At 43.0% G+C, this 144,179-nt stretch overlaps 1 protein-coding gene across 1 annotated transcript; it reads left to right on the top strand.

The window, feature by feature from the left end:
* Window positions 1-28,138: 28,138 nt before the first annotated feature.
* On the top strand, window positions 28,139-143,451 carry MFSD11 (major facilitator superfamily domain containing 11). The gene is made up of 14 exons (XM_073606213.1): window positions 28,139-28,272; window positions 40,617-40,767; window positions 54,806-54,861; window positions 55,971-56,078; window positions 57,336-57,415; window positions 71,496-71,592; window positions 71,773-71,831; window positions 88,330-88,477; window positions 111,368-111,408; window positions 111,494-111,559; window positions 122,888-123,013; window positions 127,744-127,918; window positions 130,579-130,714; window positions 135,962-143,451. The coding sequence occupies exons 2-14, from the start codon at window positions 40,672-40,674 to the stop codon at window positions 136,124-136,126; spliced, it is 1,353 nt and encodes a 450-aa protein (XP_073462314.1). The 5' UTR covers window positions 28,139-28,272; window positions 40,617-40,671; the 3' UTR covers window positions 136,127-143,451.
* The last annotated feature ends 728 nt before the right edge of the window (window positions 143,452-144,179 follow it).

Below are 144,179 nucleotides of genomic sequence, written 5' to 3'. Positions count from 1 at the left end.
CAAATCAAACACAGAGCGGTACAGGTTTTGCTCAAGAATATCCCTGTATTTAGCACCATCCATCTTTCCCTCAACTCTGACCAGTTTCCCAGTCCCGACTGCTGCTGGGGATGGTGTTCTTTGGATGATGTGATGTGTTGGGTTTGCGCCAGACATAGCATTTTCTTTGATGGCCAAAAAGTTGAATTTTAGTCTCATCAGACCAGAGCGCCTTCCTCCATACATTTTGGGAGTCTCCCACATGCCTTTTCGCAAACTCAAAACATGCCATTTTGTTTTTTGCTGAAAGTAATGGATTTCTTCTGGCCACTCTGCCATAAATCCCAACTCTATGGAACGTATAGCTTATTGTCGTCCTATGTACAGATACTCCAGTCTCTGCTGTGGAACTCTGCAGCTCCTCCAGGGTTACCTTAGGTCTCTGTGCTGCCTCTCTGATTAATGCCCTCCTTGCCCAGTCCCTGAGTTTTGGTGTGCGGCCGTCGCTTGGCAGGTTTGCTGTTGTGCCATGTTCTTTCCATTTGGTTATGATAGATTTGATGGCCCTCCTAGGGATAATCAAAGATTTGGATATTTTTTTTGTAACCTAACCCTGAATTGTGCTTCTCAAAGACATTGTCCCTTACTTGTTTGGAGAGTTCCTTGGTCTTCATGGCAGTGTTTGGTTAGTGGTGCCTCTTGCTTAGGTGTTGCAGCCTCTGGGGCCTTTATAAAAGGTGTGTATATGTAATGACAGATCATGTGACACTTAGATTGCACGCAGGTGGACATCATTTCACTAATTATGTGACTTCTGAAGGTAAATGGTTGCACCAGAGCTTTTTATACATACGCACATGCCAATTATCCGTTTTATGTATATAATTTTTCTAATTTGACTTCACCAACTTAGACTAATGTGTTCTGATCCATCACATATAATTCAGATTTAGAAAACATTGAACTAAAGGCTGTAATGTAACAAAATAGGTAAAAAGCCAATGGGGGTGAATACTTTTGCAAGGCACTGTATGATAGATGAATTATTTTATGCAATGGATTGAATGTATTTCACACGTGTATAGTAATGGATTAGGTTAATAGCAGTGGGCTCACTATCACCATATTGTGGGATTATAGATTTGCGCTGCTTGCTTCTCTTCTCTTGCCAAAAATGGAGACTTGCATAACTCTGGCTATAGACTTGCCGGGCTCTTGCTGTAGACTCACCACTGCAAATTTGCTCTTGCTAGAGACTTGCCATGGAAATTTGCTACAAATTGGAAAAGTGTCAACTGGAACTTGTGCTTCAAGTACAACTTTCCAGGGAAAATGTGCAGCAAGTTCACAAGACTTAATTCAATACTGCCACAAATGTGTGGCAAGTTATCCTTGCTATCTGGGATAATGGTGATACTGGCACTTACAGAACTTGTCAGGATATGTTTCTTGGCACGAGGGGATAGCAAGCATTTACTGTGGTTGCCATGAGCAACAGCAAAATCTGTATCACACATCATACTGTAGTTAGTAGGTTTAGGACAGTCCTTAACATCAGCCATGGTTGGGCAACTGATAGACCCTCTCTTGTAGGCACTCGCTGGTTTACCCTGATCACAATGGGCAACAGCAGACATTTTGGTGTACGGTTCTCAGCAGGACATTTCAGCATACAGTCACTTTTTCCAGCTTCAAGCAGACCGCTGGATATTTTGTAATCAGTGGGTGCGATTGCCTGCCGTGGTTGCCACGGCTGACAGCACATACCGGTTCTCACTGAAACAGCAAGTTTCAACACAAGTGTCTGTCCCAGCTGCGGTTGGGGCAACTGGGTATGCAGGGCAGCACTTGGTTTCAAGCACAGTTACAAATAGGCAGAGAACATAAGTCATTCTCCCTGGTTTTAACCCTCCATGGTCCTGGAACAAAGCACAGTTCCCTGGCTCAATGAATCTTCAGTTGCTAGGAGCAACAGCCTTGCAGGTTACTGTGGGCTATATCTTGAACGATGTCCCCAAATGTAGTGTAACCATGTAGGAGCCGCAACTAGAATGGGCTCCCCCACGCTGTACAGCCAGGCATACCGAATTTCCACAGGCACACTTGAGTCAGGAAACAGTCCAGTGCTTGTTTTATGTATTTTATTGAGGGGATAAAACTTAGATGGGGATTAGGGGTATTCTGGGACGCCCACTTGACTTAACAGCTTCAGGGACAACTCCTAGTATATACAATCCTATATAAAGCTCCTTTCCTTCCTCCAGCACTTCACTTGCTTGCAGAATCACCAGTAGAGTCATTCTGTAAAAATCTGTAGCACTGGCCCATTACACGCAGGGACTCGCAGCCCCTATACTTGTGGAATGTAGTGTGACACCACTAACACACTTCCTCCTGTGGTCACTGATCCCAGCACCACCTTTCCTGGCTGCAGCTGCCCCTTTTACTAGTCCTCCTGGTAAGTTCTTAGTCCTCCTGACTGACGCTTCCCAGTCTACCAGGCTGACACTCAGGAGATCTCCCGGACGTGCTGACACTCTCTCTCTCGATGTCCTCACACCTGCTCCTGTGCATCCAGGAAAGGATATCCTCTGTGTGTTGTAGAGGGTCTCTCCAGCACCCGAGCCCCAGGCCCAAGGTCACCCTCCCCAGACTAGGGGCCCCCTTAAGGGCCACTGACAGCCTCCTTCCTTCTTCAGCCAGCTTCTCCAAGGTTCCAGAGAGCAGGGGGAGTTACCATAGGTGCTGCTTGATGAGTCATCCAGCCTCCCTGAGTCACTTAGCCCTGACCCCTATTCAACCCAGGCCTGGCCCTCACCCAAGCCAAATTTTCCTACACTAACAACTATTTACACTTGGCACACTAGAGGGTGCTACACCAAATTTGTACAATGAGGTGCACATGTGCCGCTCACCCTACAGGGGCGGACAAGCAGGTAAGTAACTTTAATGGAGAAAAGACAAAGCATGTCTCTTCTGCTTTGAAAATCCTATCTGTCTATTTTTATTTTGTCCATAAAGCTCCACTTAAAGTAGAACTATAGTCAAAGCTTTTTATTTTTATTTTGGATAGAGCAAAGAAGGGTTATAAGCCCTGTCAGATTTTTTTTTTTTCACCGTTTGTGTCCCATTGCAGAGTTTTCCCTTCACTTCCGGTTCCGTAGCCTAACAGGAAGTGAAAGGAATCCCCTATAAATTAAGGAAATTCTTTGGGGACCCCCAGGTCACCGTAACTAGTGCCCCAATTGGAAGGTTTCCCCTGTTTTACTTTTTCAGGGACAATCTAAAATTTGGGGTTTTCTTTTACTTTCAATGATAATGGTAAACAGGACAAATAGAAAGAATGAATCACCTTAAAGTGGAACTCCACCCAAAAGTGGAACTTCCGCTTGTTTTTGACAGGTCACCTTCCCCACTTCCAGGAGACGGGGGCCGCGGCGCCGTCTCTCGGAAGCACAGCCCCCCTCCTCCTTCCTCTGCCGCAGGGCCAATTTGAAGATCTGAAGTTCGTCTGTGGTGCCGACATCAGACAGGTAAGTGTCCATATGGACAGGTAAGTGTCCATATAGTAAAAGTCAGCAGCTGCAGTATTTGTATCTGCTGACTTTTAATTTTTCTAGGTGTGGGTGGACCTCCACTTTAATGGGGGGCACAGACAGCAATGAAAACTGACAAGCTTTTTAATCCCTCCCCACTACCTGATTCCTGATACAATGTCGGTGTTCTTCACTCACCAGGGCTCTATATTCATTTGACGACCCTGCCAGTGGCAGGATCAAACCATGCCTTTGTGCCTCCAGCTGTCACCAGCCCTGGAGCGCCCACTACTCTGATCCGTTTAGGCTATAGCACATGCTGCCTCTGTACAGGACAGGCCGGGAGGGAGAGCGGCCTCTATGAATGGTGGCGACACGGCGGGGGTGGAGTCAGGGGGTCACATGACTCGTATAGGAATCATGTATGGGCAGAGACTCAGAGAGGGAGAGACAGGTCACTGATCATAGAGGCGGCGCGCAGGGGATATGTGCTTCCATTCTGTCGGGACACAGGTTTCCAGTGCTGCGCTGCACCTGACACTACTTACGGATGGGGTGGCTGCCACATGAGTTAGTTATATGCTGCAGACAGAGGCATCCCCTGCATACAGTCACCACCGCCCCGAAAACCGACATAGCATGGAGACCAGCAGGACACAGAGAGTAGGGAAAGCTGGGCGCCCTAGGTGGCAGTGCACCCATAGGCAGCTGCCTAGTTTGCCTACTGGTAGCACCGGCCCTGGCTAGCAGTATGCTAATATCAGCCATAGTGTGATATAAGCATAGAGCAGACCTTCTGGACCTTCTGCACGTTTTCCACAGAGTGACTGTGAAGTGATTTCCGGTGGCTTTGGCGGACTCACAGCTATGACCCGCCCCCTGCATCTCTCCATAGGACCAAATAGTTTGTCTGCCCTCCACAGTCATGTCACTCTGTGCTTAAAGGCACAGTGTGATCCTGGACTTGGCTGACTAATGCCACTTTAAGTCTCTTCTCTTGATTAAGTAAACCTGAGAGAGCTAAAACAGTTTAAACTGTGTCTGTGTGTCATTTATTGTGCTATTACACTAACCTTATTGCTAGGTGTGCCAGTAGGGGCTGGGACATTCTAGTGGTTGAAGGGCAAAGCAAGGGACTAAACAAACTCAAGCTCCTATGGGGGTAGCGCTACATGAATATCCATTTGCCTGAATGATTTTTGCCCAGAAAATTGTATGTGGGGGCCAACCCGTCCACGTGTACCACCTAATATCTCTATTCTTATGTGGAATATCTCTGAAACTATGTGAGATCTAACATTAAAACCACTTGATCTTACCGGATCTAATGAATATCTATTAGCCTGGATGATTTTTGGCAGAAAATTTGATAAGGGGGGGCCAGACCCCCCTCATTAAGTCTATAATTATGTGAAATCTAACGTTAAAACCACCTAACAAATAGTTTCCAAAATAGCTAACTGTTTGGTCAATTTTTTGATAAGAGGAGGCTGATGGCGGGTTAGCCCCCCAAATTAAATAACTGTTAATATTGCTTCTTTTGTGTGAGATCTAACGCAAACAATTGATCTAACAAACTGATCTGGGGGGCTAACCCGGCAGAGGTGAAGCATTCGGTGAGTCCAGGAAGTCATGGAAAGAGATTGTTAGCAGACAGGCACACTCACACCATGAGATACTTCAAGTATGCTGGCCCTTTACTCACCTTTATCTGGCTCTTGGGGCAATTTCCTCCCAATGACACCATTAATGTGGCACTATTCCCCCTACTGACACCAAAGATGGGGCCAGGGGCACTATTCCTTCCACTGACACCAATGATGGGGCACTATTCCTTCCACTGACACCAGTGATGGGGCACTATTCCTCCCACTGACGCCAGTGATGGGGCACTATTCCTCCCACTGACACCAGTGATGGGGCACTATTCCTCCCACTGACACCAGTGATGGGGCACTATTCCTCCCACTGACACCAGTGATGGGGCACTATTCCTCCCACTGACACCAGTGATGGGGCACTATTCCTCCCACTGACACCAGTGATGGGGCACTATTCCTCCCACTGACACCAGTGATGGGTACTATTCCTTTCACTGACACCAACGATGTGGTACTATTGATATTTTATTGAAAATAATCAAGCAACCAATTTTATACAAAAGTAAAAAAACAAAACCATAATACAATACTTTAACAGAAATCAAAGGAATAACTTCCATGTTCAGAATATATACATACATAGTCCACTACCAAAACATTTTTAGAAAACTATTTACATAAAGCACTAGAGAGGGCCTAAGAGGCACAACCCATCACCTATGTATGCAGCCATTTATCAAAAATTAAATCAGAAATTAAAAAATCCAGGGTGATAAGAGACAGACAGCCACACCCGGGAAAGAGACTCCTGGCAGTCAGGGAGGCCTGAAACCCCTCCACGCCTTCAACCAAGCCCCCTGACCCTACTTGTCTCTCTCAAGCTATCGAATCTTCCCCACCTCATGCAAAATGTCATACACCACCACCTCAACAGGAAGGATTTTATGCCGAGTGCTGACCTGACACTACTAATTCAGGGTACTTTGTCGCAGTAAGTGGGCTTAGCACTATATGACCATATCGTTTGACCAAACCCCCGTATTTTTTGAATATGTGCAGGTGTTTTTAACTAGCCTTGCAGGAAATGTCATTCTTGTATGAGTGCGCTGTAAAATATTTTGTACTGTTTGTAGGTCTTATAGCAGCACCATCTTGAATTTAAACACATTGTAGGGTGTGCCCCCCAAATATGTTCTTGTATATTGTAATAGGCCCTGACCAGGTTTTTTGGGCTGGAGCACCCCTCCCCCTCCTCATTACCTCTTATTTAGTGGCCACCAGTGCATAGGATGTATCCCCTTCAGTTCTCCCACATAGAGGAGTTTAGCTTCCATGGTTGAGACAAAGGATCTTCCATTCTATTACTAGAGTAGGACCCACTAATTCGGGGTACTTTGTCACAGCAAGTGGGCTTAGCACTATATGACCATATAGTGTGACCAAACCCCCGTATTTTTTGAATATGTTCAGGTGTTTTTAACTAGCCTTGCAGGAAATGTCATTCTTGTATGTGTGCGCTGTAAAATATTTTGTACTGACACCGTGCGTTCCAGGTGAAATAACGGACTACTAGGCTAACTAAAAAAAGTGTATCCAAACAAAAAAAAAACTCTACCAGTAATGCTCCATACACCCACTTAGCATAAATCAGCCTGGAGAAGAAAGGAACACCGAGGGCCCGCCCCACCTGTTTTAACATAGAGGTGTACAAAGGGCAACGAAGCAGAAAATGGTCCATAGTCTCCTCCTCACCTGCACACTCCTCCCGAGGACAGCTACGATCCATCTCACTGCGGAATTTCATATTGCCCCGAACATAGAGCCTCCCATGGAAGCACAACCAGGCCAGATCCCTAAATATAAGGGGGACTCTATCCAAATTAATCAGTCTTAACCTTTCCCTCAAAACTGGACCTGGGCATTCCCTTAAGGCCAGTGGGTTATGAAAGACTTTGCTCAAGACTTGACTCATAAGGACTTTCAGCGTAACCGATCTGAGATGTTCAGCTGACAATCGCCACTGCCACAGAAACAGGCATGAAGCGACATAGGCTGGTAGCTGACCACGATGACCCCTGAGATTCTTCACTTGGTCACCTTCTTCCTAAAGTCGTAGAAAAGGCCTAAACCAAGATCTAAATATGCCTACCCATCCAGGAGGTTCCACTGCAAGCATATTACCAATGTTAAACTTGAGAAAAAGCAGCAAAAAGAAAAGAACTGGGTTGACCATACCTAAGCCACCCTCCCTCCTGGATAGATAGGTGACATTCCTCTTGATGGGGTTCAGTCTGTTCCCCCACAGCATCTGGAAGAACACACTACTGACCCTAGCATAGAGAGACACTGGCAAGATGCTGACATACAAAAAGATCGGAATCAGGAAGTCTTAATCAGCAACCCTTTCCCTCAGAGATAACTTCCATCTCTTCCAGCTGATCACCTTAGTATTGGCAATTTCCAGTCTGCCTTCCCAGTTTTTGAGGCCATAATCGCCGGATCCGAATTCAATGCCTAGTATCTTAATTTTTTCTAGGGGCACTGGAAAGGTGTCCGGGAGATCAAACCCCTCACCTTCCTTTTCCATCCAGAAAACTTCACTCTTTTCCTGATTGATCTTGGAGCCTGATGCTTCAGAGTAACGTGATGCCAGAGATACCACCTCCTCTGCTTCATCGGTCCCAGTGACAATCACCGACACATCGTCCGCATAGGCAACAACCCTCAAATGCGGCTCACCCGGGAGCCCCACTGGTACCCCACACAACATGCTGCTCTCTAGCCTCCTGATGAAGGGGTCGATTGCAAACACATAGAGCAGGGGACAACCATGACGCACTCCAGAGCCAACCTCAAAGGACTGCCCAACCCAACCATTAACAAGAGGAAAGCTTTCTGCCCCTTTATACAAGACTTTCAACCAATCAACAAAACCACCTGGCAGACCATACTTACTATGGACAAAGGAGGTACTCATGGTTAACATGATCAAAAGCCTTTTCCTTACCCAATGTCAGCAAATACTTTCTCCAGCTTGCAGCCCTGCACCGCTCCAAGGCCCCCCGGACAGCTAAAACTGCTATGAAGGTGCTCCTACCCTGGACCTGATGGCGAGAAAGCAAAGACTATGCTACTGACGATAGGCGCCAGAAAAATATCTTTGCCAGCACCTATCAACATTGAGAAGGCTGATCGGGCGCCAGTTCTCAATTATCGAAGGATCTTTGCCTTTTGAAAGAAGAATCACAGCTGAGTGCCTCATGGAAGGGGGAAGCACCCCTCAGCAAGGCAACTGTTAAAAACCTCTACTAAATGTGGGGCCAGAATAGACTTAAAGGCTTTGTAAAACTCAGCCGTCAAGCCATCTGGTCCAGGTGACTTTTTGATGGCAAGCTGTTCAATTGCCCTCATCACCTCTTCAACTGTGATCTCCTCTGTCAAATTCATCAGTGGGACATCTTCATCATTTAGACCTGGAGTAGAGTCCAAAAAGCTTTCCATCCTGTCACGGTCAAGCTCTTTCCTCCCAAGAAGGTCAGCATAAAAAAGGACCTCACGACCTCCAGGATCCCTGACCTGGACTTTGTCAAGGAACCTGTACTAACCCTAAGGCCCACAACCGTTTTAACAGCTACACCTTGTTTGCAGTTCTTGGAAGGGTTAAGACGAGTGGTACTTCCCATAGTCCCTCTCCAGAACCAAAGAGGCATGCTGGTCATATTGACACTTCCTGAGAAGGAGTTTCACTTTGGAGATTGTCCCAGGATCTCCTCCTCTCGAGACAAGAATATCCAGCTTCCTCCGTAAATGTTGGTAGGTCATGTATTTATTAAACTGTTTTCTATTGGCTAGGCCCCTGAAGAATCCAGTGATCCTCTTTTTGGTCAGCTCCCACCACTCAGCCTTGCTGCTACAAAAGTCCAGAATGGTCACCTGTGCCTGAAAGAATTCCTCAAAGGATTGTCTAACATGTTCTTCCTTAAGAAGAGTCGAATTCAATCTCCAGATGCCCTTGCCCCTCTGAGGGGCGTCTGAAGCATTCAGGCCACAGATAGCATACAGTGATCAGAGAACTCTACTGCCTGCACCACTGGGGGTGAGAAAGCAGAGGTCTCCTTAAAAAAAAAAAAAAAAAACCCCTATCTATCCTATTCTGACTACTACCTCGATGAAAGTTGAACCCAGTGTCATCCGGGAGGTGTCTAATGGGCACATCCACAAGACCAGCATTCCTAACCATACTATTTAAAAAAACGCTATCATATCCCAGCCTGTCCTTGAAGTCCTTCCTGTCCTTGGGCCTAGTTACTGTAATAAAATCACCTCGAAAGACCACTTGCCGGGATGTAAAAAGAAATGGCTTGATCCTTGTAAAAAAAGCATTTACTGTCCCACTTTGTGTGCGGCCCAGAAACATTAATTAGGCACAGGTCCTGCCCTCCCACAAGGACGTCTAAGACCATACATCTCCCAATCTCCACCTCAATAACTCGCCGGACAGTTACCATGCCGGTTTAAAACAACACCGCCACACCGCCGTACCGCCGTAAGGCTCGGCCGGAAGAGACCAGTAAGATGGACCATACCTCCACTCTCTCTTGGCCATATGAATATCTGCCAAGGAGGTGAGCCTAGTCTCTTGCAAAGATAAAATTTCAGCATCTAATTGGCTGAACAAAAAGAAGGCCATAGAACGAGCTCTTACTGACTTAATGCTGGCGACATTTATTGTCACCACTTTTAATGGAGGGGGGAAACCACCATTTGGGTTAATGGGTGGATTGCTTCTTAGCTCCCCTCTGCTGCTCATCACCAGAAGCCTCTCTCTTTCTTGAGGCCGCCTCAAACTCCATTTCAGAATCAGAACTTTGCTCCGAAGAAGCCCCAGAAGAGGAAATATCCCACTTAGAGGACCTAGGACAGTTGGAGACAGGCACTGGAGCTTCCTGACCCCGTTTCGTCCTCACCGCCTGCTTCTTCTGCTTCCCAACCTTCCTTCTCTCCTCCAGGTACTGCAGGTCAACTTCAGAGATGCCCTCATCCCTTGCTTTTTTCTTTGAAGTCTTCAGGGAAGACTTCTTTACAGAGGAAGAAGCAGAACCCCTTTTGATACTCTACCACTCCTGGTGGGGTGGGGGGGTGGCTTTCTGTAAGTCAGACTTAGGAGGGGTAGACTCCTGGGGGGTAACTGACTCGGGGGGCACGGACTTGGAAGGTTCTGACACAAGAGGAGAGGGTACAGTAGGCTGGGGAGACAGATACAGAAGGAATACTTACAGACACAGGAGGGGTGGCCACAGGAACTGTAGAGGGATCCTGAACAGGACCAGGGGAGTAGATCACTGCAGAGGAGGATGGTACAGCAGGGGCCTCACCCTCCAACCTGTCCAGCCTTGACAAGTCATCTATTACTTCCTTCTCCATATTGTGCCAGGCCTCAGGACATCTGCTATAGGGGTGGCCAAGGCGCAGGCACAGGTTTCACCTGATCATCTGGGTGCAGTCCTTGGCCATATGACCCTGACCCTGACACATTGAACATATCAAGGCTGAACAGGAGGAGCTCAAACGCCCCTTTTCTCCACATCGGTGACACAGCTTCGGCTGACCAGGGTAGAAAATAGTCATCCTATCCCTCCCTATAAAAGCTGAGGAGGGCAGGTGATGGACAACATTTCCATCCCTGGCCAACCTGACCCTCACTGACCAACCCCCAGTCCATATGTTACGCTCATCAAGGATTTTACTAGGCTTAAAACCTCACTATAATTTTTCAACCAGACCTCTAGATCCCGAGCAGGGACGCTCTTATTAGTGAGAATAATTGTGATCTTTTTCACTGTTGACCTCTGCGAAACTGCAACTGGGACCAGACCTTCCCATTCAGGTCTTGACCTGCACTGAGCCTCATATCGCTCCAAGGACAGGTCAAGACCCTCTGGACTGGTGAAGCTAATAATATATTCCCGTGTCCCAGCTACATGTATTAGGGCATAGAGGTCGTTTGCCCCAAAACCCATCTCCAAAATCATATCCACCACAGCACGCCATGCTGGAGGGATTGCACCACCTTCCCATTTAAGAATTACCACATTTCTTCTCAAACCCCCAGCAGAAGCCAGAGACCCAAGACCAGATCTTGGGGTGCTCAAAGTGGTAGCTTGTAGGGGGAAAACCTGCTTGGAAGTGGAGTTACTAGGAGCACAGCGTAACACCTGAGTAAATGTAGGCTTATCAGGGCCAAGGCCCCACACTGATGTCACATTAGTCTGTACATTATTATTATTATTATTAATTATTGCTTGGACTGAGCTGAGACGATTGTCAATCACACTTGCACAATTGCTATCAGTCACACACACAATTTTAAAAAATTGTAATTGCTTGCAATGATTCATAGACCATTTATATACCCTAATGAGCCCTTGATCCAATCCAATACACCACTAGCATTGCTGTTATCCAAAGTATAATTAGAATTTGACCCATATGTTAGATTTGAACAAGCAACTTGTGGCAGGTGACGTGGCAAGTGGACAATCCACAACTTGTGGCAGGTGACGTGGCAAGTGACGTGGCAAGTGGACAATGCACAACTTGTGGCAGGTGATGTGGCAAGTGGACAATCCACAACTTGTGGCAGGTGACGTGGCAAGTGGACAATCCACAACTTGTGGCAGGTGACGTGGCAAGTGGACAATCCACAACTTGTGGCAGGTGACGTGGCAAGTGGACAATCCACAACTTGTGGCAGGTGACGTGGCAAGTGGACAATCCACAACTTGTGGCAGGTGACGTGGCAAGTGGACAATCCACAACTTGTGGCAGGTAACTCTGGATCTCTCACACAATTTTCTACGTCGTTCTAGCCTCATCAAGAGCAATGTCAGGAGCATTTCCTCACATATGCTCATTATTGGATCCATTGCAAAAAAAAAAGCACAGACATAGAGGCAAATACAATTAGACAACTGCTCTCTTTGCTGCTGCTACTCACTCTGGTGAAAATGGCTGAAATAGTTAACTAACAATGTTTTTTGAGCTTAGGGAGGGTCTTAAATGAGGTAATCTTAATAAACGCTTCTAGGCGCAAACGCGGCATGCAAACTCGGCTAAACGGGCGTTTTAAATGCCGGTTTCAAGGTGTCAAAAAAATTTGTTCAGAGGACTTTGACTCAGCGTCCTGTGTACATGGGGCCTTAGACTCAGCCAAAGGAGAGTTAACAGGCTGGGCTGAGACTTGTAGTTCCTTTTCAGGAAAGTAATTTTTTTAAATGCAATTCTTGCTGCGCTGCAGCATCAGCTTTGCTACACATAGCATTAGCAACTTGACTGTCACTGGGGACACTTTCTACATTGGTCATGCTGCCAGATGACACAAAAACAGTTTTATCCCCTGCTTGGGGGGCTTGACACCACCAGACACATCGTCTGTTATGTCCTCACCACCAAACACCATAGAAGACTCCATTTCCTGGATGGCCCTCAGCATGCCTCCTGAGTCCTGGGAAGGCATGGGGCTGCTTACCTCTCCCTCACGCTGCCTTTGCAAACATTTGAGCTCCGCTCTCAGTTTGTAGAGCTTGTCTCCCTCCCTATTCAGGACTTTAATCCCAGCCTCCAAACCTTCATCCTCACCAGGGGCAGAGAGATCACAAGCCATGGCTTGTACAGGGGCAGGCATGTCACCTGACAGCCCAGGAGATGGCTGCGAGCTTCCAGCAGGAGAGGCCCCGCTGGCCTTCATGGCTTCCCCAGAAAGGGGCCAGGCAGGGCTGGGGGAGATTTCATCACACTCCCCTCTCTCACACAGATTACCTGCAGCAGCCTCAGAATCACAGCAGGAGAGACACCTTCCTCCTGACACACCTGTGCTCCAGTGATGGGTGGGGCACTATTCCTCCCACTGACACCAATGATGGGGCACTATTTCTCCCACTGACACCAATGATGGGGCACTATTCCTCCCACTGACACCAATGATGGGGCACTATTCCTCCCACTGACACCAATGATGGGGCACTATTTCTCCCACTGACACCAATGATGGGGCACTATTCCTCCCACTGACACCAATGATGGGGCACTATTCCTCCCACTGACACCAATGATGGGGCACTATTCCTTCCACTGACACCAATGATGGGGCACCATTCCTTCCCCTGACACCAATGATGGGGCATTACCCCCCCCCCACTGATACCAATGATGGGGCACTATTCCTTCCACTGACACCAATGATGGGGCACTATTCCTCACACTGATAACAATGAGGGGGTACAAATCCTTCCACTGACACCAATGATGGGGCACTATTCCTCCCCAAAAGGATGCATTGTTTACTCCCACTGATGCCAGGACAATTTATACTCCCATTGGCCACCCCCCTCCTCAAAGTCTGAAGAACAGTAAACTGGCCTAGTATTTAGAAAATTAGGAGACCCCTGATCTTTTGGATTATCAAAAATCGCTATTGTTTATAATGTTATTACAATGCTGATATTATAATGTGAAAGTGTATGCTGTGGCCACCCACCGCCACCCATGGCCAACGAATATCTATTAGCCTGAATGATTTTTGGGCAGAAAATTTGATAAGGGGGGGCCAGCCTGTCCTTATTTACCACCTAATATCTCTATTTTTATGTGGAATATCTCCGAATATATGTGAGATCTAACGTTAAAACCACTTGATCTTACCGGATCTAACGAATATCTATTAGCCTGAATGATTTTTGGACAGAAAATTTAATAAGGGGGGGGGGGGCAGTTAATTACTTAACCACTTCCGGACCGCCGCACGTCTATATACCTCCTCACTTTGAGCTAGCTACCATAACCCCGGTATCCTCTACTTCAGTGGGTGGTCCGGTTTCCGATAATAGTGGTCTCTGCAGCGGATTCGCAACGACATCACTTTTAACGGCGGTGGGAGAGGGCCACCCCCTCCCGCCGCTCTCCGGTGTCCTCCGCTGCTTACCGGAGCCATCAGTAGCGGCAGAGGCGATCGGATCCTTCTCCTTCCTGGGTCTCCTTCCCACCCATTTCCATACCATTGCAGGGCGGAAGCGACGTCAAAAGGTCACTTCCGCCCATAGCTCTTAAAGAGTCTTTTTTTTTTTTTTTTTTTTTTTTTAATTGCATTTTAGTGTAGATCTCATATTTAAGAGGTCCTGTCATGCTTTTTTTCCCCTATTACAAGGGATGTTTATATTCCTTGTAATAGGAATAAAAGGTGACACATTTTTTTTTTTTTTTTTTTTTTTTAAAGAACAGTGTAAAAATAAAAAGTAAAAAAAAAAAATTTAAACGCGCCCTGTCCCGCCGAGCTTGCGCGCAGAAGTGAACGCATACGTGAGTCACGCCCGCATATGAAAACGGTGTTCAAACCACACACGTGAGATATCGCCGCGATCGGTAGAGTGAGAGAAATAATTCTAGCCCTAGAACTCCTTTGCAGCTCAAAACATGCAACCTGTAGACATTTTTAAATGTCCCATGTTGAGATTTTTTAGAGTAAAAGTTTGCCGCTATTCCACGAGCGGGCGAAATTTTGAAGCGTGACATGTTGAGTATCAATTTACTCGGCGTAACATTACCTTTCACAATATAAAAGAAAAATTGGGCTAACGTTAATGTTGTCTTATTTTTTTAATTCAAAAAAAGTGTATTTTTTCCAAAAAAAGTGCGTTTGTAAGACAGCTGCGCAAATACGGTGTAACAGAAAGTATTGCAACTACCGCCATTTTATTCTCTAGGGTGTTGGAAAAAAAATGTATAATGTTTGGGGGTTCTAAGTGTAGCACACTACTCCCTTGGGAGTTGCTGTTAGTGGCATTCCATTCTCCTCCCCTGCGCGAACAACATCAGCAGATAGTCCAGAACATTTGAACATAAACTTTATTCTTTTCCTTGCAGCATGACAGAAAAGAATGTGCAATATGTACAGTCTGTGTCTTCAGGAAGTATGAGCTGCCTCTAAATCTTTGGTTCCTTTAATAGTAGTTCTATCCTTTTCCCTTAATGAACCGACAAGTGCCTCTCTGAAAGACACCTTGGAATTCGGATGTTAGAAGTACCAGGCCTCACCTGCCTATCTTGATTCCTGCAATCCTCCCTGGTCAGTTCAGGAAGAGTCCGGGCGCACCCCGGTCTATTGCATCCTTTTAGCAGCTACTTCCTGCTCCGCATGTCCAGAACCATCCCAGCCGGTGACGTCTGACCCATTGCTCCTGGAGTTTCTTTAAGTGACTTTTTTTGGATGAACCATCGAGCACTGAGGTCTCTGTAACCTCAGGCCTTCCGGTTCAAGTTCTTCTGCTATCCAGCACTGAGAGCGTTATACCCCCAGGCCTTCAAGTCCGGAGCCCTGCGGGTCACATTTTTGCTGCTTCACTCCACTCTCTCCCCTGGGAAGAAAATCCCATCTCTCCAGATCCAGATCCCAGCCCCCCAGGAGCATGTGACCCCTAGTTTATATAGGCCTGATAGCCCCTGCCCATTCAAATTAACGATTAGTCCAGGGTGACCCACACAAACTAACTGCATCCTGTGTCCAACCCACCTTCCCTCCAGAACTTCTCATTGGAAGAACGGGGCATCAATCAATACAGGTGGTCACACCCCCCTTTCTATTCTGTCATTTCTCCCAACCAATTTAACCCAACCAGGCTTAAACCAACAAGGCAAAACACTGGCAACTTTACCTGACACTAATCCTAACTGACTGATTTAGCACACACCTAAGTTGGTGGGCGCTACATAAGTAATTTTCTAGCAAAAAAAAAAAAAAAAAAGCTTTTAACGTGTAAAACAACAAATCTCAGAAAGAGGCCCGGTCCTTAAAGTGGTTGTTTAAGATATCCCAAAAAACAAAAAAAAAAAAAACAAACAAACCTGCAAGATAAAGGCATAATGAGCTAGTATGCCTAGCATACTAGCCCATTATGAATTACTTACCTGAGATCGAAGCCCCCGCAGCGGTCCTTCACCGCTCCGGCGGCCGACATTTCCCGGGGACTTACTTCCAGGTATCGCGGCTCCGGCGCTGTGATTGGCCGGAGCCGTGATGACGTCACTCCTACACGCATGCGCGCAGGAGCCACCGGGAGCGGCACAGTACAACTGAAGCAACGGCACATACATGACATTGCTTCAGTTGGCTTAAGTGCGCATGTGCCGATGACGTCGGCACATGCAAATACAGGGGATATCTCCTAAACTGTGCAGGTTTAGGAGATATCCAGTGCAGCTACAGCTAAGCCTAATTATAGGCTTGCCTGTAGTTTAAAGTGTTTGTAAAGGGTTTACAACTACTTTAAGTGGTTAAGGAGCAGCAGGTGGATTACTTCACGGATTTTATATTATGTGGACTGTCTTTAGATGGACTTCATGGACTAAGGAGTTGGACAATGATTGTGTGTGCTAACATTTCAAAGTTGCTGTGACATGCATTGTTCCGCTACCAAGACACCAGTACTTCAAGTCCCTTCTAGCACTATAAAATCTGGGGTAACTAGGGGTACAATAGATTGGATCCCCCTGGGTGGGGCTAAGAGCTGAATCATTGGCACCAGCGATGATAGATCAGTTTGCACCAGATTATTTCAATTCTTAACCAATGACAAGGCAATCAAATGAACTGGTAAAGGAACTCTTTGAATCCCTGCTGGTTGACTTCAGTGTAGGGAGGTATCTGTTATGCCGCGTACACACGACCGGTTTTGCCGTCGGAATAAACTCCGAAGGTTTCTACGACGAAACTCCGACGGAATTCCGCTCAAGTGGTCTTGCCTACACACGATCACACCAAAGTCCGACCGTCCAGAACGCGGTGACGTACAACACGTACGACGGGACTAGAAGAAGGTAGTTCAATAGCCAGTAGCCAATAGCTTCCGTCTCGTACTTGCTTCAGAGCATGCGTCGTTTTTGGTACGTCAGAACAGCATACAGACGAGCGGTTTTCCCGATTAGGAATTGGTACCGTCGGAAATATTTAAACATGTTCCATTTCTAGGTCCGTTGGAATTTTCGAAAAAAAAAAAAGTCAGATGAGGCACACACACGATCGGATTAGACGATGAAAAGCTTCCGTCTGATTTTTTCTGTCGGACATTCTGTTCATGTGTACGCGGCTTTACCTACACTTGCTGACCTCCAGTGAGGCACAATATACAGAACTACGCTGGTTGGGGTTCCAAAGAACCTTGTTATTAGTTCACTGCAATGCCTACACATTCCCATTTCCACACAACTAGACCTTTATATGATTTTGTAGTAATTGCCATGCATAATTTTTTTTTCAGAAAGTCATAACAAATTCACTTTGAAAATATTTTTTGTTTTTAAATACTAAATACAAATTAACACAGTTACTAACTACTATACTGTTAAAATGCGAGCAATGGAAACACCTAAACTTGGCCTAGTATTAGCCTCTTTCAGGCTTTGTACAGCAGAACTAAGTGTGAGAGGAAGAAGCAGCACAAGGAATTAATCAGTTCAGGTGCTTGCAAGGAGCATGCTGATATGAGGAGAAAGCAGAGTTGACAGAGAGGTGAGCTCATCACTGTACTGTCTGGGCTAAAAGGAGATGAGCTGAAAGAGGAACTGCACACATAATTTGTAATAAAAACTTCTTTGCCATTCTGAAGCTTCCCCCCAACCACTTTGCATATATTTTATATATAGTGTGATTCTGTACTTGCCAAATATGCTGCAGAAATCTCCCTCCACTGAGTCTGTCTGCAACCATTTTAACTGTGGGCAGCTGAAGCTGCTGCCTGTTCACTTCCTAGATTTATACACACACACACACACACCTCCAGCTCTGCAGCTCTAATTGGCCCTCTTATGACTCATCCCCTCCTCCCTTCCTGGCAAACTCTAATGACAGTGAGAGAGCTGTGCATGATGTAATGAACCTAGGCTTTTTACCAGACAAGAAACAGAAAGTGGGCTGTATAAGGTATTTACTGCGAGAAAAAAAATGTTTCACTATCCAAAATTAACCACTTGCCGACCGCCCACCGCGCAGAATGGCTCCCCTGTGCGAATCGCCATAGCTGTACAGCGGCCGCTTTAAGGGGTATAGGGGGCGCAAGCACGCACCGGCCGCGGTACTGAGGAGCCGATGCGCGTGCCCGGGGGACATCGCGGCCGCCGGGCACGCAATCGCTCGTGACAGAGCCAGACTGAGGATGTGTGCGTGTAAACACACACATCCATGTTCTGGCAGGGGAGAGGAGACAGATTGTGTTCCTAGTATATAGGAACACTGATCAGTCTCCTCCCCCAGGCAGTCCCCTCCCCCCTACAGTTAGAACACCTGAGGGAACACATTTAACCCCTTGATCGCTCCCTAGTGTTAACCCCTTTTCCTGCCAGTGACATTTATACAGTAATCAGTGGCTATTTTTAGCTCTGATCACTGTATAAATGTCAATGGTCCCAAAAAAAGTGTCAAAAGTGTCCGGTCTGTCCACCGCAATGTTGCAGTCCTGATAAAAATCGCAGATCGCCACCATTTCTAGTAAAAAAAAAAATAATAATAATAAAAATGCCATAAATCTATCCCCTATTTTGTAGATGCTATAACTTGTACGCAAACCAATCAATATACGCTTATTGCGATTTTTTTTTTTTTTTTTACTAAAAATATGTAGAAGAATATATATCGGTCTAAACTGAGGAAGACATTTTTTTTATTTTTTAAATTTGGGGATATTTATTATAGCAAAAAGTAAAAAATATTGTGTTTTTTTTCAAAATTGTCGCTATTTTTTTGTTTATAGCGCAAAAAAATAAAAACCTCAGAGGTGATCAATTACCACCAAAAGAAAGCTCTAATTGTGGGAATAAAAGGACATCAATGCTGTTTGGTTACAGCGTCGCACGACCACGCAATTGTCAGTTAAAGCGACGCAGTGCCGTATCGCAAAAAATGGCCCAATCAGGAAGGGGGTAAATCCTTTTGGGGCTGAAGCGGTTAAAACAACAAGGGCAGAAGATTTAATAGATGGAAAGATGAAAATATTACTGAAGATCCGCTTGAATGATGCTGGCAGTCATTCAAATAGGAAAACTGAGGACATCTTGTGGCAGAAAAAGAATACTGCATGGAGACAACTCCAATAAAATCAGTGTGATAGAACACTAAAGAGAAAAGGAGGAAATATTTTGTTCTCCATATAATGAAATACAGAGGTAGTATCAATGTAATAGAGGGAATATCAATGCATTTCCAGCTTTATATTCCTCATGGCACTATAGGGTGGCTTGTTAAATGTTTACAAGGAAGCTTATCAGTTTTGCTTCCTATCTTTTACTTACAAACCACATTTCTATAGAAATATGGGGCTGCATTTGTGGCCTTGTTCGGGAATTGCTAGTTGTCTGCCTTCAAGTCTTCTGAAATAAAAAACACATCCAAGAGCTCCTAAGACACTTGTTTGTACAGAGCAGTGGAAGGGAAGTAGATTTCTCCACTTTGATTTCAGGTTCATTAAAAGAGAACACTGCCGGCACGAGAATGGGAGGACGTCCATTTACCCCCCCCGGCATTTATGTCAGCGCTGTAGCCGTCTTTTGGCTATAGCGTGGGCGCAAAGTGGTTGATGGACACGTTGTTGGGAGTACTTTATTGAACTGTCAATGTAGCAGAAAAGTGGCAAGTGAATATTTATTATTAACACACAGATTGTCAAAAGAGAAGTGTGGGATTTAAAAAAAAAAAAAAAAAAAAAAAACATTCATACCTATGTGGATGCTGCATCTGTCTCCCACCAACCCTATGCCAACAACTGAGCAATCAAAGACTGCTGATTGCTCAGTTCTCGGTATTCAGTGAGCAGAATGGTGACTGTCAGTCATTGGTTCTCTGCTCTGCCCCTCCAGCACTCACTGGAGCGCTGGGCTGTGGAGGGGGTAGGAGGGGCTGGCTTAGGCCCTCGGTGGCTCGCTGGGTCCAGGCATCTGTATACAGTCGTAATCCCTCCAGACTCTGAACCAGCTGCTGTCAGCCGACAGCGGACTTTGGTCCCACTGTCGACTGAATCTGTGTCACAGCCAAAACAGCTTTTTTCCAAAAAAGTGGCAACCATCTGAACCTATAACTGGCATTTGCAGTAAGGTACACATGGAAGGGCAATGCGCATCACAGTCAAACAAATAATTTCCCAGCACACTTACCAGCCAGCCTGCAAAACAACCAAATTGGCCCTGTCTAACAGTTTACATTAAAAACAGAGGGTTTTGTTTGCACACACTTGCAAATATATGTGCCCATACCAGGGGCGTTGCTAGGTGGCAAAAAGACCAGGGGCTTCAGCCCAAAGTCCAAGGCCGGCACGGAGGGGGGGGGTGCCCTCTAGTGGCGCTGGGTTTTTTTGGTTGGGCGGAGGGGTTGTGTGGTTGTGTGGCGGGGGTAGGCTGTCTTGCTGGTTGCTGCCTGGCTTACCAGTGCCCATCAATGCTGACCACTAAACTGACCTACCTACCTGACACACACTGACCTACGTGACATACACTGACCTACATACTCTGACCTACCTGACATACACTGACCTACATACTCTGACCTACCTGACCCACACTGACCTACATACACTGACCTACCTGACATACACTGACCTACCTGACATACACTGACCTACCTGACATACACTGACCTACCTGACATATACACACTGACCTACCTACCCGACATACACTGACCTACATACACTGACCTACCTGACCCACACTGACCTACCTGACCCACACTGACCTACATACACTGACCTACCTGACATACACTGACCTACCTGCCTGACATACACTGACCTACATACACTGACCTACCTGACCCACACTGACCTACATACACTGACCTACCTGACATACACTGACCTACATACACTGACCTACCTGACCCACACTGACCTACCTGACCCACACTGACCTACATACACTCACCTACCTGACCCACACTGACCTACATACACTGACCCACTCACACTGACCTACCTGACCCACACTGACCTACCTGACCCACACTGACCTACCTGACATACACTGACCTACCTGACATACACACACTGACCTACCTACCTGACCCACACTGACCTACATACACTGACCTACCTGACATACACTGACCTACATACACTGACCTACCTGACCCACACTGACCTACCTGACCCACACTGACCTACATACACTCACCTACCTGACCCACACTGACCTACATACACTGACCCACCCACACTGACCTACCTGACCCACACTGACCTACCTGACCCACACTGACCTACATACACTGACCTACCTGACATACACTGACCTACCTGACATACACACACTGACCTACCTACCTGACATACACTGACCTACCTGACATACACTGACCTACCTGACACACACACTGACCTACCTGACATACACACACTGACCTACCTACCTGACATACACTGACCTACATACTCTGACCTACCTGACATACACTGACCTACATACTCTGACCTACCTGACCCACACTGACCTACATACACTGACCTACCTGACATACACTGACCTACCTGACATACACACACTGACCTACCTACCTGACATACACTGACCTACATACACTGACCTACCTGACCCACACTGACCTACATACACTGACCTACCTGACATACACTGACCTACCTGACATACACTGACCTACACTGACCTACCTGACCCACACTGACCTACATACACTGACCTACCTGACATACACTGACCTACCTGACCCACACTGACCTACATACACTGACCCACTCACACTGACCTACCTGACCCACACTGACCTACATACTGACCTACCTGACATACACTGACCTACCTGACATACACACACTGACCTACCTGACATACACACACTGACCTACCTACCTGACATACACTGGGGGTGGATGGAGCCAGAATGGGATTGGGGGGGTGGATGTAGCCAGAATGGGATGAGGGGGTGGATGGAGCCAGAATGGGATGGGGGGTGAATGGAGTCGGAATGGGATCGGGGGGGTGGATGGAGCCAGAATGGGATCGGAGGGGTGGATGGAGCCAGAATGGGATTGGAGGGGTGGATGGAGCCAGAATGGGATTGGAGGGGTGGATGGAGTCGGAATGGGATCGGGGGGGTGGATGGAGCCAGAATGGGATCGGGGGGGTGGATGGAGCCAGAATGGGATGGGGGGTGGATGGAGTCGGAATGGGATCGGACCCCAGGCACCTCTGTCTTTGCCTCACTCCCTCCTCCCCCACTCTGCCCGCACATCGCGGGCAGCTGAAGAGATCCCGGAAGGGAAGGAGGGAGCCACGGCGCTGCTGCCAGTCTGAGCCTGGTGTCACCCTTTGGCGGGTGTCACCCGACTGGGGGCCGCACCCCCGCACCCCCTAGCGACGCCACTGCAAAAGAACTTTGTACATACTTCTCCTTTAACCACTTGCGCTCCGAAAGGATTTACCCCCTTCATGACCAGGCCATTTTTTATGATATGGCACTGCGCTACTTTAACTGACAATTGCGCGGTCATGCAGTGCTGTACCCAAATAACATTTATATCATATTTTTCCCACAAATAGAGCTTTCTTTTGGTGGTGTTTGATCACCACTAGGTTTTTTATTTTTATTATATAAACCAATAAAGGCTGAAATATTTAAAACAAAAACTATATTTTTTATTTTCTGTTATAAGACTTATCCAATACAATTTAAAAAAAAAATAAATAAACTTTCTTCATAAATTTTGGCCAAAGTGTATTCTGCTACATGTCTTTGGTAAAAAAAAATCCCAATAAATGTATATTGATTGGTTGGACTGAAAGTTATAGCGCAGGGGTCTCCTGACTTTCTAAGCAAAGGGCTTTAGGGGCCGGACTGTGGCTGTGGGTGTAGCAAATGCCCTGGCATTAATGCCCCATCATTGGTTTTAATGGGAGAAATAGCGCCCCATTATTGGTGTCAGTAGGGGATTGGTGCCCCGTCATTGGTGTCATTTAGTGGAATAGTGCCCCAAGGGCCAGATAAAGGCAATCAAAGGGCCACATCCAGCCCCCGAGTCGCAGTTTAGGGACCACTGTTATGCCCCGTACACACGGTCGGACTTTGTTCGGACATTCCGACAACAAAATCCTAGGATTTTTTCCGACGGATGTTGGCTCAAACTTGTCTTGCATACACACGGTCACACAAAGTTGTCGGAAAATCCGATCATTCTGAACGCGGTGACGTAAAACACGTACGTCTGGACTATAAACGGGGCAGTAGCCAATAGCTTTCGTCTCTTTATTTATTCTTTATATTTCTCATTTTACCAATTGATTTGAATTGTTGGACACTGAGATATTTTTTAATCAACACCTGGATTTTCCACGTTTTACACGTTGCATGTTGATATATTTATATATATATTTATTCACTTGTTTTCACAAATGAATGGCACTGATTATTGCTCACAACATCTAATATTGAATATTTTTTACTGTGATTTATAGATTTTACGCTATTGCATATATTTATATTTATTTTGATTTTATTTTGATTTTATTTTTATATCACGTTATTCATATATTTCTCTAGCGCATACACATTTATTTATTTGATTATGATATATATATATATTGCATTTCTTTTTTTGTAACTAGTACGGCATTGTTTAAGGCTTACAGTGGGATTGTGATAGTGCAGCGAGAAATCTGACACTAATTGACATGGGGGGAACTGACTAACTGCCACTGATATCACCAGTGACACTAATACAGTGATTAGTGATAATACCATACCTCTCAACTTTTTGAGATGAATGAGGGACATCTATCAGCAAAAGTATGCAGGCATAGGACACACCCCTTGCCACCACCCTTAAAGGAGAATTGTAGAAAAAACAAAACAAGATTGGTTAAACTCAGAAGTGCTTTTTTTTACCACTACTATTCCTTTATATTGGCTTCTGGAATTTACAAATGCAGCAATTTAGAAATCAGATGAGAGGTTTAGCACTGGGAAACACTTTTTGATAGATAAAAAGTACATTTTATATACATCTATATAGATCAGACCAAAATGAGGGACACATGAGAAGATATGAGGGACAGAGGGACATTGCTCCAAATCAGGGACAGTCCCTTGAAATCAGGGACAGTTGGGAGCTATGATAATACTATACATTGTCACTCTACTAATGACACTGGCTGGGAAGGGGTTAACATCTGGGGTGATCAAAGGGTTAAATGTGTGCCTAACAATGTGTAATGTGTATGCTTTTTACTAACAGATCTCTGTGCTTCTTGCAGATATAAGAAACAGAGAGATTGTTCCCTCTGTTCAGGGCTCTGTGTTGATTGCCAAGACAGGGTTCTGGGCTGTGATTGGACACAGCCAATCAGCAGGTCCCGGCTTTGAATCAGACCTTCTGACTGACTCTCGCTGTGTACAATTGCAGTGGGTGTCGTGGGGGGGAGGGGTGTGTGTGTACACGCCCTAAACACGGAAGCAGGCAGTGATGTACCAGTACATTGTTTTGTCTGTCTGTACTGTACCAGTACATTGTTTTGTTCAGTCAGAATCGGTGACCCGTCAGGTTAGGTAACGGAAGTGATGTTCCGTCAGCTGCGCATGCGTTCCACTGCTACCAGGTTTGCTAATCTGACAGAACACCTGCAGTCAGAAGAAGGCGGCAGCGGACATCTTACTACACCCAGCTACATCTTGAATTTCACTGTAATTTTAGCAATAAAGTGAGCGGATGTAAATAAATATCATATGTTGACATCTGTGATGCTGTTTTGATGTTACATTTTGAAAGAAGCTGGACGCCAGTGTTTTGTCAGAATCGGTAACCCCACAGAAATTGTAACAGAAGTGACGTTTCGTCCCGTCATCTTGCTACACCCCCACTTGGCCACAGTAAACATACAGTGAAAAGGCGGGAGGCGGACATCTTGTTACACCCAACTGAGTTATACATTCCACTGTTATTTTTAACAGTAAACTCAGATTATATCGTCAAATACAGTATTTACAATTCCGTCAGACTGTTTAGATGTTGATTTTTGAAAGCAGCGGCAAGCCTGCTGATCTCACAGGTTTTCTAATCTGACAGAACACCGCTGCTTTCAAAAATCAACATCTAAAAAGTCTGACGGAATTGTAAATACTGTATTTGACAATATAATCTGAGTTTACTGTTAAAAATAACAGTGGAATGTATAACTCCGTTGGGTGTAACAAGTAGGGTTGCCACCTGTCAGGGATTCACCCGGACAGTTCGGGTTTGGAATCATGTGTCCGGGTTTCAAACTGCCTAAAACCCATACACATTATTCAGACTGGACTATGGCCTCCCAGCAGGGTTGTTGGCTCCAGTTGTCTAAGCTGAGAGTGTCTGTTACTCTTTCACACTGTCCAAAGCCAACACTAACAGTTCCCCCAACATACAGATGGGAGAGGAGAGAGGGCTCAATCTGCTTCTCTTCCTCCCCCCTACCCCTCTGCCCACACTCCAATCCCCGGCACTATGCCTCAGAAAAGGAAAGTGGGGGCCATAAATTTGAAGTCTAGCAGCCTCAGATACATCTGGATGAGAGGTGCTGATTTTCAAGGGGTGAGTGAGCTCACCATCCATCCCTGTCTGTGACTGAAGCCCCTGTTCTCTCTCCTGCCTCTGAGTGAGTACACTAAGGTAAATCAGGGTTCTCAGAGCACCCCTTACATCAGAGTTCCCCTTTACACCAGAGGCCACAGTGTTCCCCGTTACATTAGCATCCTCTCCACTCATCAGAGTACTCAGTGTTCCCCCTAAATCAAGGTTCCCAGAGCATCCCTTATGTCCCCAGAGTTCTCCCTTACATCAGAGTCCGCAGAGTCCCTCCTTACAGTGTAAAGGAACTCTGTGGATTCAGATGTAAAAGGGGAACTCTGCGGATATAGATGTAAAAGGGGAACTCTGTGGATTCAGATGTAAAAGGGGAACTCTGTGGATATAGATGTAAAAGGGGAACTCTGCGGATATAGATGTAAATGGGGAACTCTGCGGATATAGATGTAAAAGGGGAACTCTGTGGATATAGATGTAAAAGGGGAACTCTGCGGATATAGATGTAAAAGGGGAACTCTGCGGATATAGATGTAAAAGGGGAACTCTGTGGATATAGATGTAAAAGGGGAACTCTGTGGATATAGATGTAAAAGGGGAACTCTGTGGATTCAGATGTAAATGGGGAACTCTGCGGATATAGATGTAAAAGGGGAACTCTGCGGATATAGATGTAAAAGGGGAACTCTGCGGATATAGATGTAAAAGGGGAACTCTGTGGATATAGATGTAAAAGGGGAACTCTGTGGATATAGATGTAAAAGGGGAACTCTGTGGATTCAGATGTAAAAGGGGAATTCTGCGGATATAGATGTAAAAGGGGAACTCTGTGGATTCAGATGTAAAAGGGGAATTCTGCGGATATAGATGTAAAAGGGGAACTCTGCGGATATAGATGTAAAAGGGGAACTCTGCGGATATAGATGTAAAAGGGGAACTCTGCGGATATAGATGTAAAAGGGGAACTCTGTGGATTCAGATGTAAATGGGGAACTCTGCGGATATAGATGTAAAAGGGGAACTCTGCGGATATAGATGTAAAAGGGGAACTCTGTGGATATAGATGTAAAAGGGGAACTCTGTGGATTCAGATGTAAAGGGGGACTCTCGTGATTAACTTCATATGATTAGAAATGTAATTTAATTACAAAATATATGTATAGTTTATACTATAAAAAAAATTGCTGTGCTCCGCTAAAGTGTTTGGCTTTGACTTGAAGTAAACGTGGCAACCCTAGTAACAAGATGTCCGCTTCCCGCCTTCTCACCTTCTCACTGTATGTTTACTGTGGCCGAGTGCGGGGTGTAGCAAGATGGCAGCGATGGAACGACACTTTCGTTACAATTTCTGATGGGTCACCGATTCTGATGAAACACCAGTAGTAGGAAGTGGCGGAGGCCATGTTGGTACACCCCGCACTGCTCAATGCTAAACCTTTAGCCTTTCAAAATGAAACATCCAAACAGCATCACAGATGTCAATATACTATATTTATTTATATACGCTCACTTTATTGCTAAAATTACTCAGAAATTCAAGATGTAGCTGGGTGTAGTAAGATGTCCGCCGCCTTCTTCTGACTGCAGGTGTTCTGTCAGATTAGCAAACCTGGTCCCGATGGAACGCATGCACAGCTGATGGAACGTCACTTCCGTTACCTAATCTGACAGGTTGCCGATTCTGACAGAACACATGTATGGACTGCCCGTCCGCAGTACATTGCAGGTGGACAGATGGTCCTTAAGTGATGAAAACTGTTCATGTTTACCATGAGGAAGGTTTAATTTTTTTTATTTTCACATGATATGAAATGTGGTCTTTTTTAATATAATTTCATAGGCTTTTATTGCTGTTTGCCCTGTATACCATTGTCATCAAAAGTAAAAGAAACCACCAAATTTGGGTTGGCCCCAGAACCGGAAGTGAAGGGAAATCTCCCCTAGGGGACACAGATGGGAAATCTAAACCTGATAGGTGTTATAACCGTCCCTCACTCTATCCAAAATGACAAAGAAAACAACACATTGCCTTTAGTTCTACTGTAAAGGTTTCTTCTTAACTCAAAGAACAGACTGAAGTTCTAGATCCTGTAATATCCAGGATGATGCAGTCACACACGTCACCACACATGTATTGGTGTATACTGTCACTCAGTATATAGAAGAAGGGATGACATTATAAATTGGGTCACATTTCCCCATGGACCCCCTCCAGTCACATGACCTAACCTATCACCACGCTGGGCTGTGCCCGCACAGAACTCTGGGTAATGTAGTTGTAGGGTGTGTTCCTCCTTCGGCAGGGGGCGCTGCTCTCAGTGTTCTCTTTGGAGCGGCGTTCTTGTGTGTGTGTCGCTCTCCGCAGACCAATCCCCTCACACCAAATCTGCACCGTCACCTCTGCACTTCATTTCCCGACATGCTCAGCGCCGCTCCGCCTTCATCAGCTGCAGCTTTGCTTTGGCTTCCCCAGGTCAGCTGACTTGTGGGCTCTTCAGACTGAGAAACTTGTGTTGTGCTGAGGGGGGAGAGCGGCTGGGGGGTCCGGACATCGAGGTAAGGGGGAGGTGGGGATGGCAGCCTGGTGTGTCTTTTCCTTGTCTGCCTCTTCTTTCTATTGTTTGCTAGAATTGAAGAAAATGATTGGAGTCCAACAAAGTGTCCTGAGGGCTCATGTAGATGACACACTCCTCCTTCCAGTGTTCCTGGGAGCCCCTCCATACACATGAATGGGTGTATACAGACGGACACAGTCCTGGGACTTCTACCCATCACACTTTATCACCACTGACTGTGAACAGCTCTGATTACCTGGATACAATGACACCTTAAAGGGATTGTGAAGTCTCAGACTGCATTCACACCTGAGCGTTTTCAGCTCGAAAAACGCCCAACAAGCAAAATCCCATTCATTTCAATGGCACCTGTTCACATCTGAGCATTTTGCCTGAAGCAAAACGCCTGAAAAACACCCTAAGCTCAAAAAAAGAACATGAGCTTCTTTGGGGGAGATTCCTGCCTTTCACATTGGTGACCTGAACAAAATCACAGTGAAAAATGCGCGGCTTTGAAACGCTTAGGTGTGAATGCCTCCTCAAAGTTGTTCACCTTAATTCATTAAAGGGGTTGTAAACCCTCGTGTTCTTTCACCTTAATGCATTCTATGCATTGAAGTGAAAAACCTTCTGTCACTCAGCAGTAGGGTTGCCAGCTCATCCCTTTAAACCCGAACACCTTTGAATTACACAGGTTCTGAGGCTAATTAAATGCAGAAAAGGCACTAAGTGAGTTTAATTACCACCTTAATCAGCCACAGAACCTGTGTAATTAATATGTGTTCGGGTTTAAAAGGGATGATGGGGTAACCCTACTTAGCAGCCCGTACCCCCGTTATACTTACCTGAGCCCTGTGTCTCCCAAGATGGGGAACGAACACACCAGCTCTGGCCGGTGTCTCGTGTCCTGATTGGATAGATTGATAGCAGCGCAGCCATTGTCTCCTGCTGCTGTCAATCAAATCCAATGACCCGGGGGGCGGGGCCGAGTCCTGCTTTTTGTGTCCATAGACACGGGAGTGCGCCCCCATGGATATCCACGAAGGAGAGCCACTCTGTGCAAAACCAAGGTAAGTATGACATGTATTTTATTTTATTTTTTTAAACCATGAACCTTTACAACCCCTTTTAAGGTGCCATTGATTATCAGGACAGCCCCCATCAGAGGTGCCCACCACAGCTGCCAATCAGTAACGCCTGTCAGTGCCCTTCACAGATGCCAATCAGTGCCCCTCAGTACCTCATCATTAGTGCGGCCTATCAGTACCGCCTACAAGTGCCCATCAATTCTACATCTTAGTGCCGCTTCATCAGTGCCTGACCGTGAAGGAGAAAACAAAATTTTATAACAAAGACATTTTATTTATTTATTTTTTTTAATTTCAGTCTTTTTTAGTTTGTTTAGCAAAAAATAAAAACCCCAGTGGTGATCAAATGCCACCAAAAGAAATCTCTATTTGTGGGAAGAAAATGATAACAATTTAGTTTGAGTACAGTGTTGTATGGCCGCGCACTTGTCATTGTAAGAGTGAGAGCGCTGAAAATTGTCCTGGGCATGAAGGGGGGGAAAGTGCCCTGTATTGAAGTGGTTAAGTGCAGGAGAAGTTACCTGGAAAGTATTTAACCACTTGCCGCCCGCCATATAACAAAATGACGTCGGCAAAGTGGTTGCAATATCCTGACTGGACGTCATATGACGCCTTTCAGGAAATCAAGCCGCTGCGCGCCACCGGGGGCGCGCATTGCGGTGATCGTTGTTGCGGCGTGTCAGTCTGACACACTGCAACTACCATCTAGGTAAAGAGTCTCTGACAGAGACTCATGATGTAAACATGAAGAGCTGGTGATCGCCTTTTCCTCACTTGCATCTGACAGATGCGAGTAGAGGAGAGCCGATCGGCTGCTCTCCTGATGGGGGGGGGGGGGGGGGGCAAGCCCCCCCTTGGATGCCCGCCCAGGACCACCGGGGATGGCCACCACACTGGACCACCAGGTATGCCACCCTAGACCACCAGGGAAATGCCAATCGGTGCCCAGGCAGCTGCAAATCGGTGCCAAATCAAAATGCCTGCCAATGCCACCAGTGGTGGCTATCAGTTAAATCTATCAGTGCCACCCATAAGTACCCATCAGTGCAGCCTTTCAGTGCCACCTCATCGGTGCCGTCTTATCAGTGCATCTTATCAGTGAAGGAGAAAACGTACTTTATTTACAAAATTTTATTAAAAAAAAAAAAAACTTTTTTTTTTTTTTTTTTTTTTTTTATTTGTTTAGCAAAAAAATAAAAACTGCAGAGCTGATCAAATACCACCAAAAGAAAGCTCTATTTATGGGAAAAAAATGATAAAAATTTAGTTTGGGTACAGTGTTGCATGACTGCGCAATTGGCATTTAAAAAGTGACAGCACTGAAAGCTGAAAATTGGCCTGGGCAGGAATGTGCAAAAGTGCCCGGTATTGAAGTGGTTAAAAAAATTAAAATAAATAAATGAAAACCCGTAGGCCTCATTCACCCAACTGTATTGATCTACGTATGCTGGCAGCAACATCCTGCATAAAAAGTTGACTGTACATGTATAATGTTTGCGCTAGTGTTTATATGCATACGGTGTACAGGGACCCTATTGGCCGCTGCTCAGGGCGACATGTAAATATCAACATTGTGCAGCCAGCAGAACCACCGCTGGTGATTACACACTAGTACTGCTGATTTCACACTAGTACTGCTGATTTCACACTATTACTGCTGATTTCACACTATTACTGCTGATTTCACACTATTACTGCTGATTTCACGCTATTACTGCTGATTTCACGCTATTACTGCTGATTTCACGCTATTACTGGTGATTTCACGCTATTACTGGTGATTTCACGCTATTACTGGTGATTTCACGCTATTACTGGTGATTTCACGCTATTACTGGTGATTTCACGCTATTACTGGTGATTTCACGCTATTACTGCTGATTTCACGCTATTGATGTTTACATGTCAGCCCTGAATGAGTCATTGATAGGGCAGCATGTGTGCATAATGACCTCAGAGGATTCTGAATGGCTGAAGGCCAAAATAACACTGCACATTCATCAATGACTTTATTGAGGGCCAACATTTAAACTTCAAAGTGTATAATTGGTGCCACTGGCTATACGGTGTTAATATTTTTGTGTCAGCCCTGAGCAATTGCGGTGGCCAATAGGGTCCCTGTGTACTAGTAAACATTAACAACATCGTCGTTTACATGTGTACTGTGTAAAATTATGGCCCGGGTTAGTTTTTTTTTTTTTTTCTTTAACCTGATTAACACAGTGCAACATTAAGCCATTAAGCTGATAGGCACAACTTTGTGAATTGGCCCATAGCCTTCTATACTGCTGTATACTGAACTGTAGGACATACTCCTCTGTAAGTGGTGTTTGTGATGCTTGAAAGAGACCTTTATGCTTCTCAAATCAAGTTCTCCTGCATTTCGATGCCTTTGTGAGTGTTTACACATTTTAGTTGCATTCAGAGTATCTACTCTGCTTGCACAGAATTTTTTTTTTTTCTTTTAACTCAGCTAAATTGTTTGCAGGTGATTTATACAGAAAAAAGTGCAGCACTACAAACTCAGTGACTAAAAGAGAGATGTATAAAAAGCTGTAGACCAAAAAAGAAATGAATGAATTCAAAAAGTCCACCTCACTTAGCTCCTACCTCACTGACAACAACCTTCTTGACACCTTAGTCTGGCTTCCACTTGCTACACTCCACTGACACTGCCCTACTAAAACTCACTAAGGCCTCATGCACACAAGACGCCGGTGCAAACTCTGCCGAACACATGTTTTTAAAAGCTGAAACCGGCGTTAAGAAATGCCTGTTTTGCCGCGTTTGCATGCCGCGTTTAACCGCGTTTGCGTCTAGAAGCGTCTGCAGAGCAGAGAATGACATTTTCCGACCCAAATTTGGGGCCCCATATTTCGGGACCACTTGATGCTGGGAACCCCAAATTTGGCTATGTTCTAGTGTTAGTCCAACTGTGTTAGCACACCAAATTTGGGGTTCCTAGCACCAAGTGGCCCAGAGATATGGGGCCCCAAATTCGGGTCGCAAAATGTCAAGCACTTCTGCAGCAGAGAATGACATTTTGTGACCCGACTTTGAGGCCCCATATCTCAAGGCCACTTGGTGCTAGGAACCCCAAATTTGGATATGTTATAGTGTTAGCACTTTTCTGCAGCAGAGAATGACATTTTGTGACCCGACTTTGGGGCCCCGTAGTCGTAAAATGTTCCTTTTAAAAACACATAAACGCAAACGCGGCTAAACGTGGTACCGGTGTTTGGCGTCTGAAACGTGGAAAACTTTTGTGTCTGAACCCATTTTTTTTTGCTTCTGGAAAAACAAGGTTAAACGCAACTGCCTAAAAAAACGCCAAAAAACGAGATTGTGTACATGGACACATAGGATAACATTGAATGGGTTCAGGGGCAGTTGAAAAAAAGTGTACAACTGCCCCTGAACGCATGTTTAACAGCGTCTCGTGTGCATGAGGCCTAATGACCTACTAACTGCTAAAACCAATGGCCACTACTCCATACTCGTACTAGTCGACCTCTCTGAAGCCTTTGATATTGTTGACCATCCCCTCCGCCTCAAAAAAACTCCACACTCTTGGCCTTCAAGATTCTGCTCTCTCCTGGCTCTCCTCCTACCTATCACAGCGCTCTTTCAGTGTGACCTATAACTCGGTTTCCTCCTCTTCACTTCCTGTTTCTGTAGGGCCACCTCAAGATTCTGCCCTCAGACCCCTTCTCTTCTCCATTTACACCTCCTCCCATGGTCTGTTAATAAACTCCCATGGTTTCCAGTTCCACCTCTATGCTGACGACACACAAATCTATCTCTCTACTCCTCACTCCTTCAGTCTCCTTTCCCATTCCTAACTTGCTAACTGACATCTCAACAAAGATGTCACACCTCTTCCTCAAACTCAATCTTTCTAAAACTGAGCTCCCAATTTTTCCTCCAGCCCATGCCCCTCCCCCCTGACTTCTCCATCAAAATCAATACTCCCCTCATGCCATGGTACTAGGTGTAATCCTAGATTCTGACCTGTCATTTTAGCCTCAAATTCGATCGCTGTCCAGACTTCACCTCTGAAACATCTCCAAAATATGCCCCTTTCTAACTGTCGAAATGCCTAGGTGCAAAATCCGCGATGGCTAGTAAAAAACAGATAATGTGCAGTGATCCCCGACCAGAAAGTGTATTACAGCTGCTTACAGGAAAATACTGATCCCTGTATTACAGTTGGTCAAACAGCACATGGGGGATTAAGGTCTCCCCCCGACCATTGCATCTCCAAATGTACTTCTAAACATTTTTGGAGCCAACAAAAGAAGCACTTTCATAGTGTAGTAATGTAACTAAAAACTTTAACCACGTGCTCACATTTTGAATGACAATTACTCAGTCATGCAACGCTGTACCCATATGAAATTTTGGCCTTTTTTTTCACACAAATAGAGCTTTCTGTTTTGTATTAAAAAAAAAAAAAAAAACATAGCATGTACATGCCAAAATTTACACCCCAAAATAGATTTTCCTACTCCTCCTGAGTACGGTGATACCACATGTGGGAGACTTCTACAGCCTGGCCACATACAGAGGCCCAACATGCAGGGAGCACCATCAGGCGTTCTAGGGGCATACATTTCTCAAATCTAATTTGACTACCTATTACACTTTTGTGAGGCACTGTAGTGGCATGGATGGGATGGATGACAGAGGGTTGGCTGAGCATGGATCAGGCTGCAATGGGCACAGAGCAGCGCTGTGGGCACTACAGATCCAGCCCACAGCGCTGCTGCAACCGATCTCTCCCCTGGCACTGTACCGATCGGTACAGAGGGGGGAAAGAGAGGAACTGGACATGACGTGTTTTTTTTACAAATGATTGCTCCGTCATGTGGTAAACAACCGCTGTCAGCACGATTCTGGGAGGACGTCAATGTATGCCCTCCCAGAGTTATCGAGCCGCACTGTAGCTGTCACTTGGCTATAGTGCAGTTCTTAACCTCCCTGGCGGTTTTCCCGAGTGTGGCTCGGGGTTAAATTTCTGCACCATTAGCGGTAACCCCGAGCCACACTTGGGATTGCATTGCAGGATCCTGGTGCGGTGTACTTACTTTGTCCCCAGGATCCTGCGATGACCCCCCGTTGTGTCCGTGGGCTCTGTCCTCCACCCGATGCCTCTGTGTGCCGGACTCCGTTCCCTGGGAGTGTCGAGAGCCCGGTGGCAAATTCAAAAAAGTGAAAAATCATACATACAGTACACTGTAATCTTAGATTACAGTACTGTATGAAATTATTTCACATCCCTTTTTCTCCCCAGTGCTTTGGCCCATGCCCGGCATGCAGTTTTATATTATATATACTGTTCTTTCTGCCTGGAAACTTGAGATTGTCCATAGTAACCAAAAAGTGTCCCTTTACATCAAAAGTGGTTTTAGACCAGCTAGAAAACAGCGATAATAAATTGGAACACTTCCAGAATTGATCGATAGTGATTTGTTGGGAAATTAATTTTATTATTATATTATATTTATTTATTATATATTATGATTTTGTGTTTCAAACTTCATCATACCCGGGATGTCTACTAGACTCTGGTTTGGACAGATTTAAGTGTGTTATTACTAAGAATTACAGGCCTACAATATAAGACGCCAAATTTCTATGGAAAATAATTGTACCGCTTTGAGACGCAAAAATCTGACATAATCATACCACCAGGGAGGTTACGTGGTTATTAGAAGGAAAAAAAAATATTGCACTCGCACAGAGTGAAAACAGCTTTAAAGTCATGTATAATGCTAAATGGCATTTTTACAGGCTCACTCTGGGCACAAATCCGACCATCCAATCAGATCAGTGTGGTGACATCACCGCCGTAGGCCCCACCCTACACGTTTCCTCATAGATGAAGTTGTCTGGTGATTGCAAAGTGTAAATTATAAATGCATATAATTGGCTCATCTTATTCTCAGGCCAATTTTCAGCTTTCAGTGCTGTCGCACTTTGAATGACAATTGTGCAGTTATGGAGCACAGGTACCCATATGTTCGTCTTTTATTTTATTTTTTTTCTTCTTCTTTTTCACGATACATATGGATTGGGGAGTTTTAAGGTGCCAGACAAAAATGATATACTACATCATATGTTAAAATCCAAATCAAATTTTATTAAGTACATTAAAAAATACTTTGTTTTAAAAGAAAATATGAATAGAACCGCTGGTGCGGAGCAGTTTGTAGCGCCGCGTACTCGCTGGTTTACTGCAGTTTAGCTGTATAAGCCAATCTTATACAGTATTACATGAAAAAAGGACAGAAAACTGGATGTACATTCCCTGACGTGGTACAGATTATTTTCCCTCTTGTTGGACTGATGGAATTCTTCGTTTTATTGGCAGGAAGGTTTGAGAAATGTGAACCAGAAATGATGGGGGGATGGGCAGGGGTGCAGGCATTAAAGCTTATTCACACAGGTGCTGAAGCACAGCGCACTTTATTGTTGGTGTTTGCGTCTGGCGCAGTGTGGTGCTGCTTGCAGGCAGCCTGTGTTAATCAATACAGGCACAGTGGTTGTACAGACATCCAAGTTTGACAGGCATGCAAGGATGGGTGCATGGCCTCGGATACTCACTGTCTGTGCTTGAGGCAACGCTCCCACCCCTGCATACAGCCTCTGTGTCTCCATTTAAGGCTGGCCATACACGGAGCACATTTCTTTCCTGCAACCACAGACTGTGTTGAATGCGCGAATTCCTCCTGCTGGGCCATTGTTTGCTGCGGGCGGGGGAGAAGAAGACCGTGATTATCGTCAGAGGCTGTAGCAGCCGCTAGCGATAATCGAACGAGAATCCAGCAGGCTGGTTGTACCCAAGTGGTATGTTCAGCCTGCCCATCAATGGTTCAAATCTCAGCCGGTTCAGAAGGAACTGGCCGAGATTCGAACAGGGTATGGTTGGCCTAACCAACACCGGCCACCTACAAGCAATTCCATGCTACGTGCACTTGAAAGGATATTAATGTTTTGTATAGTTCTAGTTAAAATATGAATTTAGCCTACCTTTACCCCTTCCCGACCAGCCGCCGCAGTTATAATGTGGCAGGATGGCTCCCCTGCACGAGCCGTCATAGCTGTACATCGGCTTTTTAAAACGCTGTAGCAGGTGCACGCGATGACCGCCGGGCACCCGCGATCACTCGTGACAGAGCGAGAACCTGGAATCTGCGAGTGTAAACACACAAATCCGGTTCTGTCAGGGGAGAGGAGACAGATCGTGTGTTCCTATGAAGTAGGAACAATGACCTCTCGCCTCCTCTAGTCAGCCACATTCCCCCCATTGTTAAAACACATCTAGGGAACACATTTAACACCTTGATCACCACCTAGTGTTAACCCCTTCCCTGCCAGTGACATTTATACAGTAATCAGTGGTTATTTTTAGCTCTGATCGTTGTGTAAATGTCAGTGGTCCCAAAAAAGTGTCCGATGTGTCCGTCGCAATGTTGCAGTCTGGATTTAAAAAAAAAAAAAAATTCACAGATTACCGCCATTTTTTACTAGTAAAAAATAAAAATGCCATAGATCTATCCCCTATTTTTGTAGAAGCTATACCTTTTTGCGCAAACTAATCAATATACGCATATTGCGTGCCCCCCCCCCCCCCCCCCCCCAAAAAAAAAATATATATTGGCCTAAACTGATGACGAAATTTTGTTTTTAATTTTTTTTTTTTTGGGATGTTTATTATAGCAAAAAAGTACAAAATATTATATATATATTTTTTGTTTATAGTGCAAAAAAAAAAAAAAACCACAGAGGTGATCGAATACCACCAAAAGAAAGCTCTATTTGTGGGGGAAAAAAGGGCTTACATTTTGTTTGGGTACAACGTTGCACCACTGCGCAATTGTCCGTTAAATCGAAGCAGTGCCGTATCGCAAATAAAAATGGCCTGGTCAGGAAGGGGGTAAATTCTTCCGGGGCTGAAGTGGTTACAAGGGGACTGCAGGCCCTGTGCTGGGCTGTAGGGCTGGTGCAATTTGTATTACGGTAGTTGCTCCACTAATATTACATTGCGCTGCACTACAAATGGCACAGCACATCTTTGTACCCCTTAGCATGCCTCTGTGCCCCCCATCTCCACACTTTATCCTTGCACCCCCACACACTTCTTTGCACACCTTCACAGCCCGTAGCACACTTCCATCTCCCCCACAATCCTCTACACCCCTCATATGTATCACCTAGGAGGCATCTGCACCTCCAGGACACTTCTGCACATCTCTACAACCCCCACACACACACCTCTGCATTGCTGCACTACAGATTAGCAGCTCTGCGATGCCTGCTATAGTGGCCAAGCAACTCGCTGCACAGCCAGTGCCTGTCCCAGTCAGACGCCCCTCCCCCTCCACTGTAAAATGTGAACTGCTGGCCAAAGGAGTAAAAGGAGATGCCGGGCGCCACAGAGCTTCTCCCCACACCACTGTATAGCGGGCTTGAGTCCTCTCCCAGCTATCTGCCTCCCCCCCTGCACCGAGAGTAGGCACAGAGCTGCCAGCCTGCTCCATAGGGACTGCTAATGACAAAAAAATGTTTTATTGCACCCCTCTCAATGTGTGGCACCCGGGGCAGACCCGGATGTAAACCCCAAAACAAAAATGTAATCTATAATGACTTGCCAGTCCTTAGATGTAGTGGCTGAGTTTGTTTTTTTAATTTCAGGTTTGTTCTTTTATTTTAACCTGCTGATTCTTCCAGTAATACACTAAAAGCCATAGGGTGACAGCCCTCTAACTTGCTGTACTGTAGACAGCAAGTTTCTGCAGACTCATCCTATGGTCCCCTTAAACCGGCCATACATGGTGAACCGACGGGGATTTGAACAATGTATGGGCAGGCTGATTGTACCCAAGTTGATCGATCAATCAAAACCAGCATGTTGGATTTTTCTGCGTGGGGTTCCTGCCAGCGGCTATAGCCACTAGCAGTAACCATTGTATTCTGCCGGCCAGGAATGCTGCCTGCGCTTCATGCTGGCAGAATTAAATAGTGCTGCAGGAGGTATTCCCCCATCAACACTGACTGGGAATGTGTAAATAGACCTTACTTAGCAATGCCCACTCCTTCAGACTGATCTTCACCCATCAAGGTATTTGCATAACTCCACTCAAGAGCCAGCCCATTGCTAGCATCAGAGCTGAAGGCTATTAGAGGAGTATTGAGGCAAGGTGCTGTGATGTTTTCAGGTAGCTATGTACAGCACCCTGCCAGTCTTATCTGTCTGCATTGCTTAGAGAAGCACAGAAACCTAGTGATGTCACTGGGTCCAAAATAATGTGCAATAATAATGTAACAACTTTACGTAAAGTAGTTCTAAAGGCTTAAAGGATAAGTTCACCTCTCACTCTCTCTGTAACCTATTCTGCACCGGCCCCCGCACCTCCCCGATCCCTGCTGTCCCAGCTAGCGGGGGTACTTCTCCACCCGCTAGCTGTCAACATTTTTTATTAAAATGTGGCCGTGCGGGGCTCTGCCCATCCAGCTGCGACACTCATTCACAGCGCTCTCTGAATGGAAAACCACAAGGTCCGGCAGCCTTTTCGGCTGTCGGCTTGTAGTTTTCAATGAACTACCAGCTCATTCATTCTTCCCGACAGCATGTATCAGCTTCCTTGTACGAGGAAGCAGATACACTGACAGGTCTGCAGGAGACTTGCATGGCATCAGCGATCACTGGTGTAGTGCTTTACAGGCTCCTGCAACAAAAAATAATAAATGCTCTTTTTTTTTTTTTTTTTTTTTTTTTTCTTTCCTGCAAAGAAATGTCCATTTTATTATTTTTTTTTCTGAAAAGATGAACTTATCCTTTTTAAAGATTTTTACCTTTTACCTTGCATTCTCTGCATCTGTGCTGCAGGATCCCCCTCAGCCCACTCTTATACTTACCTGAGCCCCATCTTGATCCAGCAATGTGCACAAGAGCAGTGTCTCTCTGCTCTACCTTCTCATTGGCACAGATACAGCTGTGTCTTATGGATCACACAAAGCGGAGCTCAGGAGAAAGCATCCACAAGCCAGGAGGGCTGGCGGGGGGCCCGAGAAGAGGTAGATCAGGGCTGCTCTATGCAAAACCATTGCAAGGAGCAAGTAAGTATAACACGTTTGTTATTTTTAACCACTTGCCGCCCACCGTATAGCAAAATGATGGCGGCAAAGTGGTTTCAATATCCTGACCAAACGTCATATTACGTCTTCAGGATATTGAGCCGCTGCTTGCCCCTGGGGGCGCATATTGCCGCGCAGATTGACACCCCGCAACACCGATCTAGGTAAAGAGTCTCTGACCGAGACTCTTTACCACGTGATCAGCCGTGTCCAATCATGGCTGATCACAGTGTAAACAGGAAGAGCCGGTGATCGGCTTTTCCTCACTCGCGTCTTTCAGACGCGAGTAGAGGAGAGCCGATAGGGCTGCTCCTCTGACGGGGGGGGGGGGGTCTGTGCTGATAGATTATCAGCGCAGCACCCCGCCCCTCCAGGATGCCCATACTGGACCACCAGGTATGCCACTCTAGACCACAATGGATGCCAATCAGTGCCCACAATGGGCATCACTGATTGGCATCCATCAGTGACATACATTACAGTACATTTGTGCCGCCCATCAATGCCACCTCATCTGTGCCACCTCATTGGTGCCCATCAGTGCCGCCTTATCAGTGCAGCCCCATCAGTGAAGGAGAAAACTTACTTATTTACAAAGTTTTGTAAATGAAATAAAATTATTTATTTTTTTTTTTTAAATTTTCGATCTTTTTTTTTTATTTGTTTAGCAGAAAATAAAAATCCCAGAGGTGATCAAATACCACCAAAAGAAAGCTCTATTTGTGGGAACAAAATGATAAAAATTTAGTTTGAGTACAGTGTAGCATGACCGCGCAATTGTCATTCAAAATGTGACAGCGCTGAAAGCTGAAAATTGGTCTGGGCAGGAAGGTGTCTAAGTGCCTGGTATTGAAGTGGTTAAAAAAACACTTGAAGGTTTACAATCACTTTAAAAAAAATAAAAAATCATTCGCAAGTTGATGGCCCCCCACCCCATCATTTTGCTAATGAGCGAAGTAAAGTACCTGGAAATGAAAAATATGAGCAGACTAAATATGATTAAAATTAAGAGAGCTTGTAAGTCACAATGTTGTTATTATGTTGCCTTAAAAAAATGAAATGGTAAAGCTATATCTATTGCTAATGGCGATTTTTCTCTGTTTCACCCTTTGTACAGGCTTGTGTCCTCTGTTCCTTTTTTTTTTTAATCAATCCATCCTAAAAGAGAAACCATGACTCCAGAACAGAAGAAACTGATGAACATCTTCATCTTGGGCTTTGCCTTTATGTTCATGTTTACTGCCTTTCAGACTTGCGGCAATGTTGCGGTATGTCTTTAAGAAGAATACTTATCAATGTTCTTTTTAATTCTTACATGTTGTGTTTCAGAGGAGAACTGTATTTATCACTTGTATGTCTTATCTCGGGTTAATGGATCATTTGGCTTTAGGTACAGTGAATTTGGAAAGTATTCACAGCGCTTCACTTTTTCCACATTTTGTTATGTTACAGCCTTATTCCAAAATGGACTACATTCATTATTTTTATCAACCTTTTACAAACAACGCCCCATAAAGACAACGTGGAAGAAGTTTGTTTGAAATCTTTGCAAATTTATTAAAAATAAAAATAACAGAAAAAAAAAAAATCACATGTACAAAAGAAATCGCAGCCTTTGCCATGACACTCAAAATTTAGGCTTAGGTGCATCCTGTTTCCACTGATCATCTTTAAAATGTTTCTACAACTTGATTGGAGTCCACCTGTGGTAAACTCAGTTGATTGGACATGATTTGGAAAGGTACACACCTTTCAATATAAGGTCCCCCAGTTAACAAGTCATTTCAGAGCACAAACCAAGCCATGAAGTCCAAGGAATTGACTGTAGACCTCCGAGACAGGATTGTATCGGGGCACAGATCTGGGGAAGGGTAAAGAAAAATGTCTGCAGCATTGAAGGTCCCAATGAGCACAGTGACCTCCATCACCTGTAAATGGGAGAAGTTTGGAACCACCAGGACTCTTCCTAGAGTGGGCAACCCGGCCAAACTGATCGGGGGAGAAGGGTCTTAGTCAGGGAGATTATATATATATACAAAAATCCGCGCTTAGGACAGTCAGTGGGCTGCTGCCTATCTCAAATTAGTACCACTAATGGTCTAATTGCAGAAGTAAATAGATATTAGAAGAGATAGAAGTGGCGCTGCCCTCTATATTGCTTATTGAATTGTATAATCTTTAACCTAAATACAAGTGTCTGTGGCATATAGGACCTTCATCGCTAAATGCCGTGAACAGGTCCCAAAATAGAAAATCTTTACAATATAAACAGAACAGAAAATTTATATTCAAGTGAGATAAATATGAAAATGCTGTGATGCAAGTGAAAAGTGTATAAATATTACATGTGTCGTTGTGGTATCGTAAGTGAAACAGTATTCTTTGCACCAAAAATTTAAAAATTTGATAGAAAATGCACCCCAAAGTCCAAAAATATTGGGACAAAATGGCGCTAAAAAGTGGAGAGAAAAATTTTTTTGTAAAATCAAAAAATGTGTCAGTGCAATAACTAATAGAACAATGACAATTTAGGTGGGTTACTGCAATTATGTGGTAAATACCCCCGGACTAAACAATTACAGTAATATTTAACTTAAATGTTCAAAATTATTGAGACAGTGTGCCAATTGTGAACTGTGACATATTCCAATGTAAAACAGACTGGGTTTAGCATTAAGTGAAAACACTAACTGTGCATAAATATAAAGATAAATATACAATAGTTCCAATATAGTAGATTTCAAGTAAAGTTTAGTCCATTCAGAGAGAAAAAATTATAATAAACCATGTAGGAAAAACAGAGTTCAAGTACAAATTGCTGTTTATTACACCCTAGAGGGTGCACCACGGTGACTTCAGTGCGATTTTTCACAAGGTGATTTGTAGTGCTCGCCCCCCAGTGTTACCCCACTCACCAGAGATAGCCACCCCTGCAGGGGTACCAAGCGTCTGAGTGGGTGCCTTAGGGCGGGTGTTTTTCACTCCACAGACTGCTTCCAATCCTCTGCTTAATGCGGTCCTCACGGTTGTTGCAGGGAAAAAGAGTGTTCTGATATCAACATACTCCTCCAGCTGTATACCACCTTTAAAATGCGATCTGTGAGCTTCCGGATCCAGAAGAGCCAAGAGAACCTCCGGGTGACCCTGTCTTAGCCTTCCAATGTCGCTTACTGCGATAGCCAGCTATAAATGAGGGTGGTCTATAGCTGGCTATCGCAGTAAGCGACATTGGAAGGCTAAGACAGGGTCACCCGGAGGTTCTCTTGGCTCTTCTGGATCCGGAAGCTCACAGATCGCATTTTAAAGGTGGTATACAGCTGGAGGAGTATGTTGATATCAGAACACTCTTTTTCCCTGCAACAACCGTGAGGACCGCATTAAGCAGAGGATTGGAAGCAGTCTGTGGAGTGAAAAACACCCGCCCTAAGGCACCCACTCAGACGCTTGGTACCCCTGCAGGGGTGGCTATCTCTGGTGAGTGGGGTAACACTGGGGGGCGAGCACTACAAATCACCTTGTGAAAAATCGCACTGAAGTCACCGTGGTGCACCCTCTAGGGTGTAATAAACAGCAATTTGTACTTGAACTCTGTTTTTCCTACATGGTTTATTATAATTTTTTCTCTCTGAATGGACTAAACTTTACTTGAAATCTACTATATTGGAACTATTGTATATTTATCTTTATATTTATGCACAGTTAGTGTTTTCACTTAATGCTAAACCCAGTCTGTTTCACATTGGAATATGTCACAGTTCACAATTGGCACACTGTCTCAATAATTTTGAACATTTAAGTTAAATATTACTGTAATTGTTTAGTCCGGGGGTATTTACCACATAATTGCAGTAACCCACCTAAATTGTCATTGTTCTATTAGTTATTGCACTGACACACTTTTTGATTTTACAAAAAAAATTTTTTCTCCACTTTTTAGCGCCATTTTGTCCCAATATTTTTGGACTTTGGGGTGCATTTTCTATCAAATTTTTCAATTTTTGGTGCAAAGAATACTATTTCACTTACGATACCACAACGACACATGTAATATTTATACACTTTTCACTTGCATCACAGCATTTTCATATTTATCTCACTTGAATATAAATTTTCTGTTCTGTTTATATTGTAAAGATTTTCTATTTTGGGACCTGTTCACGGCATTTAGCGATGAAGGTCCTATATGCCACAGACACTTGTATTTAGGTTAAAGATTATACAATTCAATAAGCAATATAGAGGGCAGCACCACTTCTATCTCTTCTAATATCTATTTAGCCAGGGAGATGACCCAAGAACCCGATGGTCACTCTGACAGAGCTCCAGCATTTCTCTGAAGAGAGGAGAACCTTCCAGAAGAAAAACCCTCTCTGCAGCACTCCACCAATCAGGCCTGTATGGTAGAGCGGCCAGACGGAAGCTACTCCTCAGTAAAAGGCATATGACAGCCCGCCTGGAGTTTGCCAATAGGCACCTGAAGGACTCTCAGACCATGAGAAACAAAATTCTCTGGTCTGATAAAACAAAGAATGAACTTTTCTCAAGTCATCTTCCAGGACGGCAGGCCTGAGAGATGAGAGGCTCCTCCCCACAGGAAACACAATCAATCAACAGCTGTTTTAAGTCCACACCCTTCCCCCTGATCCTCAGTTTTTGATTGTGTTTCTCCCTACACGGCGAAACTGTTTGTTTTTTTCCAAATGACCGAAGCCTGGGGCTGGTGGTCTCCCCCTGGGAGCCGGACCAAATGCCTGGGAAGCCTCTGGGTCTGGCGGGATATATTTATCCTTCCCGGGGGGTTCCCCTATCCTTTCCTCAGGGGGGGGCAGCAGAAACTGGGTAAGCCCCCCTGAAAGCTGAAGGCCCCTGGGTACAGTGGTGTTCCCAGAACTTCAGGGGCCTTTATCCTGTCTCCCCCCCCCCTTACCTGTCCGGACGTCCGTTCAGACGGGGTTGCTGGCCGTCGGTTCTTTCCAGGGGGACTGTATCCCCTGACTCCTGGGCCCCTGGTAGCTCGCGTGGGCTGCTGGGGAGGGCACCGCCTGAACGACCCGCGTTCTTACCCAGAAGGGAAGGCTGAGAGTCAGCAGGAGCAGGCGCCCACATCCTCCTTTCGAGGAGGCACCAGTTTACTATGGTGAATGTCTGCCTAAACCACCTCATGGGAATGAGGAACGTACGGCATTGCCCCCCCCCCCCCCCCCCCCATGTGTATATACTGACTGGACAGTGCGGGACACAGCCTAACCTTGCAGCTCCCTAAAGGGACAGCAGTTGTGGGGGGGGGGGGGGGCACTTTGGCGGCTATCCTCCTTGCATGTGGACCATAAGGATGGAAAAGCAAGCCCGGTGGCTGTGGCAAAAGGGGAAGACGACAACGGTGAGTCAAAAATCCCAAATCCCAGCCAGATGGTTTCTGGGCATTTGAGATAATCTCCCCTGGGGTCTGGATTCAAATAGCCCAGAAGCTTTTGCTAAAGACAATAGCCACAGCTCCCTCCTACATCAGAGATGCTGTATGGTGGACAAGTGGTGCAGAGGAGCGAGTGTGCCTAAACCACCTCAGATGGGAAAGAGGTAGGTAAGGCATTTTTTTCCCCTTCCACCTGTATTTACTGAGTGGTGCAGTGCAGGACCTGGGGGTCTCCATAACAAAATAGCCCAGAAGCTACTGCTAAAAACCACCAGCCACAGCTTCCTCTTATAGCAGAGACACTGTGGTTATCACAACAGTAGGTTGCCAGCCTCTCCCTACATACCCGGTTGTGGTACATTAGTAGGGGTGAATACAGCAAAGAGGGTGACCTGGTAGAACAAAGAGTTCCTTACTGGCAAGGTATACCACTGAACAAGTTATTAATGGTGCAATGGTTGAAGGATTCAGGAGTAAGCTCCCTTGCTCAGCAGGTGCACTAGGTTATCTGGCCCTATTAGCCCAGCTGCTAGGAATCTGCTTAAAGTTGCTCCAAGATGCTTAAAAGCTGACCTAACCTTCAACAATGTGGCAGGGACCAAGCTTCTGTGTGGCACAGTAGGGGTTCCCTTGTGACAGATCCTCCTTTTGGGGGTTGCTTGCTATGGGTAACTTTTCATAAGCTCCAACCTCCCACTCCACTCTTACATTGTGGTTATATTTTAATGCAGGGGGTAAGAAAAACCTTTTTGTTGGTTTGGGCTACAGTCCACTCAGTGACAGATCTAAAAGCGATTTACCATAAATCGTTTTTCCTATATCCTTTGATTAAGGATTTTCTGTGCAAACATATGCAAGAGCTAGATGGCTATATGATTGCTTCTTTAAGGGCTGCAGGTGGCTATTTACCTCCAGGCTAAATTGGTAACCACCCTTTTTAGAGGTCTTATATTGGTCTCTAGGGCTGGGCTCATTGAGACTTTAGTTACTGATCAGCCCCACCCCTGTATGAGCTGGCTAGCGTTTGCTCAATCTACAGAGGTAAGGTAGGACAACAGCTACTATAGTAAGGTGTCCAACCATTTTAGGATTGGTTCCTTCACTGGTGGTGAAGGATTAGTATCTACAGCCCAGGCTATGCCTATGAAATAATTTGCCCCTGTTTGGTTATTTCATAAAGGGATACACCATGACTCCTTCTTGGCTGCTCACCAGTAGACCTCAGTAGTGAAGGTTTGTCCTTGCTGGGGTGTTTGGTGGCACAACTAAAGTACACATTGAGATTTGTGACATCTCTGCTGAAGCTTGTTGGGTGTCCTTTATATCCTAAAGGTACTGCTTTGTTTGGCTACAGATCAGAAAATACAACAGGGAAGGTGGTCTGTACTTTCTGGTTTTGTGCCGCACGCCAGAAACGCACATCATTGAGTCTGGTGATGACATTTCTGCTCATAATTGTTATATTGATGCACATCAGACCTACACAAAATTGGGGTCTGTCTGTGGGGTTTTTGTGTCCTGTATTACTGCCTTATTGGTTGCTTATCAGAAAGGCAGCAGGAAAGATTGATGGCAGGGGTAGTACATATACTGCCTTTGGTAATCGGTACAGCACCACAAGGTGGCGTCGTGCTGATTCAGACAGTGCTATTAACGGCAATAGCTGCCGATTTTAGGCATGCGATTTGACATGTGAGTCGCATGCCAAATCGCTTCAATATGGATGTGCTATCTCTATTCAGAATTGTTAGATTGTTGCACATTAGAGATATACATGATTGAGGTTTGTCTGTGGGTCCTGTATTACTGCCTTATTGGTTGCTTATCAGAAAGGTAGCAGTGAAGATGAATGGTCCTGATTTTGTTGGAAAATACAAATTGAACCTGTTCCATGGGTAGTACACATACTGCCATTGGACGTCGTGCTGATTCAGACAGGGCTATAAACGGCAATGGCTGCCGATTTTAGGCATGCGATTTTGACATGTTGAGTCGCATGCCAAATCACTTCAATATGGATGTGCTATCTCTATTCAGAACTGTGATATTATTGCACATCAGAGATATACAAGATTGAGGTCTGTCTGTGGGTCCTGTATTACTGCCTTATTGGTTGCTTATCAGAAGGGCAGCAGTGATGATGGATGGTCCTGATTTTGTTGGAAAATACAAAATTGAACCTGTGCCAGGGGTAGTACACATACTGCCATTGGTAATCAGTGCAGCACCACAAAGTGGCCAGTGCTGATTCAGACAGTGCTATTAACGGCAATGGCTGCCAATTTTAGGCATGCGATTTGACATGTTGAGTCACATGCCAAATCACTTGAATATGGATGTGCTATCTCTATTCAAGATTGTTGTTGCACATCAGACACATACAAGATTGAAGGTTGTCTGTCCTTTATGTCTTTCATTTACTGCCTTATTGGCTGCATATCAGAAAGGACACAACAGTGAAGGTTGTTTGTCTTTTTCTGATTTTGTTTTTGCTGCTCAGCAGGGAGACGCATTGAGGGTGATGGCATCTCTGCTCAGTATTGGTATATGCTACACATCAGACATACACAAAGATTGAACATTGTTTGTGTCCTGTATGTCCTATATTTACTGCCTTATCGTCCGTATATCAGAAAGGCACAGCAGTAAGTGGTGTTTCTCATTGATCTTCCTTGCTGTTTCTTAGGTATACACAGTAGGGGGTTGTTGGCTGCACTCCTCCAGGGAGCCACAGCATGGGGACCCCTTGTTTGTTTGACCCAAAAACTGCTTTTCCTGCAACCTGTGTAATCTTGAGGTCTGTGGTTCCGTAAGCAGGGACTGCTGGAGTCGCACAGTCACGAATGGTACCCTTTGGAAGCCATAGTATATGACTTCTCATGCGTATTGCAGTCCCAGTCCCAAGTGGCAGGTTGGGTCGCACGGGTGTGGGAACCCTAAGCTTATCTGTCCCTTCTGGTTCAGGTTTTGCAACGCAGCAGGAATACTCATTGTGGAGTTATTGCCTTATTTTGCAGTAGACCAGAAAGATCGCAGCTGTAAAGGCTGTCTGTTGTTTCTTTGTTTTTATGTTGCTGCACAGCAGAAGTACTCAACATTGAAGCTTGTTGGTGCTTTCTGTTTCATATTGCCTTACCTTATGGCACTTCAGAAAAACATAATGCTGTAGGTTGCTTGTGTTCTTTCTCTGTTGGTTCTATGTAACTGCACTACAGAACTGCATAACAGGAAGGATTGTCTTATAACTGTACTTGGTGGTTCGTCATAAATACGCAACATAGAAGTTTGGGTCTTTCTGTCTTCTCTTTATAGCCTTGTTTTGCTATACATCAGTAAAACACCACTCTAAAAGGGGGTTCCCGTCCTTTCTGTATTTACCAGTTATGACCTAGCTAGCTGCACTTCAGAAATGCGCAGCATTTAAGGTGTGTTTGTGTCTTAATGCTTACATATTGGCCGCACATCAGAAAACCAGACTGTGAGGTTCAGATTTGGGTCTCTTCCCATATTTGATATTTTGGTTTAGCTAGTCACACTCAGATACACAACATTGTTGTCTATGCTTGTCCTTTCTGTCTAAATCTATTGTGCTATGTCCACAATCTATGATTTTTTTTATTTGTGATATTAATAATACATGTATCACCTTTTTGTATTTCAGCCTTCTCTTCCGTGGAAGGGCCAGGAGTTCTGGCTGCAGATGTCACATGTCAGAAAGCCTCGACCCCTTACATGCAGGGATGCCAGAGCCATTTCCTAGGGTTAAAGCCCAGTAGAGTTATGGGTCACTGGAGGAAGGCGATAATGAATCGCCCTGTTTAATAAGAACTTAGGAAGTTCGGTTCAGAGGAGTTTATGGCCTGAAGATGAAGTATAAACATGTATACCCAACCAAATAGCTTACAGCTCGGTGCATGGCCTTCATTTTGCCCTTCTAGCAAAACTAGATGTAGCAATATGAGTGTTCTTCTCCTGAGTAGGCTTTCAGGCGTAAGTAAAACTATAGATTGGGCATGCCTTAAACCCAGGGATTAAGTTTTTGTTAATCTATTTCCCTTAAGTAGGTTTCCCTTCAGTCTTTGCTGACGTAAAGATAAAAATGAACAAAAAGGGGTTGTCTGTCAGGGGCCCCCCTTTTTTGGCAGTTTTATTTCCCTGGACAGGGTTGTGTTAAGACAGGCCCCCTTATGAATCAATGTAGTGTCCTTGTCTTACAACACAGGTCTCCGATTTAATCTTTTTAGTGGTTCTAAACAACACCTATAGGCAGACTAGGCCATTGTTGGTAGATGTGTGACAGGCAACATTGATAACCTACAAGTTTAACATGTTTTCTGATTCCATCTTTAAGAGCCCACTCCACCTAGATCCTGTATCCGAAACAGAGAAGGCAGGGACACCGGTGGAGTAGACCGGCAGATCAGCCGCATGATCCAGCTAAGATACCTTCATCAAGCATATGGAGTAAAGGTAAAGCTTACTGCAGAACCGAGGTTCGCCAAGAGGGTCTTGCAGTGGTCCCACCCTAAGGTAGGCCTGAGGTACTTGATTATCCTCTAAGGTGTGCCGTCCTGGAAGATGACTTGAGAAAAGTACTAGTTACTTACCGGTAACTGTCTTTCTGGGAAATCTTCCAGGACGGCAGGCCTACTTCCCACCCGTTGGAGGAGGGAAAATTTTAGAACACTAGAAGGTGAGTACCTATGAGGAATGATTTCCCTTGTGAACCAGGTTCAGGAGTTACTTCTCTACAAACTGAGGATCAGGGGGAAGGGTGTGGACTTAAAACAGCTGTTGATTGATTGTGTTTCCTGTGGGGAGGAGCCTCTCATCTCTCAGGCCTGTCGTCCTGGAAGATTTCCCAGAAAGACAGTTACCGGTAAGTAACTAGTACTTTTTGGCCTGAATAGCAAGCTTCATGTTTGGAGGAAACATGGCACCACTCATCACCTGGCCAATACCATCCTTACAGTGAAGCATGTTGGTGGCAGCATCATGCTGTGGGGTTGTTTTTCAGTGGCAGGAACTGGGAGACTAGTCAGGATTGAGGGAAAGATAAAAGAAGCAATGTACAGAGACAAACTTGATGAAAACCTGCTCCAGAGCGCTCTGGACCTTAGACTGGGTTGAAGGGTCATCTTCCAACAGCACAACGACCCTAAGCACACAGTCAAGATAACAAAGGAGTGGCTACAGAACAACTCTGTGAATGTCCTTGAGTGGCCCAGCCAGAGCCCCGACTTGAACCTTGAACTGTGGGCGGCACAGTGGTGTAGTGGGTAGCACTCTCGCCTAGCAGTAAATAGGGTTGCTGGTTCGAATCCCAACCACGACACTACCTGCCTGGAGTTTGCATGTTCTCCCTGTGCCTGCGTGGGTTTCCTCCGGGTACTCTGGTTTCCTCCCACACTCTAAAGACATGTTGGTAGGTTAACTGGCTTCTGTCCAAAATTGGCCCTGGTATATGGGTGTGTGTTGGGGACATTAAATTGTGGGCCCCTCGAGGGTAGGGACCAATGTGAGTGTGTGATGTATGTGTGGAGCGCTGTGTAAATTGACGGCGCTATACAGGTACCTTAATTAAATAATAATAATAGATGAGCATCTTAATGAGACACAATGTACAGGGATAGGGACAATTGTAGACACACACCCACACTCACTCAGGTAGAACTGGATGGACTGGTGTCTTTATTCAACCTTCCTAACTATGTAACTATGAATATCTCTGAAAATGGCTGTGCACCAACCCTCCCCATCCAACCTGATGGAGCTTGAGAGGTCCTGCAAAGAAGAATGTGAGAAACTGCCCAAAAATAGTTTGTAGCATCATACGCAAAAAGACTTGAGGCTGTAATTGGTGGCAAAGGTGCTTCAGCAAAGTATTGAGCAAAGGCTGTGAATACGTATGTACATGTGACCTTTTACTTTTATTTTTTTATATAAATCTTGCAAAGATTCCAAACAAACGTCTTTCACAATGTCATTATGGGGTATTGTTTGTAGAATTTTGAGGAAAATGAATGTAATCCATTTTGGAATAAGTCGGGTGTTTTTTTTTTTTTTTTTTTTTTTTTTAATTTAATTTTTTTGTTTTTTTTTATTGCTGATTGTGCTTCTGCTTGGAAGAATCGCATACAATTTTGTTCCGGTGACCCTTGTCACCTGGTACAAAAATGAAGGAGAAACTCTACACTTTAACAGCTGTCACCAGAACAGGGATAAATGCATAGCACAGCCCTAGGAACGCATCGTGCACCACCTAGTGGCCAAACAGAACAATAGCAGCCAAGATGTATACAGTGGAGAAACAGAACCAAAGGGAAAAACAGTTGACAAAAAATGAAATAAGACCATGACAAAACGACAAAGGAAATCTGAAATAAATTGAATACACATACATGGCGGGTAAATATCAAATAGACATGATTGACAATAGGGTAGGTCATCCACAGTGCAAACATGCAATTATGAATGTAATCATATACTTGTAAAGCTATACTGTGAAAAATCAATGACGTATTTAAAATACACAACCCCCCTAGCAGAAAAGATCTCAGAGAAAAAAAGATCTTATAGTCAAATGCTTTATTGGGGCCTGATGGTACAGTGGCCCATAAGCTGAATCTCCAATAAGATAGAGAAATAAAAATATGGCTAAGGATGGTACATTCAGGGTTTGAGAAGAGAGGGGGCTATAAATTTAATTCACACCCCCCCGAAACAAAGCCCGGGAGACAGGAATTGAATGCCTCATTTAGGCCAGGTGGTGAGGTGGCCTGTGAATTAAATTTTTCTATGCTATTCTAATGAACCCTGTATGTAAGTACCTTTTTTTTTTTTTTTGGCCTAAAATATCGTACAGCTCATTATATAAAATTACCTGTCTTCATGTACCAGTGTACAAATACTATGTACTATATCTATGTTGCAGATAAAGATAAAGTCACCCAAACCTAAATCTCCCCTGATGAAGGAAAATATGTACCAATAAAAATTTCTGCAACATGTCGGGATGCATGCTACAATTCTTCATATACTGACCTCAGCTTGACTCTGGCAGTGCCTAGATTATTAGCTTTTGGGTTTGATATAGATATCTATGTATAACTAATTAATTGGTGTACTTTGTATATTTTAAAGTGACTGTTTTTTGAGGATAAAAAATCTTCTGTACTTAAAGCGGGGGTCCACCTACATCAACCTAAAAAAAAAAAAAAATATTAAAAGCCAGCAGCTACAAATACTGCAGCTGCTGACTTTTAATACATGGCCACTTACCTGTCCCAGGGTCCAGCGATGTCGGCAGGCGACGCTGAGAACCCGCTCTGTTCTCGGCAGCTGCCGCCGCCATCCTAGGTGAGGGATTCAGGAAGTGAAGTGTTGCGGCTTCACTTCCCGGTTCCCTACTGCGCATGCGCAAGTCGCGCTGCGCATCGTAACTGGTCCCCGCTATCTCCTGGGACTTGTGTGTTCCCAGCAGACAGCGCGGAGGGACAGGAAGAGGCATAGACTCCCATGGGAGTCTATGCCGGAAGTGGGTGCAAATACCTGTCTTAGACAGGTATCTGCACCCCCCTCGCCCCTGAAAGGTGCCAAATGTGACACCGGAGGGGGGGAGGGTTCCGAAAAGTGGAAGTTCCATTTTTGTGTGGAACTCCGCTTTAATAAAAGTGGCACTTGGTTGCCTTTTTACATCATTACTCCCATTTCTGCCTTAAAAGGCCAAGGGGGCGGCTCCTATTGCACTAGTTGCATGTTCTCTCTTTCTATAATTAAAGGCTGTTGGCAGTCCTACACATTCAATTCCCTCACAATCTTTTTCTCAGACTTTAGCTAAAACTGTATAGACTCTACTCTCTGAAGTATTTACAAAATATACCTGCGTGATAGAAGTATGTCACTAAGAGCCAGAGATCCCACTAAGGGCTTCAGCACCAGGAGCTGATGTGGCATGGACAGCTCATGACCCAGCAGAGATGACATCCAGGGAGGGCAATCCCCAAGGTAGAAATAATCAAGTGACTGTATGTGCTGGAACCATCAAAGGGTACTACAGAAAAATAATATATTTACAGTGTGCAATATGTCCTATACTCGGTAAAGGATGGGACAGGGGGATAGTGGAGAGTATCAGTGAGGACCAAGCCAATATAATTGAAAAATGTTGGAATAGTTAAAATGAGACAATCACCAAGCAGAAGTGATAATGATCAACCTAAATGTGCAAATAAGAACTAATGATAAAAGTGGATCTCAATTTACCCGAGACTAGTGAATAGAACCCTAAGGTCCAGAGTGATTCGTAGAGTAAACCGGTGTGAACAGATACAACCGCCCTGGAATGTATGTGTGTATATATTATATATATATATTATATATATTATATTTATATATATATATATATATATATAATATATATATATAATATATATATATATATATATATATATATATATATATATATATATATATATATATATATATATATATATATATATATATATATATATATATATATATATATATATATATATATATATATATATATATATATATAATCTCTCTCAAAATCAAATTTATTTAAGTCTTACCCTGTCAGTATTGTGTAAAAATATATAAAAAAAAAAAGATGTTTTTTTTCCCCCCTATCATGCAAATATCCAGTGATATTTTTCATTTTTTAAATTAAACTGACATAACCAAGGCAGAAAAAATATGTTCTCCAGAAGCCCTATGCATAACTAGGATCGTTGCTCTTTTCTGTGTGGGGGTGTAAGCCTTCATGCTGGAACTCTGCTGTTCTCCATTTAGTATAGAGTTTAATAGGAACTAGACTTTGCATTTCTTAATACTTTTCTGAAGAACAGATGGGGATGAGGGGAGGTAATTGTCCTCAGGATACTTCAAATCAGCAAGCAAGAAGATTCACCAGTTTAACACAAAAGTGCTGGAATAGCAGCTTCAATCTATTTAGTAAACCCTTGTGACAGCCCGAACTTTGTCATGTTGACTTTTACAGTCTTCTAAAACCTGCACCCTGCTGGCATTGTAATTCAGAGCTTGGTCTTCACATCTGTTGGTGAAATCACAAGTCGCTAAGCAGCCATCTTTTTTTACTATAACTTTCTTGGAGGATTGGAAATCTGGTCATAGCTGAATTGTGATGTGAAGGGTAGGTTGTAGGGCAGGGGTATAGGATTTTAGATAATACTGAGAAAAAAAAAGTAGTATTATTAATCAAATATCTAATCAGAAGATAAAGGCATTTGATTATCAATACAGATTGAGATGACATTGAAGCTAAAGCTGGCCATACACATAGATTTTTTTTTTTTTTTCTGTTCAGCCTGCAGGAACTAACAATATCTCCCATACACGTTACACAGTGTAGATGGATAAATCTCCGGCTGCAGGAATTGTATTCTGACACTCAGCCCCACTGGCTGTCAAAATGCCCAAACAGCAGGTCCATCTAATTTGGATGCAGCAGCTATAAGGCCAACAAGGTTCCAATCGGCGTGTGTTTTTTGTTTTTTTCCAATTGATGGATCGTGGGCGGGAGATGGCTGACAGGTTCATCAGGAATGAGATTAGTTAGGCTGACCTTCAGTCACTTTGAATGACTGAAGGCTGAGGTCACTCTGTGCATGGTTGTTGCATAGCTTTATTGGTAGAAATTGATTTTAAATAGAATTGGTTTTGAAAACTTTCTAATAAAAATAGATTCGAACTGATTGTGTTACCGTTTATAAGGAAACAATAGACCAAGACATTATAATTCAAAGAAAGGGGCTCCTGACAGCTTAGTGACATGAGACTGGTGCAGAATGAACATGTTCTGTTCATATTTTAACCTCCTGTATAAATTTTTTTTTCTTGCTTCCTCACAGCAAACTGTTATCTCCAGTTTAAATAACACAGAATTCCGTGGCAGTGGCTACACAAGGTATGTAAAATGTCACCTAAAAAGGACACCTTCTGAAATTTATAGTAAAGGAGATGATAATTCAAGCCATTAATAAGATGACTTGTTTCCAGCAAGGATAGTAAAATCCTCTATCACCCTGTTGGTATGACCAAAAAAGTTTTTTAACGTGCAGACCCATTTGACAAGCGAAGTTGGCAAGGAAACTGTTAATGTCCAGCAAACTTTGCAACTGTATTCGGCTGGATTCACACCTATGCATTTTTAGTGCTTTTTGCATTTTGCAGATTTGCACTACAGTCCATTTAACATGGTTTCCTATGGAACACGTTCTGTAGTGCAAATATGCAAAAAGCACTAAAAATGCATAGGAGTGAATCGGGCCTTAAAGTCAGGAGGTTAATTTATGATCCCTTACCTTGTTGGTATCAGAACTGCTTCTTCCCCCAATACAAATCTGTGGGAATGCAAAAGCAGCTTACAGGTCAGAAGGTTGGCTGCAGTTTAAATGCACCTGTCAATGAATTTCAAATGATTTCTGTAGCTTTTCAGCTGATGTCAAATGCAACAGTACAAGTAGAAAGAGAGGCAAACAAACCTACTTTAAAATGCTTCTTCCCCCAGTGTCCGGTGTACATTTTAGCATATATCACAATGTAAATACCTCTCTTCCCATCTTCCTTCTTTTTTTTTTTTTTAATGCAATCACATGACTGCAAAGTTCTGGTTCTTCAGTGTAATTATGTTAACCCCCTTCCTTTACCAGACACAGCTGCTCATGAGCACAGGGGAGTAATAATTTTGCAGTCACATGATGTGACATGAACATAGAGAAGCTTCTGGGGGACAGGTTTTTACATTGTGATACATGCTAACATGTATGTGGTGCACTGGGGAGGAAGTAGATTTTAATTTTTTTTCAGTTTGTTTTGCTTTGCCAAGCATTAAATAAAACTGATATGCTTTTAACAGTTTTGACTGAAAAAAGGGGTGTGGTGGTTTTTTTTTTTTTTTTTTTTTTAAATATTGTAATCTAAGACTACTACAGAAGTCTGTTTTTAGAATGCTACTGCATACACGAAACATAATTTGTGTGTTTTTTTTTTTTTTTTTTTTTCTTTTTTTCACAGCATGGCCATCATATATGGAGTGTTTTCAGCTTCCAATCTTATAGCTCCTTCTGTAGTTGCCTTGATTGGCTGTCAACTTTCAATGTTCGCAAGTGGTTTATTTTATAGGTGAGTATCTGCTCTTTAAATATTACAACTGCATTCAATCTGATTATAATGCTCAGTAGTGGAATCGACCATGAAACTTAAAACAGAAGTTAAAAAAAAAAAAAATATTATACTTGCCTAGGTGGATGCTGCATCTGTCCCCCGCTGCTGTTAAGACCGAGAATTGAGTGATCAAAAACTGCTTATTGCTTGGTTCTCTGTCTTCACTGAGCAGAGAGCTGGTGACTGTCCTGGTAGTTGTCTCTTTTCTCTTAAAATCCCAGGAGCGATCAGGCTGGTGCACGCTGAACTGGGCTGCCACATTCTCAGGCATGTATGTCTTGTCTTCTCTTTCTGAATATATTTCTAATAAGAGGGGTCTTACTATTGTGCTGTACTCTTGAGAAAGTTTGACAAATGCACCCCAAAGTGTGGTAACTTTACTTGCTTTGGCTGCAGAATCTGTTTCAAAATGTGCTTCTGCCTGATCCTACTGTCTTAGCCATGTTGTTTAATTGTGGGTTAAGGCCACACTCTGTGATTCAAACCATTATTACTCTTGCAGCATGCCCCCCAGCAGAACATGGTTAGGCTTTTGTATGAAAGATCTTTTGGTGGTCAGATAATCTGTTTGCATCTGTCAGTATGCAGAATTAATTTGGCCATACACATTACAATCTGATTTTAGAATGACCAAAAAGGGGGGGTTGTACAATCAAGCTGTAATGTGCTTGTGAGCTTTGTAGCACTCATTTATCAAGAATGCTGATAGCGACATATGAAAGTGTACTGTCTGTATATGGTAAACAATTTCACTGTGTTAAAAATGACAACCATGTTAATGGGGTATTACAGCAAAAAAAAAAAAAAAAAAAAAGGGCAGCAACTAACAACCCTAACCAACCAATCTGAGTGGTGGGAGATGATTGGATGCATTGGAAAGCTTTGCTCTCTCTGCAGATCAGCCTGTACTGGAGGTATCTAACCCCCCCCCCCCCCGCCCCAAATATCATTACCACTGTCCTGAAGCTATACCAAAATACACTTTAACATACTTTTTTTGTGTAGTGCCTGTCTTCCACCCACCCCCTTGATATTATGGCATATACATGTATGGATCTTTTTCCTTTTTTCCATGGTTTTATCTCATGTATTTAATTCTGAAATAGTTGTATGCTTTCCTATAACGTTGGAACACCTCACTGCATATGGTAAGAGCCAAACAAACACGACAACATGAATTATTTAATCACACTGACGACTTCTGTTTTCTTTTAGTGCCTATATTGCAATGTTCATCCAGCCATATACCTGGTCATTTTACACGTTATCTGTTTTAATCGGGATTGCTGCTGCTGGTGAGACTTTTCTGCTTTTATTTAATAAATGTGCTTCTCCAACCTTAAAGCGACCATACATTTTTTTAAGGCTGAATAAAAAAAATCTTAACAAATTTCTCCATCTATGCTACACAGTGTGGATGGACAAATCTCCCACTGTGGTGGATTGGATGCAGGCGCTGTTCTACTGACTTTTTCTGCATGGTTGTTATTATTATTATTATTATTATTATTATTATTACTATAATAATAATATTTGGTTCCCTGAAGTATATTGTGTGCAATGGTGCTGACAGGGAAACAAGCTGATCAAATTTTGGCTGTTTATTTGGAACCAGACAAAATTTGCTCAAGCTTTGTTCAAAAGAGTAATGCAGGGGCCACCATGGCTTTTGAAAGTGCTAGTTTGACTGTTGTACCGATTTGCTGCTTTTAAAGCGTCTGCTGTTGGAAGAAAATTTAAAAATGATTGTTTTTAAAGAAAATTAAATACTTGGCCTGTCACCCATGCTGCCAATTTTTTTCTACCTTGAGGCTGGGTGAAAATCTCCTGCATCCCACACACTTCTAGGTGTATCCAATGTCTGGTTGCTTGCTGCACGCTAGTTTCTCCTGTCTGCTTCTGTATCACTACTGTGTCCTGTAGTGATGCAAGGGCCAAGTAATTAAATTGCTGAGAGCAGAGAAGGACCAGGCATTGTACGTATGTGAAAGTTTTGTGTGTAGAGACTGTTGGATGCCACCATTTTGAATGTGAAGTCAGGGGACCTAGCTGACTCAGAGCAAGGTTGTATAGGGAGGTTTAGGGAAGGGCAGAGGAGATGGGCTAACACAGTTTCACAATTGAGAAGTTCCAAAAGGGGTGAGGGCTAAGACATGCATGGCGAAAGGGGGTTGCTCTAGGGAATTGACTCTTTCTGGAATAGTTAAACTGTTAGCACGTTCATAGGCACATTGCAAGTAAATGGAAAATGATTAGGCCCCGGTGTTTGTGTTCCTGGTCCATTTGCTTAACTGGGTTTTTTTTTTTCCTTAAGACATGTGCTAGACCTTGCCACTTGACTGATGCCTTTATTGCCTATTCTTTCTAATAAAGTAATGGTGTGGGTGGTCATCGGTCCTGCTGGGGGGTTTCTTCTGCATTTATTTCAAGCATTATACACATCTGGGTAGCTCCCCTGTATGATAGGTCGAGGTAGAACAAGATGTGTCATCTGGTGCTTGTTCTGGCACCAGATGATGACGCGCTTCGATGCATAGGATGTGCACTTCCGCCAGGCCCCTTTTTGAAGCATGGGCGTCTGTCCTTCAGTACCATTCTTTCTTTTTCATACATCATGGGACACAGAGTCAGGCTAATATTCATTACCTACTGGTTTATACTCTATCTCCAGGTGAATGGACACTGGTAGACCAAAGGTCTTCTTCAGACAGGAAGTGATCCCCCTATATAACCCCTCCCACACAGGAAGCACTTCAGTTTTTTACCAGTGTCTGCAAGGTGGATGGCATGGTTTGTTTGAGCTCTCTGAGCTCCAGGTCTCTAGTCTCACAAACTTCTTAAATGAATCATTGGATTGACCGATCGGATCCTGTGACATTTTGCCTGTAATGCGGCCTCCGGGCGCTGGACCCTGCAAAGTGGAATCCTGGACACCACAGCGCTAAAGCATTCCTGCAGGGTGCTGAACAGGTCCAAGGGAGTGGACCCGTAAACATGAAAAGGGTACCCAGTCCTTGAAGGTCCTCAAGTGACAGGAACCTGCCATGATGGGTGAAGTTTGGGCTCTTCGTTTCTAAGCTGCCCTGCGCCTGGACAGGTAAGTGAAACCCCTTTACTATTATTGTGGGGTGTCCCAGTGATTGTAACAATCAGTCAAGCTAGCTAGAGGCTGGACACCTATGTGCGGTGACCATACGGGGGAGTTTTGGGCTAGCTGTGGGTGTTTGCAAAGCGTACCTTTTTTTTGCTTGCGTCTGGCTGTTTCGTACCTGTATGATGGTACACGACGGTGCGCCATTTTGCCTTCATTCACCATGGCGCATGTGCGTTCGCAAGAGTGCCATTGTGTTTAGCAGTTGTTTGGTGGCCATGGCGCATGTGAGTTCACAAAAGCGCCACTGGACTTAGCAGTTGTTTGGCGGCCATGGTGCACGTGGCTTCGCCGCATATGCGCAGTAGCCTTTATCCGTGCGCACGAGAATTTGCGTCATATGCGAATACAGCCACGCCCGTTCGCCGGGACCATGCAGGCGGCACACACCCAGCTTATTTAAGCTGTATAGGCCAAGCATACAGTGCTTGCAGAAGGCAGCTGTGGGACAAAAAGCAGGATCTGGACAGACACTTGCAGCGGTTCATTCTTTCCTTACGGGTCACGTGAGTCACCAAGTGTTGCTTGGCAGGCTGAAGGTGCTTAGCAGGATTGTTACATAGGGGCTCGGGAGCCCTATTAAAGGGTCTCCCTTCTGAGGTATTTTAATACTACACCCAAATACTCTTTTTGTGGCGGGTAAATGTCCAAAAAAGAGGAGCGGGACTAACACACTATAGGGAAGGGCACACCAACGTCGTCAGTAGTTCCTGATGAACGTAGTCATATCCCCTGAAAGACCAGAGGCTTCCAGGCAATCTGAGCCGCTGCAACTTTCTGGTATTGTGCCTACAGTCAACGCTGCTGCTTCACCCTTTATAACTAAGGTTAAACTTTCCTCGGCCCTAGCTGGGTTAGAGCACAGAATTGCTGGCATGATTGCCTTCATCCCACAGGATAGCAGGAAGCGTGACAGATCCCCCTCCGCGGAGCCTCCTAGTCTGGAGCAGGAATGGGTTGAGGATGGGAAAGAGCTTAAAGCTCAGGACCCTGTGGGGGGGCCCGGCAGATGAGTCTACTTCCGAGCAATCTGGACAAGAAGATATCCAGTTTGATGTCTGCCTCTCAGTCGCAGAGGCTTTTGATGCTGACTCTGACCGAAAAGGTTTGTTCTGCCTTTAAGTTGCCTCTTGCAGAGATGACTGCGCTCCCCCTGGTCCTCTTTGGGATCCCTGAGGCCTCTTCAGGCCGCACAGGCTTTCCCTCTACACCCCCTGTTGGAACAGGCAGTGAATGCTGATTGGGAACATCCTGACAGGATTTTTGTTCCTCCTAAGAGGTTTTCCCTTTTATGTCCCATAGATGAAAATTTCATTAAAAAATGGAGCATGGCAGCAGCCTCTTCCTTTAAACAAGAACTGAACTTGTCTGGTAGATAACTCACAGGGTTTGAAAGAAATTGGAGTTGTTATTAAAAGCTTCCTTTTTCTTTGGCTAGTTCAGCTATTCAGCCAGCTGTTGCAGCAATTGGTATCTGCCAGTCTGTAAAGGATCCAGTCAAACGCCCTGATAGGCCTAACCAGGAGGATGATCTGCCTGAAAGTAAGACAGATGTTTCTCGAGCGCTGTGTTTTGCTATAGACGCCTTAAAGGATTCAATACAGCAGGTTTCTCGTTTGGCTCTCTCGTCTGTACATATGCGCAGACTTTTATGCCTTAAGAACTGTTCAGCCGAACTTCCTTGTATAAAAGTTATTGGCAGGTTTACCTTTTCATGGGGAACGTTTATTTGGTGATCATTTGGACAAATATATCCAAAGATCTCCGGAGGGAAGAGTTCTCTACTTCCTGTGAAGAAAAGCACCAGACGTCCCTCGTTTAAAACCTCAGAAACTGCTTCCTCTAATGTCTCAGCGCCAAGGCGGCTCTGCCGCCAACAGGGCGCGAGGGCCAGGGGCAAGCACCAAGGCCAGAAGAAGCCATGGGTCCAAGATTCTTCTAAACCCAGCACCAAGCCCTCCTTTTTGAGGGGACACCCCACTCCATTGAGTGGGGGTAAGGCTGCTGCACTTTGCGGACATTTGGAGAACAATTCAGGACGAGTGGGTCACCTCAATTATATCTCGCAGTTACAAGCTAGAGTTGCGGTTCCCCCTCAGAGGTTTTTAAGATCCAGCGTTCCTCGGATCCTCCAAAAAGAAACGTATTGCTTCCTGCACTACATCTAGTACAGGGATCCTCAAACTTAGGCCCTCCAGCTGTTACAGAACTACACATCCCATGAGGCATTGTAAAACACTGACATTCACAGACATGACTAGGCATGATGGAAATTGTAGTTCCTGAACAACTGGAGGGCCATAGTTTTGAAGACCCCTGATCTAGTACATCAAGGAGTGATTGTAGAGGTTCCAGTATCCAAAAGGGGCACAGGGGTTTTACTCAAACCTGTTTACTGTTCAGAAACCAAATGGGGACACAAGGCCCATTTTGGACCTAAGATCCCTGAACAAGTATCCGATACAGTCTTTTCGGATGGAGTCTGTCCGCTCAGTAGTAGCCTCAATCCAGAGGGGAGACTTTCTAGCCTCCATCGATTTTATATATGTGCAAATACACGTGGCTCTACCCTTCGGGCTGGCTACGGCTCCTCGGACGTTCACAAAGGTCCTAGCACTAGTACTGGGTCTTTTAAGGGCCCAAGGGATCCTGGTGATCGGGTATCTGGACGACCTCCTACTCAGATCACTCATTACAGGCTCTAGAACAGAGCATAATATGCACCGTGTGGTATTTGAAAAGCTTAGGCTGGATCATAAATACCGAAAAGTCAGCCTTGAAACCAGTCGAATAAGAGGCACCAGACAACCCTCCATTCGGCTCTGTATGAGTCTTCTAGGAAGGAGATGGTATCCTCCTTTAAGGCAGTGCCCTATGCCCAGTTCCATTCCAGGCCTTTACAGCAAGACCTCTTGTTGGCCTGGACCAGAAGAGGAAAAGCCCTGGATTATCCAATGTGCTTATCTCCTCGGGCACACTTAAACCTAAGCTGGTGGTTGGAGGATCAGAACCTGCGAAGGGGAAAATCCTTTCTCCCGTTAACTTGGAGAGTACTGACTACAGATGCCAGTCTCTCAGGCTGTGGAGTGACCCTAGGAAAGAAGAAAGAAATGGCTGCACATCCAGAACTTCTGATTGGTGTTATCTCTCACAGCTCATGGGGAAATGATCAGGGACAGAACAGATCCTGCCCATCAACGTCCTGGAAATCTGGGCACTACGTCTGGCCCTACGGTCCTGGACAGTGGAGCTTCAGGACTGCCCTATCTTGGATCAGTCCAACAATGCCACCGCAGTGGTCTATATAAACCACCAAGGCGGTACCAGGAGTCGTTCAGCTCTGAAGGAGGTTAACCACATACTAGACTGGGCAGAGGGACATGTGCCAATGATATTGGCAGTCCATATCCCGGGAGTAGAGAACTAGAAGGCAGATTATCTCAGCCACCAGCAGATCTGCCTGGGGAAATGGTCCCTACACACAGGGGTGATCCAGAAAATTTGCCAGCGTTGGATGGCCAGAGGTCGACCTATTGGCATCCAGATTCAACAACAAGCTACAGCAGTTTGTGTCCCGAACAAGGGATCCTCTGGCAATCAGAGCAGATGCTCTGATAGTTCCATGGAGACAGTACTCCCTTGTTTATGCTTTCTCTCCAATCCCTCTCCTTCGATTTGTTGCGCAGGATTTGGTAAGAGGGAGTTCCAGTCATTCTGGTGGCACCAGCCTGGCCCAGAAGGCCCTGGTTCCCAGAGATTGTGAGACTGACAATAGACGGGCCATGGACGCTTCCACAGCGCCCCAATCTACTGTCTCAAGGTCCTATATTCCACCCCAATTTACAGTCTCTAAATTTGACGGCATGGCTATTTGAAGCCAGGGTGTTAAAGGACCGTGGCATCGGGATCAGTAGTGTCTACCCTAGTGAATGCTAGAAAAGCTGTCACTAGGAAAATTTATCATAAGGTCTGGAAGAATTATATTGCTTCTTGTGAAGCCAGAAAATGGCATCCTCGGAAATATGTGATTGGGAGAATTCTCTGTACTCAAAGCCAATTTGTTTTCTACAGTCAGCTGTGGAAATCAATCAGAGGTCAGGTTTCAGCCCTATCAGTATTCTTCCAAAGGCCTTTAGCCTCCCATTCGCTGGTCTGAACCTTTTATACAGGGGGCAACTCGCTTGCTTCCCCCCCATTAGGTCACCTACGTGTCCTTGGGACTTGAACTTGGTGCTGTCTGTGTTACAGAAACAACCATTTGAACCCATCGAGGAAATTCCATTAGACTTGCTGTCATGCAAGCTAGCCTTCCTGATGGCTATCGCCTCTGCTAGAAGGGTGTCGGAGTTGGTGGCCCTTTCATGCAGGGAACCGTACTTGATCCTTCACCATGACAGGGTCGTGTTACAACCTGTTCCATCCTTTTTGTCAAAAGTGGTGTCGGCCTTTCATTTAAATCAGGACATTTTGCCTTCTTTTTTTCTCTCGGCCTCGTTCGGCGGAAGAGAGACGACTGCACTCCTTGGACGTTGTGCGGGCAGTCAAGGTTTATTTGTCTAGATCTGCGGAGATCCGTGGATCAGACTCCTTTTTTGTTTTACCAAAAGGACCCAAGAAAGGGCAGGCAGCTTCCATTGCCAATTGGGGCCGTCAATTGGTCATTTAGGCCTATGGTCTGAAGCATAAAGCTCCTCCCTTTAGGGTGAGAGCTTATTCTACCAGGGGTGAGGGAACCTCCTGGGCTTTTCACCATCAGGTAGATGTGGCTCAGATTTGTAAGGCTGCTACCTGGTTTTCAGTGCATAGGTTCACAAAATTTTATAAAGTGGATGTTCGAGCAGCCTAGGATTCGGCTTTCGCTGCGGGCTGCCATATAAGTTCTGATGGCTATTGTTTGGCAGGGTGTCCCTCCCCTCAAGGCTATTGCTCTGGGACGTCCCAGTAGGTAATGAATATTAACTTGACTCTGTGTCCCATGATGTATGAAAAAAGAAAATGGGATTTTTTTTTTGTCATAATTACCTGTAAAATCCTTTTTCTTTGAGTACATCATGGGACACAGAGATCCTTCCCACATTTCTTTCTTTATTTATCTTGAGGATTCAGTGCTTGCTCCAAAACTGGAGTGCTTCCTATGTGGGAGGGGTTATATAGGGGATCACTTCCTGGCTGAAGACCTTTGGTCTACCATTGTCCATTCACCTGGAGATGGAGTATAGCCCAGTAGGTAATGAATATTAGCCTGACTCTTTTGTCCCATGATGTACTCAAAAGGATTTTACAGGCAAGTATGATGGAAAAATCCTATTCTGGAGAAAAAGGGGAACATGAGAATAAGGAGTTTGTGGGACTTTATGAAACACACCACTGGAATAAAATGAATCAATTAATATTCAATGACCTATTTAATGATACATGTGGGCATACATGCAAACGGGGAGGGGGGGTGTCTGGAGTTGATGTTCCCACAGTGCCTCCAGCTGCCAACAACAATATCTGTGCTTTTTGACCTTGATTTTAGCCATAGATAAGAGTGTTGGGAATACAGTTTTTGTTCTCTCTCTTCCCGTTATATTACTATGTAAATATTATATACAGTCAGGTCCATAAATACTGGGACATCAACACAGTTCTAATTTTTTTTGGCTCTATACACCACCACAATAGATTTGAAATGAAACAAACAAGATGTGCTTTAACTGCAGACTTTCAGCTTTAATTTGAGGGTATTTACATCCAAATCGGGTGAACGGTTTAGGAATTACAACAGTTTGTATATGTGCCTCACACTTTTTAAGGGACCAAAAGTAATGGGACAATTGGCTGCTCAGATGTTCCATGGCCAGGTGTGTGTGTTATTCCCTCATTATCCCATTTACAAGGAGAAGATAAAAGGTCCAGAGTTAATTTCAAGTGTGCTATTTGCATTTGGAATCTGTTGCTGTCAACTCTCAATATGAGATCCAAAGAGCTGTCGCTATCAGTGAAGCAAACCATCATTAGGCTAAAAAAACAAAACAAACCCATCAGAGAGATAGCAAAAACATTAGGTGTGGCCAAATCAACTGTTTGGAACATCCTTAACCTCCCTGGCGGCATGATTATTTCAGATTTTTGCGTTTCAAAGCGGTACAATTATTTTGCATAGAAATTTGGCGTTTTATATTGTAGGCCTGTAATTCTTAGCAATAACACACTTAAATCTGTCCACCAAGGGTCTAGTAGATATCCCGGGTATAATGGAGTTTGAAACACAAAATCATAAATTATAATGTAATAAATATAAATAATTATTAAATAAAATACATTTCTAAAAAATAATATAATAAATTTCCCCACGATTCACTATCGCTCAATTCTGCAAGTGTTCTAATTTGCTATCGCTGTTTTCTAGCTGATCTAAAACCACTTTTGACGTAAGGGGACACTTTTTGGTTGCCATGGACAATCTCCAGTTTCCAGGCAGAAAGAACAGTATATATCATATACAACTGCATGCAGGGCATTGGACAAAGCACTGGGGACAAAAGGGATGTGAAATGATTTCATACAGTAATGTAATCTGTAAGATTACAGTGTACTGTATGTGTTATGAATTTTCACTCTTTTGAATTTGCCGCCAGGCTCCGCCCCCGTGCGTCGCGATGCTCGTAGAGAACTGAGCCCGGCACACTGGTCATTGGGGCGGAGGACACAGCCTGCAGACACAGCGGGGGTTGGGGGGGACACCGCAGGATCCTGGGGACAAAGTAAGTACACCGCACCAGGATCCTGCAATGTAATCCCGAGTGTGGCTCGGGGTTACCGCTAGAGTTGTCCCGATACCAATACTAGTATCGGTATCGGCACCGATACCGAGCATTTGCCCAAGTACTTGTACTTGGGCAAATGCTCCCGATGCTTCCCCGATACCTGGAAGACAGCTGTGATCGGCGCGTGGGGGAGTTACAAGATTCTCCCCCAGCGGCTTTCAGCAGCTTTAGTGACAGACAGCGGTGATCGCTCACCGCTGACTGTCACTGCATCCTCCTCCATGCCCCCTCCATTCCTCTGTCCCCCTCCGCTGTCCCCCTCTGTTCCTCTCTCCTTCCCTGTGTCTCTCCGCTGTCCCCCTCCGTTCCTCTCTCCTTTTCTGTCCCCCTCCGTTCCTCTCTCCTTCCCTGTGTCTCTCCGCTGTCGCCCTCCGTTCCTCTCTCCTTCCCTGTGTCTCTACGCTGTCCCCTCCGTTCCCCTCTCCTTCTCTGTCCCCTCCATTCTGCTGTCTCTCTCCGCTGTGTGAATGGACAGAGTCAGCTGACTCTGTCCATTCACACAACTGAAACATTGTAATCTCCTGTGATTACGATGTGTCAGTTTATGAATGGAGAGGAGCCGCTGTCTTCTCTCTATTCATTCTTAGTGCAGCTGAGGCTGCAGAGAAAGGGACTGGGGTATCTTTATCCTCTGTCTCTTTCTCTGTCTCAAGGGGGAGATATCAGAAGTCTGTTAAGACCCCTGATATCTCACCAAAGCCCCCCAACAGGGCTGATAAAAAAAAAAAAAAAATTATAAAGAATAAAAAAATATATTATTGTAAAAAATTAAAATTGTAAAAAAAAAACACACACACATACACCGTTCCCCCCCCCCCCCCCCCCCCCCCAAAAAAAAAAGAAAACACTGTTGAAAAAAAAAACACTGTCACATGACATTAAAAAAAAAAAGTATCGGTAATCGGTATCGGCAAGTACTTGAAAAAAAGTATCGGTACTTGTACTCGGTCCTAAAAAAGTGGTATCGGGACAACCCTAGTTACCGCTAATGGTGCTGAAATTTAACCCCGAGCCACACTCGGGGAAAACCGCCAGGGAGGCTACAAAGAAAGAACGCAGTGGTGAGCTCAGCAACACCAAAAGACGCGGAAGACCACAGAAAACAACTGTGGTGGATGACCGAAGAATTCTTTCCCTGGTGAAGAAAACACCCTTCACAACAGTTGGCCAGATCAAGAACACTCTCCAGGAGGTAGGTGTATGTGTGTCAAAGTCAACAATCAAGAGAAGACTTCACCAGAGTGAATACAGAGGGTTCACCACAAGATGTAAACCATTGGTGAGCCTCAAAAACAGGAAAGCCAGATTAGAGTTTGCCAAACAACATCTAAAAAAACCTTCACAGTTCTGGAACAACATCTTATGGACAGATGAGACCAAGATCAACTTGTACCAGAGTGATGGGAAGAGAAGAGTTATGGAGAAGGAAAGGAACTGCTCATGATCCAAAGCATACCGCCTCATCAGTGAAGCATGGTGGTGGTAGTGTCATGGCGTGGGCATGTATGGCTGCCAGTGGAACTGGTTCTCTTGTATTTATTGATGTGACTGCTGACAAAAGCAGCAGGATGAATTCTGAAGTGTTTCGGGCAATATTATCTGCTCATATTCAGCAAAATGCTTCAGAACTCATTGGACGGCGCTTCATAGTGCAGATGGACAATGACCCGAAGCATACTGCGAAAGCAACCTAAGAGTTTAAGGGAAAGAAGCGGAATGTTATGCAATGGCCAAGTCAATCACCTGACCTGAATCCGATTTGAGCATGCATTTCACTTGCTGAAGGCAAAACTGAAGGGAAAATGCCCCCAGAACAAAGCATGAACTCAAGACAGTTGCAGTAGAGGCCTGGCAGAGCATCGCCAGGGATGAAACCCAGCGTCTGGTGATGTCTATGCGTTCCAGACTTCAGGCTGTAATTGACTGCAAAGGATTTGCAACCAAGTATTAAAAAGTGAAAGTTTGATAATTGTTAATCTGTCCCAAACTGTATACAAACTGTTATAATTCCTACACTGTTCACCTGATTTGGATGTAAATACCCTCAAATTAAAGTGGTTGTAAACCCATTACAACCACTTTAAACCTACAGGGAAGCCTAGATTAAGGCTTACCTGTAGGTGCAAGAAATATCTCCCAAACCTAAAAGGTTTAGGAGATATTTGCAGAAACAGCGGCACTCATGTCTACGGCGCATGTGCCGTAGACATCGGGCGCACTAAGCATGCCGTTAGTGGCGGCACCAGCGCGCGATAAGTGATATCGCGGCTCCAGCCAGTCACAGCGCCGGAGCCGCGATACCCGGAAGTCGCTTCGTTATGGATGGCGGCGTCGGAGGAGGTGAACGAGGGCCGATGCGGGGGCTTCCATCTCACGTAAGTAATTCATAATGAGCTAGTATGCTCATTATGCCTTTGTCTTGCAGGGTGTGTGTTTGTTTGTTTTTTTTGTTCCCCCCCCGAGGCTTTACTTCATCTTTAAAGCTGAAAGTGTGCAGTTAAAGCACAAGCACATCTTGTTTGTTTAATTTCAAATCCATTGTGGTGTATAGAGCCAAAAAGATTATAATTGTGTCGATGTCCCAATATTTATGGAATATCTATCTATCTATCTATCTATCTATCTATCTATCTATCTATCTATCTATCTATCTATCTATCTATCTATCTATCTATCTATCTATCTATCTATCTATCTATCTATCTATCTATCTATCTATCTATCTATCTATCTATCTATCTATCTATCTATCTACTTTGTTGTTTGCTTTAGCTTTAGAACCGTTGGCTGCTTCTATCTGGCAATCAGAATATTACTGGGTTTTGTAGATCTATGGTAGAGGACAAAATCGCCTTCTATGTGGATGATGCACTTCTATTTCTGGGAGATACTTCATCCTCATTGGAGGCAGTAATGTCTTTGATTAAAAAACATGGTTCTTTTTCAGGCTTTAAGATAAATTGGGATAAGTCAGTACTTTTACTAGTGGACCCTTTGGCGACCGATCTGCCAATCTCTGCTTCTCAGATCACAGTAGTCTCTGTGTTTAAATATCTAGGTATCACAAGTGGGTACATATGTGGAGAGGAACCTGTCCCCACTACTTAAGCGGCTTGGGCAAATGGGAAAAATCTGGAGTAAATTGCTTTTGACAATAATAGGTAGAGCCAATTTTGATAAAGATTATTTGGATGCCACAATTTATTATATTTGCTCCTTAACTGTCCCATTATCGTTACCACGGTAATTTTTTAAACCAAATAGATACTTTGTTTAGAGATCTAATTTAGAGCTATAAACATCCTCAGATCAACTTGGAAACTTTGCAGCTACCTAAGGATGAAGGAGGATTGTCTGTCCCTAATGCCAGGCTTTAGTATCTGGCATCTCAACTCCACCAATTAAACGGTTGGAATACTATAGATTGTGAGGATCCTATACAACAAATTATATTCTCCAAATGCCGATAAATCCATTAGTGCAGTTAGTTTCCTATCAATTTTTTAACAAATACATATATTCTACATTCCACTTGGTATATAGGTTCTGGACCACTGTTCAACAAAAACTCATTATGAGGGTTACACACAATATATGCCCATATGGAATAATCAGCTGCCTGAAGTGGCGAAACTTAAAAATTTTGACTTGTGGAAAAAGGCAGGCATTTTGTTTCTTTGCCAACTCTGACAATGATGCTTTGCAATCACCAAAGACAGATCAATGGATTAAAGCAATTAAAATTAATTTAAGATGAGAGGAACTGAGCCTTTTTAAACATAGGAGATGTCCTAAGAAATTTGGAAAGAATCTGGCATTGGTTAGTGTCTGATCTGGTTTAAAAATCTGATGAGTATATTAATATGGGACATTGGGTAAGAAAGCTAACATTGGAGTGAAATGAATACATATAAAACAGCTATTCTATAGGAATAAGGTGAAGGAGGGAATTGGGGGGGAGGGACAGTTGAACGTTATATTTATTATTATTTGTTTTGTATGATAGTATGTTTGATTGCGTTTGTCTTTTGCCTGTATTCACAACGTTGGGTGGGGTAATGATATAAGTAATTGATACCAACGTTCATTTTTTTAAAATTTTAATCTAACGTGAAATAATGAATAAAATTTGAAAAAAAAATATGGTAAATATATTTTTTACAGATGCATCCAGTTTGTCACTGCTCCTGATGAGTGGAAGTTATCCACGAAACACGCTGAGCTTTCATTGATACAATGTCACAGCATTTATGCGTCTGTCGTGTGACTCCCACCTTTTCAATCACGCGACTCCCACCTTTCAGAATTATTAATCAATTATTATATGTACCATGGCCTCTATTTCTCATGTTTGTATTCTATTGGATACAATACCATTTTTATACTATTATGAATCATGCGGGTGTATTTATGTATTATGCTACAATTTTTACCATTGTGTGATTTGCCAATCATGTTTATTTTCTTTTTTATGCTACTTACTGAGATGGATTTTCTTGTTTGCATGTATGCCCACATGTATCATTAAATTTGTCATTGATTTATTGATTTATTTTTTCCAGTGGTGTTTCATATAAAGTCCCACAAACTCCTTATTCCCATGTTCCCCTTTTTCTCCAAGCAACAGGGCTGGAGACATATATACTTTATTAGACATTGTTTCATATAAAGTCACAAAATTCATTTTCTTTTATATGACCATTCTATTATGGGTTTTGATTTCAGATTTGAGTAGATGCTCCTAAAGGGTTAATCACAACTAAAGGAATTCAGACCTTGCCACTTTCCTCATTTAGAACCCTGATGTCCATGTGTGGGGGAATGCTTTCATCAAACCGATGTTCTTAGATGGTACACTTTCAGTTGTCGTATGTTTGCCTTACCTTGTAATGGAGGACTCTCCTGTGGTGGCTGCAGTTTGTAGTGTCATAGATGATTGAGCATTTGCATTGTAACAGCTAATCTTTGCTGGACTTGCCCTACTACTTGTTTACTACTACAATTGGTTGTGATTGACAGCATGGTGCTGTCCGTATATAGCCTGAGCAGTAGAACAATCTGGCATCAGTAGGAAATGACATGGAGCACCCTCTTTAATTGCTCCTCCCAGCTCTGATCCTCTGAAGAGGTCATTGAGCCTGGTGATTAAATCACAGGGTCAAAGAAGAGGAATTCTATGTTTTTAGAAAGAGTATCTGAACATTCGACTCTCTGAGCACATAATTTGAACATGAGCCAAAAAAAAAGGCCAAACAATGTACATTATTATTTAAATAAGCTGCAGTAAGTATTTTGCTTGTAAGTGAAATCTAGTTCATGCTTTGACTGCTTCATAAATACTTTCCCTGCATCGTGTATTTATGGGTTCGCAGCATGGGCCATTTTATATATTTTCATTATTTCATTTCCTAGTGCTGTGGACTGCACAAGGCACCTGTCTGACTGTAAACTCTGATGACAAAACCATTGGGCGGAATAGCGGTATCTTCTGGGCTCTACTGCAGTTCAGGTAATCTATGGCTTTTTCCTGTCTGTTTTAATGAGACATGTAACAACCAAGTAGTCGAGTTTTGTTAGTCTGCAATAAACAGTGGAAATAGTTTTCGCATCCTATAGATTGCAGAATGTTCTTGTTCTAATGCCTTGCTATTGAATATATTCCAGCGAGTTGTCATTTGTTTTTTTACAGTATGCTTTTTGGAAACCTTTATATCTACATTGCATGGAAAGGAGAAGCTAGCATATCAGGTATGCTGTGTGTTTTTTTTTTTTTTTTTTTTTTTTTTTTTTTCCATTTGTGGTATGATGATTACTTGTTACTGAATGAAGCCTCTTGTATGTTGACCTGGGATGGGAAAACCTAAACCCTGGAATTTACAAAGAGTAGTGCAGGAAGACTTTTCAAAAGTGTCTCATGCATTCTAAAAGTGATGAAAAAATGGGCCAAATTCATATATCATCTTCTTCTAGAGCTTGTACTTGAATTTGGCTCAGGCTTGCACCACTTTTAGAATGCATGCGAGACACTTTTGCTAATCTGTCTGAGCCAGTTCTTCTTTCTGTACACCAAAAGAGTTGCTCTTAATTCGCTCCACTTTTATGTTTGGCGCATTTATTGTGACACAATGTAAAAGTGGTGCAACACAATGTTGAGTGATACATTTTAGAACTACCTGAATTTGGCGCATGACTTGCTGGCAGAACCAAAAGTGTTGCAAATGCTTCAGGAATGTGGTGCAATGCCTTAACGAGGGATTAACGCCAGAAAAGTGCTGCAGCAGTTTTATTGAATTCCCCCAATATTGTTCACAATTATTGATATATAATTCACAAACTGTTTCTGTACTGCTGTATTATGCCACATAGGTTGGTGCCTTGCAAATGTATGCAACAAAAACCTCTAATCTCAAAACCTAATATTCAATAAAATATATTCATTACTAAAACGGCTGTGGAAAAAGCCCTGCATATAAAATTTACAATGCAATTGAAATTATGTGGGGCCTGTGTTATACTTATTTTATTAGGGCAGTTCAAAGTTAAAGTGGAATTCCAGGCACAATATAAATTTTGGTCATGATTAGTATGCTAAATATGTAAAATTTTCATCATCTGCATTTATATGCTAGCTGATTTGTCTCGCTTAGATCAGACTTTCTAAGCCAATCAGTGCTTCCTGTTCTTTACCGACAACGGTTTCTCTCTTCAGCTGAATTTGCCAGCTGTCATGCACTTCCTGAAACCGTTGTTGGTATTTTTTTTTTTTTTTTTTGATAAATTCAGCTTCACTTTCTATAAACCCGCCCCATCCCTCCCAGCCTTCTGCAGAGTGTGCAGAAGCTACTCCTTTAATCAGCGTGCTCCCTCGGCTATACCATGGAAATTACACCACCGGTGGGTTTTCAGGTGTCACTTCCTGTCACATGTTCCCGTCTGCGCTGTCGATTCTGGCAGTGACTGCGCTAACTTTCTTTGGGAACCCCCGCTGGGCAGCTACATCACCTTCAGAAATGATGTACATAGGCACGCCCAGGGACCTGCACGGACTGGAATTGCCGGCCAGATTGCTGGCAGATAGTAAAATCGTCGGCAGGCTCAGTCTAATCCCTCCTATTCCCAGCATGCCCAAGATAGAATGTGTGTGTATATATATATATATATATATATATGTGTATATATATATATATATGTGTATATATATATATATATATATATATATATATATATATATATATATATAGATGTTCCTTCAGTTGTTTATTGTTGTAGAAATAAAAGCAGATCGCAGACATGGCCAAAAACTAAAGGCGTTTCAAATGGCAACTTTCTGACTTTAAGAAACACTAAAAGAAATCAAGAAAAATAATTGTGGTGGCCGGTAACAGATTTATAGAATAAGCACAGGGAAAAAATTATGGAATCGCCCTGTAAATTTTCATTACAAACACTAACACCTGCATCAGATTAAATCTGCTTGTTAGTATGTAGGTAAAGAGGGTAAATCATCACGCAGTGTTGCACAAGATGTTGGTTGTTCACAGTCGGCTGTGTCTAAAACATGGACCAAATACAAACATGGGAAGGTGGTTAAAGGCAAGCATACTGGTAGACGAAGACATCAAAGCGTCAAGACAGAAAACTTAAAGCAATATGCCTTGAAAACAGAAAGGTACAACAAATGGGAGGAAACTGGAGTCAACATCTGTGACCGAACTGTAAGAAACCGCCTAAAGGAAATGGGATTTACATACAGAAAAGCTAAAAGAAAGCCATCTCTAACACCTAAACACAAAAAAACAAGGTTACAATGGGCTAAGGAAAGGCAATCGTGGACTGTGGATGATTGGATGAAAGTCATATTCAGTGATGAATCTCGAATCTGCATTGGGCAAGGTGATAATGCTGGAACTTTTGTTTGGTGCCGTTCCAATGAGATTTATGCAGATGACTGTCTGAAGAAAACATGCAAATTTCCACAGTCAATTATGATATGGGGCTGCATGTCAGGGAAAGGCACTGGGGAGATGGCTGTCATTAAATCTTCAATAAATGCACAGGTTTACATTGAAATTTTGGACACTTTTCTTATCCCATCAATTGAAAGGATGTTTGGGGATGATGAAATCATTTATCAAGATGATAATGCATCTTGCCATAGAGCAAAAACTGTGAAAAAAAATCCTTGAAGAAAGACACATAATGTCAATGTCATGGTCTGCAAACAGTCCGGATCTCAATCCAGTTGAAAATCTGTAGTGGAAGTTAAAGAAAATGGTCCATGACAAGGCTCCAACCTGCAAAGATGATTTGGCAACAGCAATCGGAGAAGGCTGGAGCCAGATTGATGAAGAGTACTGTTTATCACTCATTAAGTCAATGCCTCAGAGACTGCAAGCAGTTATAAAAGCCAGAGGTGGTGCAACAAAGTACTAGTGATGTGTTGGAGTGTTATTTTGTTTGTTTTTCATGATCCCATAATTTTTTCCTCAGAATTGAGTGATTCCATAATTTTATTCCCTGTGCTTGTTCTATAAATCTAACTGTTACTGGCCACCACAATTATATTTCTTGATTTCTTAAAGGGCTCTTTCACACGGGGCGGATCAGTGATGATCCGCCCCGTGAAAACCCGATTGCTCGGCTGAGCAGAAAGATGACGGGTCCGTCGCTGCACACTGTGCAGCGATGGACCTGTCAGAGCGCCGCTCTCCCCTATGGGGGATCGGATGCTGATGGACCGTAGAGTCCGTCGTCACCCGATCCTAAAACGGATGGAAAAGTAGGGTTTTCCTCCGTTACACTTTTCGGATCGAAGCGGGTCGGATGTCAGCGGACATGTCACCGCTGACATCCGACACTCCATAGGAATACACGTATGTCCGTTTTTCATCCGAAAACGGAAGGATGAAAAACGGACATACGGATCGTCAGTGAAAGAGCCCTTAGTGTTTCTTAAAGCCAGAAAGTTGCCATTTGAAATGTCTTTAGTTTTTGGCCATGTCTGTGATCTGCTTTTTTTTCCTACAACAATAAACAACTGAAGGAACATTCTCAGGGACTGGTGATTCCATAATTTTTGCCAGTGTGTGTGTGTGTGTGTGTGTGTGTGTGTGTGTGTGTGTGTGTGTGTGTGTGTGTGTGTGTGTGTGTGTGTGTGTGTGTGTGTGTGTGTGTGTGTGTGTGTATATATAAATTTCGGTGTGTTTTTTTTTTTTTTTTTTTTTTTTTTTTTTTTTCCTGGTATCCTAGAAGGTTGGATGCTCTTTTTCTGTTTTGTTGAGAAAAGTATATCCTTTTTCGTAGTTTCTATTTATTCTTCAGTCAAGACTCCTGCTACATTATTGCTGAGCTGATCAAAAAGTGCAGCTATTCGAAACGGCCTCTCCTTAGCCTGGTTTTGGAGTACCTCACCCAGACCCCACTTGACTGGATGATTGCAGGGCTTGCCCGGAACATGGTCTTCAGGCACTGGGCTCTGTGTTGTGGCACTTTCCAGAGAGTGTTCTGGGTAACCTAACTACAGAGCAATCTCTAAGTTCAGAGCCATGGCATAGCCCCCAGGTGTGACCTGGTCTCTGAAGATTCGCTTTTTGAGTAAGCTGTGTGGCCTAAGCACCAAGAGCTACCACGTTACTAGGACAGCTAGGCAGCTTTACATTATGCTGTAAAGAACCCTTTCTGGTCCTACACAAGGATAAGGTGATGTTGAAGCCAGGACCTTCCTTCCATCTTTCTGCCTCTCGCCTCAATTAAGACCTAGTTCCTCCAGGCCTCCATGTTGCTCCAGTACATCAGGAGATCTCCCTGTGAGTTTACCTCATTACATGGTATGGTCTTAAGGGATTGGGTTCCACAATTTCCTATGAAGGCACATTCTACTAGATCTATGAATGCTTTCTGGGCTTTTCGGGATCAGGCAACTGTTTGTATATGCTACCCACCTGGTCTTTTGTTCACTTGTTCTCCAAGTTCTTTGAAGTGGACGTTCACGCCTCTTTTGTATGACCGCATTGCATGTAAGGTCCTTTGGGTATTGAGATGCAAGCAGCCCCGTCATTTTAATTTTTGGTGTCTGATCATCAGTTGGACTGCTTTTTGAATGCCCCGCCTATCAGAGGAGCAGCCAATCGGCTCTTCTCTACTCGCGTCTGACAGATGTGAGTGAGGAAAAGCCGATCACCGGCTCTTCCTGTTTACATCATGATCAGCCATGATTGGACATGGCTGATCTTGTGGTAAAGAGTCTCCATCAGAGACTCTTTACCAAGATCGTAGTTGCGGTGTGTCAGAGTGACACACCGCAACAATCGCCGTGGGCACGCAGCGGCTTAATATCCTGAAGACTTCATATGACGTCCGGTCAGGATATTTAAACCACTTTGCCGCCATCATTTTGCTATATGGTGGGTGGCAAGTGGATAAACAAACATACATTTTGATGATACTGATAATGCTAATGCCGCATACGCACGGTCGGAATTTCCGACAACAAATGTTCAATGGGAGCTTGTTGTCGGAAATTCCAACCGGGTGTAGGCTCCATCGCACATTTTCCATCAGATTTTCCGTCAAACAAAATTTGAGATCTGGATCTCAAATTTTCCGACAACAAAATCCGTTGTTGGAAATTCCGATCGTGTGTACACAATTCCGACGCACGAAATTCCACAAATGCTCGGAATCTAGCAGAAGAACCGCACTGGCTATTGAACTTCTTTTTTTTTTTCGGCTCATTGTACGTCACCGTGTTCTTGACTTTCGGAATTTCTGACATTTGTGTGACCGTGTGTATGCAAGACAAGTTTGAGCCAACATCCGTCGGAAAAAAAACATGGATTTTGTTGTCAGAATTTCTGATTGTGTGTACGCGGCATAATAATGGTACTAGAGGGGAAGCCATCCATGCAACACTAGAATTTGTGCACCATCAATAACCACCAGACTTTGACTACTACTCCAGGTTCAACAAATTCTATATGACACGTCAAATAAGGTAACCAAAATCTCATATTTATTCATATACGTTAAAACAAACTAATGGCCCCTGCTCCCACCTATAACTGGCCTTCACAGCAAGGAGCACATAGAAGGGCAACGCATGCTAAAGAAAATTTCCAGCTCAACTCGCCAACCAGTAAAAAAAAAATCTTTGGCCAAGGAGTTATTACAGTAACAGGCTGGTGCCACATTGCTTCATAAATAATACATGTGATAGGATATTATAGGCTTAATAAGCAGTCCTACTGAAATGATTCAGAATCACATATGTAAACTGCAAAAAAAGTTGTAGGAAATGTAATCTAGCAGACTGAAAGCCTATAGTCATCCTGTTGTAGTACACTTAATTCCAAGATAGTTCTGTGCAAGGGATGAATACATATACAGTATTTTATTGTGTTCCAAATAGGGCTATAGTATGCAGTAATATATTCCAAGGAGCCAAATTAGATGAATGTCCACCAGAAGCAGATGTGGTATGTGCATGCAGTAGTCAGTCTGGTGGTTTTTATTGATGGTGCATTATTTGTCACCTTACTTATTTGTCACCTTACTTATTTAAGGAAAAGGACCAATTCTTTGGACAAGCCATCTTACGATTCTTCCCTTCTCTGCACTCCTCTGCTGTTCTATTTGTCTGTCGGAGTCCTGAGCCGCAAACCCTGTGAAAGCTCCAAGTTGTTTAGTGTTGGAACTTACGCAGAGATAATGGCCACTTTCCCTTCCCCACAGAAGTGTTTGGGTCTATGGATTGGTCACTTAAGCCCAAGCACTGCATCGTGGGAGTAGGAAAAATATGTTCCTCCATACTTAGCCATGTTGATTGTTGATAAAAAGAATGGTAAAATAATTAAGTGTTGCCCAGGCATAGCAGTAAAATGTATAATTGTGAATGGGCTCTTTATAATTTTTTTTTTTTTTTTTAGATCTGCTTGAAGTTCAGCTCTAATGATGTACCTCAGAGTGGTTATGTCTGAGTGGTGGCAGGTTTAAATTGTTGATTGTGACTAGTAACTAGACTTTTGAATAAGAGCCACATTAAAATAATATATTCAGACTAGACTCTGTGTAAGATCAGAAGGAAGGGAAAGTGGAGATGATGCCTGTAGAAGCTGATTAGATTCCAGTTGCCACTTTTCTAGTCAATGTTGCAAAGTTAAACCTAATGCATGATTATTTTCTAAATGCATTTGTTCCAATTTCCTGTCCTTGTTATGTTTATAAGGGATAATGTGTTCTGACTTGCAGTTTTAAGATCACCACAAGATAAAGCCGATGGTTTGTACATTTCTTGTTTTACTGATAGTTTCCAAACTATCTTCAAAGCAGAACAAGGATTTTAAGAAAGGAATAATTGGCATTAAGCAACTTGCAGCCAATGCAGAGAGAGCAGTGATGATTTGCAAACTGCAGCTACCATAGCAACCTATCCGATTTAGTCTTTCATCAGTTTAGCACAGTGAGGATAATGAAAATCAATTCTAATTGGGTAATAAGGGTTCCTGCAACAGTGGTTACCTTGTCTTACTAACAGGCTGTAATGAAAGCTGCTTTCACAGCCAATCCAATAATCATTTAAAAGGTGTCCAGTGTTTGAGCAAGTTTTAAAGGACAACTGTACCTTTTTGGTGCTGGAACACAGGAGCAGAGTAACAAATTGTGGCAGGGAGATCTCACTGTTGGTGTATCCCCGCCAGGCACTGCTGCCTTTAACGAAAATTCTGTGTCCATGGCGCAGAGATGTACGCTTGCAAATACACACAGCCCACGGTAACAAGGAGATAAGCTACCTGGGCTGTAAATCTGAGCACGGGGGCTTGACAGGAATAGCCAAGAGATAGTTGAGGTAAAGCTGCATTCAGGGATTCCAGAAGTCAGGATAACGATAAACAAAGCCAGGGTCTGAAGCCGGGGTCTGTCTTGGAGCACTTGGCAAACATGAGAAAATGAACTGACCAAGCCCTCAGAGTGAGACAGGGTTTTATACCCAGCTAATTGGATAACCTGCCTCAGCTGATCCAGAAGTGACAGGTACAAACAGTATCACCCACAGTACTTCATGCTAAACTAGGCATGGCTGGAAAGCAGGCTGGATAGAACCGAGGTGTGGCTCAGAGGTAAAGAAACAGGAGCAAGAACACAGTCATGAGTTCAATACCACCCAGAGCCACTTGGGGCGCGACCACGTCTGGCCGTCTGCAAGGAACGGTAGGGACTGTGACAAATTCCACTTTTTTAGTGGACTGAACCTAAAGGATTAAAATTTTTGTTAGTGTTTGTAAAATCCAAATGTTTTTTTATTATGTGCACATGGCTGTGCACGTAAACAAGACTTTTCTGGAACAAAAGTTCCTGCATAAATGATCAGTAAAATGCTTGCCTTTAGATTCATTTTTAAAATGCATAAAATTGTAGTTCTATATCCTCCTGCTTCTCCCCCAACACCAGAATGCACTTTTTGCATATACAGTACACGCATTTACACGTTTTTACATTTGTAAGTGCATAAAACGCATGTCTCCAGACAATTGTTTTGGTTACGGATCTTAACACTGTGCTTGTTTTACACTCCTGTGTGCATGTCCCAAATTAAAACCGTACCCCTGATTCAACATAAAGGTTGTGGGAAACTCAGTCAGTCACCTTTACTAACCTAATATGCAATAGACATGTATGCTTCCCATGGGACTTTAAAGGTAATGTACAAAGTCCTATACACATTTCGTAAATTTTTTTTTTTTTTTTTTTATATCGGCTTTATTCACTATCATATAAAATCTGTAAAAAAAAAAAAAAAATTTACATAATGGCTGGCATATATGTACATGTTCAATTATAGCATTGATGACAAGATACCCCATTGTCCATGGTTGGGGGGATTGAGATGAGACACACACACACACACACACACACACACACACACACACACACACACACACACACACACACACACACACACACACACACACACACACACACACACACACACACACACATATATACATATATATACCTACCGGCCCAACCAATTTTTTTATATGTATAAGTTCTAAAATGGAGACAACCATCATTCCCTTCCTTTTTAAAGTATCTGAAAAGCAGCCAATCAAAGGCACACTACAAGATCCTGCCCCCAATACTTCTGGCACGCAGATCCTCCTCTGGGGACCAATGGCATCACAAGCCGGAAGATTGCTGGCACGCAATAGCAGCCTCTTCACCCAGCCTGAGTGAGTGGTGGGACACAGCCGCCTGCAACGCCACTTCACCCCCCCCCCCCAGCCACTGAAAGGTGAAAAACATCCCCACCCAAAGCCAGAGGGGCATAAGCTGGCCAAGCGAGCCCGAGGCACCCATACGGCCTTGCCAGCATGTCAGCAGGAGGGGTCTTTTGCGTGTCAGGCGACACATGCACTACCTAAGCGAATCCCAGTAGTGGCCCCTGGTGGATAAGGAGGAATAGGCAAATGTAATAATACTATTGTTTCATACAGCTGTAACAATTGTAACAGTGAAAGACAACCAGCATACAAAAATCAAGGTATTTTGTATTTAAACATAAATTTCAATATACAGTAGTCAAACATCAAATACACAATGTTTATAAGGTTATAAATGCCCAACATGTCAACAAGGACTATAACTGAACAAAGGGAAACAGTAGAGGAGACCACACAATGGCCGAAAGGGAACAAACTATTACAAGATCAAGACCATTTCACTTTTCTATGTCTCCCGAAACAAAGCCTTCTTAAAAAAAAAAAACTCTTAAAGTTAACCACCTCTTTTAGACCCGGAAGCATGGTTGCATTAAAGCGATGGATCCACTTAAGTTTACATTTCAGGAGGAGTTTATTCCAGTCATCACCTCTTGAACTGGTGTTTGCCCGATCCTGCACCTTCACATTTGGGAAGACCGTTATGCACATTGGCCACGTGGTGACCTACTGGCAAGTCCAAATTGCCCATTTTCATACTCTGGATATTTTTATCAGTGCATCTCCAAAGTTTAAGCTTTGTCTTCCCAACGTAGAAAGAACTGCAGTCGCATATGAGCATATATACTATTGCAGTTTTACAATTCACAAAATGTGTTGGTTTGAAATTTTGTCTATTAAGTGTTTGTATTGCATCCAGTAGTGGATTCAGAACCATAATAAGAAAATGCTTTGGAATGCCTTTTTTTTTTTTTTTTTTTTTTTAACACAGCTGTGTGAGGCCTTTATCCTATTTGTTCTGGTTACCATTGTCACCAAGACAGAGTAGAGGGACAGACAAAATTAGAGGTGTCACCTGAGCAGTAGCTGAGGGTAAATTACACTTTTTTTTACACTTCAATGACTACTCACTGTGCCCTCCCCAAGATCACCCCGAATACGACAAGCTTTATAAAATTAGGCCACTTTTCAATTATATTACCCAAAACGAATATAAACTCCTGACAAACCTGTGTTGATGAGTCTTTTTCTCTCTGGGTTTTAGGACTCTTTCATTTTCTTTCCAAATTTTCAAAAAACCTGTGGCAAAATGGCATTTCCTAAAGAATTAGTATGTCTCTTACAAAACTCCATTGTGTTTTTTTCGTTTCCAAAATGTGGTCATTTTGTTGCCATTTCTATTTTGATGCTTCAGGGCCCCCTAAATCGCCCTCATGGAGTTCTGTATTTGATACAGAACTCCCATGTGGGGCATTTTCAATACAAAATCTATTCCATAAAGTGTCATACAAAGAGACAAACATTTTATATTGCAGATTTTTAAAAAAAGAAAAACTGAAATATCACATGGTCCTAAGTAGTCGGACCCTTTGCTGTGACACTCGTATATTTAACTCAGGTGCTGTCCATTTCTTCTGATCATCCTTGAGATGATTCTACACCTTCATTTGAGTCTAGCTGTGTTTTGATTATACTGAATGGACTTGATTAGGAAAGCCACACACCTGTCTATATAAGACCTTACAGCTCACAGTGCATGTCAGAGCAAATGAGAATCATGAGGTCAAAGGAACTGCCTGAAGAGCTCAGAGACAGAATTGTGGCAAGCCACAGATCTGGCCAAGGTTACAAAAAAATTTTGGCTGCACTTAAGGTTCCCAAGAGCACAGTGGCCGCCATAATCCTTAAATGGAGGACGTTTGGGATGACCAGAACCCTTCCTAGAGCTGGCCGTCTGGCCAAACTGAACTATAGGGGGAGAAGAGCCTTGGTGAGAAAGGTAAAGAAGAACCCAAAGATCACTGTGGCTGAGCTCCAGAGATGCAGTCGGGAGATGGGAGAAAGTTGTAGAAACCATCACTGCAGCCCTCCACAAGTCGGGACTTTAGTGCAGAGTAGCCCAACGGAAGCCTCTCCTCAGTGCAAGACACATGAAAGCCTGCATGGAGTTAAACACCTGAAGGACCCCAAGATGGTGAGAAATAAGATTCTCTTGTCTGAGACCAAGAGAACTTTTTGGCCTTAATTCTAAGCAGTATGTGTGGAGAAAACCAGGCACTGCTCATCACCTGCCCAATACAGTCCCAACAGTGAAGCATGGTGGTGGCAGCATCGTGCAGGGACAGGACAGCTGGTTGCAATCAAGGGAAAGATGAATGCGGCCAAGTACAGGGATATCCTGGATGAAAACCTTCTCCAGAGTGCTCAGGACCTCAGACTGGGCCGAAGGTTTACCTTCCAACAAGACAATGACCCTAAGCACACAGCTAAAATAACGAAGAAGTGGCTTCACAACAACTCCGTGACTGTTCTTGAATGGTCCAGCCAGAGCCCTGACTTAAACCCAATTGAGCATTTCTGGAGAGACCTAAAAATGGCTGTCCACCATTTATTATCCAACCTGACAGAACTGGAGAGGATCTGCAAGGAGGAATGGCAGAGGATCCCCAAATCCAGGTGTGAAAAACTTGTTGCATCTTTCCCAAAAAGACTCATGGCTGTATTAGATCAAAAGGGTACTTCTACTAAATACTGAGCAAAGGGTCTGAATACTTAGGACCATGTGATATTTCAGTTTTTCTTTTTTAATAAATCTGCAAAAATGTCAACAATTCTGTGTTTTTCTGTCAATATGGGGTGCTGTGTGTACATTAACCACTTCAGCCCCGGAAGGATTTACCCCCTTCCTGACCAGAGCACTTTTTACAATTTGGCACATTGTAATTTTGTAAAATTTACAATTTTAATTGCTAATTGCGTGGTCATGCAATGCTGTACCCAAACGAAATTTGCGTCCTTTTCTTCCCACAAATAGAGCTTTCTTTTGATGGTATTTGATCACCTCTGCCGTTTTTATTTTTTGCGCTATAAATGGAAAAAGACCAAAAATTTTGAAAAAATGATATTTTCTACTTTTTGTTATAAAAAAAAAAAATAAACTAAATTTTAGTCATACATTTAGGCCAAAATGTATTCGGCCACATGTCTTTGGTAAAAAAAAAATGTCAATAAGCGTATATTTATTGGTTTGCGCAAAAGTTATAGTGTCTACAAACTACGGTACATTTTCTGGAATTTACACAGCTTTTAGTTTATGACTGCCATTTCGTGAGGTGCTAAAATGGCACGCTAGTACAAACCCCCCCCCAAATGACCCCATTTTGGAAAGTAGACACCCCAAGGAAATTGCTGAGAGGCATGTTGAGCCCATTGAATATTTTTTTTTGTCCCAAGTAATTGAATAATGACAAAAAAAAAAAAAAATTTACAAAAAGTTGTTACTAAATGATATATTGCTCACATAGGCCATGGGCATAAGTGGAATTGCACCCCAAAATACATTTAGCTCATTCTCCTGAGTACGGGGATACCACATGTGTGGGACTTTTTGGGAGCCTAGCCGCTCACGGGGCCCCGAAAACAAAGCAACCGCCTTCAGGATTTCTAAGGGCGTAAAGTTTTGATTTCACTCCTCACTACCTATCACAGTTTTGGCCATAAAATGCCCAGATGGCACAAACCCCCCCCCAAATGACCCCATTTTGGAAAGTAGACACCCCAAGCTATTTGCTGAGAGGCATGGTGAGTATTTTGCAGCTCTCATTTGTTTTTGAAAATTAAGAAAGACAAGAAAAAACATTTTTTTTTTTTTTTCAATTTTCAAAACTTTGTGACAAAAAGCGAGGTCTGCAAAATACTCACTATACCTCTCAGCAAATAGCTTGGGGTGTCTACTTTCCAAAATGGGGTCATTTGGGGGGGGGGTTGTGCCACCTGGGCATTCCATAGCCTCCGAAACTGATAGGCAGTGAAGAGTGAAATCAAAAATGTACGCCCTTAGAAAGCCTGAAGGCGGTGCTTGGTTTTTGGGGTCCCGTACGCGGCTAGGCTCCCAAAAAGTTTCACACATGTGGTATCCCCGTACTCAGGAGAAGCAACAGAATGTATTTTGGGGTGTAATTTCACATATTCCCATGGCATGTTTGAACAATATATCATTTAGTGACAACTTTGTGCAAAAAAAAAAAAAAAAAATTCTTTTTCCCGCAACTTGTGTCGCAATATAAAATATTCCATGGACTCTACATGCCTCTCCGCAAATAGCTTGGGGTGTCTACTTTCCAAAATGGGGTAATTTGGGGGGGTTTGAACTGTCCTGGCATTTTATGCACTACATTTAGAAGCTTATGTCACACATCACCCACTCTTCTAACCACTTGAAGACAAAGCCCTTTCTGACACTTTTTGTTTACATGAGAAAAAAAAAAAAATATTTTGCAAGAAAATTACTTTGAACCCCCAAACATTATATATTTTTTTAAAAGCAAATGCCCTACAGATTAAAATGGTGGGTGTTTCATTTTTTTTTTCACACAGTATTTGCGCAGCGATTTTTCAAACGCATTTTTTTGGGGGAAAAACTTTTTTAAATTTTAATGCACTAAAACACACTATATTGCCCAAATGTTTGATGAAATAAAAAAGATGATCTTAGGCCGAGTACATGGATAACAAACATGACATGCTTTAAAATTGTGCACAAACGTGCAGTGGCGACAAACTAAATACATTTTTAAAAGCCTTTACAGGTTACCACTTTAGATTTACAGAGGAGGTCTACTGCTAAAATTACTGCCCTCGATCTGACCTTCTCGGTGATACCTCACATGCATGGTGCAATTGCTGTTTACTGCTGTTTGACGCCAGACCGACGCTTGCGTTCTCCTTTGAGCGAGAGCAGGGGGGGGGGACAGGTGCTTTTTTTTTTTTTTTTTTTTTTATCTTTATTATTTTTTTGCTTTTTTATCTTATTTTTAAACTGTTCCTTTCATTTTTATTTTTTTTTTTTTTTTAATCTTTTTTTATTGTTATCTCAGGGAATGTAAATATCCCCTATGATAGCAATAGGTAGTGACAGGTACTCTTTTTTTTTTTTTTTTTTTTTTTTTTTTAAATTGGGGTCTATTAGACCCTAGATCTCTCCTCTGGCCTCAAAGCATCTGACCACACCAAGATCGGTGTGATAAAATGCTTTCCCAATTTCCCAATGGCGCTGTTTACATCTGGCGAAATCTAAGTCATGAAATGCTCGTAGCTTCCGGTTTCTTAGCCCATAGAGATGTTTGGAGCCACTCTGGTCTCTGATCACCTCTATGGTCAGCTGGCTGAATCACCGGCTGCATTCTCAGGTTCCCTGTTGGGACAGGAGAGCCAGAGAAAAACATGGAAGATGGTGGGGGGGGGGAATTCCCTCCCACTGCTTGTAAAAGCAGTCTAGAGGCTAATTAGCCGCTAGGATTGCTTTTACATGAATTCCGGGTTGGCCAGTGAATGGGGGAAGTACGGGTGCTGCAGAAGTGGTGGGTTCCCAATTCAGATTGGCGAATGCAGCAGGAAGGGCACTATGGGCACGACGGGCCTGTGTTCGTCTTCTTGGTGGCAGCGGGACACTACTAGTGCTTGCCACCTCGCCAGCTTGAACTGCACTTATGGGACTCGCCACATCACCACGTGATACTGCAGTGCTGGATGTATGACCAGGGTGTACTAGGCCGCTGGTGCTTGCCAGTTCACCAGAAGGCATAGCGGCGCTAGTACTTCTCTGCTCCATACAAGGGACCTGCGGTTCTTGCACTTCAAGGACAGAAGAAGAAGATTGGGGACTGGTATGCCTGACCTTAGCAGGGACCACAACTCCGTCGTCAGAGCTATCGGTCATGGAGCCGCTGTCCTCTACAGGTTCATATTCTGAGCCTGAATCTGACAGATGAGTGACTTCCTCTTCACTATCTGTCATGCTCAGAAACGTGTAGGCCTCTTCACTAGTGTACCTTCGATTTGCCATTTTGAGCTCTAAATTTAGGGGTACACTAGTGAGACTCACAGGCAAAAAAGCTCCTGACTGTCAGCGACTGATTCAAAATGCTACCAAGAAACTGTTGGCGATCGCAGGGATCAGGCCTGACTCTGCGAACGCTGCAGTTATGTGTGTTTAGTAAGTGACAGTGATCGATCGATACTGCACTTGGGTGGGCTGGGCAGGGCTGGGCCGAGGGGCAAAACGCAGGTGCTAGCAGGGATCTGGGCTGATCCCGCTAACACTGCATTTATGGGAACCCTAAACTGCTGGGGATGCTAGTATAGATCTGATCGGATCAGATATTGATCCGTTCAGATACTATAGCACTAAGGGAGGTGTATGCTGCGTGCATGGGTGTTAGCGGTACTGGCGCTAACCTGACGCTCCCTGGGGTGACGCAGATCTTATCTGACCATAAAAACGTAACTTATATCACCGTCGGGCAATTAGGGGGTTAAACCTTTATAAGGTAATAAACGGCGGGTGCCCTAAAACTATAATAAACTATAAAAAACAAACTAACCAATGTCACCCGTAACACTTATACGGTGATCGCTGGTGAAAGGGTTAACTAGGGGGCAATTAGGGGGTTAAAACCTTTAGTAGGTAGTATATGGGGGTCCCTGTCGCTATAAAACGCTGACGGCAAACCTATATACTTACCTCCCACCAGTAACACTAATACAGCGATCAGAAAAACGATTGCTTAGTGACATTGGCGACGGGGGGGTGATCAAGAGGTTAACCTTTATTAGGGGGGTACCCTGGACCTAAAGGGGGCTAACCCTAACTGCCTTAAAACTTAGAACTGTCACAAACTGACACCAATGCAAAAAAAAAAAAAACTGCTATTGGTGTCACTGTGACAGGGGGTACAGGGAGGTGATCGGGGGGTGAAAAGTGTGCCTGCGTGTTCTACTGAACGTGTAGTGTTGGTGCACTTACTTGATGTCTTCTCTCCTCAGCACCGGAACAAAAAAGACCGGCTCGAGGAGAGATTACATCGCTTGCTATAAATCACTGCAGTGGTTTAAAATTACCGTTTTTATAATTGTATTTTATTATAATGTTTACATCTTTAAAAGAAATGAAAATATTACAAATTTCACTAAAACGATGTGTTTTAAAAGTCCCATATGTTACTACAGATACTTTTTTTTGATGCACCAGATTTAGGAATGTGGCATACAAATATATATATATATATATATATATATAGAGAGAGAGAGAGATAGATATAGTTTGTTAAAAGGTCCAGCAGGGAATAGAGCTTCTGCAAACACCCCGCTGAGAGTCTACAGTTAAGATGTAATCTCATTGCACAGCAAACGTTTTCTTGACGTTACTTGCCTGTTTATTTTAATAATTTTGTATACGTTGGCCAAAGCAATTTTTAAACTTGTTTGTTTATATTTTTTATTTGCTTTAATAAATAATAATTTTGTGGGTTTAATATTTGTGTATTTGGTTTGTAGTTTCGCAGGTGGATTCTAATATATTATTGTCACGTGTGTTTTCCGTATTTCTTTTTGGGATTTTTATGTCCAAGCCAGGTTTTTTGTAAATGTTTTTTGGTTAGAATTTGCTTAACAGGCAGCAACTCCTCCATGTGTTGGTTTCTTTTTTCTTTTTTTTTCTATTTGTTGAGACACTTGAGGTTTTATTTCTCTCTTGTAATGGTTAATATACATGCCCCCCTTTTTTTTGTAAAAGAGACATTGTATACATACACTTTAAATAGAGTATTGATCTTGTAATCCTATGTATTAACATGCTGCTGTGCATACAGGATCGCTTTTAGAAATCTAAAGAAGTACCATGCATTGCTATCAAGCCAGCTACACCAGCCAGTCTTGACAGCAATATCTAAAGACTCTGTTTAGATAACCAAAAATGTACCAGGTAAAATTTTAAAATAATTTGATTGTAAACAAAGCCTTTTCTTTCTTAGACCGGGATCGTAGGACACTGTTTATTGCCCTAACTGTCATTAGTTTGGTTGGGACGTTCCTTTTTTTCCTTATTCGAACCCCAGCGTCCAACACAATCCAACTGAGTGAGGACGACGATGGAAGCTCTGACATCCTTGAAAGCAACTTGTGAGTGTATTAAAATGTCCATTCTTTGCTTTTTAAACAGTGTGGCTTTTAGATGCATGTAATACTTATGAGACAAATGTGACTATATCCTGGAAAGGTCTTTCATCTTCTAAATGACAGAGACCTTGACTTAAAACTGAGCTCCAGCCCAATGAGGTAGGTCCGTTTGTCTGCCTCCTCCCACCCTTCCGCTGCCACATTTGGCACTTTTTTTTGGGGGGGGGAAGCGGGTACCTGGTTTTGACAGGTACCTGCTCCCACTAATGGCTCAAATCGCCATCCCATTCACAAAGCGTAGTATTAAAATTTTAATTTATTAAAAAACATTTTGGGGGGGTGGGAGAGAGAACCTGCACCCCACTTTAAAGAGGAGCTCCGGTTGTTTTTGTTAAAGTGTAGCTGCTAGCTTTTTATAAACGCACACTCCCCTGTCCCAGGATCCAGCGCTGTGGTCACCCCAACCGTCGCTTCTCCCCCTCTCCTCTCCCCTGCACCAGAATTTCAACTGTGGGCACCCGTCTGTCACAGCTTGCAGCTTCACAGTCGGGTGCACGCTGCGCCTGCTGAATGGTTCGGCAATCTTCTGGGACCTGTGATGTGTCCCAGAAGACTGCAGGGTGGGAGAAGGAGAGGAGAACTTGCGCTTTAAGTATCAGTTTTTGAAAGAATTGTGCTTTAATTCTGGTAGATGATGGCTAGTTATACCATCTGACCGTTATTCTCTTGGAGGCGTTATTGGTCTACACATCTACCATGACTGTTATGAAGGGTTCCTCCTCTCTGATCTCTATTTTTATATAACTGAGAGGGCGAAAAGAATTACTGGAACACTCCCACAGGAAGGAAGAAGTCACACCTGCTGATATGTTTTCACTATCCCTTAAAGTGGTTGTAAACCCTTACAGACCACTTTGACCTACAGGTAAGCCTAGATTAAGGCTTGCCTGTAGGTGCAAGAAATATCTCCTTAACCTACACGGTTAAGGAGATATTTGCAAGAAAGACAATACCGATGTCTACGGCGCATGCGCGCCATAGACAACGGCGCAGGCGCACTGAGCGTGCCGTTTAATGAATGGGATCGTGCCGTCGCTGATGGGATCGTGCCGTCACAGCGCCGGAGCCGCTATACATGGAAGTCACTCCGGGTATCATGGCGGCGACAGAGGAGGTGACCGAGGACCGCTGCGGGGGCTTCGATCTCGGGTAAGTAATTCATAATGAGCTAGTATGCTATGCATACTAGCTCATTATGCCTTTGTCTTGCAGGGTGTTTTTTTTTTTTTTTTTTTTTATAATTAGAGAGTGTTTACTTCCTCTTTAAGTCAATGCTATGCATCTTGCAGAGTAGAGACTTGTATAATGCAGACATTTGAATCTAGAAAAGTGTACACAAAAAGACCCTGACAACAAAAACAGTATAGTTTAATTTCTAAAAAATATATATGTACCATTGCCCCCCAGACAGTTCTTTTATTAACGTATTGAGAGGCAGGAGAAATGTGAGGACAAATTGCTTCTGGTTGTGCCGACTTCCCTTATTTTTGGCTGCCCTCTGCTTCTCCCAACACAGTACCAACTCATATGTAAATGACAGCTGAGGATGTGTGCAGGAGAACCGCTCCCAGAATTGCTCTCTGGTGGTCTCTGCAAATGTGATTGGGAGTTGCTTTCCTGCACACAGCCTCGGGGCAAGTAAAAAAACGGCTAAGTCTGAGCTCAAGAAAACTACCCTTGATCACAGGCTTGGTTCTGTTTGGCAGACCATACATTATACAATTTTCTTGTACAATTTTCCTTTTAGATTTACCAATACCATATAATATGAGTTCAAACTGAAACCCTTTCAATTTGTATGCAATCAGGCAGATCCTTGCACTAAATACGTAAAGGTAAATCTAAAGGACATTGGATATATGTTTTATATATGCTGTTCTTCTCCTACACACAGCCTCAGTGTTAACAGCCACCATTGATAGTTCCACTGCTCACCTGCCGCCCTTCTTCCATTCAGAGAGTATTACTTTTGTCCCACAATGCATCGTGTTCTGTAAATGGGCAGAGGAATCCTATTATTTGACTACTACTTCTCCATTCACAGAATGTGATTGTGGGAGAATAGTATTGCAAGGTTTGTGAATGGAGGGGGGGCGCAGGTTTAGGTAGGTGAACAGATCAACTTTTTCAGACTAGTAGTGGCACCTGTTAACTCTCACAGCATCAGGAGATGGCTACATGGGGCAATATCCAGCAGCTATAAAGGAGGCGATGAATGAAACTTTTTTTCTATCAAGATGCAGTTGCCTGCAGGTGATGGAATACACATCACTACACATAACGTGTCTGGTGTATCCCCAAAAAAGGCTAAATTTCAGCTCTAAAGGGTTCACCTTTTACCAAAAACTTCCTATGTGGGTAATGAGCTCTGGTAGATGAAAACAAGCAGCTTTGACTAGTTGAATAATGCCATTGCTATAGGTGTAGGCCATTTTCTGTACCTTCCAAAGCCTGACAAAAAAAACTCCTAGAGATGGCATTATACCAATTTCTTTGTTGCTAAGGTACTCCCCAGCCAATTCAGACCCCCTCACATGCACAATCTCCCCCCCCCCCCCCCCCCCGTTGCACAGTATCTCCAAGCTGAATGATGCAAAAATGGAGGATATAGTGGACCGTGTGTGTGTGTGTGTGTGTGTGTGTGTGTGTGTGGGGGGGGCGTGAGAGCTTGCGCTTGTGATGGGTGGGGATTAGCAGTAATGACTAATGGTGTTTTAGCAACGTCCCAGCAACAAGGCAGGATGTGATGCCATTTCTGGGAGTTTTTCAGTCTGGCTTCGTGAGGTATGTACAGTAAATGGCCTACACCTATAGCAAGGTCATCATTCAACTTTAGTCAAAGCCGCTCACTTTGTTTTTATCTACAGGTTCCCCTTACCTGCATAGTCAGTTTTTTGGTAAATGTGAAGTAACCCTTTTTAAAGCTGATGTTTTAGCATTTTTGTTTGGGATACATCACCAGACACATTAGTGACGCACAGTGTATCCCATTACTTGCAGGTGTCTGCTTCTGCTAAAGGTGACCTAACCCTTTGATCCTTTGTTCGGAGAACTGTTTAAAGTGCATTGAAACTAAGAACAAAAAAATTATATAAAGCAGCTTACCATGTGGTGGCTGCATTTAATTGTTTTTCCCCAGTCGTTTTCCAGGGCAGCCCTTGAGATATGGAGTCCCTCACATCGCCACAGGAAACACATTGCCACAGTTCAAAAGGCGGTCCCTGGTCTGTCATTTGTGTTTCCTCTGTCGGAGGAACATGTTGCTAGGAACCAGGAGAGGGACTGCATCTCTCAGGGGCTGCCTGAAGGGAGTAGAGACCGTACAGGGGAACTAGGTCCTATCCGTCGGCTCCAGTGAAGTACTTACCTTATTGTTTTTGGGCTCGGGTACCGTCCAGCAAAATAGCAGCAGACCCGTTACCCCCCTCCTTCCAGTGCCAAGGTGTGCAGTGGCCGGATGATGCAGGTTCCCCCAGGAGCTGTGCAGGTGGATTCGTCCATCGCAGCTCCTTGCTGCGATGGGGGCTGGAGATGCCATTTGCATCATCTCCGGCAGAACCGCGTCATCACTGTGCGCCGAGACTTACGGTTCCGGGTCTCCAAGGGCGCAAGGAGGAAGGGGAAAGCCCAGGCTGGGCCTATTATTCCCGACCAGCGTCCAGCAATACCGGACTAGCTGCGGAATCCGGAGCAGGAGGGGGGACCATGGAGGCAAATCCCCAGGATACTCCGGCGGATGCAGGTACCATCCAAACCCAGGTAGGCTGCTGGGCAATCCCTGTACTGTGTTTGTTTGTTTTTTTTCATGTTGGTAGTTGTAAGGCTGGGACTAGTACTCCATGGTGGATACCTCACTGTCCCAGTAATATACAGTTTGGTGTTTGCAGCACGGGTGTTTAAAGAGGGTAAAAGGTTTGATGCCAAGATCATTTATTTGTTATTTACAGGCTAAGGAGGCTCCAAGGGAAGACAAGTCAGGCCGCAAAAAGTGCCCTAACTGTGGAAAGTTGTCCTCAGGCTCTAGCAAAGCTCTGTGCAGGCAGTGTATTGCAGGCTTACTAAAATCAGAGGCAGACTCTCCTTTGGCTAAATTCACAACTCTACTAACGTTAACAGATCAGCCGTCTTTGAGGCCTCCCTGCAGACAAGATCTCCTGTCAGAGACTTCTCTTTCATCCACAATTAGCCATGCTAAAGCTTAATTCTGAGGAGTAAAGGCCCTAACTGAAAGTTGTTCAGCCCTTACTACAGAGCCGAAAACCAGTCACCCGAGCTATTTATAGAAAAGTCTGGAGGAAGTTTAACAGCTGGTTGAATAGCCAGGTGAGGTAAACAAGGAATCAACAAACATCCTACAGTTTCTCCAAGAGGGGATAGACAAGGGATTAACTCCTAGTACTATTAAAGTTCAGATAGCTGCCTTAAGTGTGTACCTAGAGAAACTATTATAGGAAGATCCCCTTATCGCTAGGTTCTGTAAGGCAATTACTAGACACAAACCGGTCAGAGTTAACATAACTCCAACCTGGGACCTATCGGTCGTCCTCAGGGCCTTTTTGGGGACACCGTTTGAACCTATCTCGGAGGCCTCTCTAAGACTGATCACATTTAAATGCTCTTCGTGGCAATCACTTCAGCCCATAGGGTTAGTGAAATCCAAGTTCTTTCCATTAGAGAGCCTTTCCTTCAGATTCTTGAGGACAGAGTCATCCTAAAGACAGACTCTAAGTTCTTGCCAAAGGTGGCATCTAGGTTTCGTAGGTCGCAAAATATTATCCTCCCTTCATTCTTTCAAAACGCCTTAAACGATAAAGAGAAACAATTTCATTTACTAGATGTGAGGCGGTGTATCCTAGAGTACCTAAAGGTAACAAAACCATTTAGAATTACAGATTCACTTTTTGTCCTCTTTTTTTCTGGACAACGTAAGGGACAAAAAGCCTCTAAGGTCACCATAGATAAGTAGATCAGGCTAGCTATTGCAGAAGAGTATAGAACAATAAATAGAGATCCTCCTGGGGGTGTAAAGCCCACTCCACAAGGGCACTCTTGGCATCCTGGGCAGAAAGAGCTGGTGCCACCCCGGAGCAAATATGTAAAGCAGCCACATGATCAAGCTTCTCCACCTTTTACAAGGCATTATCGACTAGACTTAATGTCCAGTCAGGATCAGGTATTTGGGAGGAAAGTCCTCCAAGTCGTGGTTCCCCCATGATCTGGTGAGTGCTTGGGGATCCTCTCAAGGGCTGTCCTGGAAGACGACTGGGGGAAAACCGGAGTTAGACTTACCGGTAACTCCTTTTTCCAGTGGTCTTCCAGGACCGCATGATCCCACCCCTGAATTACGTTGATGTATTAATGTTATTACCTGTTATGAATCAGAAAGTATACCAAATTCCAACACAGGATGGAAATGAGGGAATTCTTTAGGTAGAGCAGTGCCACGTCCTAAACGTCAAAATTTAAATAGAAAGGCAGCAAGAATGGACTTTATAGGCACCAATTATACAAAAAATATATAATTTTTATTATTGCAAGTAAAATGGAGAAAGCTAGCTGAATCTCCCAGAGGAGTCCTATATCTCAAAAGCATAACTTTTACAGGGATATGTCCCCGCACTATATTATGATAAGCAAAAAAATAGCTTTACATGTTTCGCAATTGAATGCTTCTTCAGGAGAGACAAAATTTATACAGACAGTAAATAATGATAATCTTGGTAGAAAGTCTCTAATGACGTGTAGGTGCAGGATTTTTTATATTGGGAAAACAGTTCACCAACTACGTCAAAGAATTAGTGATCATATTTATTCTTCTACCAATGGCAGGATGCTCAGTCTCATAAGTAGACACCTTGATTTATGTCATAGATTTGACACCTCTGTTGATACTTTTATTGTTTTGGCAGTAATTCCGCAGGACCCGAGGGGAGGGAGGGGGGGACTGGGACAGGAGGATACTCCAACATGAGACAAAGTGGATAGAACGCCTTAATGCCACACACTGGCCAGGCATTAATGAACTACAATCTTAAAAATAATTTCTATAATAAACTAATTTCTTGTTTCATTACTCCCTGAGATTAAGAATACTAGTGGCTATTTGTTTATATGTATCCTGTCTCCTGTTGCTGTGGCTCCTTGTCCCTTTCCCCCCTCCTCTTGTTGAGCTGTACTGTGTAATTTATTGTGCAATGGTGTGTTTTTTCTTTCCAATATTATCTCTCTGCCTATGCCCATATGCAGTCCATTGGATAATGGATAAGAGGCAGAGAGCACAGTAATGTGATCAGCTGACAAGATTTCTGTCAAAAATAAAGCGCACTTTCTGCAGTTCTCAAACAGATCTAATAAAACACTTGAATAGTATAGGTAACATACCCAAAGGGAGCAAACAGAAGTTCATTGTTGGAGTTTACATACGCTTTGGCATCTCACTGTGCGTCCAACATCCACAAGCTGTCAGAATTACTAGGTGAATATTTTTACTGTATTATAAAAAAAAAATATTTATCTCACATTCTCTGTCCCACTTGGCACTGTGTGCATTAGTAAGTAGCTGTCAGTCCTTGTTTTTAGAGAAGCACAACCTTCTGTTGAAGCTGTTATGGTGTGTCTGCTTGTTTTGTTTGAGTAATGAGTTTTGTTAACCTAAAGGGGGCAGTGATGCACTGCGGAATGAATTCCATATTTGCCTTCACGAAGAAAAGGCTACTGGTAACAGTTGCATGCTATGAAACGTGCCTGTCATCCACCTCCTATTTCAATAGCAATGGAAGTGGGGAAATATTTTAATCCTTAATCCTGAATGAAAATGATGCACTCTCCTATGGATTATCCTGTATTTGAATTTTGTCTCTACAGTCACTGTCAGTACACTGACTGCACTGCCTGATAAGCAGCCACTTGAGGGAGAGACTACAAACCAGCTTTTGAAATGCGGCCATGGAAATGTGGGGGGAAAAAAGTAGTTATTTACGTATACACACTTAAAACACACTAAAAAACCAATTGAAAAATACCAAATTAAACTTTTGTCTTGTAAAGTGTTTGTTACCCCAGCATTTCATATTCCTGATATGTGCCTGCTGTACCATGTACTTGTATGGAAAGCCTTTTCTGTTCTCTTTGTATTGCTTCCTTTTTGTGAAATCCCTGGTGAATCGTGCCAGTCCCTCTGCTTTCCTAATAGAAACTGAGCACACTCAGAGTGCTTTCATGCTGAGGTGTTGGGGGCGTCGGCGGTAAGCGATATTCGGCCACTAGCGGGGTGCCTTTAACCCCTGGTAGCGGATGAAAAAGGGTTAAAACTGCCCGCAAAGCGCTGCTGCAGCGGCGCTTTGCCGTTGGTTCGGCAACGCTGCCTATTGATTTCAGTGGGCAGGGGCGCTTTAGGAGCGGTGTATGCACCACTCCTACAGCGCTGCAAAGATGCTGCTTGCAGGACTTTTTTTTTTTTTTTTTTTTTTTACCGTCCTGCCAGCACACCGCTCCAGTGTAAAAGCACTCGGGCTTTCACACTGGAGTGAGGAGAGGAGAGGCTCTTTACAGGTGCTATTTTTAGCACTATAGCGCCTGTAAAGCACCTCAGTGTGCAAGCAGCCTAAGCATGAGAACACACTGTGGTCAGTTCTCTAGCTCTGCTCTCCCATTCACTGAAGAGTTCAGTGCACTGTTGCTTCTCCTCCCACAGCTCTTATGCAACAGAGAACAGAGATTATGTGATAACTTGTATAAAAAAAAAAGCGGGGAAAAAGTATGTCTTCTTTTATATCTGTGCACAAATGTTTTGCCTTTCATTTCAGTTTTAAACTGAATGGGTTGTTTTACAAGGTGATCGTTTACAATTACTTTAAAGTGACTTATTTACTTTTTTTTTTTTTAAATAGCTACAATTAGCACCCCCCTGGTAAGAAAATACTTAAAGAATAACCACACTTTTTTGTGGAAAAAAAATGGCAGATTAAAAAAAAAAAAATTAATACCGTATATACAATTGCTACACAAGCCATATCTTATTTTAATATTCTGAAAAATTGCCTTTCCTTTCAAATCTGCAGCCACTCTAATTTTCTGTAAAAACAATAAATGCAATATGGCAGCATGGGGGCTTTCAGTACAGAGTTTGTGTACAGAACTTTCCCAGAAATGTAACTTCCGGCTTGTGTGATTAGCTCAGTGATTTACTAAGATACAAGTCAAATTTTTAGGCATCCTCTGCAATAGGAATTGTATTTTGATGAGATACTCCCTAAGGGGTAACTATGTCTAAAGGAATGCAAACACTGCAACTTTCCTCATTAGAAAGCTGAAAGTGCATCAGCTGATTATATTGAGCATAGACACTCTCAGGAATTAGTATTCCAAGGACATAGTGGAACATATACAACCTTTTTGTTAAGAACAAGAAACAGGTAGGACTCTGCAACGTTAAAGTGAGTGTACACCCCCTTGTATGATTTATACCTACAGGTAAGCCTATAACAAGGCTTGCCTATAGATACAGTAAATATCTCCTAAACATGCACTGTTTTTAGGAGATGCTTACTTTAGATGCAGCCAGTGACGTCACCTGCGCATGCGCTCTGAAGGAACGACATACTCGTGCCATAAACAGCGACTCCCACTCTCAGGCGAGTGGGAGTGACGTCATTGCCGACTCTGCCATTCATAACGCCAAAGCCTGCAAACCCAGAAGGAAGACAGGGTGAAAATGGAAGCGCCTGCAGCGGTGACATTGCTCCGCTGGAGGGCTTTGCTTTCAGGAAAGTTGGTCATAATGTGCTAGTATGCACGTGGTGTGGTTTACTACCGCTTTAAAATCTGTGGGGTTACTCTTTAAATCAAAATGTCCTTAGATGTCCTTGAAATGACAGCCAGTGACCCTAGGCCAGTGGTTCCCAACCTTAGTAATCAAATACCCCTAACAGACCATTCAAGAAAACGGCTATCGTAAATACCAAACTATTGTCATTGATTCAAAGCCCCTGTGCAAGGTGAAGGAAATCCTGAAAACATGACCTGTTGTGGGTAATTGGAGACTGAGGTTGGGAACCAGTGGCTTAGGCTGCATTCATAGTTACATAGTAGGAAAGGTTGAATAAAGACAATACTCCATCCAGTTCAACCTGTGTAGGTGTATGTGTGTCAGCGTCCCATAATTCCCATATCCCTGTATGTTTTGTTCTTTAAGATGCATGTCAAAGAGCCTTTTAAAAATATCAATACTCCCTGCTGACACCACCAATTGTGGAAGAGATTTCCACATACTTACCACCCTGACAGTGAAAACACCCCCTGCGCATCTTAAGGTTAAACCACTTCTCCTCCAAGTTCATTGTGTGGCCCCATGTCCTCTTATGCTCCCTGAGACTGAACAGATTTTTTACTATGCTGGGATCACCATTGAGGTATTTGTAAATCGCTATCATGTCCCCACTCAAGCGTCTCTTCTCTAGCGAGAATAAATTTAGTGCTTGTAGTCATTCCTCGTAATTGAGGTCCTCCAATCCCCTTATTAATTTCGTTATTTGGACTCTCTCCAGCACATCCATTCTGAGGACTGGTGACCAGAACTGGATGGAATACTCCAGATGTGGCCAGACCAGAGTTTTATAAAGTGGCAAGATTATAGTTTTATCTCTGGAGTATATCCCCTTTTTTATGCATGTTAATATTCTGCTGGCTTTGGTAGCTGCAGCTTGACATTGCATGCTATTGCTCAGTCTGTCTTCCACTAGGACCCTCAGATCTTTCTCCATCCTTGATTCCCCCAGAGGTTCTCCCCCTAGTGAGTAGTTTGCATTTGTTTTTAGCCCCCCAAGTTCATTACTTTACATTTCTCCACATTAAACCTCATTTGCCATGTAGTTGCCCACTCCATTATTTTGTTCAGGTTTTCTGTAAAATTTCTATATCCTGATGTGCAGTTATTGCCCTGCTTATTTTTGTGTAGTCCGCAAAAACTGGGATTGAGCTATGTATCCCATCCTGTATGTCATTGATGAATAAATTAAACAGAATCGGTCCCAAGACAGAACCTTGGGGTATCGCACATACCACTCCAGACCAGTCTGAGTACGCGTTATTTATCACTACCCTTTGGACGCGCCCCTGTAAGCAGTTTTGTATACAAGAACAAATCTTATGGTCCATGCCAGCAGACCTCAGCTTGTAGATCAAGAGTTTGAGGAACTGTATCGAATGCTTTTTGGAAATTCAGATACACCACATCCACAGGCCTCCCCCTATTTAGTTTGCTGATTACTACTAATGATACTTTTTTCTTTAGCAAATTCTTGGATATAGTCCCTTATCCCCTCCAGTAATTAACCTACTATTGATGTCAGGCTGACTGGCCTGTAGTTTCCAGAAATATGTCTATGCCCTGTTTTTTTGAATATTGGTACCACATTGGCTTTTCTCCAGTCAGCTGGTATAATTCCTGTCAGTATGCTGTCTACAAAGATTAGGAACAATGGTCTGGCTATAACCTGACTGAGTTATTTGTAGGACTCTCAGGTGTAAGCCATCTGGTCCTGGTGAGTTGTTTAAGCTTATCTAGTCTTTCCTTGACTCCAGCCTCTGTTAGCCACGTGGGTACATCCTGTGATATACTACTAACAATACTGTCATCAGTATACCCCTCTTTTTCCCATGTAAAAACTTGAGGAAAAGCAAGCATTTAGTACAGTTGCCTTCTCTGTGTCATCTGTAACCAGGGCCGCTGATAGAGGGGGACCACCGGCCCTCCTGCAGGGGGCCCGGACAGCAGGAGGATCGATGGAGAACAATTCCCCTCAGCCTCCCACCGGCTTTTAGCTGCTGGGTGAGAGACACGGAGGGATGATGAGCCTGGCCGGATGCTGCTGAGCTCCTTACCCCACCCCCCCGCCCACACTCACAGCTGGTACAAGGAGATGGGAGGCTGGAGCAGAGAGGAGACATCCAGGAGGAGGTGTGCTATATTGTGCTCTCCTTCCTGTCAGAAGAAAATTCCACTATACAGCACATGTGACCGTGGATCGCTGTTACTGTAGATCGCATGGCACTGTATACACAGCGCCCCCCTATCCACATTTCCTGCTGCTGGGACAAGAGCAGCCCTTGGAGGCGATAGGGGCGCTGTGTGTGTACAGTGCAATGCGATCTACAGTAAGATCCGGTCCCATCTTCTGTATACTGTAGCTGAATGCTCTTCTGACAGGACAGAACACAGCACACCTCCTGCTGGCTATTAGTGGCTTCCCCCTGTAAGTTGGAAGGGGGGAACCTTATCTGTGTTGAGAAATGTAATGGGGATTTAGAGAGGTGGGATATGTGCTGGGGGGGGGGGTAGGGGTGGAGGGTTGAACCAATAGAGGGGATGCTTGTGCTGGGAAGGGGGGGGGGGGAGATATCGGTAGGGAGGAAGAATTTGTGCTGAGAAGAGTAACTTGGAGAGGGTTGTACTAGGAGGAGGGATTTGTGGGAATTTGTCCTAGGAGGGGGATTGAAGTAAGAAGATTTGTGTTGGGAGGGGAGATATAGGGGGGTTTTTGTTCCAGGAGTGGGTGGGGGAATTCAGGGCTAGGATAGGAGGGATTAGAGCGAGATTTGTGCTGGCAGTGGGGATTTGGGGGAGAAGATTTGTGCTAGGATAGAAGGGGGGGGGGGGTGCGCATCAGGTAGGCTGTACGGTGCCCTGTGATTCCTGACAGCGGCCCTGTCTGTAACCATCCTCCCTTCCTTTGTCTTTTATGTGGGCAGTGTGCTCTGATTTCGATTTTTTTACTGTTTAATATTTTAAATAATTCCTTGGGTTTTTTTTTTTTACTCACCTCTGTGTGTCTCTTAGTTTGTTTTTTGTTTTTTTTTGTGTTTTTGTTTTTTTGCCGCCCTGATTTTGTTCTTCTACTTCTTGTTGCACTCCTTGTAGTGTTGGAATGCTGACGATGCCCCCTCCGCATTATATTTTTTAAAGGCCATTTTTTTTCCCTCTAATAAGAATTTGTACGTTATGATTTAGCCACGCAGGTTTAACCTTCGCTCTTTTATGTTTACTGCCCATTGGAATGCACTTTTTTTTTTTTTTTTTTTTTTTTTTTAACCTTTTGTTTAATAGTTTCCTAAGGCATTCCCATTTTTCCTCTGTGTTCAATGTTTCTAGGATTTTGATGTCTTGTAGTATTGAGCCCAGTTCAGAGAAGTTTGCTCTTTTTGAAATTTAGAGTTCTTGTGCTACCCCCCGCCTCCTTTTTTTTCTATGATTTACGCTAAATGTGATCATCCCAAGTTGTCCCGTATTCCACATCTGAGATCAGAATTGGATCGTTCGTAATTAATCTAGCAATGCATTCTTTCTAGTTGGAGAATCCACCCATTGGGACATGAAAGTGTCTCGTAAGACTTTCTTAATTAGTGAGCTATCCCCTCTGCCCAGTCGATATCAGGATAATTAAAGTCCCCCGTTATGACATTTCCCTGCCTCGCTGCCATTTCTAACTGTGATAGGAGGTTCAGCTCCTCCTCCTTCAGGTTGGGGGACTTGCAACTTACCCCCAGTATTAATTTTGAACTTCTTCTCTTTGGAGTTCTACCCACACAGATTCCACCTTCCCCCTTCGTCCCATTCACAATGTCACTCCTTTCTACCACCCTTACATCATTTTTTTTATATAGACACACCCCTTCCCCTCTTCTTCTTTCCCTGTCCTTCCGATACAAGGAATACCCCTGAATATTTACCTGTCAGTGGTGTGAGCTGTCAAACTAACTTTGTTTTTCCCGCATTCCAAGTCCTTCTTGTATAAATAGCAGCTCCAGTTCCTCCTTTTTGTTAGCTAGGCTCCTGGCATTTGTGTATACGCCTCTGTGTTTTGTATGAGTGCATATTTAATTTCTCAAGTTTTCTCATGCTTTTGTTTTAACGACTCCTTCACCCCAGGATTAGATGTTACAGCTATATTATCACTACTGACTCCACTATTACCCTTTGTCTTTTTTTCACTGCTGGTTGTCACTTCCTTTGAATCCCCCCCCCCTCCCTTCAAAAACCTAGTTTAAAAGCCCCTCCAACTTTGTGGCCATCTTTCTTCCCAATAGAGCTGCACCATCCCCATTAAGGTGCAGCCCATCCTTACTAAAGAGCCAGTAACTGACTGAGAAGTCTGCCCAGTTCGCCAGGAACCCAAACCCCCTCCTTCCTACACCAGTTCCTGAGCCATTTGTTCAGTTCCCAAAGCTCCTTCTGCCTCTCTGTTGTGGCGTGAGGCACAGGTAGTATTTCTGAGAATACTACTATAGAAGTCCTTCTCTTCAATCTATTTCCTAAGTCCCTGAAATCATTTTTTAGGAGACTCCATCTTCCTCTTACTTTGTCATTGGTGTCGAAGTGTACCATGACAGCTGAGTCTTCCCCAGCCTTACCCAATAATCTGTCCATCCAATTCCACGATGCGCCGAACCTGAGCGCCTGGTAAACCACATACTGTTCCACGACCACGGTCTTTGTCACAGATTGTCTTCCTAATAAGTTGCCTACTACCAGTACCTGTCTAACCTTTCCTGCGTCTCTTCCCCCCCTTCCTTACCGGAGCAGTCACTCCCCTGGCAGTTAGGGGGAGGGGGCCTGCTCCAGCACTGCCACCCCTGAGGTTATATGCCGAGTTGTATGTTGGGGTGTACCAACTTAGGACTGGCCTCCTTTGCGCTCTTTCTTCTACCCCTCCTCTCACCCAGCTACCTACCTCTGGCTCCTGCGCCTCCATGTCTCCAACCTCTTCTACACTGGCCCCCACCAGCACCTGCTGTGTAATGTCCAAACTCCTTTACAGATTGTTGATTCATTAGAGCAACAGGTGAGACTTCAGGGTCTTTTAGACCCCGGCTGTCTCATTAAAGAGGGCCTGTCCCCAAAAAAAATCACATAGGGGACTTTGTGCAAAAGGGTTAATAAGTACTGGAACTGCATTCATTTGTATCTTTATAATAGTCTGGAGTTCATATTTAATACCTGTAAACCACCCACGCCACTAAACTTCACTCTTTATTGGGATTAATATTGCTGAAGACACTTGAGCATCTGGTACACTTTTGGATGTGTCTGAGGTCTGTCCCCTGTGTGCTGTGGTTCCTTTCACTGACCCCTACCTCACTGATGTGACCTGTAGTGATATAGGGGCCGACAGATGAAACAACTAAGTGCAGAGGTGGTCAAGCTTCTAACACACACCTGGAATTTGTCTAGTGCGGAAATTTCCCCAGGTCATCTTCCAGGACAGGAAGACATGGGGCCCCTCCCAACATGAAACACATGATCCACTTTTCTGTATACAAACTTCGGGATACTTCCCCCGGTGTTTCCTCCCACTAGAAAATACACCCCCCCATGTTTATTTTTTTTATAGGCTGTCTGGTGGAGTACAGAGGCTTCCTGAATGCGGTCATCCCTTGTTGCAAAGTATGGGCTGTGTGGTATGGCCTCCATTCAGGGCTTACAAAGCACCAGGTTTGCTGGGGGGGGAGAGAATCAACATTACACTGAGCTTTCCAATGAAAGGCTCGGGGGAGGAGGGGGTGTTGGGACAAGTTTAATCATTGGAGAAGTGCACACTGAGTTTGCAGCACTGCTAAAGAACTGACCATGCTGTGTTCTCCTGCTTATCATGGTCCGTTTTTGATAGGGAAGCAGAGGGACTGATGGGGACACCAGGGATTTCACACAACGGAAGCAATACAAAGAGGATACTTTCTCATACAAGTAAAGGTGTTAGAAAAAATACCACGCTAAATTGTATAAATGAGTAAATAAGCAGCTGCTAAACTATGAAATACACATAGAACAAATACAATATAACAAAAGCGCTGCTCTTTTTTGTTCTATTGTATTTGTTCTATGTGTATTTCATAGTTTAGCAGCTGCTTATTTACTCATTTATGCACTTTAGCGCTGTATTTTTTCTAACACTTTTACTGTTTTCCAATTACTCATTTACTGCAGCTTTAGTTTTTTTTGGTGTTCATTCATCTTTCATACTGTCACATTAGTCACTATGGACATTTTTTACTACAGAGCCACTCGTGTAGTCAACACTGAGCGTGTATTTGAACCATATAAAGATTAGGAGGGAGATCTGGGTGGCTTGTTTTTACAGTTAAAGAAAAAAAAAAAAAAAAAAAAAAAACAGCGCTGCTCTTTTGTCATATTTCTCATACAAGTACATGGTACAGCAGACATATATAAGGAATATAAAATGTTGGGTTTACATACTCTTTAAGCATTTTCTTAGAGAATGCTCGCATCTACTTTTTAAAGGTAGCAAAAGAGTTGCTCTAACATAAACATATCCTGACTGAAATAGGGAGACTGCCACCGCTCGCTGAAAATGCTAGTTACCTGGCTGTCTTGCTGACCCCTGCTTTAAGTACCATCAGAGTCTTTATACAGTATCAGAAAAGTCGGAAGTCTTTTTCTAGATAAGGCTATCCATGCATGCTTAGGTTTCTCTTGCTTAGCCCCAGGGGCTAAACGAGAAATCAATTTATTATTCCTTACAGAATATCCGAGTGATGACCTCAGCTGATTGGATGTGGTTACAGCCATGGCCAAAAGTTTTTAGAATGGCACAAATTTAAATTTTCACAAAGTCTGCTGCTTCAGTGTTTAGATCTTTTTGTCAGATGTTACTATGGTATACTGAAGTATAATTACAAGCATTTCATAAGTGTCAAAGGCAAATTGGCAATTACATTAAGTTTATGCAAAGAGTCAATATTTGCAGTGTTGACCCTTCTTTTTCAAGACCTCTGCAATTCGCCTTGCATGCTGTCAATCAACTTCTGGGCCACATCCTGAGTGATGGAAGCTCGTTCTTGCATAGTCAATGCTTGGAGTTTTTCAGAATTTGTGTTTTTTTTTTTTTTTTTCGCCTGCATCTTAAAGGATTGACTACAAGTTCTCAATGGAATTAAGGTCAGGGGAGTTTCCTGGCCATGGACCCAAAATGTTGATATTTTGTTCCCCAAGCCACTTAGTTATGGCCTTACGGCAAGGTGCTCCATCATGCTGGAAAAGGCATTGTTCCTCACAAAACTGTTTGTTTTGGATGGTTGGGAGAAGTTGCTCTCAGAGGATGTTTTTGTACCATTCTTTATTCATAGCTGTGTTAGGCAAAATTTGTGAGTGAGCCCACTCCCTTGGCTGAGAAGCAACCCCACACATGGATTGTCTCAGGATGCTTTACTGTTGGTATGACACAGGGCTGATGGTAGCGCTCACCTTTTCTTCTCTGCACACGGTTTTTTCCGGATGCCCCAAACATCCGGAAAGGGCATTCATTAGAGAAAATTACTTTTCCCCCCCAGTCCTCAGCAGTCCAGTCCCTGTACCTTTTGCAGAATATCAGTCTGTCCCTGATGTTTTCCCTGGAGAGAAGTGGCTTCTTTGCTGCTCTTCCTGACACCAGGCCATCCAAGATACTCACACCTGCTTGCTGCCATTCATGAGCAATCTTTGCACTGGTGGTGCCCCGATCCTGCAGCTAAATGAACTGTAGGAGACGGTCCTGGAGCTTTCTGGACTTTCGAGGGCACCCTGAAGCCGCCTTCTCAAATGCAGTGGAAATGTTTTTTTATGGGATTAAGTTCTTTTTCATGGAAGAGGGACTTTGTAATTGCAATTCATCTGATCACTCTTCATACATTCTGAAGTATATGGAAGTTGTCATAAAAACTGAGGCAGCAGACTTTGTGAAAATGTAATATTTGTGTCGTTCTCAAAACTTTTGGCCACGGGTATACTGTTCTGCTGACAATTTTCCACCCAGCTCCTTTAAAATTTAAATTTGAAGGTTGTGCTGCAGACAGAGCAACCCATTGCTCAAATTTTGACAGAGTCAGCGGGATTTGGATGGAATTTGAGCCAATGTCTGAGCGTCAAAGCTGGGTTGTCATATTGGCCAGGCAACTAGCAATTTCACTTGAAGAGGCCAGCAGTTGTACTCTGTTTCACCCATTACGTCAAAAGAGTTAAGGTCGTACAGGTTACACTAAAATGTTGGCAGTTACAAAAAAGTCGGGGACAAATCAGGACAGATCTGTGCTTGTGGCTTGGATCAATATCTTATCTCGGTCTGTCTGCTTATTTCAGTCCAGCGCTTGTCTTCGTCTGACACTGATACTTAATCCTAGTTTATTAAACTCAACCACTGCTGTGGTGATTCTTCCTTTCTTCTCCTTTCTCCTTTCTCCTTTCTCCTTTCTCCTTTCTCCTTTCTCCTTTCTCCTTTGACCCTGTGTGAAAGTGTGCCCTAGGACTGCGCCGTGCTGTACCTTATGCTAATACTCCACTAGAGTGATAGCGACAGACGGTCCCTCATGCAGAGACCAGGTTGGTCAGGACAGGAGGGATAATAGCGGGTGTCACGCCAATGTCCACGTTTTCTACAGACACATCTTTGGGGTGCTCTTTGGGTAGGGGTACCAGAAAGGACATCCGGAAAATGCCTCTCATGCAGCCGGCTCACTGCATTTAGATTGGGAAATTGGGCCACAGCACCTCCTGGATACAAAAGGGCTGTGATTTCTTCCTAGAATTTTAGCAAGGATCCAGTTCATCTAGACACTTTGTATAGTACAGAAGCGTTGAACAGAGCCAATTGGAATAGGTATACAGACACTTTGAATTTTTTTGTGCCAGCGTCTGGCATTACAGGCAATTTAGTACGGCGCCATCATCTGGTCGTTGAAGTCCACCCTCCCATGTAAGTAGTAGTAGCCGTAGTAATTTGGACTGCCTCGTCTGCGTGAATAGAAGACAGAACAAAAACGTTCCGTTTGTCCTTCCATCTCATGGCAAGCAACTCCTCAAACCTCAAGCAAGCCCCCCCCCCTGTCTAAGTCGGGTATCTACAAGCTGTTGAGGGAAGCCCTGGCGATTTAGATGGCACAGTGCCACATGCGCCAGTTCCAAATGGAAAGAGTTGTCTAAAAAGTGGCACGCTTATATAAAAATTGTCTACCTATAAATGGTACACTTTCGGAATAAGGGTGACACCAAGTCCCAAGCAATCTTGCCGCTACTCCCCATGTAGTCTGGGCAGTCCTGGGGCTCCACGCTTCTATCTTTTCCCTCTTAAACCAGGAAACTATATGTATAGCCTTTTGCCTTGTCACAGAGCTTATACATTTTGACCCCATATCTGGCAGGCTTGCTGGGGAGAAACTGTTTGAACACAAGGTGGCCAGAAAACGTAATCAGGGACTCATCAATGCAGACATCTTGATTGGGAATAAACAAGGCTGCAGTAATAAGGAGAGCCGGCAAAACTGTAATCCTTAAAGTGTCATTTATTGGTACATCAGAGTGACAATAAAACAATAAAGCTGACGCATTTTGGCAATAGCCTTAGTCGTGGCTGCACATTGTTGGTTGAAGTGGTTTACGAGGGTCCGAATTTTGTGGAGCTGATCATATTCAGGGTCACCCCGAGGACGACAGAGTTCATTGTCGTTGAAGTGCATGAACCGCAAGATTTGCTCATATTGAGTCCTGGCTATGGCAGGCAGCAGAGAACACAGGCATATGGTGAATTAGGTCATTAGACCAATATGACTGCAACTCACTCTTTTTACTAATGCCCGTGAGGAGGGATAGGCCCAGAAAGGTCTTAAATTCGGGAAAAATAAAAAAATGGCCAAAACAATGCGCTAACTACTAAAAAAGGGAGGGAGCAGCTACATACAGTGTGACAAAAATAATACAGAAAGAAGAAAATGTAGCTAATGGTAAACTATCATATTTTGTTATCATTAACACAATATTTCTAAAGTCCAAATGAGACTTGGTGCAAATTAAATCAATATGTGACCAACAAAGTCTAATACCCCATGGCAAAGTAATAAAGTATCCAACTGTGCATAAACACAGATGCAACCACTCAGGGATGGTGGATATCCAAAGACTGGCAAAAATTGTGTAGATCCGTAGGTGAGACCAGCATCGAATGTAAACCGCATCAGTGGGCAAGTGATAAATGGATACTCTTACCTGATCTGATGGACTCCCCTGTCAGCGACATGAAGTCATGAAGGCAATGTGCCCAACAGGGCGGATAGGGGAATATCCAGGCAATTGGAACTTCCGAGGTGGACTCCGCAGGACCTCCAGGGATCATCGAGGTGGGTCGTCACAGTTGGAACTCCGGATTGCAATCTTGGAGGCAAGATATACCACCTATGGCAAGGGCTGGATACTCATTCCCATCAGGGCAATAGGTGGAGAAAAAAAGGGTGCTTCCACATAGTGCAGGTAAAAAAGGTATTTTTATTTCTAAAAAAAAAACAAACATATAAAAGCGTGATCACGAATAAAATCAAGGGAAACATGAAGAGGTGTAGCAGCCCGATGCGTTTTGACCTAATAGTCTTCTACTGGGGCATAAAAAAACGTTTTTATGCCCCAGTAGAAGACCATTAGGTCGAAACGCGTCGGTCTGCTACACCTCTTCATGTTGCCTTTGATTTTATTATTGTGTGTGTGTGTGTGTGTGTGTGTGTAAACACGCAAATCCCTGTTCTGTGAGGAGAGGCAGATCCTACTAGCTAGGAACCACAATTTGTCATTTCCTCCAGTCACTCCCATCCCCCTACAGTTAGAACACACACTAGGGAACACAGTTAACCCCTTGATTGCCCCTAGTGTTAACCCCTTCCTTGCCAGTGACATTTACACAGTAATCGGTGCATTTTTATAGCACTGATCGCTGTATAATTGTCAGTGGTCCCAAAAATGTGTCACAGTCCCGATTAAAAATCGCTGATCGCCACCATTTCTAGTAAAAAAATTAAAAAGCCATAAATCTTTCCCCTGTTTTGTAGATGCTGTAACTTTTGTGCAAACCAATATACGCTTATTGCGATTATTTATTTTTTTACCAAAAATATGTAGAATACATATTTGGCCTAAACTGAGGAAAAAATAGCTTTTTTTAAAAAAAAATGGGGAAGCTTTATTATAGCAAAAAGTACAAAATATTGTGTTTTTTATTTATTTATTTTTTTTCAAAATTGTCACTCTTATATTGTTTATAGCACAAAAAATAAAAAACGCAGATGATCAAATACCACCAAAAAGCTCTATTTGTGGGGAAGAAAAGGACATCGATTTTGTTTTGGTTACAGCGTCGCACGGCCACGCAATTGTCTGTTAAAGCGACGCAGTGCCGTATCGCAAACAAAGGCCTGGTCATTGAGCAGCCAAATCTTCCGGGGCTGATGTGGTCAGAGGAATGCTTTCAGATCAGACTGGGGTTGATTTACTAAAGGCAAATCCACTTTGCACTACAAGTGCACTTGGAAGTGCAGTCGCTGTATATCTGAGGGGAAGCTCTGAAATGAGGGGAAGCTCTGCTGATTTTATCATCCTATCATGTGCAAGCAAAAATGCTGTTTTTTATTTTCCTTGCATGTCCCCCTCAGATCTACAGTCCACTTGTAGTGCAAAGTGGATTTGCCTTTCGTAAATAACCCCCAGGGTCTCTTTCACTCTTGAGCGGCAACAAGTATTTAGACGTGTTCATTACTGTAGAAGGATTTATTTTTTTTGTAAGCAAGAGAAATGTTCCCTGCACCTTATCCATTCACAGGCTCAATCGGGGAGAAGGAGATGATGGGTCGTGCCAATGTGCATTTTCACTCATTTTTAGTGAGTCCTGCCCATCTATGGCAAAGTTTGTGCAACAGCTAGGTTTCCAAGTAAAAGTACTGATTGATTACAATTCTGTTGAAGTCAGTAGCAAAATTACACAATCAAGGTGCTGGTTGACAGACACTTTTTTTTAACTTTAGGATATCTTGGGATCCTAGATGTGGGCAGGGTTTGACCATTCTCAGAATGAAAGCTACAGATAAACAATAGATTCTTGATATGAAATTTTATCTTGTATATTTGTATATCTTCATTGCTTAAAGGATAAGTAAAGGCAAAACTTATTTTTTTGTTTTTGGCTAGAGTGGAGAGGGATTTGTTGGTTTTTATTGCTCTCTGTGCCCCCATTAAGGAGATTCACCCTCTCCATTTGTCCTGTTTACCGTTGACATTGAAAGTAAAAGAAAACCCAAATTTTGGGTTGTACCCAGAAAAGTAAGAGGAGAAATCTTCCAATGAGGACACTAATTCTGGTGACCTGGGCGTCCCCAAGAAATTCACTTAATTTGCAGGGATTTCCTTTCACTTCCTAGTTGGCTATGAGGGGGGAAAAAAATTTTGCCTTTAGTTCTACTTTTTAATTTTAAGCTATCTGCATATATATTGCAGTAGGTAGTATGGGTGCTCTCTTGTATTGTTTCATGCCATATAAGCCTTTTTTTTTTTTTTTTTTTTATAAACTAAAAAGAAAATGCTAAGTTTAAAATAATTCCTGAAATGAACACCTGGCAAGTACATTTTATATATTTTGAACAAGCGGTAAATGAGCTTTAAAACCATTCCTCACTGACCTCTGTAAGGAGAACCACTGTAGAGAAATGCATCCTTAAATTTTACAGCAGAAATACTGAAGTCCTTCCAAGTTATTCGCTTAGAAGGCCGTCCTTTTGCTGTGAACTTTGAGAAAGAATTGCTCTACAGTGCCTGTAATTAGGTCAGTAAAGGCTTGTTTTAAAGGAGTTCCACCCATTTCTGTGTTTTATTAAAAGTCAGCAGCTACAAAAAATGTAAAACAGACGCTCACCTGTCCCACAGTCCAGCGATGTGGCCGCCCGAAGTCTCACTTTTCTCCTCCTTCTCTCCGGTGTCGGCATTGCAAGTGTGGGCACTCAGCTGTGACAGCTTGTGGCCTCACAGCCGGGTCCGCGCTGCGTGTTCTGAATGGCCGGGCAGTCTTCTGGGACCTTTGACGTGTCCCAGAAGATTGGAGGGAGGGGGGGGGGGGAGGAAAAATTCCACTCTGTGCTGCGGCCCCATGAGTGGAAGTGGGAGCTGGGCACCTGTCAAAACTAGGTAGCTGCCCCCCCCCCAAAAAAATGACATGCCAAATGTGGCATGTCAGGGGATCAGGAGTCCTTAAAGCGGTAGTCCCACTTTCCGGTGGAGCTCTGCTTTAATCTTCATTCACTGCTTGTTACAAATATGTAAATATTTGAACGTCTATGTCCAGGCCTCAGGTTCACTTTAAAACTGTAAAACAGTCCTGCCTTTTATTAGCAGGCATGGGGTTTACTTGCTCCTTTATTGGTGTGCAGTCATCCTCTGTGCACCTGGAGAATACCAGGCAAACTATATGCGTAAGGGGATGATTGTTTGAAATACAGTAAGTCCATCCTAGGGAGTTGAGCTCTACAAATAGTGGTGCCCTGTTTGACAGTGAGCAGAGGCAAAATAGTGCTGCTTGTTTACTAACACAGGGGTAAGGCCATAAGCAATAGAAAATTTTGTTTTTGTTGGGAACTATTCCCATTTACTAATTGTGTAGGGGAAAACAAGTCCTGTTGGCTTCATTAATGCCCTTACCCATATGGGTTGGTGGAATGGGGACCTTCAAAAATGTACATCAGTGTGCATTACCAAAGCATGCATTTACCTGGGCATTTGGTAAAAATGAGACCCAACATAGAAGCAACATCCACTTTGTGGTACATGTGGCAGAACCACTGGAGGGAGCATTTTTGAAACTGTAGATTAAATAAGTGGGATAACATGAAAATAAAAGGTACTTTAAACTATGGTAATGTAAACATTTTACTTGGTAAAAGGAAGAGCAAAAATGAAAATACATGTCACTCTTTAATTGTTTTATATTGCTATAATAGGATTGGTTCATCATGTTTCCTAAATCTGATTTTCTTTCAACTTAGGCCTTCACAGGGCAACATGTCAAAAGCAGTGGATGCCTTTGGTAAGTGTCTGCCTGTAAATTCAGATAACGGCTCAATGGCCAAACTGACCATCTCCATTAACCTAACTCTTGTGTCCTATTTCAGTAAAATCTTTGAAGCTGTCCATCACCAAAGAAATGCTGCTGCTAAGCGTATCTATGGCTTACACAGGTAACGTCCCTTGGCGCTGGAGTAGTCAGAGGTCACAAAGCTCAGGCTGTGTGTTCAGTGTTTGCGAGGCTTATGATCTGTGTAATGTAGAATTTCATTCAGCTTTAGAAGTAGCCACGGAAAATAATCGGCATGAAATCTCTCACACTGTGAGAAGAAACTAAATGAAAACTTGGTATATACTGTGTATATGTGTAAACCTATAGCTAGATTCTGTGATGCGAGACCAGTCTCTAAATAAAACTACACTCGTATGCCATTATTAAATCTGACCTTGCATTTGAATGCAAGGTCCTCCTTGTTATATTTGAGCCCCCACCCTGTCATAGCCGTTCTTAAAGTTAAAAAAAAAAAAAACTGGTAGGAAAACTGTTATTTAATAAACTTGACTTTCTCCCAGTTTTGACTAAGCAAAGGGAACCTTAAATTCCTTCCAGCATGATCCCAGGGAATGCCAAATCTCATACATGCTCCTGCATTGTGTTTTAGGGTCTCATCAGAATCAGGAAAAAGTATATTTAGCTTTTTATCCCCTACAGGTTTTTTATTTGGGCATCTCATTATGGGGCCTGATATATTAAGCAAACCTTGCATTTTACAGTAAGGTCAAGTTTAAAGTGGTTGTATACCAATTTTAATTTATTTTTACCTACAGGTAAGTCTACAGTAAGGCTTACCTGTAGTTAAAATGAATATCTCCTAAACCTATACGGTTTAGGAGATATTCACTTTGCATGCAGCCGCTGAAAATGCCTGGCTTAAGGTCCAGCAGACGATGCCGGACCTTGCCGGGAAAGGGACTCCCGCGCTCATGCGTGACGTCATCGTGGCTCTGGCCACTCGCAGCACCAGAGCCGCGAACCCAGAAAACACGTCGAGGGCAAAATGTCAGCTCCCTCGGCATGGACTGGGATTAGATACTGACGCCTCGTTCTAAGGTAAGCATTTCATAATGAGCTAGTATGGGGTGCATACTAGCTCATTATGCCTTTGCTTTACAGGTGTTTTTTTTTTTTTTTTATGCAGGTATACAACTGCTTTAAAGGGTCGCTGCATGTTCCTAAATAACTGTCATCACATCAGGTAGACTTGGCTTGCCTATTACATTTATAACCCCCCCCCAAAATCCTTTGCTGCTCTCCCTATCCATGCGTCTGACTCCTTGCCAGACTCATGAATTACAATGGCTGGGTTTTTTTTTTTTTTTAAGCACCTGATTAGAACCAGAGGCTCTAAAAGGCTTCAAAATAGGGTGGGCTCAGGCGCAGAGAATGTGAACAGAACCTACTCAGGTGTGTTACAACAGCGAATTAATATACGCTATTGTAACACTGATCATCCTCTCCGGCCAATCAGGAAACTCGTAACCCAATTAGCTGAAAGGACAGGCGATCCTATTGGATGCCTAGGAGGAGCAGGGGAGCTGCGCGCTGGAAGCCGCTGATGGAGGAGAGGACACGGAGCTGCTGCCCGCCACCCACCTAGATGGTGTAAGTGCCGGACTGACCGGCAGGCAGTAGAGGGGATGTGCAGGCGGCCACTCGAGGGGTGGGTGGGTGGTTGTTTGCCCCCCCCCCCCAAAAAAAAAACACCAGCCGCCACTGCTTCATTCTATATTTTATACGTTTTTTTTTTTTTTTTTTTTTTTTTTTTATTTGCTGGCAACAAAGTTGGATTGATCTCCCTGGGAAAGCCACTATTTGTCACGTTGACCATTTTTCACTAGAACAGAAAGCATTGGCAAATTTTATGGCTCTCACTGAAATGGTAGTAGTACTTTTCACAATAAAAAAAAAAAAAAGTCTCCTATAAAGGAGGTGATAGAAAAATAGGAATATGTTTGAACATTTTACATTGCTGCTGTCTCCTACCATCATTTCATGCTGGAAGTTCTGGAGTTTAATCAAAGTTCCTGGAATATATCAGTGGCTACAGGTGACAAGGGAAAGCCATACATTTTCCTTCTTCTTTTCTGCTCACCCTTTTTATATCAGAACTCTTCACTGTTGTGTATTTTTCTGCATTAAAGGATAAGTTCACCTTGCAGGTAAAAAAATGTTCCTTTTTTTTTTTTTTTTTTTTTACCTGGAGCCTGGAAAGCATTGCACCCACAACGGCAGATTGCGGGTGCCATGCAAGACTCCTGCAGACTTCTCAGTGTATCTGTCTGCTCGTACCTTGTACAGGCAGGCAGATACACACTGACCCAAAAAGACAATGAACTACCAGAGCGCTCAACAGGGCCATGGTAGTTCATTGACTTTACAAGCCAATAGCTGCAAAGGCTGTCGGGACTTGTAGTTTTTCGTTCACAGAGGCCTGTGCATTATCCAAAAACTATATATAGTCAAATGGGACTTTTGGGGCACAACTTTTTACTTAAAATATATTATTTCAGGTTTATAAAACCTTACAAGAACATCATTGTGGCATATGAAAGGTTTTATCATATCAGAATGCACAATTACAAAAACAATTTAACACCGTAAATCATATACAAGATTGGTGATCCTAAGGCTCGACGCGTTTCCTTGACTTAGTCCACTTTTTTAGGAGCCATTGAAATGTTAATACACCAAACAATCTAAATAGAATAATATCCATCATTGTTTATAATAGTATAATACACATCCCTTTGAATATTCAAATAAAAAACCTAAAGTGTGCTGACAAAGGGTGGTGGGGGAGATAGGCCCATAAGGAGAAAACAAGTGGAAATTCAGAGGGTTGAAAAGAATGATGTAGCCGGACAGGTGGAGCCCTGCATGGCCACATTGTTTTCAGACAGTGACAGTGGGAAGAGTATGCCTGTTACTGGAGGGGGTGGGGGGTTCTAACCTAAATACAGGTGAAACATGTTCCAAAAGGTGAACTTATCTTTAAAAGCCAAACTGTGGTGCAGTGATCACTGGCTTTGTGAAGAGCCACAAGTAGATGTGGCCTCCAACAGACTGTCATTATAGTGTACATGCTTGGTGGCCACTGCTATCCGCATGCAGCTGTCCAGTCCCATCAGCGGGAACCAGTAGATTATTGGCACTGGGATTCGCAGTGTAGCAAAACTCCTGTGCGAATGGAGCCTTACAGTTCATAAGCAGTCAAAGCCTGTCCCCTGCCAGCTTGCTGTAGAGAAGGACCCTTGCTTTCTGTGTGGAAGCAGTGGTCTGTCTGCAGAGGTATGACTCACCTCTTGCAGAGTCTGATCTTCAGCACTCTATTTGGCAAAGCTCATGCTCTCCGCTGATCAGAGAGGTCTAGCTTTGACTTAGCCAAGGTGTGTTGGACCTCTCCAAAGAGAGACCTCTGCTTCCACACAAACAAGGGCCAACTCTGCAGCATGCTAGCAGGGGACAGACTTTTCTAATCAGGCTGTGGCTGCTTTCTAAAGAAAACAAAATGTAAAAGACTTTTGATGCACAGAATTTATTTAGCTGATTTAAATAAAATGTTGCACATCTTTTACTCAAGCTCTTCTTCTGTAATTTTGCATTCCTTGATATTATACCTTTTTTGTGTTTAAAAATATTGCTTTTCACAGGGTAGCAGCATTCATCAGTACACCTGCTATACATGTAGCAGGATTTATTCCTAACAGCATGAAGATAAAAGAATTGGTTTGCTGTACAATTACTTCTTAACCCAGCTTTATTTTTCCTGCAAATGATTGTAGAGGTGAAAATTGCTGAATGAATTATTGATTATCTCCACCTTCAAAGCCATTTAAGCTAGGAAAACAAAACATGCTAAAGATTTCTACCAGAAAGAAGCTACCAAATAGCATTTGGTCAGAGGAATGTTGCATAAATAAAGAGATTGTATTAGGCTGATGTTTCTCACATTTTTTAATGGATACCTATGGGGTTTCAGCAAGAACCGTTTTGTATGGGACAGACTGCTAACATGAGATTTAATGTGACAAAGGCAGAGGCCAGTAGGGTAATAGAAAATCTGCTACACTCAGTAGTATGCAGACTCTTGCACACTAAATGGCCATCTTTACAATCCATTACATACTTTCTATAATGAGACGGAAAAGGCAAAGCCGGCATAAAATGTTATTTTCATTTGCAGCAACCGATGCAGGCCATGTTTTTTTTTTTTTTTTTTTCCCTTTTGACGTTTCAGTGTGAGGCATTAATAGTTGGCATTTCTGATGGCACTGGGTTTTGTGTTACATTTTTATTATATTACGTGTGCCGGAAAATATCTCATCTCCACCTGCTTTATATTCATGACAAATAGAGACTTGTATTTAGGTGGATCTGTGGTGGACTTTTAAATTAATTGTGCTGCGTATTTATTGCATCTGTGTATACAGGCAATTTCAGTTTTATAAATATTGCGTTATGTTTTTTTGCCAAGGGTTCTATCTGGGCTTGCTTCTTCCTCCTCAATTCGATTTCTTCCCAGTATAGATTAGAATGAAAATTCTTTCATCTGTACCAAAGCTCTGGAACATTCACTTATCAGCATTCTGTATTGTGACTATCAATTTAGATTTGAGTAGAAAGGAGGGGGTGTGAAAAGAATATTTTTGCAGGGGCTAGGACAGTGATCGCTAGATTAAAAAAATATTTATGCCATTTATGAATGGCATTACAGTCAGATTCACACCCCTCCGGTGTGCTGCTGCAAGCACGTTAGAGAGATCGTGTCAAGTCTCTAAAGCAGGGGCCTCAAACTGGTGGCCCTCCAGCTGTTGCGAAACTACAAGTCCCATGAGGCATTGCAAGGCACAAACATGACTCCTACAGGCAGAGGCATGATGGGACTTGTAGTTTCGCAACAGCTGGAGGGCCACCAGTTTGAGACCCCTGCTCTAAAGGTTTAAATTCAGGAACCTCTTGCAGTAGAATATGGCATATAGTTGCTTTTTTGAGAGTTAGTTTCTCCTATTGCTGCTCTATTGAAGCCTTGAAAAACCTCTTCGGCATTCATTACTTTCAAGGAGTGTCAGGTGCCTGTGTGCCCCAATGCATGCTGTTTTTTTTTTTTTTTTTTTTTTTCTTGACCCTTGTGCCGCTGCAGAGTTCTGTGGAGACGTAGGGTCAGGGTGTCACTTGCAGTGCTGAAATGGATGAAAATTGAATTTGACTGTCAGTGAAGGGAGTGTATGGTCTTATAATGAAACCCTTAGACCTAAGAGGGTTTCTGTAATGGGTGTTGGCAGTAAGGTAGCCTGTTCTTTTATACAGTGGGCTGCTAACAACGCAGCATATTTTTAATGCATGCACATTTTTTCTCCATCCACCTCAATTTAGTGGATGGAGAAATCGGTTTATTGTTTTGCGCTCAGCCCCCTAGCTAAATAAAAAAAATATCCATCTATGGCCGCTTTAGTCTACCTTAGGGATAAGAAAGAGGCAACAGCACCCTGATGGAGGTTATTCTTCTGTTTACTCTCTCTCTTGTCTCCACATTCATGAATGGTATTGAATTAGAATTATTATTTTTTTGTGAGGAACCCTTCTGCTGTCATCCTGATAACAAAAAAAAAAAGTGTGTGTGTATGTATATATATTTATTCACGTTTACATGTTCTGAGTCATGTGGGTTTTTAAGTGTTTTAATTATGTGGCTTTAGGGTTATATGAACGTAGACCTTTTTTTGTTATTTGTTAAATCTCCCCTACATAACCCCTCCTCCTTCCAGAAGCACATCAGTTTTTTCGCCAGTGTTTAATGTTAGTCACGAATGAAGAAGTGCTCTGGGGAGCTCCAGGAGGGATCCATGCTCGATTTAAATTCCTCCATAAAAAGAAACCAGATCCATCCAGAAGTGCCACTGAGCCCTAAAATGCATGATACCTGGGACCTTGTATTCGAAGCATGAGGTTTTGCCTGTAATGCCTCTCTTAGTAGGGCTGGGCCCCATGAACCCAGGGCTTAGGTATTGTTACATTTACCTCAAGCTTCCTGATGTGGGTTGCTATACAAGGCCCCGTTGGACCCCGTTTTTAACGGACCCAGTCCTTGAAGGTTTGTTAAACGTAACCTGCCGTGATGGGTAAAAGCTGGATTTTCTGTTAAATTGGCAAAATCTTGCGGCGAGGACAAGGTAAGGAAAGAGACACTTCGATATTAAAAACATCTATACATTTCTTTTCATTGAAGGAAAAATGTTGTCATGCTTTAAAATCTCCAAGTCTATGCACATGCCTTACTCTGTTGTCTCACTGTTTGCGCTGTACCCCCTTACATTACCCGCCCCCCTGCCCCCGCCGTGGGGGGAGACGGAGGGTGCCGCTATTATACCACTGAAAGTTTGTTACTGTGGCTGTATCTTTTACACATGTCTGTGCCTCACTGCAGGAGGCTCTGCTGCCCCCCCCCCCTTATGTTGGGTCTGGGGTACAGCTGAACTGTATAGCAATTTTAAAAGTATTGACTATTTTCAGCGATTTAGTGTGTATAGTGCCTCTGTTTATGTACTTAGGACTATGCCTGCCAAAAAAGACACCACAAAAGCCAAAAGAGTAAAGGTTTCACCCCCAGGCATTGGGATTTCAACCTGTATTTCCACGCTGTCTTCCTCGCCTGAATTACCAATCATGGCAACTTGGGGTGAGCCATTAGAGCAAATTGTTGGTGCAGCTGCCTCTCACATCTCAGCACCTGCATTCGTGACTGAAGAAACCCTTTCCTCCTCACTCCAGAGTCTGGAAGAAAGACTAGCGGCTTTAATCGCATCCTCCATTCAAATGGATAGGAAACTTACTAGGTCCCCCTCCCACGCTTCAGCTTTACAAGGGGAACAGTGGGCACACGATGAGGTTCTACCATCAATCAAGAAGAGCTTACCGATGATTCTTCTACTGAGGAAACAACGGTAGATGAACCTTTTTCAGCATCTCAATCTGAAAAATTGCTGATACAAACTCTTACAGAGATGGTTCATTCCTCTTTCTTGCTGCCTCTAACAGTGTCTCATGAAAACGTGGCCTCTTCCTTAGGTTCCTTAAAACCTTCCCAGCCTTTGCATGCATTTCCTGCGCACGCATTACTTGAACAGCTTATTTTTTTGGAATGGGATAAACCGGATAAACATTTTTCTCCCTCCTAAGAGGTTCTCAATTCTCTATCCTCTGGAGGAGAAATTCTCCAAAAAATGGAAAGTACCAGCAATTGACGCTGCGATTTCCAATGTGAATAATAACTTGTCCTGTAGACAATGCACAGATGCTTAAAGATCCAACAGATAAGAAGCTGGAATCCCTGCTAAAGTCTGCTTTTTCCATAGCTGGTGCCATCACCCAGCCCGCACTCGCCGCGGTTCAAGCAGGCCCTTAGTGAGATTCCTACAAAGCAAGCTCAAGATTTGGCTGAACTACCTAAGGCATTATGTTTTGCCATAGATGCCTTCAAAGACTCTATTCACCAGGCATCCCGCCTCACGCTTATGCTGGTACATATGCACAGAATCCTGTGGTTGAAAAATTGGTCAGCTGAAAAACCATGTAAAAACCTCCTAACTGGGTTCCCCTTTCATGGGGAGCGAATATTTGGAGAAGACTTGGATAAATATATCAAGATAATTTCTGCTGGGAAAAGTACCTTTTTACCAGTCAAAAGAAAATATAAACGCCCTGCATTTAAACGGACTCTTTCACCTGCGCCAGGGGTTTCCACCTTTAAGCAGTGGCGACGGCCTCCGCCGTCAGACTCTAGAGGAAGGACTCAGGGTCAGACCCAGGTAGGCCATTTCCACTGTAACGCTGGGGTACAAGCTGGAATCCTGGGACCTCCCATCGTCTTGCTTCTTGAGGTCAAGCGTTCCCAAAGATCCAGAGGAAAAACAGTCTGTTTCAGGCACTCACTAGACCGATTAATATCAAGGGGTGATCATGCAGATACCCACAAAAGAGCAGGTCTGGGATTTTAGTCAAACCTTTTTATGGTACCAAAGCCAAGTGGAGATGTCAGACCCATTCTAGATCTAAGAAAGCTAAATCAATTCCTGAAGATCCACTCCTTTCACATGGAGACAATTGGTAGTTTCTATCCTTCTGGCATCAATCGACATCAGGGATGCATATCTGCATGTTCCTATATTTCCTGCTCATCAAACGTTTCTGCGGTTTGGGTTAGAACAGCAGCATTTTCAATTTGTAGCCCTGCCCTTCGTGCAAGCCACAGCACTTTGAGTGTACACCAAGGTGCTGGCCCCACCTCTAGCCAGGGCACAGGGCATAACAATCGTAGCATACCTAGACGATCTATTACTTACAGATCAATCAGCAACTTGTCTGGAGCAAAGGCAACCAACTATCTGAAAAGTTTGGGTTGGATTCTCAACCTAGAGAAATCTTCCTTAATACCGCTAAGAAGGCTGGAGTACTTGGGTCTGATCAAAGAGACAGCCCAGGAAAGGGTGTTCTTGCCTCAGGCAAAAATCTATTCCATAGGAGAACTGGTGCAGAGAGTCAGGTCAAATGGCAATCCCTCCATTCCCCTCTGCATGAGGTTGCTAGGAACCATGGTAGCTTCATTCGAAGCAGTTCCCTATGCCCAGTTCCATTCAAGACTGTTGCAAAACAATATCATCAGTATCCTGTCTGCTTGGAACAAAACAATTCAAGCTTTAGACTTGCCAATGCGGCAGTCCCCAAGAGTGGCCTAAAGCTTGGTGGTTATTAACCCAGAATCTGCTGAAGAAGATCCTTCAGACCAGTCATCTGGAAAGTGGTAACGACAGATGCCAGCCTTTTAGGCTGGGGAGCAGTACTAGAAAAGACAACTGTCCAAGGACAGAGGTCAAGTACCGAAAGAAGCTTGCCCATCAATATCCTAGAGATTTGGGCAGTACGCCTGGCTCTAAAGGCCTGGACTTTCAGGTTACGGGATTGTCTTGTCAGGATTCAATCCGACAATGCCACAGCCGTGGCCTATATCAATCACCAAGTGGGCACCAAAAGTCTCTCAGCGCAGAGAGAGATGAACCATATTCTAACTTGGGCAGAAAGGAATGATCCATGCCTTTCTGCAATCCTCATTCTGGGAGTAGAGAATCCGCAGGCGGACTACTTAAGTCGCCAGCAGTTATTCCCAGGGGAATGGTCTCTTCACCCCGACATATTTCGGACTGTTTGTCAAAGATGGGGGACTCCGGACGTGGATCTTCTAGCATCCAGGTTCAACACGAAGTTGGTCAACTTTGTGGCCAGAACAAGGGATCCATTTGCATGCAGAACGGATGCGTTAGTGACCCCATGGGATCAGTTTTCACTGATCTATGCATTCCCCCCTATTCAGTTGCTGTCTCAACGACTTTGCAGGATCAAGCTGGAAAGAAAGCCGACAACTCTGGTAGCACCAACATGGCCCAGAAAGTCATGGTACGCAGAAATCGTAAAGATGGCAGTGGAGGGCCCATGGTCCCTCCCACTACAGCCAGATCTGCTCTCTCAGGGACCGATATGCCATCCTTCCTCACGGTCTCTAAATTTAACGGCTTGGCTATTGAAACCCACATTCTAAAGAAATGTGGGCTTTTCAGGTCAGTTATCTCTACCCTGTTTAATGCTAGGAAGCCAGCTTCCAGAACTATATATTATAGAGTATGGAAGGCTTACGTTTCCTGGTGTGAATCCAAGGGTTGGCACCCTCGGAGATATATCATAAGCAGAATTCTTGCCTTTCTACAATTGGAGGGGGGGGGGGAATGAAATTGGCCTTAAGTACTATTAAAGACCAAGTCTTAGCTTTATAGGTCTTATTTCAAAGACCACTTGCTACTCATTCTTTAGTCCAGGGCTTTATGCAAGGGGTGACACGGCTTAATCCGCCCGTCAAACCTCCCTTGAACCCTTGGGACTTAAACTTAGTTTTGTCTGTGTTACAAAAACAGCCCTTTGAACCAGTACAACAGTATACATTCTCAAGTCTGGGTGTACCCTGCGGGTTGTTTTCTCCCACCCCTCATGTGGCATTGCTATGGGACGTCCCATTAAGTAATTACTTAAGGCTCTGTGTCCCATGATGTATGATAAAGAAAATAGGATTTTTATAACAGCTTACCTGTAAAATCCTTTTCTTGGAGTACATCATGGGACACAGAGTTCCCTCCCCTCTTTTTTTGGGATTTATGTATATTGCTTTGCTACAAAAACTGATGTGCTCCTGGAAGGAGGAGGGGTTATATAGGGGAGTAAACTTCCCTAATTAGGGTTTACCAGTGTCAAAGAAGTATTTCAAGGTCCTGGAGTGGCCTAGCCAGTCTCCAGATCTCAACCCCATAGAAAACCTTTGGGGGTAGTTGAAAGTCCGTGTTGCCCAGCGACAGCCCCAAAACATCACTGCTCTAGAGGAGATCTGCATGGAGGAATGGGCCAACATACCAGCAACAGTGTGTGACAACCTTATGAAGACTTACAGAAAACATTTGACCTCTGTCATTGCCAACAAAGGATATATAACAAAGTATTGAGATGAACTTTCGATATTGACAAAATACTTATTTTCCAACTTAATTTGCAAATAAATTCTTTCAAAAATCAGACAATGTGATTGTCTGGATTTATTTCCACATTTTGTCTCTCATAGTTGAAGTATACCTATGATGACAATTACAGGCCTCTCATCTTTTTAAGTGGGAGAACTTGCACAATTGGTGGCTGACTAGATACTTTTTTGCCCCACTGTATTAGCAAAGCATGCCTATACACGTATTCATATTTTATATATGTATGTGTATATGTGTGTGTGTGTGTGTGTGTATGTATGTATATGTATGTGTATAATATATTAGGAAGGCATACCTATTCATATTTTTTTATATATATTTTTTTTATATTTGGATGGAATAAATCTGAAGTGAAAACTATTTTTTTTATCAGTTTTTCTGTTTATTTCAACTCCGTTTTATTCCTTACAAAATCAGTCGCGTTTTTTTTTTTTTTTTCCTTCAAAAATCTATATGCAAATTCAGCAAGCCTTCAGTATATTCCCAGTCCTGTTTCACTTGCCATTACATAAAAGTGGAAAACACTTTATGAAAAAGGGATCAACAGAATGAAAGTGGACTATGCCTTTCATCTGATTCCCATAGGCTACAGTGTAAACATTTAAACACATGCGAAATGAGAACTGTGATGTGTTGTAATTTTAGAATGGAAAAGGGAAGAAAGACATTATGCAGATGTTTGAGGGCAAAATGATAACTAAAAGACCCCAGTTTTACTGCAGTTCTTTCCTGATTTTTAAGATAAAAAAAAACACTAAGAATGGAACGGTAAAATGAAGCACAAATGTCTTGATGAAACATAGCTTAACCTAGACTTTAGGATGTTGTCTCTATAATGTATTATATGTACTTTCATTGTCTTTCAGGTTTTGAACTCACATTTTACTCTGGTGTGTTTGGCACTTGTATTGGCGCAATCAACTGGTTCGGAGCCGATGCTAAGAGCTTAATTGGTCTATCTGGAATATTTGTTGGCCTTGGAGAAGTTTTAGGTTGGTATTTTTCATCCCAGTTTTCATTTACTTTAAGTAAATGGGCATTGTAAGATTTAATTGTATGTGGAGAGCTTTCTGGGAGCTCAGTCCACTCAAAAATAAAGGTTTTCTTTTGCTTCCATTGAGGAACACAGGAAGTCTTTAACCTCCAGATTATACTACTGCCTACAGGAGTAACGGACAAATTGTAGGCCAGCCTTGACTTCTCCTGCTACTGGCATGCATCAGTTTTTTGCCAGGTTTCTAGGAGGATGCTGAATATAGAAGTAACAGTAGTAATTAATAAAGATGTGATTGCCAAACGCTAACTTCAGAAGATAAAGTAAGTGAACTATGTGGAATTAACTGGTTTTCTGTAGTAATTGTCAATAAAATGTGTTCTGATCCTCATTCAAGTCACAACAATAGACAAACGCAATGTGCCTAGCCATTTGTCCCCTGGCAGATTTACCCCCTTGACCAGGCCATTTTTTGTAATATGACACTGCATTTCTTTAACTGACAATTGCGTGGTCATGCACAAATAGAGCTTTCTTTTGGTGGTATTTAATCACTGCTTTTTTTAATTTTTTGCACTATAACAAAAAACAAACTTTTTTTTTTTTTTTTACTTTCTGCTATAAAACCTATCCAATAAAAAAAAAAAAAAAAAAAAAAAAAAAAAAATCTAATTTCTTCATACATTAAGGCCAATAGGTATTCTACATATTTTTGGTAAAAAAAAAAAACCCAATAAGCGAAAATGTATTGGTTTGTGCAAAAGTTATAGTGTTTACAAACTATGGTATGTATATATATGTGTGTGTGTGTGTGTGTGTATATATATATATATATATATATATATATATATATATATATATATATATATATATATATATATATATATATATATATAATTATTTATGTATTTTTTTTACTAGTAATGGCAGGGATTAGAAACTTATAACTGGACTAAGTTATTGCGGCACACATTCTGGCACTTTTAACATTTTGTGGAAACCAATGACCCCAATACAGTGATCAGTGCTAAAAATATGCACTGGCTGGGAAGGGGCTAAACAGCTAGGATGATCAAAGGGTTAAATGCGTGCCTAGCCAATGTTTGTGTGCACTGTGTGGTGTTTTTACTAAGGGATGCAATGGATTTTATTCCCTGCTTTGCACAGAAAGAAAATCCATCACTTCCTCAGTCAGGCTTGTTTAAATAGGCAAAGCTGCAGCCTGCGTCTCTCCGCGAACAGCGAACACACAAACATATATATTCGCGATACTGCGGGTGCCGGCAGACATCTATTGGCCAGATATATATACACACACACGCGATACTGCCCTTCGAGTAGGGGGCGCGCACCACAGCAGAAGCCGGCCAATAGATGTCTGCCGGCACCCGCTAATCACGGAGAGACGCAGGCTGGAGCTCTGCCTATTTAAACAAGCCTGACTGAGGAAGTGATGGATTTTCTTTCTGTGCAAAGCAGGGAATAAAATCCATTGCATCCCTTAGTAAAGTGGAGAATCGTGGAGAAAATTATGTGAATGTAAACAACACAGAGCTGTGTTAAGTGACAGGGAATCTTGTTATTAACCACTTCCATACCGGGCCTATTTTGGCACTCCTCTCCTATATGTAAAATCATTGGTTTTTTTTGCTAGCAAATTACTCAGAACCCCCAAACAACATTATATGTTTTTTAGCAGGCACCCTAGGGAATAAAATGGCGGTCATTGCAACTTTTTATGTCGCACGGTGTTTGCGCAACAATTTTTCAAACGCTTTTTTTTGGAAAACAACTAGTTTCATGAATTAAAAAATAACCAAACTGTAAAGTTAGCCCAATTTTTATTTGTAAAATGTGAAAGATGATGTTACGCCGAGTAAATAGATACCCAACATGTCACGCTTTAAAATTGCGCACACTCATGGAATGGTGCCAAACTTCGGTACTTAAAAATCTCCATAGGCAACGATTTAATTTTTTTTTACAGGTTACCAGTTTAAAGTTTCAGAAGAGGTCTAGTGCTTGAATTGTTGCTCTCGCTCTAACGTATGCGGCGATATTTCACATGTGTGGTTTCAACGGCGTTTACATATGTGGGCGGGACTTGCGTGTGCATTCGCTTCTGTGCGGGAGCACACGGGGACAGGGGCACTTTAATATTTTTTTCTTTTTTTTGTTTTTACTTTTTCTTTTTTTATTTTTACACTTTCTCTTAAGTTTTTTTATTTTTTTGATCACTTTTATTCCTATTACAAGGAATGTAAACATCCCTTGTAATAGGAATTGTGCGCGACAGGTCCTCTTTATGGAGAGATGGGGTCTATAAGAGCCCACATCTCTCCTCCCAGGCTGGAAAGCATGAGATAAAAAAAAAAAATTAACGATCCCATGCTTTCCAGCCTCGAATGCGGCTTTAAGACCGCAGCCCGGACTTGACGTCATAACGTCGCGCCCGGGCTTCAGACAGTCATAGAGATAACTGATGACCATCTGGTCACTGGAAATCTCTATGCTCGTCATCCGGCGGCGTATTCTTTCTCTGGGTCCCCGATGGCACGGGAGAGCCCGGAGAAGCACGGGGGGGGGAGATGTCCCCTCCCGTCGCCTGTAAGAACGATCAAGCGGCCTAACTGCCGATATGATCATTCTTACGGTGCACAGAATCGTTGGCTATAAAAGATGATTTCTCCACTGAAAGTCATATGATGTCCTTGGGCTGGAAGTGGTTAAGCAGGAAATTAAAAGAATTAGCTCCCCAGTAAAAGCAGCACACAAACGCTTGTTAGACACGCATTTAACTCTTTCCTGCCCAGTGTCATTCGTACAGTGGCAGAGCATATTATTAGCACTGATCACTGTAATAATGTCACTGGTGATGTCAGTGTTATTTGGGTAGTTCCCCCAGTGTCAGATTGCATGACGCACTATCGCAGTCACATTAGAAGTCACTGATCGCCGCCCTTTTATAAAAATAAATAAATAAAAAATTTTATTTTTTATGGGATTTTTTTTACATTTATTTCTTTATGGGATATGTTTTATGGCAGAAAGTAAAAATGAAAAGTAATGCAACCACCACATCTAAGAAATGGTGAGCTGCAATATAATATTTGCTTTTGGGTTTAATACTGCTTTAAGCACATTGTGTGTGACTATTGTAACTTGAATGAGGATTATATGACTAATGTCAAATTGCTGCACAAAACCAGTTCATTCCAAGGGGGTTCACATACTTTTTTTGCCACTGTGTGTATCCCATGCGTTCAATGATTCTGGGAGTGGCTAACTGCTGCAAATATCAACAGTGTGTGTAAGAACCAGATGTGTGTCAAGTTATGGATTCAGATCTAATTTTTAGGTAAGATTCAGGAGATTCAAATAAACCCAAGGTGTGGCCAAAAAAATGCCCCCTCCATTTGGGAAGTGGGGGGGGGGGGGGGGTTCAGACACTCATCACCCATTGACCCATCATGGTGGGCAGGCCACTAGGGCCTTCAGGGACATGACTCCTCAGCTGGGGATCACTGCTCTGGACTTGTAGAGCATTCTGTCAGGCCGACAGTCAATGAAAGGTTTGTGTTATGCAGGGTCCAGTGATGAAGGCAACATTACAGGCTGTCCTCACAAGTCCACCATGGGGTGTGGGTACCATTCATCTTTATCTCAGGACGTAGGCAAAAGCTACAGATATACTGTAGTTCCTCCCCTGTCCTTGCTGGGAATCTTGAGAAAAACTATTTTGAAAGCTTACAGTGTGCACAGACATGACCATCGCCTAAGACATTAACAAAAAAGAGGCTGTGCCTGACTTGGGTTATGCCTGGATGGAAATTACTATCTTTGTTTTGCCAGTATCCAGTCACCTGAAGGTGGCAGAAAACCCTGTCGGAATGGATGTGATGGCCAATTTTGTACTTTCTGTAATATTTTCTTGGAGTCCATTGAGGTCCCACTCCTCTGTGTTCGTTTATGGTCATGCTCTTGGTAGTGGCAGAGGTGTCCTGCACTGGCCTACAGATTTTTCTTGTTTGCCAATTCTCTGAGACAAATCTAAGGTTTAAGATTTGTCTCAGATTTTCGCAGTGAGCGCATAAATACTCTTTTAGGGCGCCTGACAACTTTTTATTCAACACAAAGGCATTACCATCACAGTGGTGTTTTTAGGCATCACACACCATAAACATTCGGCTTCCTGGCTATTTTGGCAAGTTTAGACCCACTGTAAGGTCAGATAGGCCTGGACACACGCTCCTTGCATGTCTGTACAGACACATTGCTCCTGCAACATCTTTGCTGCTGAGGAGGAAGCACTGACTGTCTTGTGGGCAACACTGGCCTGTCTTTAATTGGTCTCAGGCCTTTTCACCCTTTAATTGCTGAAACAGGCTCTATCATTTTGTCTATCACAGCATGCAAAATGGCCTGATGAAAGGTTTACTGTATTTTTTTTAAACATCCATCACTCCTAATTCTATCCCTTCTCCTGCTTTCTTCCTCTCCCCCACTTTGGTTGGCCTCACTGGTTCACTTTAAGGTAAATGTAAGTGGATTTTCATACTTAACCTCATTTTGCAGTGTTTTTGGATATTTTTAACAGTTCACAGATTGTATTGACTTGCATAGAATTGCTCTTTAAACACGAAAGGTAAGCATTTTCCAAGCCTTCCAGCTGTGTAGATTCATTTTTGTACTGCAAACTGATAAAAAATCTCCCTGTCTACTTTATAGGTGGAGCAGTCTTTGGATTACTCAGCAAGAATAGTCGATTTGGCAGGAATCCAGTTTTTCTGTTTGGTCTTGTTGTTCATTTTCTTGCTTTCTACCTGATCTTCCTCAGTATTCCTACTGATGCTCCTATTGCCTCACGTGATGGGACTTACAGTCGGGCGTATGTAGATCCTAGGTAGGAAATTGGTTTTAAAAAAACTGCCTTGATAAAACCCAATATGAATATTTTACTTTCCCTAATTTAGAGAGCAACAACATATTTTAGTGTTTTTACAGTCACTTCAGTTCTTTTTCCAGAATAGTTAAGTATTTTGCCCCAACCACAATCGTACAAACATACATACTCTAGAGTCCCTTTGGTTAGAAGCCACTTCAAGGGATTGTAAATGCTGCTATTATATATTTTTAAAAAAAAACGTTCTACTTGCCTGCTCTGTGCAATGGTTTTGCACAGAGCAGCCCTGATCCTCTTCTCATGCTCCCCCGCTGGCGCTTCTGGCTCATCCTGTTCTCGGTGTGGCGCCATAGGAGGACACTTCCTATTGTGGCACACCTGTGGGCTCAACCCCAAGCTGTGCTGTCTGCGTCCATTGACACACAGTGCGGCTTGGCCCTGCCCCCACTCCTTTAACCTAGGATTTGATTCAGTGGCAGAAGCCAATGGATCCCACAGCTATCAATTTGCCATGTAAGGAGAGAGCCGCTGCTCCCAAGCACAGTGCTAGATCGAGATCGGGCTCAGGTGAGTATAAAGGGGGGGGGGGTAAAGATGCACACAGAAGGTGTTGTTTTTTTTGCCCTTAACGCATAGAATGCTTTAGGCTACTTTCACACTGAGGCGCTTTACAGGCGCTACAGTGCTAAAAATATCGCCTGTAAAGAGCCTCACCTTTCTCTCCAGTCTGAAAGCCCGAGAGCTTTCACACTGGAGCAGTGCGCTTGCAGGACGGTAAAAAAGTCCTGCAAGCAGCATCTTTGCAGCACTGTAGAAACGGTGTTTACACCGCTCCTAAAGCGCCCCTGCCCATTGAAATTAATGGGGCAGCAGCGCTTTGCGGGCGGTTCTATCCCTTTTTCGGCCGATAGCGTGGGTTAAAAGCGCCCCGCTAGCGGCTGAATAGCGCCGCTAAAACGACGATAAAGTGCCGCTAAAAATAGCGGCACTTTACAGCCGACACCCGCCCCAGTGTGAAAGTAGCCTATAGGTAAGAAAACCTTCTATCTTTACAGCCACTTTAATTAGTTATGTTTTTGTACTGCAGAGAGAAACCAGGCCACCAAGAAGAGCCCACACAAAAAAGAATATACAAACTCGATGCTGATAAAATTACTTGAACCTAGGATGCCCATACAGCAAAGCGAAAGTGTTAACCATTTATCCAGTTTGCATAGCTGACGTGTAGTAATACAAGCAGAAAGTGGTTATAAAGCCTAAACATTTTTTACCTTGATGCATTCCTTGCATTAGTGTAAGCAATGTTTAGGCATCCGTATCCTCCCTCGTTCAATCCAGTGCTGTGTCCATCTGAGGCTCTTCTCTCCCCTCACTACTTAGTCTCACATTGGCTCCTGCTGCTTTATTAAATCAAGCCCGGGGCGAGAAAGCGGGGGCAGAGCTGAGTCCTGCTGTCTGTGTCTGAAGATGCAGAGAGCGAGGCCCGGGAGCGAGCCCGCACAAGTGTCCCCTTAGCAAGCGGCTTGCTATGGGGCACTCGCCGGAGGGGAGGAGCCAGGAGAGCCAGTTGAGGTCCCAAGAAGAGGATGGTAGGAGGCCATTCTGCAATTCCACTGTACAGAGCAGGTAAGTATAAACTTGCTTTTTGTGGTTTTTGTTTCCTGTTTTGTTTTTTTGTTTTTTTTTGTGGTTTTTTTTTTTTTTTTTTTTTTTTTTTTTTTTTCATTTTTACATTTACAATCACTTGAAAAATGGATAGGGGAGAAAATTATTGTCTCTGCTAACCCCACTATCGACATCGGTGAAAGTTGTGTCTGCACACTAGACTATAGGGCAGTTTACCCATGGCTTTCATTTCAATTTAACAGTTTTGTAAGTGACTGCTTTGGTTAGAAATTTAAATCAATTCCCAGGTCTGAACACATACCAAGGCAGTCACAAATCATTCCCACTCTCCTTCCTGAGTTTTTCTTACTTTTATACGATAGTCATTAGGAGCATAATAGGAGGAGTGGGAACAACCTAAACTCCGAGATGAGAGGGTGTGCAAACCCAGGAACAATGGTAGGGATCTCAGTGCTGCAGTCTCCAAGATAATTAAGCTCACCACACTACAACTATAACTGAAACGTCAGTATTTGGTGCACCAACAAAGAGAAAGCATGTGTTATCAGCATGAGGTAAGGTAGCTTACAGAACAGCAGTTGGCATTTTGGTTCCCTTTTACCTCTGACATTCAGGTTAGAGAATATGACTCAAATAATGTAAGGCAAATAAGGGGACACATGACTTTTTTTTTTTTTTTTTTTTTACAAGTCTACAGAGATGTAATAGACTGAATATTTATTTTATTGCAACATGCCCTATGTTTCACATCTGAGAGGAGGGCTATGATTGAAGGCTTTTCACCAAGCAGTTGGACTGTAGAAAAGGTGAATCCTAGTTTTAATCTTGTAGGCGGTATGTGGAGAAAAGTCCATTCATGCTTATTGCCGCTCAAACTTTAGTAGCAATAAAAACCGCACAATTTGCCAGGAAGTTTATTGAAGGCAAGCAGTTTAAGAAATCAATAGTTATATTCCGGTTTAATTCTAGTTTTATTTTAAGACCAGCTTAGCCATATCTAACCATTTCGGTTTGTTTTTCATTGTTTCCGGTAGCAAAATCCTGTCCATGTTCTGCAGCTTTCTGTTGGGTTTAGGAGACAGCTGCTTCAACACTCAGCTCCTCAGTATTTTGGGGACCTTGTACTCCGATGACAGTGCACCTGCTTTTGCAATATTCAAATTTGTGCAGGTAAGAATTATGTGAGAACTCACTCTTATGTAAATAAACATGCACACAGATAATTGCTATACAAATCTTTTTTTTTTTTTTTTTTTAAATGACGCACATGTACAGTCAGGGGAAAAAAGTATTTGATCCCCTGACGATTTTGTACGTTTGCCCACTTACAAAGAAATTATCAGTCTATAATTTTAATGGTAGGTTTATTTTAACTGTGAGAGACAGAATAACAGAAATATCCAGAAAAACGCATTTCAAAAAAGTTATAAAATGATTCGAATTTTAATGAGTGAAATAAGTATTTGACCCCTTTGCAAAACATGACTTAGTACTTGGTGGCAAAACCCTTGTTGGCAATCAGAGGTCAGACGTTTCATGTAGTTGGCCACCAGGCTTGCACACATCTCGGGAGGGATTTTGTCCCACTCCTCTTCGCAGAACTTGAACCTTCAGCTCCCTCCACATATTTTCTATTGGATTAAAGTCTAGAGACTGGCTAGGCCACTCCAGGACCCTAATGTGCTTTTTCTTGAGCCACTCTTTTTTGTTGCCTTGGCCCTGAGTTTTGGGTCATTGTCATGCTGGAATACCCATCCACGACCCATTTTTAGTGCCCCGTCTGAGGGAAAGAGGTTCTCGCCCAAGATTTGATGGTACATGGCAACGTCCATCGTCCCCTTGATATGGTGAAGTTGTCTTGTCCCCTTAGCAGAAAAACATCCCCAAAGCATAATGCCACCTCCATGTTTGACGGTGGGGGTGGTGTTCTTTGGGTCATAGGCAGCATTCCTCCTCCTCCAAACACGGCAAGTTTGAGTTGATGCCAAGAGCTCGATTTTGGTCTCATCTGACCACAACACTTTCACCCAGTTCTCTGAATCCTTCAGATGTTCATTATCAAACTTCAGACTGGCCTGTATATGTACTTTCTTAAGCAGGGGGACCTTGTTTCTTATTTTTGTGAATAATTGCACCAACTGTTGTCACCCTCTCACCAAGCTGCTTGACGATTGTCCTGTAGCCCATTTCAGCCTTGTAAATGTCTACAATCTTGTCCCTGAGATACTTGGACAGCAACTTTGGTCTTGGCCATGGTGGAGAGATTGAAATCTCATTGCTTCTTTAAGAGAGTGCTCCTAATCTCAGCTCGTTCCCTAGATAGAAGATAGGGAGCCAGAAATCTTGCTGATAGGGGATCAAATGCTTATTTCACTCATTAAAATGCAAATCAATTTATAACTTTTTTTTTAATGCTTTTTTTCTGGATATTTTTTTTGTTCTGTCTCACTGTTAAATTAAACCTACCATTAAAATTATAGATGATAATTTTTTTGTCAATGGGCAAATGTACATAATCAGCAGAGGAACAAATACTTTTTTCCCTCACTGTATTTCTGCAGAAAAAAAATGTGCATTTATTATTTTTTCACGCAGGAGCCTGGAAAATGATCAGATCAGTACATCACTGGTGCAATGCTAACCTCCTGCAGACTTTCAGTATAGCTATGGGCAGACAGTTACTGAACAGCAGGAAGATTAAGTAACTATGAGAGCGCTCACCAGCGCCCTCGCTGTTCATTGAGAACTACAAACCATCTGCTGCAATAGAGGATGGTAGTTGTAGTTCATTCACAGAACTCTGTGAATGAATGACACAGCTGTGTGGGCGGAGCCCCACACAGCTGCACTGTTTTTAAATTGCGACAGCGGGTGTGGGGAGAAGAACGTCTGCCCGCTTTCACAGGGAGAGGATCGGGGAAAAAAATGTGCATTTGCTATTTTTGTTATAGGAGCCTGGAAAGCAGTGATCAGCAGATGGCTGATGCCATGCAGGTCTCCTGCAGACTGTCGTTGTAACCCTGTACATCATATGGGCAGGCAGTTTTACACTGACTGGAAGAATTAATGACCTACCACAGCACTCAACAGAGCCATGATAGTTCTTTGACATAAAAGTCAACCAGCTGCAGAGGCTGTTGATAGTTGTAGTCCATTCAGACACAGAACATTGTAAATGAATGGTGCCGCAGGGCCGCTTTTTCTTTACATTGTGGCAGCAAGTTGGGGGAGAAGATCCCAGCTCGCTGCCAAAACAGGGGATTGGGGGGGGGGGGATGGTATATTTTTCCAATATGGGTGTGTAACGTGTTACCAAGGGTGAACCTATACTTTAGCTGGATAAACACTATACAATTTTCTTTAGCTTTTTTTCCTTTAGATTTATAAAAACCATATTATAAGAGGTCAAACCTGTATAAAATCAGGCAGGCCCTTGTACTACATGGTTTTGGTAAATCTAAAGGAAATCGAACAACAAAAGTTGTATAGTGTGTCTCCAGCTTTAAAGTGTCAACATTGGAGGATTTCCCCCTTTTTTTTTTTTCCCCCCTATACTGATGGCAATTCAAAATTTTTTTGGTTTTTCCTTCACCTCCCCCATGACTTTGATGGTTCAGACAATTGGATAGTGTAAATCCCTTTCCCAAGGCCCCCCCTGGTTGTATGGAGCTGACAAACTGGAGACATTGAGCCAAAGTGATTATTTGACTTGCCTTTTGTAAACTTGTTTCCAGTGCTTTGCCTCCTAATGTCCTAAAAATCTGACAGTGGTTCTAACCCCTCACCACTTTATCCAAATCTGATCACAAATTAAATGTACAGATATCCAAGGAGTCAGTAATAACACATCTTGTGTATTTCTTCAAATTTTCACAAAGTATACATATTGAATTATTCCATACGCTATCAACTGAATTAAGAGTTCCTTAAATTAAAGTGGTTGTAAACCCTCACATATACCTAGTGAAGTGAATTGCTTCAGATGATACACAGATTAAAAAGGTTGTAAAAAAAACCTGCAAGACAAAGGCATAATGAGCTAGTATGCATAGCATACTAGCTCATTATGAAATACTCACCTTAGATCGAAGCCCCCACAGAGGTCCAAGTACACAGCTCCGTCCAGCGACATCACTTCCGGAGTTACTTCTGGGTATCACGGGCTCCGGCGCTGTGATTGGCCGGAGCTGCGATTACATCACTAACTGGCACAAATGTGACATTGCTTTAGTGCGCATGTGCCGATGTCGTCGGAGCAGATACAGGAGTTATCTACTAAACCCTGCAGGTTTAGGAGATAGCCTTATTATAGGCTTACCTGTAGTCAAAAGTAGATTGTAAGGGTTTACAACCACTTTAAACAAATCTCCCTACATAAGTTTTACATGTATATCTGCTGTCCTTTACCTTTCTACAATATTTAGAAAGTGCACATCGTGTTACAAATCTTTCTTCCTGCTTCAGCAGTGGGTGTGGAGTCTGGGCATACACTCTGTGAGAGCTTATTGGAGGAAAGACGTACACCCCCCCCCCCCCCCCTCCACATAGGCAGAGGAACTAAGACTTGCAGAGCTGTAATCTGAATAGACAAGTTCCCTCCCCGACACAAATTTCCAGCTGCTTTTATCTTCACTGAAGAACCGAGCAGCAGAAAGACACGGCGCTTAGAGCTTTGGAGGGAGATAAGTAAACACTACAGATATATGTGCCCAGGTCAGATTCCATGAATGGGGTTTACAACCACTTTAGCTAAACATCTCTTGGGTATACATTGAGCCCTTGGTTAAAGTAAAAAAAAAAGTGCAAATCATATAATCCAAAATGATTTACCTTTTTTTAAAAAGATCTCTTTTCGAAACATAATGCCATGATATGTGTTATTTTCTAGGCAAACTATCTTGTGGAACTTCTACAGAATATAAACCATTAGGCCCCTTTCACACAAGTGGACCGATCGGGTCCGCCTGTCCGTTTTTCCAGGCGGATCCGATCGGATCACCTATTTATCGCTATGGGGCGGCAGATGTCCACTGACACCGGCCTGGAATCATAGATCCGATAAACGCAGCTAAAAACAGATGCATGGCGATATGTTTGTTGTCCATCTGGGGTATCGTATGGAAACGGACATGCAATCAGTTTCTATCAGAATGCCACATAGAGGAGAACGGGCTGTGTCTGTTCTGCTGAGTAGACATGGACCTGCCATCTGCCTGCTCAGCGTGGATCAGCAGAGAGATTCCCGCTGAGCAGGTGGATCCGCTTTTTTTTTTTTTTGTCTGAAAGGGGCCTTGCAGAGTTGCTGAAGACACGTTGAGGTTGATTTACTACAAATGGATAGTGCAAAATCTGGTGCAGCTCTGCATAGAAACCAATCCGCCTCCCAGGTTTTATTGTCAAAGCTTAATTGAACAAGCTGAAGTTTGATTGGCTACTATGCACAGCTGCACCAGATTTTGCACTCTACAGGTTTAGTAAATCAACCCCATAGCGTGGATGGGTGTCTAAGCTGTCATTCATAACATTGGCCACATATTGTACATGGCAATTTTCAGATGATTCCAAACACATTCATCTGCTATCAGCAGGCAAAAACAGAATATATTTACAAAACCTACCATCAACCAATTTTGGATATTATTTTTTTTGCTATTTATAGGTCCCTTTCACACTGGTGCGCTTTTTCAGGGCGACAAATGCGCATGAAAACTATTAGCTATTAAATCCTATGTAACTGTTCACACTTCATGTGTGCTGTGCTTTGCATGCTGCATCTTTGATGCAGATTTTCAAAAACGCACCAAAAAAGCACCTTCCATTGTAAGTCAAAGGGCGCGCATCAAAAGTGTCTTAAAAGAGCATCATTGTGAAAGCTGCACAAAAGCACATCGGTGTGAAAGGACCCAAACTTTATGTGGTAGGTTATTTTGCATTTGAAATCGGGTTGAAAATCATGAAAATTGTTGTGTTTAGGGCTAGCATTGGGCATGGCTAAGACAAATCCAGGTGTCTCCTCATTCAGGGCAGCTTTGTTGCAAAATTTTATTATGCCTGTGGCAAGCAATGGACATGGCGTGACTTATTTCCACTGCTGTAACAAGTTTACTACTTTTATTTGTAAGGAAATTCAGTTTTGATCTGATTTAGAACACAGTTGCTCTTAAAATATTTCTAATATGTTTAGTCTAGAGAGGTCTGATGATGGATTAAATCTGGCTCATACATAAGCAATCGCCACAGAATTTTAGATTGTGAACGTAGTAATCAGCTAGTCACTACTTGTTCTGATTAACACATATCTGTTAATTATTTTTTTTTCTGAGTACATATATTTATAGAAATGTTAGTGATTCATGAAAAGCAGATGTATGGTAATGAACTATGTCAGTAACACTCTTGTATCTCCCTCTTATTCAGTCTATCAGCGCAGCTGTTGCATTCTTTTATAGCAACTACCTCCTCCTGCAGTGGCAGCTGTTAATCATGGTGATATTTGGATTCTTTGGCACCATCTCATTTTTCTTTGTGGAGTGGGGAACGGTCAGCTTGAACCCTCAAGAGACTCGCTACGGCAGTATCTGATGAAGATATGCTGCTCTGCAGCTGCTGGTTTACGAAGTGAAAAGGTTCAGAGCTTGTCTGGCACCTTAGAGGTTAATTAAGGAACATTTGGATATGCGCTGGCCGCAGAACATTCCCTAGAGCTATTCTGTGCTATTTTTTTCAGATTCAGGACAACTTTGACATGACCATAATGCACTCTGTCCCCAGTGTCTTCTGGAAAAGAGAAAACATATGGCAGTGATTCACAGACCTTGATAGTGCAATAACTGCTACGCTCCTTTGCCTGCTGTTATTACTTGATCATGTTTTACTTCTGACAATTACAAAGTCTGATTACTCACATCCCTTTGATCACTGAATGCAATGAGCTTTATCAGGCATCACACTCCATGCCCTTTTTACCATGTGATATTTTAATGGCAGTTTTATATATGGATGTGGGGTGTACCGCACCGTGACTATATAGCTAAAAATACTTGACTGCAAAAAATTGCTGTGATGTCCGATTTTGAAATTGTGTTGGTGCCAAACTGTATCCCACACACACACTTTTTTATTTTTTATTTACACTTTAAGGAATGTATAGTTAGCCTTTTCAGCCATCATCCAAAGTTTTTGGTATGTTTTACACTGCTCTTGCTATTCTGTAAATTGTTTGCACTCAGGTCTTTTTAAAAACGAACATGTTGTATTTGTTTTATATTTCTATGAAACCAGCAGCTGATGACCTCTTTAGTTTCTCATAAGGAGAAAGTGTACTGTGCACAGCAGCCAATTCATTTCCAGAGGTTCCATTCTTCTGTAGCTTAGTGCAGGGCTATACAGGTCCTTTTTAGTAACTCTGTCTCACTACTATTATCACAAGTGATTCATAGCTACACAGAACACATGTCGCTCTACTGGATGAGCTTCACCAGTAACAATCGCACAATGCTTCAAATGTGTGCGATTGCTAGATACTCAAATCTGCGGTGTACTAGAGAACAACAAAGGGAACTGTTCTTTGTAAATAGTGACTAAGCGATGGTTGAGAGATTGAGTTGCTATAACCTATCCCAGTGCTTAGTTTAAAAAAATGTCTTCATCAGTTTAGGCCAATATATATTCTTCTACATATTTTTGGTAAAAAAAAAATCGCAATAAGCGTATATTGATTGGTTTGCATAAAAGTTAGTGTCTACAAACTGGGAAAGAATTATGGCATTTTTATTAATTTTTTTTTTTTTTTTTTTTTTTTTTTTACTAGTAATGGCGGTGATCTGCGATTTTTAGCGGTACTGTGACATTGCAATGGACAGATCGGAGACTTTTGACACTTTTTTTTTTTGGGACCATTGGCATTTATACACCGATCAGTGCTATAAAAATGCACTGATTACTGTGTAAATGTAACTGGCAGGGAAGTGGTTAACACTAGGGGGTGATCAAGGGGTTAATTGTGTGTTCTAACTGGGCGGGATGGGATTGACTAGAAGAGGAGACGCATCTTTTTTCCTACTTGGTAGGAACAAACGATATGGCTCGTCTTCCCTGACAGCACAGGGATTTGTATGTTTACACACACAAATCCCCATGCTGGCACTCGTGCACGTGATCGTGCCCTCTGACCACGCACATTGGTCCCCTGCTGTGCAGCAGGCGGGCACCCTCTGGTGGCCGCTAAAGGAATGGATGTGCCCGTACGGGACTTCGCCCAGGGGAGCCATTCTGCCTCAGTATATCTGCGTGAGACGGTCGGGAACCAATTAAAAGGCAATGTTTATGTATCCGCTCTATTATGTTTTGGCAAAAAGCTACAATCGAAACTTCAAACAATTACTATTATTCTTTTTATTTTGTTAATGGCTGGAGCATAAAATTACCTAACAATATATTTTATGTCTGTTATGTATTCTGTTGGTATATCTGTGCTTTAAGTTGTTGTTGGTCATTATGAGGGATTCACACTCTTGTGCTGGATTTTTTATTTATTTCATATTGGGCACAGTGCACTAGGAAATGCTAGAACAGGTAGAGGTGAGTAGAAACAAAACTACTAGGTGGATAGGAATAGAATTAAGGTTGGTAAACACTATAAGAAAATTAAGCGAACGATCGGCTGTGATACATCGGTTTTCCTCGATGTATCACAGCAAGTCAAAACCAAGGATGGAACTAATGTGCAGAAAATTCTTGTACGACTAAGGCTTTTGTTTTTTTGTTTTTTGTGTGTGTATTGTTTCTAATCATGAGAAGTCTTTCATATCTAATTTTTCTCATCCGAAATCATGAAAATGGTCAGTTCTGTTCACAGACGAGAAACATTTTGGAGTTTGTCCCTTCTGAAATGTTCATTTGGAAAGTCTCTAAATGGGATGTCGTAAGTTGTGTAACAGTTGTGCCTCGTATGGAATTTTTCTGTTTTCTTTTTTTTTTTTTTTTTATAGTGCGTTTGTGAAATTGTGGCAGGAAAATCCTACTATTGGAATTTCCATGGCGTATAAAAAGCTAGGACCTAAGTCAGTCATCACACTCTATCTAGGATTAAAATGTCACTTTTAAAGCTTGACTGACCCATTATTTTTTTAATTTGGGGGCTTTCATTTTGATGCATCTTGCTCTTGGGGTCTAGTTTGATGCTATTCTTCTGGAAGTCAGTGCTGTCCACGGAGAGCCATAAATCTTCTAGAATTTTTTGTTTTATTTTTATACATGCAATACGAAGCAAAAATGAATACACTGAGCAAAATAAATGTGTGTGTCTGAAACACTTGGCATCTATGCAGACCTTAAAACTGGATTTGTACAGCCATTTCCTAGAGAAAAATCTGACAACTAGGAGACTCAACTGATCTTGGGACCACGTGTCGGGTCTTGACCTAAAGGTTATTGCTCCATTTGGAGAGAATCTGGTTGCTATGGATAAAACAGATTTCTTACCTTCAGTCACTTTCTATATATGAGGCCTAGTGTAAGTGTTTGGTTTCTATGATCAAACGGTTTGTCTTGGTGGCTGCATTTGCCTCACTTTCTCTCCTATTCTAAAGATCTGTCAAAGGGTCCCTGTGGGTACCATAAAGGAGAGATGACAAGCCTTTTCGTTCCGTTCATATTCCAGGTCACGTTGTGTATCCTTGCTCTAGGTGGTGCTTTTGAAATCCACAAAGAAGCTGTAACTCTGCTTATCTCCTCTGTGCCATGGGCAAAATTCAAGAAGCTGTTTATCACCTGAGGGAAAAAATGAACTTTCTGTATTATGAATACTAGTAGTCAGCAATTTGAGCATGTGACAGAAGGGAAAAATAACAATGCTGATTCATCTTTTATAAGCTTGTAGGGATTCTATTTTTAAATAATTTAGAGCTGACCTGTACAGGTGCAATTTAATTGTACAACGACCTAACTTGAATTCTTTATTGAATTTCAGGCAGCAGGTTGGACATGGTTCATATTGTATTTGAGGAGTGTCAAGTTGCACTGCAAAGAACCATTTTGTCTCGGTTGCCAAAAGTGTAAATATTAAGGGGATGGCATTCTGATTGATGTTTATAGGGGCCCCTCTGGGTTCCTTTATCAGGGATTTCAAGTTGATAAGTAATATCTCGATATAGTGTAGATATCCTTTGTAAAGCAGACCTTTAATCAGGTGTTATCTTGAAGTGTATCAGTCTGTGCTTGCAAACTTAAAGCGGTGTTCCACCCGCAAATTTAATTTTTTTTAAAAGTCAGCTACAAATACTGTAGCTGCTGACTTTTAATAAGGACACTTACCTGTCCAGGGAGCCTGCGATGTCAGCTCCCTTGCGCCTTCACTGGCCGTTTCCTAAAGCGTGCGAGTTGCGCGGCGCTTTGTGAATGGCAAGCTGTCTTCTGGGACACACACAGGTCCCAGAAGACAGCGGGGGAGGGGGCTCGCCGCTCAAAAGGCAATTGCGTCCTGCGCCACGGACCTGATGGATCGGAAGTACAGGCTGTACTTTATAAAAAGGTGCGATAGAAGAAAATTTTTTAATATCCAAAAACGAGTGGTGGAAAGGTGGTCTTTCACTTAAGACCACCGTTCAAACGTGGATTGAACTCAGCTTTAAGCCAGCCATAGATGAAGCAATTATTTTTTTTCCCCTGCAAATCGCTCGAGTGAGCAATAATTTTAGTACCAGAGCTCCTGCGCAACATTAAACTGATGACTTATAAAGGCTTTTAAAGCGTTGCTTATGGAAAATAAAGGATATTGATGTTTTTCGCCATTCCGCGGACGCAAGCAATTTTAGGATGTGACATGTTGGGTAATTTATTGCGTTGTGTGCCCAAAATGTAACTTTCAGTGTGTTTTTTTTTTTTTTTTTTTTTTTTTTTTTAACTGAAAACCCTTTGCACTAATTTTGTGTAACATAAAAAATTAGAAGTGCCACTATTTTGTTCTCTAGGGTGTCTGCTTTCAGAGAATATATAATGTTTGGGGGTTTTATGTAATCTTTAGGGCTAAAATGATTTTTTTAAACGTGGAAAAAACGCAAAAATTACTGTCGCCAAGAGGGTTAAGCAGGCCTCACCAGTTGCCTGCACAAATATTTATTTTCTTCTCGAGGACACATGGAACTCTGATTTGGAAACTGTGATCAGACTTTGTTTACCCTGAGGTCTGCTGCCCTCCCTTCCTTCCTCTCCTCTGTTAATCAGTTAGTGTGATAACATTCTCAGCACTGAGAATAGGAGGAGTGGGTCACAGGTCAGCCATGCAAGGTGTGGTCTTTTTTGCATGATAGACCAACCACAACCTGATGCTTACTGGAGAAAAAGTAATCATATGTGCCAGGAGCTGGAGGTTCCTGCTATATTGCCCTGCAACCAAGATGCAAGTATGGACCAGCCCACACGTTTGCTTCAGAGCAGAACTGTAGTCCTGAAGTACCTATAGTTGCAAGGTTACTAATGATACAGAAGGTGTACTCCTGCAAACTGACCTCCCTAGTGTTCACCTATGCACAGTGTATAACATATACACACTTGGGCATTTTGTATCTTCACTGCTTTCAAACTGTAATGTCATTTTGTCTAAATTCTCTTATGTGTCACTTGACTAGGCTGCTGTACTGATGCCGGTGGAAGGACTGGTTATGTCACCCAGTCATGTTGATTTTTTTGAGAAGAATTGTGTGGTACATGCGTGGTGAAAAGGACTCTGCATGTCCAATGCATCTACACACTATTCTGTGCTGTTTGTTATCATTTTTTTTTCAAAAGAGAAATGGCTGATAAACTAGTAAATACAACACTAAAGGATGTAAAGGAATTTGATTTTATGGGAAAAATTCTACTTAAAACTGTTAATAGGCTTGCTGGGGTCCACACAAAAAGCAAAAGAAACGCTGATATAACATTTCTGGAGAAAATGCTGCTCTCAACTCCTAGTCACATAACAAAATGCTTGAGTATTTGATCTCATGATTTCAACTAAAGGAGAGCATCAATCAGTCTAGAGTGATTTTTATCCTTTAGAGATCATGTGCCCAGCCCCAGGCAAAGTTTGGCGCAGCATTTTTCAACTTTTTTTTTTTTTTTTACTGTTTATCCATTCTAGTAAGATTTGTAATGTTGTTGATTTGAACTATAGTACTCTTTGCACAATTTTATTTAGAGGATAAATGCACCATTAAAATGCTTCTGCTCTTTTAGGCTGGGTTCACACTAGTGCGATGCCAGACATCGCATGTGATTCACACAACATTGCTGTGTACATCACATGCGATCTCTGCAATGCGAATTCAGCCATACAAACTGTATTGCTGAAATTGCATTGTATTTGCACCTTTTTTTCTTTTTTTTTTTTTTTTGGTCCACACTGGAATCGGGTCACATGGTTATTCAGACCCATGGAATCTGATTCCTGTCCGATCTCACAGTTCACACTGCGATCTGCGAACCGATTTAGGGGTGTCATTAACTTTACATTGACACCCGCATCGGTTCGCAGAGAGCCGAGTGAAATGCAGTGCGGGAACCCGCCCAGGAATCGCGCTGGTTCCTGCATCGCACAAGTGTGAACCGGGACTTGGTGTATCCAGTAACGCCAATGCCTTTCTCTGTGCTTTTAAAGACAAAGTAAACATTGCTTTGTACAGTGCAGACAGGGAAAATGTAATTTAGATAGCATTGTGACTGCAGACAAAAAGACCAAGACTAAAAAAGAGTAGTGTTTGCTACAACTACCTGTTAATATTTTTTGGCTTTTGGCATTAAATCTATTTTCAATTCCTACTACAATAGTTACTGAAGAAACAGATCAAAAGCAGGCTACCATTTTATGCCATGTGATTCCAGCCATCTACTTGTGGAAAGCAGAATTTATATCTAGAGTGGTCCCTGATGTTTTCCTTGTTTTTGGGCTGGCCATAGATGGCTAATTTTTTTTTTTTTTCTTCTTGAATGAATTTCCCCTTCCACACAAGCATGGTAGATTGAGGAATCCTTCCACTGTGCCATTGTATTCCGACGACAGGACTCCTCTACTGTCAGAATCGAAAAAAAAAGTACTGACAGTTCCAAGCAGAAGTGGCTGCACATGGATTTAAATTTGGCCATTCCCTGCTAAACTGCCAAAATATGGACCCATCTTTAACCTCAGGTCATAGTCATGTGCCCCCCTAAACGTTTCAGCAGGCAATGTTTACAGTGGCCTGGGCCTATGATAACGGCTCCTGTGAAAATTGCTGAAAAGGAAAAAAGTACATACACTGCCTGCTTACTTCTAGGACAGCGACTAAGAAAAATATGGAAGCAAGGCCATAACAGTAGCCAGAAATCATAAGCTTCCCATACATGGGTAAAAACTTAGATTCCTCCATCTACACACAGAAGTGGATGGATTCTCCCTGCCTAGCCATTGTATTCTGACAGTGGCACCCATAGCTCTCAGAATACATCAGCGGCTGCCTCCAACTGATGGAGAAATATTTTCCAACATGTCCCTTTGACAGAAATCAATCAAAAATCAATCAATCAGAAATCCACCACACACTGATTGAAATTCATATTGTCTCTGCTGAACTAACCACATTTTGATCAATGTATGGCCAGCTTTACTCGTGACAGGTTGCCATCAACTTGATTTTGTTAAATTACAGTATTGTATGGCTGTTTGAGAAAGATGAAGTAAGCATTTAAATTGAAATTGCTAATCGGGTTGAAATGGTCAACAAATGTACCTCTTTTTATTTCAGCCTTCAAGTGACACTATTGCACACTTTTTTCATGAACATGTTAGTAAAAGCTAACTGTATGTTTACACACGGATTAAATGGTTTGAATCAGTGAAAAATTACTTGTTTTATCAATCATACTTAATAAATTTGATTTTAAAATCATGAGCTTGAATATATGGGACTTATTCTCTACAGATCTTTTGCCAAGATACTCTACAAAGTTACATTTTCTGAAAGGTTAGTCCCCACACAACTAACATAAATAAAACTACCCAGCTGGGTGGTGATCATATGGTCTGTGAGTGGCACCCAACCTTGCTCACTAGCTGTCAGGGAAAACTGAAATTTTTTTTTTTTTTTATGATGGCCAATTTTCCCTTCCTTTTTAATAAACTGGATTCATCCCCCATGGTTTTACCCACTCTCTTTTTTGAAATTACTTTAAAGTTCTGCAAAGCTTACAGCTTATACTTCTATAGAGTGCTGTGGTGTAAGCGTGCTTTCTCAAATTATATAAGCAGGTTTAGTAAGATTCCGAAGAGCCTTCTTTGAGGTTTTTGAGGGCAGCAGAGGGGAAATTTCCCTTGGTGTGTTCAGTGCTTTGCCTCTCGACCAATAATGATGTCATAAAGCACTTAGCAGGCACTGAGGCAGGTTTACAGAGAAGGGAGCTTAGATGGCACTGGAGAAATTATTTATAAGAAAGACCTTGGTTAGGTTAAAGTACCCACCAGCATTTATCCTATATCTGAACTATTACTTTATATGGATTAGTTAATTCCCTGTGTATATACCACTATGCCAGTGGTTATTAACCTCATTCCTCAAATACCCCAACAGGTTACATTTTGAGACTTTTCTTCACCTTGCACAGGTACTTTAAAGCAATG

Source organism: Aquarana catesbeiana, linkage group LG12, assembly GCF_042186555.1.
Source record: "Aquarana catesbeiana isolate 2022-GZ linkage group LG12, ASM4218655v1, whole genome shotgun sequence".
NCBI lineage: Eukaryota > Metazoa > Chordata > Amphibia > Anura > Ranidae > Aquarana > Aquarana catesbeiana.
This window is presented reverse-complemented; position numbering and strand designations above follow the sequence as displayed.

Excerpts from the sequence above, each read along its gene's own strand:
- MFSD11 (XM_073606213.1), top strand. The coding sequence starts at position 40,672 with ATGACTCCAGAACAGAAGAAACTGATGAACATCTTCATCTTGGGCTTT. Across the intron at positions 40,768-54,805 it reads AGACTTGCGGCAATGTTGCG|CAAACTGTTATCTCCAGTTT; the intron begins GTATGTCTTTAA and ends GCTTCCTCACAG. Across the intron at positions 127,919-130,578 it reads CGGGCGTATGTAGATCCTAG|CAAAATCCTGTCCATGTTCT; the intron begins GTAGGAAATTGG and ends TGTTTCCGGTAG.